The 109,538-nt window shown below is 36.8% G+C and overlaps 1 protein-coding gene across 3 annotated transcripts; it reads right to left on the reverse strand.

The window, feature by feature from the left end:
• Positions 1 to 9,479: 9,479 nt before the first annotated feature.
• On the reverse strand, positions 9,480 to 97,422 carry DDX4 (DEAD-box helicase 4). Of its 3 annotated transcripts, XM_055332171.1 has the most exons (21): positions 97,351 to 97,422; positions 87,336 to 87,396; positions 59,562 to 59,639; positions 55,653 to 55,730; positions 54,158 to 54,205; positions 49,789 to 49,848; positions 40,164 to 40,265; positions 39,138 to 39,218; positions 37,585 to 37,632; positions 35,823 to 35,870; positions 35,677 to 35,724; positions 35,312 to 35,454; positions 34,535 to 34,687; positions 33,031 to 33,185; positions 29,137 to 29,266; positions 27,454 to 27,620; positions 23,746 to 23,891; positions 11,532 to 11,631; positions 10,508 to 10,778; positions 10,242 to 10,352; positions 9,480 to 9,557 (listed from the first exon to the last, which is right to left on the reverse strand). In XM_055332171.1, exons 1-21 carry the CDS (start codon positions 97,420 to 97,422, stop codon positions 9,480 to 9,482), a joined length of 2,178 nt encoding a protein of 725 aa, XP_055188146.1. The 3 variants fall into 3 exon arrangements, with proteins under 3 accessions (XP_055188146.1, XP_055188147.1, XP_055188148.1); XM_055332172.1 differs by lacking the exon at positions 49,789 to 49,848; XM_055332173.1 differs by lacking the exon at positions 40,164 to 40,265.
• Positions 97,423 to 109,538: the final 12,116 nt, after the last annotated feature.

The following is a 109,538-nucleotide window of genomic DNA, read 5'->3' on the forward strand; positions in this document are numbered from 1 at the left end:
CACTCATATGGGGAATACAATAAATAGTGAAAGGAATCATAAGCAAAAGGAGAGAAAATGAGTGGGAAAAATTAGAGAGGATGACAAAACACGAGACTCCTAACTGGGAAACAAGGGGTAGTGGAAGGGGAGGTGGGCAGGCGGATGGGTGACTGGGTGATGGGCACTGAGGGGGGCACTTGATGGGATGAGCACTGGGTGTTACAGTGTTATACTATATGTTGGCAAATCGAACTCCAATAAAACTTGACTGTCACTTTTATTTTGGCTTGTTTAATCCAGTACTCTGGCACATGGCAGCTCAGCTGAGCTTCTGTGGATCAGTCACGTAGAATGCAGGAAAGTAATATGAACACAAAGCATGGCAACAGTCAGAGGTTCCTAAGAAGTTTATTAGCCAGAATTCCCAGATTCTTTTCATTTTCTGTGTACTCAAGCTAATGTTGAGCAACTGCTACTTATTAAAACACTGAGTTGGATTGCTACACATGATAAAACTTATTAGTCAAATGGAAACAATTCACAACTCCGTAAATCAGTATTTGGATGACAAAATACTTGATTCTCATGAGAAAGGAATTCAAGGGAAGAAGAAAGTTACCTCAACTATGGTAATCAAGGAAGGCTTTGTAAGAAATGCATCTTTGGTAGAGCACTGAACTAGTACAATTTGGGTAATTAGTGGACAAAACATATGCATATTAGAATATAATATTCCCATTTTTCAAAGAATATAAAGGTCCTTTTCTAACATTGAGGAAATTTTTCCAGGTTAGATTTTTTTTTCTTTTTGTAAATTAACAACAAAGTATTTTCCTCTGCAGAGTGACACGGAATGGGATATATGATTATTTTTCATATTTGCAGTCTTAAAATTATTTTGACTACATACATTTTCCTTTGATTTGTATACTCCAAACCCAAAGTAGTGGATTACAGAAAGTGTATCTTGAATACTTTTCCATAGTTGTTTACCTAATCCATTATGTGGCATTTAATATGCAATTTGACCAGTTACCAGCCATTGGGTTGGAAAGAGGCATCCTCCAATAAAGTGTAGCCACTCTGGTCTAAATTGCTGCACTTTGAAAGCTAACTAGGAATAACAGAGTTTTGGAAAAGAAGCCTGGCTTCCCTCCAGCTGTTCAATTAAATTAGCTTATTCAATTTGCCTCACTTTCAACTCCACTTAATTGAAAATAGTTTTGATATTATTTTCAAACCACAAATATTTGAGTACTTTCTTGATGCCAGAAAAAAGTTTGTGCTTTCCCTAGAGCCTAGATTTCAAATTCAGTCTAGAATTCTAGAACTGCACTGTTGATACAGAAGCCAGTGACCACATGTCGCTATAGGACACTCCTAACATAGTGCAACTGAGAATATAAATTTTTAATTTTATTAATCTAAATTTAAATTTTAAAACAGACTTGCTTTAGTTATTGGAAAACTTTTAAGTATGTTTGGCACAAATTGGGTATGTGAACCTATATTGGATATGTGAATAACTATGTACTATGTATATTTTACTTCAACTACTATTGAAGTATTTCCAATGAAAACCACGTACAAAATTAGATGTGAAGTAATTATAAAATGTGCAGTTGATTTCAGAGACTTAGTACAAAAAAAAGTAAAATATATCTCATTCATTTTTATATTGATTACATGTTGAAATATTTGGGATACATTGTTTACATATATGACTCACATTGTGTTACTAAAGTACAGCACAGCTCTAAATCAAGCTTTGCCCATAGAAATCTTAAACACAGGGCTATTTAGGAAGCTCTACTACGTGTACCTCAACTCCTGCTCCTTTTTGTTCTGTTCCCTTTCTTCTTTTTTCCCCTTGTTTGCTTCTTCCTCCTCCCTCTAACAGTGACATGCACTGGACTCTTAAGAGCTACAGACTGCTCACCTAGGGTTTAGAGGATTCAAGGCAATCCATCTCTAACTGATTCAAAATTTATTTTTTTTAAGATTTTATTTATTTATTTATTTATTCATGAGAGACACAGGGAGAGAGAGACAGAGACACAGGCAGAGGGAGAAGCAGGCTTTATGCAGGGAGCCTGATGTGGGACACGATCCCGGGTCTCCAGGATCATGCCCCTGGCTGAAGGTGGCGCTAAACCACTGAGCCACCAGGGCTGCCCTGATTCAAAATTTATTAACGATAAGAAACAATGGAGTGACACCTGGGTGGCTCAGTGGTTGAGCATCTTTGGCCCAGAGTGTGATCCCGGAGTCCTGGGCATCAGACTCTCCGCAGGGAGCCTGTTTCTCTCTATATCTCTGCCTGTCTCTAATGAATAAATAAAATCTTTAAAAAAATAAAAAAAAGAGAGAAACAGTGGAATGACTTAGCAACTCTAACATATTAAGAGGATCTTAGGAACTTTCAGGAATGGTGTCACAGAAACAAGCTTCGCATTTCCCCATGGACAGTATCAGAAGTCATTTTCAAATAAGCCACTAAAAACCTCTTAAACACTTTTGAGTTTTAAAATAAAAAAAAATAAGTTTTAAAATCACAATGTCCTGACATATTAATAAAAGATAAGGTAATTAGCTTATTCTAAACTACATTTATTTTATAAATATATCAGATATTAAAAAATAAAATTATAATGGAAAAGATCTTTCAGCAAAGCATCTTAGCCATCACAGAATGGACTCATTAAGTTATCATTATCTGTACTTCTAATAGTCCCTTCTCCAACTCCTACAGCATTGTCAGGCCACACAAAGAGAATGGTAGGTGTCTTCCTTAGCAGTTTATACAGATTCATTGCTATTTGAAGCTAACAAAGAAGTTAGTCTTTTCCTGACTCAATTTAATACAGAAATCTATTTACTATTCCTGAAGACATAACATTTTATCACTATTGGAAAACTGCTGGCTAATTGCAAGCTTCTTGGGCACACAGATAAGGCTACTTTTTCCAGCCTCCTTTATGGTTAGATTCATCTGAGTTCTAAACAGTGGAATATGAGAAGAGATGTATATGCCATTTCCTTGCCGGACCCATCAAAATCCTCCATGTGCCCATGTCCTCGTTCCTCTGTCCCCATTCTTCCTTTCCCTGACTTGCTGAAGAGAAACATAAAGACCCTGGAACCCATGTATCAAAGATTACAGAGCTATATGATGGAAGAAGCCTGGGTCCTACATAAATATTTGAGAGGCCACCTAACTACCAGGAATTTCCTCCTTGGACAGTGAAGGTTGGCAAAAAAAAAAAAAAAAAAAAAAAGGTAATTTTTATCTTAAGTCATTGAAGTTTTAGGGGTTTAAAGGCAGCTAGTATCACCCTAATAGATACAATGAATAACCCAAAGGGCTGTAATTTAGCTTAAGGACAAACCATTCTCACAGCTCTTGGTGTCACCACTGAGCAGCAAGGTAGCACCCCATGTCTTGATTTTATCTCGCACTAAATTTTACCACTCAAGGTGTACAGTCTGCACAACCTGACTAGGTAAATATGAAAAACAGATGTAGAAAGACAAAAATGCCCTACAGGCATATGAAAAGGCACTCAACGTCACTGATCACCAGGTAAATATAAATTAAAACCACAGTAAATAGCTAGAATTAATAATACTGGCAGTACCAAGTAACCGTGAAGATATGGAACAAATTAAGTACTCTTAAAAAACTGGCGGCTGTGTTAAATGGTACAACCACTATGGAAAACTCTTTAGCTGTTTCTAACAAAGTTAAACCTACACACCTACCTTATGACCCAGCAGTTTCACTCCTAGGACAATTGAGTGCTTATGTTCACCAAAAGACTTGTACAAGAATATTTATAGGAGCTTTATTCATTAAAAAAAACTAGAAACAACCCAAGTGCCCATCAATAGGAAATCAGAAAAACAATTCTGTAATATATTCAGGACACAATACTACACAACAAAAAAATGAATGAACTACTGATACACAAAACACAACATGGATAAATTTCACAGATTTTATGTTGGCCTAAAGCCAAACACTAAAGGATGGCATACTCTATAATTCTGTTTATTTATATAAGTAAATCACTGGAACTAAGTCTTCTAGAATTCCAGATGACTGCAACACAGTAAAATAATTCAGAACAAACATACTAGGATGAAACGGTCAGAACCTGCACTGCATTTACTTGGCAAGAACACACTGGCTGATTACCACATGTGAACAATCATGAATAAATCTCCAGGGATGAAACATCTTAAGAATGATGAAAAAAATAACAGATGAGGTACACAATAAGATGCCAAAATCGTCAGTTAACAAGCATCACTCATGCCCGTGTGATATTTATAAGAGATTCAGCCACTATAGTTGTAAATGTGATCTGACTAGTTTCTCAACTACTCATTTAACATTGATAAAGCAGCTAGTGCAATACTAGAATAAGAACATTTTAAGTGTACCAATATTTAGCTATGATACCCTGCATTCTTAAACAAGGCTGCCTCTCTTTTTTTAAAAAAAAAATATTGTACTGTATGCATTGTGTGACTTCTTCATCAGCTGGAGATGAACAGGGAGAAAAATCCAGTTACTGCCTTCTTTTTATATATAAGCCAACCAAGGCCTAAAGCAGATCACCGATTGTCCTAGGCATCACACAAGTCAATAAAGCCAAAGTTAAGGTTTACTCCAACTAGTTATTTATTATATAGCATCATGCCCACCGTGTTACACAGGAGCTTCCCCTCCTATACATAAAAGTTTTTTAATAAAGTGTTTGGGTTTCTGTTGAGAATGTCTTAATCCCCCACATGGTAACCTCCCCTCCCAAAACTAAGACAAAAATCAAACTTAAATATCCAAGACTTTGGGATAATAAGTTCATCTATTCAGAAGAAGTAAAGCTGGTTTTTTGTTCCTGAATAGTGAAAAAGAATCCCACAAATACATTGGACTCCAAATGCGGTAAACACTAACTAATGGAGACCAAAAAAAAAGAAAAAAGAAAAAAAAATTTCTTAGAGGAATTCTCACACAGAAAACGCAAATCCAATACTCTGCTGCGACAATTCGCAATCATCCCCTAAATTACAGCAAAACAATTAAAGAATCACTTAAAAGATTAAGGAATTTACCTGACCCACCTGTCCCCAAACTAGAGGACGTCCGTTTGCTCTCTCGGACTGCCAACGTCCACGGGTCCCAGCTCCCCGGGCCGGGCTAGGGGCGCGCGCCTCTGCCCAGGTGGGAGTCAGTGTGCGGTTCCGAGCCCCCGCGGTGGGCCCGAGTGGGCTTCAGAGCGGCTGACAAGACCCCTGGGACCGAGGGCAAACGTGGGCTCCGTCATTCCCGTGGTCGGGCACGCTGACCCCGGGATCCCCCGGGCCCACCTCCCGCTCCGCCCCAGCGCCTGCGGGCTGGCTTCCCGGCCTCGCGGCAGGGTGAGCTCCGCCAGGTCCGGGGCAGCGGAGGGACCGCGGTGGGGGCAGTCCGGGAGCAGCCCCAGAGGCCGGACGCCGGCGGCATCTGCTTCCCCGCGGCCACCGCCGCCGCCGCCGCGCCGCACTGCCCAGGCTCAGCTCTCTCCCGGCCGGATCTGAGAGCGCGCCCGCCCTCCCTGCCGCGGCCTCGGACACAGTGAGATTCCACACGGACTCATGTTTACTAATTTTTTTTTTTTTTCTAAGCACGCAGTTCGGCGTGGGGCACGGTGGAGGAACCGAGCCGTCAGTGAGCAGGAGCAGCGTCGGCCAACCACACACATAGCAGCCACACGCTGCTAAGCGACTGAAGAAAGGGGCTCAGCAATCAAAGACTAGAGAGGTGCCCTGTTTTCAACACATTTAATAAATCTATGACGAGCATACAAACCAAACAAAATGAAAAGCTGCCTTCTCCCAAATCAGAGGATCAATAAAACAATGCAAACTGGGTTAAGTGTAAAGTCAAGGGTAGGGTGGGAGGGGCAAACTTCTGACCAGTGCTGCTGCATTTCTACATAGAAATGTTATCAATGCTGAAAAAAATCAGAAAAACCGTAACTCCTCTACTCCCAGAACTTAGGAACAGATGGGATGTACCTAGGTAAATCTACCCTAAGTAGAATCAGGACCTCTCCTCACCTTTATTTGATATTACATCACCATTATTCCCAAACCTTCCCAGGATGCTTGATATTCCACATTTTGAGCTTCCTACTTTGGCTTAGTCCAGAGCTTTTGGCTCATTAAAAAATGCAGAAGCCTCTAGGAAAGAGAAACTAAGCTTCATTATTCACATCTCAACCCTATGCCTTGAGAGAAAGCTTTGATGTAGAGTTAGAGAGACAAAAGAGCACTTAGACAATAAGGGCTTCCATGTAAATTCAGATTGCTGAATCTGAATGAGGCTAGCATTCAAGAGACCTATAACTTATAAATTGATAAAGACTTCTGATTCTGAAGCTAAGCAGCGGAAAAACAAATACTTAACATTAAAAAAATATTCTTAAAGTCCTAAGCGAAGCAAAAAATTCACATTTCAAATAACAGAAGATAGCCCTTGGAAATAATAATTGCTTTTAAAAAATCAGAGGATTAAAAAGTAGTAAAAATTCTACCAGAACTCAACAAGCAAAAAGATGAAAGATATGAGATATAAAGAGAGTGAAGAAAACTTAGGGAAATTATGAAACAAACAATACAATCACTTCCAGGACCAGAAAAGAATGGTCTGCTGAACATACCAAATACTAGCCAGACTTAAAAAGTCCACTCATAAAATTTAAAAACATCAAGATCTTTTGGGATCAATACAGTAACACTGAACCTGCAAAGGTAATAATAAGGTAAAAAGAGCGTGTTTATTCTCCTAGAAAAAAAATACAAACTACAGGGTAAACAAATTACTCAAAAAGAGTATGATGCAAGTTTAAAGCAAATTAGTATGTGGAATGGTTATGATCAATTTTCATTTGACCCTGACATTTATAATTCTCTGGAAACACAGATCACAAAATTGGATAAGTGAGTAGAAGAAAGGAAATCAGGCTGTTAATTGGTCCATTCAGCAAACAATATTTATGTAATGTAAACCCTTTCTACTGATTTCCAATTTTAGAATCAACATATAAATAAAAGAAGAGAGACTTTATGGTTATAGAATAGAATGCACATTTTTAGCTCTGGAAATATAAATGTACAGTTTACAGATGATGTAGTGTAAAAGTCGTAAAAGAGAGGAGAAAGGGTGCTTTTATCATCATCTCATAAAGTATACTTCTAACTTTAATAAAGTTATCAAGGAAGTGAGAATAAGTTAAATCTTTACCTATTATATAGAAAGCCGAGAGAAATCTAAATTTGGTGAGACAAAAATAAAACATACAATATCAACTACCAGAAATGGTGAAAGGCTGTTGAATGTGGGATGTGGATGAGCAATTAGGAAAGGGAGACACAGACTACTACTTCCTATTATAAACTCTTCTGTGGCATTTTATTTTCTAATCGTACCTATATCTGTTACTTTAGTATTTTTTAAAGAAATCATTCACATGTACCTAGAAATGCAGAACGTAAGTGAACATAGGAACATTTACAGTTGGTTTGTAATGACAATGATATTTGGTACAATGTTCTTTCCTTTTTTATATTTGATTCAGTAATGCTATTACGGTAATTTGACATATCATGCAAATTCAAAAAATTTTTATAAGTAATTAGGCAGCTATGACCAAAAAGCTCTTTAAGAAATGGGGAAAGGGGAGGGAGACAAATGGGCTGTAAATATTCTTTATAAACAAAACAAAGTGGAGGAGAAAATTAAGACACACGGGTCCTGCAAGTAACGACCCAAACACTTTCTTCATTTAACCTTTCCCAGAATTGAGATTACAAAATACAAGTTAAATATTTCCCGTGTTTTCATTACTTGAACTTCCCTTTGAAGTTGTCTGTTCTTTGTGTGTTCTTTCTTCTACTGGTATTCCTATATACCCACATATAAAAAACTACACATGGATAATCCATTATAGTCACAGTAATATTTTTCCTTGTAATAAATTCCCTTTTTGGGCCTGAATTTGTTTTTTCCTTCGTGACTTCTGACCCTTGAGATTAAAATCAACTCTCAATCCCAATTCAAAGGTTTCATGTTTTTTGTAGTTTAATAATACAGGTGGAACAGATTTTGAATATGGCTGGGGCAGGCATCTAATTAGTCCTAACATCTGTTGAATGATCCTCTCTTTTCATATGTGATGCCTCCTTTATTAACCAAATTCATGTAACAAGATATATTTTGGGGACATGTTGTTTTGGATTGTTTTTAATTAACAATAACAAACATTGATAATTGATCATCTTTTGTCTCCCTAATATTTATATCTCACTTGTTTCATGTCTTAATGTTTTGGTTAATTTTTAAAAAGATTTTATTTATTTATTCATGAGAGACATAGAGAGAGAGAGGCAGAGACATAGGCAAAGGGAGAAGCAGGCTCCATGCAGGGAGCCCAATGTGGGACTTAATCCCAGGATTCCAGTATCACGCCCTGAACCAAAGGCAAATGCTCAACTGCTGAGCCACCCACGCGTACCTCGGTTCATTAATGATTTATTAAGAACTACTTAACCTTAGTATGTCGAGAATGTAAGATATACACTAGTAAATGAAAAAAGGATTCTTTCCTTCACTAATCTTAAAATACCAGAAAATTAATTATGGCAAGAGTGAACAGCATTGTATTTTGTTGATATAGTTTGAGTTCAAAGAATGATTTTCACCATTACATCTGTGTAGTAATGTATACTATACATATTTACGTAAGACGTTGTTCACTTCATTGGTTTTACAAGTCTCAAAATTTCGAAATACAGATCTATGATATGCCAATAAAGAAAAATTAAAAGTACTGTTGGAAAACTAAGGGGGGAAACGTGTTTCATCCTTTATTTTCAAGTAAAGTCTGTATAGAATAAAAACAAACATTTGTTATGTTGTTGAGTACAGAGCTCACATTGCATTTCCATTTGCATTATATATCTAATGATCTAAAATAAAAGTCACCTTAAGAGGCTTATGTCTTTCACCGTCTGCTACCTGAAAATGTTACCTTGTTTCAGTGACATACTATTGCTTTAAAGGCTCCTTTTAAGTAAAAAATGAGACTCAATTATTTCTAAAGAAGTTTGTCATAAATCTTACTGCTTGTTATAGGGTCAAACAAACACCACACTAAGATTAAGCACTTAGACATGAAACATGTCTAAAACCCCTGAAGAATGCACTAGAAATAAGCAAGACATTTAGAATGCTTTAATCTTTCCAGTTAACACCATGTGTATCAGTAACTGCAATGTTGTAATTTTTAGCATTTCACATAACTAGTAAGAATTTTTTTAAGGGTGGGAGAACAGAAGAACAGAAGATACGAGAGTGTCAAGTTTCACACTTGTTAAAAACTCAAAAATCAAAACTATTTTCTTCTCTGCATCAAAACTATACCACAGACTTGAAGGATGTTTTAGCTTTAATCCCATGACTCATCGTCTACTGGATTGGGAGCTTGTGAAGAAGAAAACCCTGCTGTGTTCAAAGTGCTCCTGCCCTGGTAATTCTTAAAAAGAAAAAAGAAAGACACATTTAATTTTATGTTATCTCTAAAGTTACATTGCCCAGACTCAGAGAAGGGACTCAAGCTTCCCACCATGTTTTCCCCAAATAGATAATAAAAAAACTTGATTCTCACTAAATTTAATCCATTGGGGAAAAAAGGCCCATATCAACCTGAAGTCTAAATTGCACAAAATATTTCAAGAAAAAGCTTTCTTACACCAGTAGTTTTGGCAAATGGAACTGAAAGTTCTGTATTTCATAAATAAGCATAATATTTAATGATTAGTAGACTCAATGTTTCTGAATAAAAGTGGTGCTGCCTATAAAATGACACATCAAAAAAGACACTCATCTCTAGTATTTTTGTCTTAATAATACCATCAGAATTCTGAAAACAAAGAATTCTTAATAGAAGGCTTAAAAGAATCCAAATTAGAATGTTAAATGCCAGCAAGTTTGGGAAAGGGTGTTTGAGCATAAATACTGTTAACTGCTCACTTTTACAACCAAAAATATATACATACATAAAATTTTAAGAAATATTAATCTCCTAGATGTGAAAAAATGGTTTAGATAATTATTGAATGTTAGTTATTTTACATTATTAATCAAGAGTAACTCACATTCACCAAGAGTAAACTGGAAGCCAAGTTTGGAATTTTTCCCCTCAACTAACCTTTCTAGTATCAACTGATGCAAATACATTTCCTCTTGAACTACCACTGAAGCCAGGAACATATGTACTAAAGGCAATTTCTTCCAACCATGCAGGAACATCCTGTTGAGCCTTTAAAAAAGAAATTAACTTCATATACAACATGCAGCAAGTCTCAAAGATTGGAACAGTTTACTTATCCTGAATATACATAAATATATTTATTATCTACTTTCAACGATAAGGTCAGAATACTATCCATTTGGTTTTAAACGTTTAAAACTTACATCTGACAGTACTTTCACTAAAGGTTGTGCCAAATGGTTATCTGATTCAGGATCAAAAAAGGAAATAGCTCTGCCAGTATTTCCACAACGACCAGTACGTCCAATTCGATGAACATATTCATCAATAGTAGAAGGAAGATCAAAATTGATAACGTGTTGAACATTTTCAATATCTAGCCCCCTGGCAGCTACTGAAGTAGCAACAAGAACTGGACACTTCCCACAACGAAAATCTCCAAGAGCTTGCTCTCTCTCTCTCTGTTCTCGGTCACTAGAAATAAAAGCAAGCATGTGTTAGGACAGCTCTTAAGAAAATTATTACAGTGAACCACTGAAGTTCAACATATATATTTATTTTTAATAGTTTAGTAAAAAATAACAGCATTTAACATTACTATCTATTTCTTACATACTAGTTATACTAATTCTTTTCAAGCCATCATTTCATTCTTACAATACTTTGAGGGTGGAACAGTTATCCCTATTTGCATATGGAAGTAAGGTAACAGGTAGTACATAGAGCTAAAACACAGACTTCAGTATGATAAACATCAAATCTATTAATAATCTCTTTCTCGTCCTGACAAATAATATATAACTATTTGATTAGAATATCTCCTCAAAAATTTTTAACATATAATCTCAGATTAATATTTTAGATCTACCAGTAAAGCACCAATAAAGTTGTATTAATATGACATTTTCATGCAACTCAATAAAAAAAATTGTCAAGCAAGAGAAAGACTGGATTCAGAACAACTTAGATCAAAGGATCAGAGAGCCTTAAGCGAACTCTGAGTAGTTACCAGTCCTCATAATGAGGAGTCTAACACAGACCTTTAACTCACCTACTCCTAACACCTAACTCTTGTAAAAACTCAAAACAAAAAATAACAGTTTGGATCTTGAGAACTCTGAATCCTAATCCTAGGATTATGTGATGTTAGTTATATACACTGGTATTTCTTAACAAATGAGAAATGCAAGTGTCCTCCCTACTGTGAAATCCTATTAATCTACTCACCCATGAATACTTGTTGTTGATATTTTTTCTTGACAAAGAAAAGTAGCAATAAAATCTGCTTTTTTCTTAGTCTCAACAAAAACCATAGTTCTTTCATCACCTACAAAACAATGATAACAATGATTAACATTCAAACTACAAAATTAGGGAAAAGAAAAGAAGGCAGGGAGGTGTTAATAGGAAATGATCTCATTGACCACTGTATTCCCAAGACCAGGATTTCTTTCTTTTTTTTTTTTTTAAGATTTTATTTATTTATTTATTCCTGAGAGACACACAGAGAGAGGCAGAGACATAGCAAAGGCAGAAGCAAACTTCCTGCGGGGAGCCAGATGCAGAATTTGATCCCAGGATCCTGGGATCATGACCTGAGTCAAAGGCAGACACTCAACCACTGAGCCGCCCAGGTGCCCCGAAAGTTAAATATTTCCTGAATGAATGAATGTCAAAGTTAAAGAATCAAGGACTATTCTCCTACTTTAGAGGCAAAAAAGAAAATTAGCTTGCCTATTGCCCTCCCAGGCCAACACCATGGTAGAGACTTAGGGCAACATAAATGGTATCTATCTGCCAACTCTAAACAGTTACAAATTCATCTCAAGACCTTAATTTCCCTCTCTAGTTCAATAAATGCCTTTGCTCCTTAACTCCCAAGATAATCAAATCATTCATTTTGCCTTGATTGCCCTAGGTATTCATAAGGCATCCAACCTAGGGTTGACATATTCTACAATATTCTATGTTCCAACATTCTCTCTTAATTCAAAGTATCATATATTAAGAAAATTATTAGGCCACAGAGATTATTTCACACATTTCCCTATGTTAGAGAGGAAAGAGGATAATTTACAGAAATGGAAAGAAGATTGTATTACTGTTCATAATCCCTCTCCCCCATCTCCCTATAAGTTGGCTTCATTTATTCAACAAATATATAGTGCGTAAGAGATGTCAATCACTATATTCCAGGTGTTGGAAATACTGCAATAAAATAAAGCCCTGGCTCTCATTGTGAAGAACCAAATAATAAACTAATGTTACACATTAAGTCCTAAAAAGGAAAAAAAAAACCCACAAGGATAAAGAGTCTCAAGAGAGTTACTTCAGATATACCCTTATAGATGATATCTGAGTATAAATAAGAATAAAATAACAAACTCCTGAGATAACTGGGGAAGCACATTACAAGGCATAGGGAAGGAAAAATATAAAGGTTCTGAGGTACAGATGTTCTTGATGTGCTAAATAGAAAACAAAAACAAAAAGAGCCAAGTACAAAGTACATAACACTCTTGAGCAGCTTAAGCCCTGTTCTCTTTTTCTGGTTCTCAATATGAACCCCAAGTGGCAATAAAAATTTAACTTTGTCTCTCTTGCTCTAAAATTTTTCCTATTGATTTTGTATTTGTTCTAGTTCAGACAATAAGCCATACTATCATTGGTGTCAGCAATAACTGCAAATTTTGCTTTATGATTAGATCATTCAGTGATCTCTATAAATTGATGAATTTTAATTCTCTATTCTGTTGGGTGAAAAGTGATAAAGAATACATTTTGTTAGTCTCTATTAGCCCACTGTGATCTAAATAAAATCAATAAAAATCTAAAAAGAATTCTGCTAGATTGTAATTTTTTGTATTTGTGTGAATTCTTTTTTTTTTAAAGATTTTATTTATTTATTCATGAAAGATACAGAGAGAGAGAGAGAGAGAGGCAGAGACATAGGCAGAGGGAGAAGCAGGCTCCATGCAGGTAGCCCAATGTGGGACTCAATCCTGGGACTCCAGGATTATGCCCTGAGCCAAAGGCAGATGCCCACGCGCTGAGCTGAGTAACTCAGGAATCCCATATTTGTGTGAATTCTTGAACTGTGGCTGAAGTGGTAGGACTGAAGCTATAAGCTCTTTATGCATGTGTAACTTAGAAAGGGCTTTTTTATCATGTGTAATCATTATGTTAATACCTTATGGATAATATTAACAAATTAAATTATAAAGTCTCTTAAAGCCTCTTTAAAAAGCCTCACCCCTGTCAGAATGGCTAAAATAAAACAATCAACAAGTCTTGGCAAGGATGTGGAGAAAAAGGAACCTTCTTACATTGTTGGTGGGAATGCAAACTGGTGTAGCCACTGTAGAAAATAGTATGAGGGTTTCTCAAAAAATTAACAATAGGACCACCCTACAATCCAAAAGTTGCACTACCGAGTATTCACCCAAAAAATACAAAAACGGTCATTGAAAAGGATACATGCACCCGTATGCTTACTGAAGCATTATTTACAATAACCAAATTCTGGAAGTAGCCCAAGTGTCCATCAATTGACGAATGGATAAAGATGATGTGGGGTGTGTGTGTGCGCGTGTGTATGTGTGTACACACACACACATCATGGAATATTTAGCTATAAAAAAAGAATGAAATCTTGCCATTTGCAACAACATGGATGGAGCTAGTAACTATAAAGCTAAGCAAAATCAGTCAGAGAAAGATAAATACCATGGGATCTCACTCATATGTGGAATTTAAGAAACAAAACAAAGGAAAAAGAGAGAGACACAAATCAAGAAAGACTCTGAACTATAAAGAACAAACTGATGGTTACCAGAGGGGAGATAGGTGGGAGGACAGATTAAACAGGTAATGGGGATTAAAGGGTACACTTCTCATGATGAATATTCACTTTATCCCATGAATAAAATACATGGGAGAATATGAAAAGCCATAAAAGGAGGTAAAGTTTCTACATTTCAAACTAGTAAGATACTGACATCAGTACTGACACACTGTTATAAATTATGAATGTGTAATGCAATGCCTCAATCACTAACAAAGCTATGCCAAGATATACTCCAAAACTAAAAAAAAAAAAAACAAAGGAAAATCAAAACTGAATTCTAAAAAATGTTCAAGACAGAAAAAGGGGGAAAAAAAGAAAAACAGAAGGAACAAAAAGAAAATAAAAATGAAATGGTTAAGTCCTAACCTCTAATAAGTGTGCACTGAATGTAAATGGTATAAATTTAACAATTAAAAGGCAAAAAATTGGCAGAGTGGCTAAAAAAAAAAAAAATACAAGTACATCCATGCCATGGAATACTTCTCAGCAATACAAAGAAATCTACTTTTGATACACACAAAAACCTGGATGAACTTAAGGGCATTATAATGAAAGGGAAAAGCCTATTTCAAAGGTCACAAATGTATGACTCCCATTTATATAGCATCTTTGAAATTATAATATTACAAAAATGGAAAAGAGATTAGTTGTTTTGAGGGGATAGAAATGGGAGTAAGGGTAGGAATGGCAGGTCTGACTACAAAAACAGCACAAGGAGTATCCGTGTGGTGATGTAGTAGTTCTGTATCTTGATGTTGGTGCTAATGACATAAGTCTACCAACCATGAAGCAAAATGGCAAAGAACTATACACACATTATACAAGTATCTGTTTCTGTAAAAGTGAAGGTAAATCTGAAGAACTACCCAGACTATCTAGAATGCAGCACAGAACAAGTGGAAAATATGAAAATAAGGTTAATAAATACAGATGATGGAATAAGATCTAGTATTATCTAATTAATGTGAAGAATATAATGGAACGGGGAAAAGCAGAACTAGGAAAAATGCTAAAGTCTCTTAGAGCCTCTTTAGAAAAGTCTCTTAAAGTTCTATTAAATAAATTCTAATTTGGTTTGTTGAGTTAAATAATATATAACAATAATTTATAGAGGTAAGCATTCCTAAAATTTCCAGAAAATAAAGAAATTGAATTCCTAAAACTTTTACTGTATTAAATGTTTTGATAAAAATTCTTCCTACAGGAACTAAATCTGAAACACTTAAGATTCCAAGTACATGTAAGTTGAATCTTTGATAAACTCAAGAGTAATTTAATAACTTTGGTTTAAAAAGATAGCCCTATCTCTTCTCTGATTTATCAGTGTTAAGTATAGTACAGACACCTTGAGTTTTTCTAAGCATATATAGGTTTGCAACTAAAATAACCTAATATTCTCTATAACGTTTAAGAGTATAAAAAAGTAAATCTATGTTTAAATAAACTGATTCATTATTAAACAGTATTTACCTTTTGCATAATTTGGAAGATAATTTCCAAGGTCCTTAGCTTTAGGTAACTTAAAACAGCAGACTATATTGAGTAAATTATCAATGAACACAGAGTTCTCACATTAATTATTAAATTTGAGTTTACATTCTTTTGCCTATTTCTCATATGCAGTATCTTTCAGTAATGTTAACGAACATGATCATTTTTGCCAATTTAACACTTTACACTTTTATGTTTTAACAAAATGTGCCACAGAAAGTAGTATAAAAAGTTCATGGGCTCTAATAGCTACAATGTTTTGTGTCTAACATCTCTCAAATGTTCAGTCCTGCCTCCAGTTTCTTCTATGAAAAAGAAAAACTATGATTCTAAGTTATATTTAACATGAGTAGTTGAGACTACCAGAAGTAATATTTTTTTAAAATTTTTATTTATTCATTTGAAAGAGAAAAAGAGAAAGAGCGAGCATGAGCAGGGGAAGAGGCAGAGACAGACTCCCCACTGAACAAGGAGTGGGTCATGGGGCTCAATCCCCAAACTCTGAGATTATGACCCAAAGGCAGAAGCTTAATCAACTCAGCCATCCAAGTGCCCCTACAGGAGAAGTAATATTGACAGAGAAATATAAACTATATGCGCTTTTTTCAAGGAAAAAAAAAAGTAGTTTTTCCCTCAAAGGAGTAGCTCTCAAAATTTTGGTCTATGGCCCCTTTAAATTCTTAAAAAATTATTGACAATCTCAAAGACTTACGATTATATGGGTTATAACTATTGAAATTTGCCATATTAAAACTTAAAACCAAGAAAAAAATTAAATATTTGTTTGAATGTATTATGCTAAAGTAAATAATTCTTAGTGTAATAATAAAGTTATTTTACCTCATATACCCCATGAGAAGGTCTCAGGGGCCCTGGGGAAGGCTCATTTTGTTTTAAACTGAATTGACAGCTTACTCCAGAAGATTTTAAAAAGCACAGTAAAGGACAAAATCTGGAAAATGAGTTTTATTTATGTTGATTTATACTATGTGAATCTTTTAAAAAGAGCTTTAAGTATATTAAAACCTTAGCAAAATTCAATCAACTGGGAGGTAACTACTTCTTGATTTACTGTTGATGATTAATACTTATAATATGAAAGGTTATTCTTTCTTTTCCTTCTAATAAGTTTATACAGCAGAGACTGTTCTGACTTTATTATGTTTTTGATTATTTAAAGGAAAAAAGAGCAAAGGTCCCATATTTATGAAAGAGCTACGGTTCTTTACAGTCATGTTGCCTTCTGTATTTACTTTTTTTTTTAAAGATTTTATTTATTTATTCATGAGAGACACAGAGAGAGAGAGTCAGAGACACAACAGAGGGAGAAGCAGGCTCCATGCAGGGAGCCAGACATGGGACTTGATCCCAGGTCTCCAGGATCCTGCCCTGGGCTGAAGGCAGCGCTAAACCGCTGAGCCACCGGGCTGCCCCTATATTTACTTTTAAATATTTTATTGTCACTTCAATTAAATTGGTAACCAAGTATTGTTTCTCAGGCACCAATGATCCTACACTAATCAAGTATTTAATTCTCCTCTGACAACTCAAATTTTGCATTTCTAAGAGTACACTCATAAATTCAGAAAAAGAAATACACCCAAACTACCTTTGAGACTTCTCAGACAACCTCAGGAGGAGCACAAAGTTTTGTTATCTCACCTTATAAAAGAGAGGCTAAAAATAACTAGGCTTGTCTGATGCGTTACTATTTTAAAGTTGCATAGTAAGAGATATCAAATCAAAGAGATATTAAGCTTTCCCTAAGTTAAAAGGTATAGGTAAGATATGTACTTTATGGTAATACTTTCAAAATGTATACTTCATGGGAAATCCCTGGAGGTGTATAAATTCCCTTAATATATATATTATGTTTGTACCTTCAGGAGAAACACTGAGTAAAACACTTATAAAATAAGTAAAGTTTTTCTATATTCACCAGAGGCCTAGAAGCACAGTGTCTAATATAACAACATAATGTTGCTAGTCATCATTTCACTTATTACTTAAGACATTTATATTTGGTTATGACTTTACTTCTTTCTTAATTTGAATCTAGCACCTTCTAGGCTAGTGGTTCTCAAATGGGGATATATCCCAGACTTAATCATAGCATTTTGTAAACATACAGATAACCAGATTCTATTTGACACTTTTTGTGTCAAATATTTACTGGATATTTTTGGTATGAAAAATCAGGCCTACCCATTTTTATAAATCAAATATGACATTTACATACTTCTTTGAAAACAAGCTTAATCATCATTAGAGACATTTCTTCTAAAATTTCTTTGGTATGCTAAATATTCCAAAATAACGTATTACCTTTATTTTACATGCCAGACAACCAACCACATTTCCTTATAAGTAGCATTATTTTTATTATGAACCCTCATCAAATCTTCCATATTTAACAATTATCAGTAATAAATTAACCATGATCACTAAGTCTGTCAACTATACACGGTTTTTGTTTTCTTTTGGTGTTTTCCGAAAGGCTGTGCTATAAACTAGATAGCACAGTTTGTATCTTCACAAAGGATAGACTCCAGGCCTTGTGGAGGAAAAAAAAAAAAACTGTATCAGGCACTTCAAACTACCTATATTTCAAAAGAATAGTCTTGGATGGAAGGTTCTATGTTGACATGACTTTAATAACTTTCAGATCCTATCACTGGACAAGCAGAATTTCTAGACTAGTTCAGAAGCAGACAGAATCATGAAGGCATATTGCTAACAGGTGCAATGGAACAAGAATTATATGAAATATCACAGGGGGACCTTTAGAAAACAGGAGTTCATTCAAATTTCTATCTACTACAGATATAATTTGAAAGAGTTTCCCAGACTCACTTTCCTATCTAAGCAAATAATAGAGGCTTTTAAAAGGTCAATGTCAGATTTCTTAAGCAAACTTCCATAAAGAAGTTAAGGGTGTAATCTTAATAATTATGCAATAGTGTCTGGCTCTAGATTTGCAAGACAAACTCAAAGAGGCCTATATTGTTAATTAACAGCCTTGCTGCATCCATGCAAATAAGCCCAACATAATGAAACAATCTTTCTTGTGATCTAGAATAATCTCTAAGATTGTTGTGATCATGAGAGGATATATGTCATCAGGAAAAACTGTAAAAACTTTGAAACAGCTGGCAGGGGCAAGATGGCGGAAGAGCAGGGTCCCCAAATCACCTGTCCCCACCAAATTACCTAGATAACCTTCAAACCATCCTGAAAATCTACGAATTCGGCCTGAGATGTAAAGAGAGACCAGCTGGAACGCTACAGTGAGAAAAGTTCGCGCTTCTATCAAGGTAGGAAGACGGGGAAAAAGAAATAAAGAAACAAAAGGCCTCCGAGGGGGAGGGGCCCCGCGAGGAGCCGGGCTGAGGCCGGGGCGAGTGTCCCCAGGACAGGAGAGGCCCGTCCCGGAGAAGCAGGAGCTGCACCAACCTTCCCGGGCGGGCGGAAAGGGGCTCGCAGGGAGTTAGAGCAGGACCCAGGAGAGCGGGGATGCCCTCGGGCTCCCGGGGACACTAACAGACACCTGCGAGCGCAGGAGAGTGCGCCGAGTTCCCTAAGGGCTGCAGGGCGCACGGCGGGACCAGAGCAGCTCTGAGGGGCTCGGGAGCGGCTCCAGGGAGGGAGCTGCAGGGCGGGAGCGCAAATCCAACAGCGCAGGCCCCGGAGCACAGGGCGCCGGGACACAGCCCAGGATCCGGCCTCCCCCGGGACAGGCAGAGGCCGGGAGGGCCAAGGACAGCGAGGACGCTCCTGCCCTGAGCTGAGCAGATCAGCGGCCCCGCCCCGGAGCCTCCAGGCCCTGCAGACGGAGAGCCGAGAGCCCCGAGCCCCGTAGTTCCTGCGGAGGCTGAATCCAGGCTTCCAGAGTTGCCATAGCAACTGAGGCTGTTCCTCCTGGGGCCCCACGGGGTAAACAACCCCCGCTGAGCCCGGCAGCAGGCAGGGGCAGAGCAGCTCCCCCAAGTGCTAACACCTGAAAATCAGCACAGCAGGCCCCTCCCCCAGAAGACCAGCTAGACGGACCAGTGATACTCCCCCGTGTTCCAATACAACTTGTTTTTGGCCACTCTGCACTGAGCAAAATGACTAGAAGGAAAACCTCACCTCAAAAGAAAGAATCAGAAACAGCCCTCTCTCCCACAGAGTTACAAAATCTGGATTACACTTTAATGTCAGAAAGCCAATTCAGAAGCACTATTATACAGCTACTGGTGGCTCTAGAAAAAAGCATTAAGGACTCACGAGACTTCATGACTGCAGAATTTAGATCCAATCAGGCAGAAATTAAAAATCAATTGAATGAGATGCAATCCAAACTAGAAGTCCTAACGACGAGGGTTAACGAGGTGGAAGAACGAGTGAGTGACATAGAAGACAAGTTAATGGCAAAGAGGGAAACTGAGGAAAAAAGAGACAATCAATTAAGGGACCATGAAGACAGATTAAGGGAAATAAATGATAGCCTGAGGAAGAAAAACCTACGTTTAATTGGGGTTCCCGAGGGCGCCGAAAGGGACAGAGGGCCAGAATATGTATTTGAACAAATCCTAGCTGAAAACTTTCCCAGTCTGGGAAGGGAAACAGGCATTCAGATCCAGGAAATAGAGAGATACCCCCCTAAAATCAATAAAAACCGTTCAACACCTCGACATTTAATAGTGAAGCTTGCAAATTCCAAAGATAAAGAGAAGATCCTTAAAGCAGCAAGAGACAAGAAGTCCCTGACTTTCATGGGGAGGAATATTAGGGTAACAGCAGACCTCTCCACAGAGACCTGGCAGGCCAGAAAGGGCTGGCAGGATATATTCAGGGTCCTAAATGAGAAGAACATGCAACCAAGAATACTTTATCCAGCAAGGCTCTCATTCAAAATGGAAGGAGAGATAAAGAGCTTCCAAGACAGGCAGGAACTGAAAGAATATGTGACCTCCAAACCAGCTCTGCAAGAAATTTTAAGGGGACTCTTAAAATTCCCCTTTAAGAAGAAGTTCAGTGGAACAATCCACAAAAACAAGGACTAAATAGATATCATGACATGATGTCACTAAACTCATATCTGTCAATAGTAACTCTGAACGTGAATGGGCTTAATGACCCCATCAAAAGGCGCAGGGTTTCAGACTGGATAAAAAAGCAGGACCCATCTATTTGCTGTCTACAAGAGACTCATTTTAGACAGAAGGACACCTACAACCTGAAAATAAAAGGTTGGAGAACCATTTACCATTCAAATGGTTCTCAAAATATACCCTAAAAACTATAGAACACTTCTGAAAGAAATTGAGGAAAGAGATGGAAAAATATTCCATGCTCATGGATTGGCAGAATCAATATTGTGAAAATGTCAATGTTACCCAGGGCAATTTACACGTATAATGCAATCCCTATCAAAATACCATGGACTTTCTTCAGAGACTTAGAACAAATTATTTTAAGATTTGTGTGGAATCAGAAAAGACCCCGAACAGCCAGGGGAATTTTAAAAAAGAAAACCATATCTGGGGGCATCACAATGCCAGATTTCAGGTTGTACTACAAAGCTGTGGTCATCAAGACAGTGTGGTACTGGCACAAAAACAGACATATAGATCAATGGAACAGAACAGAGAACCCAGAAGTGGACCCTGAACTTTATGGTCAACTAATATACGATAAAGGAGGAAAGACGATCCACTGGAAGAAAGACAGTCTCTTCAATAAATGGTGCTGGGAAAATTGGACATCCACATGCAGAAGAATGAAACTGGACCACTCTCTTGCACCATACACAAAGATAAACTCAAAATAGATGAAAGATCTAAATGTGAGACAAGATTCCATCAAAATCCCAGAGGAGAACTCAGGCAACACCCTTTTTGAACTTGGCCACAGTAACCGGAGAAGGACAAACAGTGTATGTTCTCATCATTTGGGGAATATGAATAATAGCGAAAGGGAATATAAGGGAAGGGAGAAGAAATGTGTGAGAAATATCAGAAAGGGAGACAGAACATAAAGACTTCTAACTCTGGGAAATGAACTAGGGGTGGTGGAGGGGGAGGAGGGTGGGGGGTGGGGGTGAATGGGTGACGGGCACTGAGGGGTACACTTGACGGGATGAGCACTGGGTGTTATTCTGTATGTTGGTAAATTGAACACCAATAAAAATTAATTTATAAAAAAAAAAAAAAAAGAAAGGCAGTTGGTTATACTATTATAAAATAATGATACCTATACAATTTAAAGGTGCAGGGGACAGGCTAGCAGATTTAACTTAAAGAGTAGAAAAAATATGTAAAATTTGGGGATGTACTGAATTCTATGCAGATTTTTAAATATATATATATAAACTATAAGAAAAATGAACTCTAAACTACAAAACATTTAACAGTTTAAATAATACAGAATATAGCGATAATGCTCATACAATGACCTCAAAGGTTTCTCAAAGGCAAAACTGCACTTCTGAAAAATTATCATTGGGATTATTCTTAAAATTATCTTTATTTCACAATTCACAAATAAAATAATCTTAAGGTTATTATATTATAAATGTGCTTTAACTCCAGCAAAACTACATATTGCTCATTCCACATATGGAATTTCAATTTACTGCTGGGCAAGTTATTTGACCTCTCTGTATTTCAGTGTCATCAGTGTTAAAATGTAGTAACAAAACCTACCTCAGAAGGCTGTTTTGAGAATTAAATGAGTTAGCACATGTAAAATGATCAGAACAGTACGTAGCCAATAGAAGTTATCATTTTAATTTTATATGCCCTGTTGGGTATATTACGAAACATGAGATGAAGCAAACCAGTAATATTCCTCAAACTCAAGATGTTTGGCTTTAAAGAAAAAAAAAAAGGCTCAGCAAAACCTAAAGGCTAGAAGCCTTTAAAAGTGCTTTCTAAATCAACTTCCTCATTTTCCCCCTCATTGTCAGAAATTATATAGTTTCCGGCCTTCCCTTATTCTTCCATCCCAACAGCAACATCCAAATTGAAACAATTACGGGCAGCTCTGGTGGCCCAGTGGTTTAGCGCTGCCATCAGCCTGGGGTGTGATCCTGGAGACCCTGTATTGAGTCCCATGTCAGGCTCCCTGCATGGAGCCTGCTTCTCCCTCTGCCTGTGTCTCTGCCTCCCTCTCTCTCTCTGTCTCTGTCTCTCATGAATAAATAAATAAAATATTTTTTTAAAAAATTGAAACAATTACTAAAATGAAAGAGGGGAGAAGGAATGTATAGCATGTAAGTACACTTACTTAGTCTGTGACGTAATAAGAAGGTATTAAAATGGTGATATTAGGGGGATCCCTGGGTGGCTCAGTGGTCTAGCGCCTGCCTTTGGCCCAGGGCGTGATCCTGGAGTCCCAGGATCCAGTCCCGCATCAGGTTCCCTGAATGGAGCCTGCTTCTCCCTCTGCCTGTGTCTCTGCCTCTCTCTCTCTCTGTGTCTCTCATGAATAAATGAATAAAATCTTTAAAAAAAAAATAAAATGGTGATATTAAAAAGTTTTTCAAAAAATAAAAAGTTTTATTTCCAGGCACAAACTAAGTCTATCTCAATCAAACAAAGAAATATGACTTCCTCTAAAAATTGTGGGTTTTTTTTTTGGGGGGGGGAGAGAAATTTCTCATGGGTACTGTGAAGAAACACAACTACATCTTTAAAGTTCCCTTCAGCTCTAAAATTCATTGAATCTATGATTATGGGAAGCCTTAGGAAGCAAAAACTGGGAATTGAAAACAAAGAATTCACTTGTGTTGGAGTAAATACAGTTTGATGTAAAGATATATTAGTGGCTTTTTTATTTCTTAAATCAAAAAATATGTATTTCTTATGGAATAGTTTTTAGTCAAATACTGTTTAAGTCTCAGATACTTTCTATTTTTAATCTTTATGAAGACTATACTGCTACATAATTTACACAGGAAATTGAATCATAAAACCTTTTATAAAGAGAGCTTTAGAGAAAGAGCAATGAAAACACAGTTATTCAAAACCTCATACCAAACAATTTTAGAGTAATTTTTTAAATTGTCATTTTTAAAAAATCAAAACCATAACAAAAAATAATTATATCAATGTAAGATACCTATGTTTCGTAGAATTTCGACAAGTTTTTCTCTTTTTGAGTACTGGCCAACTTGGAGAATGGTCTGCTGAACATCTCTACATGCTCCACCCACTTGTCCAACAGCAACAAACAAATAATTCGACTTTAAAAACTCCCCAGCCAACCTTCAAAGACAAAAGATTATTCCTTAACTTATCTTCTTCCATTAATACTTGTTAATATTCACTGAATTTCTGCAAGTGTTACTTCAATATTAGATTGTAACAATTATAATAAGATAAAGTAAGTAACTTATGTCATCCAAGTACTAATTCCAAAGATCAGTATAAAATGTTAAGATTTTATAAAATATTCAATAACTGTTAGTGAAAAAGTTTGCGTCAAATTATGGATACAGTCATTTCAAGTCGATGTGGTAGTCATGCAAAACTATATAAAATGCGTACGTTATAATAAAAAGTATGCTTAAGTATCAGGCTACAACAAAACAATTTTTGTTAAAAAACTAAAATGCAAGCCTAGAGCACAAATTCTGTTCTTCACAAATGCTTCTATGTATGTTACTGCTAAGAGTTTATTTTCTTATAATATTATTTGTTAAATTACTATACTTTGAACAATTATGAGCAAACCAATCCTAGGTCAGTGCTTTTTGTATCATGACACATATAAAAAATGATAATATTTATAGAGCATAACTGAGCAAAAAAGTCAGGAGGTGAAGGGTCCTTGGGCTGACGCTCACTCAAAAGGTTAAGGGTATCAGCATGTAGACACACACGTGATTCACTGACAGCAAACAATTAAGGTCTGCTTTAGATCATCTAGAAACATAGGAAAGGGAGAAAGGGAACTGCCAATCAAATAGTTTAGCTTTCTGAGAATAAGGAGGAGGTCTAAATCTATCATCACTCCTCTTCTCTCCCATTTAGCAGTTCCTTACTTTCTAGCTGTCTCCTAAAATATCATAAAAATAGTTCAAACTCATCATTTCCAGAATTTTAATAAATCACTGCTGCTTCTTTCGCATCTGCTCTTACAATAAAAGAAAAAGAAAAGCTTCTTTTTTTGACATCCCTCCTTCTAGAGTCAAGCACCTTCTCAAGCACAAATCTCAAAATCATCTGCAATTCTTTATTATCCATCATCCTTTTCATTTGATAAAACATTCAGTGAGTATCTGTGGCAGGCACATATGGCGTAAGGTACTGCAAGGACAAAGATGGATATGATGGTCTCTGCCACTGAGATACTTGCATCAACAGGATAAACAGTTATATAAAAAATAATTACTATATTTTAAAGTGTTTAACGTTTTAATATTTGCATAATCATATATTAAACATTTTAATATTTAATATATTCAATACAATATTTTAGTTTTAATAATTAACATCTACTGAACACATACTATATTCCCAAAAATGTTCAGTATTTAAAATAGTTTCACAAATATAAGGGCAGGAGATGGATGAGATGAGGTATATTTAGAAGAATCTTCAAAGTATGAACCTGGATCTGAGCAACAGCAAGCAAGAATGTAGAACGGTGGTGATCAGGGGAAAGCATTCTAAGCAGAAAGAAAGAAGAAGCAAGAACAGATAATGAGGAGGGACAGAATTTGGCCTGATTAGCCAACAAGAAATACATGATTCCAAGTAATAAAGTAGCAGATGAAGCAGATTACATCACGTTTAGAGTTTGAAAGCTGGTTAGTCTGTGGAGATGTGAAAACAAGGTAAGGTTTATTTTGAATAAATGTCTAAAAATCCCAGACTTTATTTTGGAATTACTAACACAAAATTGAGATTAGTCAAGGGAGACAGGTTAGAAAGCTACTAACATGAGCAAAGGAAAACCAAAAAGGACTTAAATTAAGGTGGGAAACAGAGGAGAAATGAACAGTTTTGAAATATTTTAGAGATAACTACCAAAATGACTAATTTTTGAAGGGCAGAAAGTTAAAGCAATGTGAGGAAGGAATCAATACGATTCAAAGGATTTTGGCTTAGAAAGACCATGCTGCCAATAAGGAAAACTGGATAGGAAAGAGGGTACTGAAGAACAGCTTCCACTTTAGACATAATGAACATTAGTTACTGGTAATTCTTCTAAGAAAATACTCTTAAAGAGTTAAATTCTTAAGTCTGGCACTCAGGAGAGAGATTAGAGACACAAGTAATAAATTTCAGACAGTTACAGAAAGAAACATAAGCCGAAGAAATGGATGCTGCAAAGGTTTAGTCAATATGCACAATGACAAAAGTGTACTTTCAACACGATAATGGGCAGCCTGTAACATTTAAAAGCAGAGAGTAAAGCAAGTGAGGAGTCCTCAGCTCAGGTCCTCTATTCTGTTTATCATATATCCCCAGGACTTATAATCAAATATGGCTCATAAAAAACCCTCAACAAATATTAGTGATGAGAGCACACATTAGTCACTTTAGCCAATATCCAAATACCTTCCTATTTCAGGGCAAATCAAAAAACAGGCAGCAGAATATTACCTGCTATTTAGATAGGTAATTATCTACCCACTATTAATTGTCAAATATGATGATGGAAATGTAGATAACACTTTTCAAATTTAAGACATCATTTAATATAAGAAGCTATTATTTTATGTGCTACTAAAAACAAAAAGTCCTGATAATTCTTCCTTATAATTTATACTTTCTCCTCCAAAAAACAGCTTTTTAATATTACATAAAGACTTTTTATAACATCCCTTAAGTAAACCAAATCAATAGCCAGCCCCCACTATCTGATGACTTGAGAAGTATTGATCCCATGTAACATTGTATCAGACAAGGAGGCAGTTTACAGCAAAAGAGATAACTGAGCATGCCCATAACCATAAGGTTGGTTTATAGGTCGTATCATATCACAACACCCAGAAGCTGTCAGCCTCACAGAAAGTGGAATATATTCTTAAAGAACAGCTCAAAGGCCAACTTAGTGTTTCTTTACAAGGACAGCACATCATTCAACAAGGCACAGTGACTTTCAATCAGAAATCTTTATATCATGCATTTGGTCTGAGAGCCAAGGGGTGCAAGCAAGAGTGGCCCCCTTACCATCCCTCCCAGTGACTCACATAAGAAATCTGTTCCCCACTAAGCTATAGGTATGGAAGTATGGAGGTCGCGGTTCCCCAAGAGAGAAAAGTTCTGTCAGAGTTAAAAGCAGGAGTATTAGTGAATTACAAGCTCAAGCTGCTGTCTGGTCACTTGAGGCACCTTGTGGCCAAGGGAGCAGCAAGCAGGAAGAAGAGTCACAATTCTAGAAAGGGTGTGTCATCCTAATCTGAGAATTCACCAAGCCATAGAGTATATATAGTAAGATACTCAATACATGTCAACAATTGGTACATGAATTTTCTAAAAAGGCCCAATTCTCCCAAGCTCTATGATTTTGAAGAGAAGGCATAAATATAAAAATAACTCCATTTAGTAAGCACTAATTAAATCCTAGGTAGGTGCTGTGTAATCACACACACATACACATTTTAATAAAATGTGACACTAATGGACAGCCAAAGATAAAGGCAAAAAACAATGAAAAATATAGTACATTTTTTAGGAATACATCCACTTTTTAAAACTATGTTAAAATCTTAAAGTAAAAAAAAAAGCTCTTAAAAATAATATATTTGAATTGCTTTTCCTTTCACTAAACCATTTATATACAAAACAATTATTTTTAAGAAGAAAAAAATGTCACCTTTGAATTTCTTCTGGAAAAGTTGCACTAAACATAAGGGTTTGACGTTGTTCCTTTGATGGCATTCCAGGGCAGGAAATTAACTTCTTCATTTCTGGTCCAAAACCCATATCCAGCATGCGATCAGCTTCATCCAAAACTAAGTATTTGACTTGTCTGAGACCAATCTTTAAGAATATTTGCAAGAGTTAGAGCAGAAAATGCATACTAGTCAATATATTAAACTACAATGTTCTCGACCATTCCAATTACTAATTTATTCATAGGCATGAAGATTAGAAATCAATGCATAAAATAATGAGAACCGTTATGCTTAGATAACAACAGTACTCTTAATCTCAGTATTGATGAATCTTTGATCTTCACTAACATGTTAGCCATTAGCCATATGTAACTATTAAGTACTTGAACCATAGCTAGTATGCCTAAAGAACAATTTTTTATTTTATATCATTTTAAAATTTGTATAGCCACATGTGGCTACTACCATACTAGACTACATACTAGATCTTATTATCTGATAAAGTCAGACTTGAAATTTCCTAACAGCATGACATATTCAAATGTCTTTTAAGTGGTAAATTAAGCTCTAACACTTAACTCTTCATAAATTCTCCATTTCTCAAAAAAAAATTCTCCATTTCTCTAATCACTTAGGAACGAATGAAAAACTTCTGTCATTTGTGCATGAACACTTATTACTAGAAAGAGAAGCAGACATTTTCAAGGAAAAGAAATGAATTTGGCACAACCATGTAAAGTTATCTAGTGAGAAATCAAGGTGAATTTCTCTGGATAGTCTGAATAAGTATTCTAAGAAAACTACTTTTATGAAGACAGACCATGTTTTGAGTAATCTCTTTAGAGAAGAGCCTAAAAAAAAGCAAATGAGGTTCATCAAAGTAGACTTAAAGCACTGACTTAATGAATAGGTATATGAATACCTAAAATAAGTACATAAGCCTAAAATGTCTTTTTAAAGACTCAGAAGTTTAATAATCCTGGCTAACATCATTCCTGGGCTTTAACAGGAGACAAAACTGCTGTTACCACCAGGCTTTCTTTCAGGAAGAAAACATATCACAACTTATATGAAACTATATAGAATCATTTACTCCATTTTTCCTAGTGTGGTGGAGTATAAGATACCAACCTGAGTCAGATCCAGATTCTAATCCTAGCTCTACTGCTAGAGGTACCTGAGGGACTTCAAATAAATTATATAATCTCACTCATTGTCTTCTCTTTTTTTTTTTTTTACTCATTGTCTTCTCAAATACAAAAATAGGAAATACTATTTATCTCCTATTGGAATTATTTTAAGAATTATGTTAGAATGCATGCAAAGAGTGGTTCCTGGGTGGTGCAGTTGGTTAAGCATCCAGCTCTTGGTTTTTTGCTCAGCTCATGGATTCAGGTTTGTGAGATGAAGCCCCTTGCTCAGCGTGGAGTCTGCTTAAGACTGTCTTTCCCTCTCCTTCTGCCCCTCCCATCCCATGCTCATGCTCTCTCTAAAATAAATAAATCTTAAAAAAAAAAAAAGAATGCATTCAAAGAATCTGATGGAGGTTAACATAAATTGTGCTCTAATAAATAAATATATCCCTTTGCATCATTCTTTCCTGTCCCATACAAAAAAATTATTAATCAATCCATAATTTTATTAACTTGTATAAGGCCTACCTTTTCTTTACCTATGATATCCATCAGTCTCCCAGGAGTAGCGCACAATATATTACAGCCTTGTACTATTTGTCGAATTGAATACCCCAACTGGGTTCCTCCGTATATAACAACAGCTCTTACACAGGTCCTATTAACAAGAAAAATTCATGTTATTTTCTAGTTATGTAAAAATTATATATTTGTTTCTAACAAAATATGAAAACAAATCCATTAAAGTAAAAAACTAATACATTCAAGTATCTAAAAAATTAAATTATTCCTCGGAAGAAGCTGAAAAGCAAATGATAAATAATGGGGAAAAAAAAACCTAAAATCTATCCAATAAAGGGCTCTTCAAAAACAATAGTAAACACCAATACCACCTACATACAAATTGGCCAAAGACATTAACAAGTGGTTAATAAAAAATACAAATGGCTTTTAAATATTTGTTTAAAGTCAACATCACTTTAAAAATGAAGACAAATGAAGACTAACACATTTTTCCTGAACTGTAGTAATGCCATGTTAACCATGGTGTGGGAAAAGTGGCACTCAAATGGATAAACTGAAACAGGCTCTTTCACAATTTTAATCTCTTTTAAACTTTAAAAACTTCTCAGTATGCCTAGGTGGCTCACTGGTTGAGCATCTGCCTTCAGCTCAGGTTGTGATCCCAGGTCCTAGGATTGAGTCCCACATCCGGCTCCCTGCAGGAAGCCTGCTTCTCCCTCTATGTCTCTGCCTCTCTTTCTGTGTCTCTCATGAATAAATAAATAAAATCCTTTTTAAAAGAAAATAAAATTTAAAAACTTCTCTGTCCCAATAAACTCATACGTATGAATTTACCATTCAGATATGTCCCCACAAAGGGGAAGGCTGACTTTACAGTAATATTCCCTGCCATCTTTATTTATAGCATCAAGAGACTGAAGATTAAGTATCTAATAGTAGAAAAACTAATTATAGTCCACTCATCCAAAGGGATACCATGCATTCATAAAAAGAAAAGGGGTATAGTTCCAGATTAAGCATTATCTCCAATATTTACTACTGAAAAAAAAGAATAACAATAGCTTAGTATGCTACCATCTGCTAAGAAGAGTATTAAAGTGCATACATGTGCACCAGCTATTTCTACACTAAATCACACAAAATTATAAAGAGTTCACTTTAAAGAGGAGAATTAAATAAGTGAAGGGAAAAAGAGTACAGGACAATTTTATGGTTTTTTTTTTAAGTTTATTTATTTATTTAAGTGATCTCTACACCCAACATGGGGCTCGAGCTTTTGACACTGAGATCAAGAATTGTATGCTTGGGGCTCGTGGGTGGCTTAGTTGGCTACGTGTCCAATTTGTAATCTGGCTCAGATTATGATCTCATGGGTCATGAGATCAAGCCCTACTCAGGCTTGCATTGAGCGTGGAGTCTGCCTGAGATTCTCTCTCCCCCTCCACCTCTGCCCCTCTCCCCTCTACTGTACACTAGCATGTGTGTGCTCGCTCTCTCTCAAGTGAATAAATAAACCTTAAAAAAAAAAGTTGCATGTTCCACTGAATGAGCCAGCCAGGGACCCCCAAAACTTTATGTTTATTAAATAAACTCATTATTCTAAAAGAATTCTTTGGAAAAAAAAAAGAATTCTTTCTTTTCTCCTATTGCTAGGCCTAAATAAGGTAGTACATATAAAATACTTGTAACTTAGCAAATGCTAAGGCTTCAATAACTTAGTTATTACCATTATTATTCTAAGGGTACCATAACTTAACTAGGTCTTGAATGATAGACATTTTGATACTTTTCAGTCTTCTGCCACAACATTACAACAAATTTCCATGTACAAATATTCATTTTGTGCATACATATTATTTGAATTTACCATGCACATGTTTTCATTTCTTTTAAAATATGGTATTTTTTTACTTGATTTAAAAACCTAAAAGCAACATAGTACACAAGGACTATCAAGAAAAAACACTGGCCAAAGCAATACATATCATCCACCTTTTCCAAAAAAGTCTGTTAAGCTTGACATTAGATTTTTAATAACTTTAGTTTTTCTTCTCATTTTAAAATAAACTGATTCTAACTTGGTGATGGGCACTAAGGAAGGCACATGATGGGATGAGCACTGGGTGTTATATGTTGGCAAATTGAATTTAAATATTTTTTAATAATATAAAAAGTAAAATAAACTGATTCAAGGGGCACCTGAGTGGCTCCGTTGAGTATCCAACTTTTGACCTCACCTCATGTCTTGATCTCAAAGTCATGAGTTCAAGCTGTCATAATGGGCTCCAAATAAAATAAAACAGATTCACAGAAAATAAAATGTAAACAATTTCTACATAGAAAGCTCTAAAGAAAAAACTGCGAAAACATTAAGATCCTATCAGATAAAGTGGTAAATAACAATGTTTAATTAACAAAGAAAAATTTATTAAGCATTCCAAAAGTAGTTCAACTCTTAATAATCAAATAAATGGAAAAAATGAAGATGCTGTGGTGGTTTTAAACTATATACACAAAGCTCTTCCATATTCTTTCCTTTCTTCAAATATATATCCTTTCCTCCCCTTAAGGGTGTGTGTGCAAGGCTGGCTTCATAGGTGTGCAACCTGTGCAGTCATGTAGGGTCCCAAGATAAGAAGAGCCCTTAGCTTGATTTAATGCTTTAATTCTTATGAATTTTAAGTCCAGAATGGACTCTGCATTTTCATTTTGCACTGGTTCCAGCAAGTGACATATGTAATCCTGAGTATGGGGAAGACTTAGTAATTTGCTGAGTGATGAACACAATATGGCAGAAGTGACTGAGACTGTTTTATAAGGCCACTTATAGCTTCCTCCTTGCTCTTTCTCATTCATTCTCTAAGCAAGCCAGCTGTCACTTCCTAAGGACAACCAAGGATCCTTATAGGAGAGGTACAGTCAAGCCTTCAGATGACTACAACTGTGGCTGGTACCTTGTCTGCAGTCTCATGAGAGACCTCAAGCAAAAGCACTCAGCTAAACTGTTTCCCAATTCCTAATCCCCAGTAATCATTTTGAGCAACTAGGTTTTAGGTAATTTATTAGGTAGCAATAGATAACATAATACAAAATGTTGGCAAAATGTGTAGTGAAATTGGCATTCTTATATACTGCTGATAGGTATATATTGGTGAAAGTTTTGAGTTCATACCCTTTAACATTAAATTTTTAAAAACCTACTCTAAGGAAATACTTAAAACATAAAAATAAAGTTTATTTAGCCAGCTATTCATTATAATTTTATTTCTAGTAGGTCCCAAACTAGAAACCTAAATGCCACAAAAGCAGAGAAATAAAATACACACACATAAACAATCTTAAAATGATAAAAAATTTGGGTGATTATAAGCCTCTTATATATCACGAAGTTGTATGTAAACATTATTATTAGGAACACCCAAAATGCATTATACATACATTCAAAATACCAGAAAATATGCCACCAATATGTTCGCTACTTTATCAACCTTCTATTACCATTGATTTTTTTTTAAGATTGTATTTATTTATTCATGAGAGACACACAGAGAGAGGCAGAGACACAGGCAGAGGGAGAAGCAGGTTCCATGCACAAGCCCAATGCGGGATTCAATCCCAGGACCACAGGATCACGCCATGAGCCAAAGGCAGATGCTTAACCGCTGAGCCATGCAGGCATTCCTACCACTGATTTTTAATATGCATATTTATTTTTAAAATATAAGCATGTTTCTTTTAACAATAAAAATAAATAGGGAATTCCATAAAGAAGACTATGAAGAAGTACACTTAAATCAAGTAACACTAATTACACGACTACACTGAGTTCTTCCCAAAATATGTGAAAAAAATCTCTACAGAAAAACTTGTTTTGAGTGGCATTCCAGATGTACATACCCAAAAGAAAATTTTCTGGCTTCCAGATAAATCTGATTGATCAATTCTCGAGTTGGTGCTACAATAATACACTCTGGTTCCTGCAGCTCTTTAAAACGACTGGCTGTTATTCCATCACGCATCATATGTGCCAAAATTGGCAAGAGAAAAGCTGCCTAGAAGTTGAATTACATAATTTACAAATTTTTTAATACATCATCCTTCTCCCTGTAGAAGTAAATGTATCCCTTACTCCCTTACAGCCTCTATATTCTTCTTCCACCTTGCCAATAAATTTAAAATGAGAGAGGAAAACAATTTTTATTTCAGTGAATATTTAACTCTTTAGCTTTTATGCTCACATCATACAATATAAAATGACAGGTATTTTTCCGTTAATTGAAAAGCACATCATACCCACCAATTCTAAATAATTAACTTTAACTTATTTACAGAGGATAATGTACACATAACCTGTTACAAATCACTGCACTTAGCAATTATTCTAAATGAATTCCTTTTGGAGTAGAGATAAAATTCTCAGACTGCCTGCCAAAAGTGGTACACAAACAACAAAAATTGGGAAATCAATCATTTGGATTACCCACGCTTAGTCAAGTTACTGTGGCAGAAGAAATTTTGTGCTACAGTTTTTCTCATTAAGCAAATTAGACACTAAAATCTACCTCCAAAATCATGTGTAAGTCATACATCAGCTGCTGTATTATACAACTCATTTATTATCCCTTCAACTCTACTACAGAGGCTGATTAAAACCAAAGAGCATGAACTACAGTTCTATGATTCAGAAAAGACAGTCTGTCATTAAGACTCATCTCAAGAACCCTACTTAACAGACAGATTCCAGAGGTAAGTCCTAAGAGCAACCTGATCTCATCAGTCTTTTAGATAGCATAACCTGAAGTTACTTCATATTAAAGACCAGGTGCAATGCATATTGCTATTTCTCATTCTTTTGACTCCAAAATTTTATCCACTTTATTATGTAACTTATTTTCTCTCTTTCTCTGCATTTCATAACCTCTGGTGCTTTGACCCTCAATCATTTTTTTTGAGGGGGGGAGGGACAAAGACAGAGGGAGAGAGAGAACTCCAAGCAGGCTCCACGCCCAACACAGAGTCCAGTGAGGGGGCTCAATCTCATAACCTTGAGATGATGACCTGAGCTAAAATCAAAAGTCAGACACTTAACCAACGGAGCCACCCAGGCACCCCTCAATTGTTTTGTTTTAGATACTAACATGTTCCAGAAGGAGTTGTCTTAAAACAGACTAAACATCTATGAACTTCAACATTGCTCCAGAAACAATTCAAAATTCTTTTTTTAGAAGTACACAAACCCCAATAAAACCAGAATTCAGAAGCAAAATTCAGTATGACAGGACATCAAAATCATCAGCCTTCCATCCAACAAAAAATATTCAAACTACTTCATAAGAACTAAAGTTCAAAAACTGCTAATAGTTTGATTATGGGGCAGAATACATGTGGGAAAAGGACTTACAGTCTTTCCAGATCCTGTCTGAGCACAAGCCATCAAATCTCGTCCTGCTAATATAATAGGAATACTGTATTTTTGCACAGGAGTAAGCTTAGTATAACCAGCTTTAGCAATGTTGTTATTCAGTGTCTGACAGAGATTAGCTTCCTCAAAAGTCTAAAACAAAAAGGGGAGGAATATGATTAAATTTCATATATCCTATGCAGATCATTCCATAAACTTCTTTCATTTGAGTTAGTCTCAAGTTTTTGTTAATTCCACTTTATCTACTAAAGTTACTTTAGCAATACGCCCCTGCACAAAAGTACTATCTAGAGCCTGTATATTATTTCTTGATGGAATTAAAGAATATTCTCTGTAGATACTAGTTCTAAAGACATTTTTTTCTGGCCTCTTAAAACCTGTGAAATACAAACACAATGATCATTAACCAGAGAGGACTGAAGGCACCAACCAACTCCTTAGAATATCATTCTCCTAAGGGAGACTTTTCTTATATACTTAGGAAGCAGAAATCTTCAATCTCTAGGAAAAACACCCTTTTTAGTAAATTTAAAGGAAGTTCTCTTACTAGTTTGGGAATGTGGGATGAAATTTAATACTCTTTCAACATAGCCCTTAATTCCATAAGTAATACATGGTAGATATGTCTCAATTTATAACCTAAACCATTATATGTGAAAAAATGAAATTTTTGTATTAATATCAACTTACAAAAATATACTATATATTTTATACATAAAGTTTGCTATATATTCAATACATAATTATTATACTGACCAGAATTGCTGGTGGTGCATCATGTCCAGATACTTCTACAAGAATAGTATCATATTTGTCAAAGTTTATGCCTGTCTGATAATGTGCAAAGATGGAGTCCTCATCCTCAGGTGGAGGAGGTGGTATGTAGGTAACCTTTGGTCCTTAGAATTCAAATAAAAGATAGAGCTTACATTACAAGGATCAGAAGAAAATTAAGAGGGAAAACAAAACCTGAAAATCAAATTTTAAATACTGAAGAACTTCCCAATGTTTACCATTAAAGTTTTCACTTCAAATAAAAAAAAAGGTTAACTCTGTTCTTATTTTTCATTTTTATTATAATGCAACAGACGTTCATGTGGTTCACACAAAAATTAATATACCTTGAGTGTCACCACTTTCTCCTCCTTCAGCTTCCGATTTCCAAGAATCTTAAAGGGAATCAAACCAGAGATAAATATATTTTTATTTGAGGGGTGAAAGAACTTTCACTGTAAAAATCAAATACCTTATCTAAAATAAAACTTACTTTTTCCAGAGCTTGTTATTACTTCTTCATTTAAACCTTTGTAACCACCTAATTAAAGAAATCCATATTGACAATTAATCAAGATACAAGGCTGTGCACCTCTTTATTTTCATTGCTTATCTTTAAAGAGAACAAGTTCTAAAAATGGACAGACATTTTTAAAGTCCTTCATACAAATAAGACAATTAAGACAGAATTCTTAACTATTTTAAGTTTCTTTAATATTCAAAATGCTGATTTTATGTAAATTTTACTGTTTCATACTACTAGTTTTTACTTAAGCTGCTCTGTCCCTTTCCTCATTTCTATATTCCTCAGCAAAGGAATGCATTTTTTTAAATGAACTAAAAGTCCATCTGTATTGGGTTGTATGATTGTTGTATCATACCATTCCCAGGTTGTATGATTTAGCAGGACTCAGAATAGTCATACACACAGCTATGATTTATTACAGTGAAAGGAAAGGGAGAACGAGCATGGGGCAAAGTCCAGAGTTAACTAGACACAAGTTTCCAAGAGTCCTCTCCCACTGGTGTCATACAGGATACACTTAATTTCCCAAGCAACAAGTTGTGACAACATGTTAAAAATGTTGCCCACCTGAGAAGCTCATTAGAGACACAGTACTCATGGTTTTTATTAGAGGTTGAAAATGTAGACATTTTCTGGTTGGCACATACTAATATTCCACACTCCTGAATGAAAAGCAAGTATTAAAACTACATTGTTGTACAAATACTCCAGACACAGTAAGCCACTCTTAAAACTAGTTGGGTGATGAGAACCCTTCCCAAATCCAATTTCCCAGATGCCAAGCAAAAAACAACCTTGTAAACAGGACATTAGAAGAATAGCAGTCAGCCCTGTCACGTTAACTCTTTTCCATATACTACCTTCATGGTTTTAGATAACTAGTTATCTATTAAAGTCACTTTCTGGCATTATCACAGAAAAGAGTAAGGACTGCATTCTATTTGAAAATCTAACTGGATATATTTTTACATGCAAGCTCTCTAACTTCCTTGTCCTGAACATCCACAGGTCTTGAAATCCTTTTCCCAACAAGATTTGAGCATTTGTAGATATAGTTTAACTAGCCATTAATAACCTCCTCCTATAATGAAGAATCTAAGAATCAAGGGGAGAAATAAAGACAGTTCCAGGGGGTCATCTATTTGAATGCTCTCAGACTACTAAAGATCACTGAGGATTTTTCAGAGACATCAAACAAGTTTTATTATTTTCCTAGTCTGGAAAGCATTTTAACTTTTGTATTATGAAATCTAAACATTTGTAACTCTGAAAAAATTTTTCATAGTACAAAATCATGTATACTGAAACTTTATGCCTTATGCCAAATTAAATAACTAACTCATGAAAAAGCATTGTTTTATTATAAGAACGTGTACATATAGACATATTTCAATCTTCAACATCTGGACAGTATCCCGTTTTATGGTTATATTATTTATTAAACCATTATTTGTCAATGAATTTTGGTTGCTTTTCAGGTTTTATTTATTATAAATGAAGCTTCGGTGAAAAACACCCTTGTGCATACATTGAGCAAATACATCTATGGTATATAATTCCTATAATGGAACTGTTACACTGAGGAGTATTAAATAACTCTCCAAAACAGGTGGAACAAATGTCTACTTCTCAAAGTGTATAAAAGCAGTAACTGTTACCTTTAACTTTAAAAATTAAGTTGAGATTCCATAATGTTAACCATTTATAGGTAAACCAAGTAAGAACTTACCTCGTCTACTTCCACTGCCACTTCTGCTTTGGTAAGTGTCACCATTACCTGTAATGCATTTTTTTGCAGATTATTTTGAGAAAACTCAGCTCATTTTTTTAAACACAGTTCTCCTTTTTTATTTAAATATTTTACCTATTTATTAGAGAGAGAGAGCGTGCAAGCACAAGTGAGTAGAGGGGCAGAGGGAGCAGCAGACTCCCCACTGAGCAGGGAGCCCAACATGGGGCTCTATCCTGGGACCTCAGGATCATGACCTGAGCTGAAGGCAGATGCTTAACTGACTGAGCCACCCAGGTGCCCCTATTGGGTCTTCCTTGAACATGTAAACCATATAGCTATTTCTATTCAAGTATTAAGTGTTGAGGATTCCTGGTCCCTTCATCTATCCATCTCTTAATTCTACATTTATTTTAAAACTTTTCTTCATTTGAACATTGTTCAAAGACTTCCTGGTTTGGTTTGGTTTTGTTTTTGAGAGTTTCGAGTTTACAGAAAAATTGAAGGAAAGGAACAGAGATTTCCCATATACCTGCTCCTTCCCCCATATTTGAAGAGCCTCCCTCATCATCAATATCCCCCATCAGAGTAGTACATTTGTTAAAGCTGATGAACTCAAGCTGACATGGCATAATCCAAGTTTACATTAAGGCTCACTCTTGATGTACATTCTATGCATTTGGACAAATATAAAATGACATGTATCCACCATTAATGTATCATATAAAGTATTTTCACTATCCTAAAAAATCCTCATGCAATTCATACCTCCCCACGACCCCTGGCAACCACTGATGTTTTTACCCTTCTCCAGAGTTGTTCCTTTTCCAGAACTTCATAAAGTTAGAACTTATACAGTATGTAGCCTATCCATATTGGCTTCCTTCACTTAATAACATGCATTTAGGGTTCCTCCTTATCTTTTCATACTTTGAAAGCTCATTTCCTTTTAGTGCTCAATAATATTCTATTGTCTTGATATACCAGTTTATCCACATTTGCACATTTTTATCAACAACTGTGGTTTTTTTGTTTTTCATTTTCTCCTCAAATCCCGTAACTCAGAGTTCTGTCTTTGAAACTATTGCAGGGACACCTGGGTGGCTCAGCGGTTGAGCTTCTGCCTTTGGCTCAGAGCGTGATCCCAGAGTCCCAGATCGAGTCCCACATCAGGCTTCCTTCATGGAGCTTGCTTCTTCCTCTGCCTGTGTATCTGCCTCTGTGTGTGTGTGTGTGTGTGTGTGTGTGTGTCTCATGAATAAATAAAATCTTTTAAAAAAAGAAACTAGAAACTATTGCAAATTTAATTTTCCTTCCCCCAAATAAAGCTATAATTTACACCTCAAATTAACTGGTAGATAAGAGAGAAGAAGTAATTCACAATGCACAATTTTGTAAGGAAGGCAAACTTGCCCATGAATTTTTGCCTGCTGGTCTAAAAAGCAGAGAAAATCATGAGCTAACCTAGTATACTTAAACATATTAGGTTACTAACTATAGAGCTAAAATCATATATAAATTATTAACATTCAATAAGAAATTCTATTTCTTACCTGCACCACTTAATACTGGTCTTCTAGAACCAAAAGGGCCACCAGTGCGCTGTGTTCCCTCATCTTGTTCATATTCCCTATCTATATTTGTACATAATAAAATGAGATTGTTACTTTTAAGAAGTTTTAAAACCATACAGCAAAGAAAAGAAAATCAAATTATAGTGCCAGAAATTAAAGATGTGAGGCAAAACAGTTTAAATTTTACAGGAATCAAAATGAGCATTCTTCTAAGTACCATACAAAGGACTTCTCCACAAACTATTTCTTTCAATTATAAATTACGTCCTCAAAGTTTTATTTTATTAAAATTATTTTATAAAAGAAGCTAGGGCCAATGCTATGTTAAAATAACATATAAGCAAAAGTTAAAGAACCTCCAAAAAGTAAACTGTTACTGCCCCCAAAATTTCAGAATTACATAATCTCATTACTTACTCTCCAGAATAGCACCCCCTTACTCCCACTGTTGCCAATTGAAAGCTTTCAAGTCCTGAACAACAACCCCTGGACCCCTACTCTTTTTTAAATGTGACAATTCACTAATCTCTTACACATTTATTAAATCATTATTACAAATTTAACTTCCAAAACCACTAATCTAACCATTAAGAGACAAATGCAATCCAACAGTGACATCTGAAGTCAATACCCCTAGCTCCAAGGAATGATGGCTGGAGTAATTTAAGGGAGAAAGCCACATTAGTAAATGTACAATGAGGGGTAGAAACTTAGAGAAGGCCATCTCTTTCTAAGCTTGGTCATCATCATCAGAGCTGTAAAACACTTAAATAAGATTAAAGAGCTGAGTCACACAAACTTCTAGAAAGATTCATATATTCCAACTAACAAGTATGCAATTAGATATGGGTCTAAAAAATAATGTTATATACAATGTAGGTGATTATGTACCAGTCTGCGAAGCTATTCTCATATAATCCTCTCAACAATATTATGTGTTAAGGAGGAAATGATGAAAAATAAAACCTAATAGATAAAGCACACCGTTTGTAATTCACTACTAACTTGGATTTCCTAGACCAAATCCTCCACGGCAACCTCGGAAACTACCTCTTCCACCTCTTCTAGATGACCCTGAAGCTTCTGAATCATTTCCATCTTGAAAGCCTATAGTATTAAAACACACACACAAAAAAAAACAATACAAAACAACAACAAAAATCTTGGAGAAATGGTGGCCAAATTTAATTTAAGCCATGCACATTTCAATGACTTTAAACATTTTAAGACATTGTTACTAAAAAGAAATGTCATATTTGACCTATAAGGGTTCAACTTAACTAACATAAACAAACATAGCTACAATTTAAAAAAAAAAAAACAATGCTTACTTTGAGAAAACTAAAAATGACTAGGGGTGGCTGGCTGGCTTAGTTGGTAGAATATGTGATCTTGGCTTCAGGGTCTTGAGTTTAAACCCATGTTGAGGGTAGAGTTTACTTAAAAAAAAAAAACTAAAAATGACTAAAAGGAAAAAGTGTCACTTGTAAAACAATGAAAGTTGCCACAGTTGGATCATTAACAAGATTTTTACAATGTAGAGAAGGATTAGATAAATCTATACTTCTATTTATTCTTTACAGAAAATAGTAAAACACCTTACTCAAAGCACAGATATATAGGCATATATAAAGTCTGATTTCCTGCTATAAATAATGTATTAATTCAACTGAATACCAAAAATCAGAATAAACAGCTCAAGTAAAATTTGATCCCACCTGCAGCAAAACAAGATCAATTCAAAACCAAAATGTCAACTGGGAAGAAAATAAGGAAACGGAGATTTAGTTTATGAACCCGTCACTATTTTACACCCAAAGAAACTGATCAATAAAGGTAAAAATTCTCCATATATTTCTTGATATTGAATTACATGGGTTTTTAAAACCTAAAGGGCAGACTTAATGTAAGGTAAATTCAAAGTTATACATCTACTACTTAAAACTTAGATTCCTCAATCTGGCAATAATCTTTTTGTCAATAATTATATCCACCTTTTAATTCTAATTTATTTGTGCCTCTTTATCTTTGAATAAACTTTGTTGGGGTTTATCTCTTTTAAGAGACAGTTTATCTTTTTGATCCACTTCTTTTTAAGGTATGTTACTTTGGTGTGTGAACATGAATAAAATATATAAAACATATGTATATGTGTGTGTGTGTGTGTGTGTGTGTGTGTGTGTATATACAAGTTTAAAAAATAAAATCAAAACCTATGGACTCACTACCCAGCTTAAAACAAAAAATTTTCAATACCTCTGGAGCCATGGATAGTCTTTTTCTCTATAATATTTCCCTTTCTTTCTCAACCAATATCCTAAATTATTTTTAATTTCCTTGCTCTTAATTTTACCAACTATGTATATATCTTTATGCAACATATTGGTCAGTTTTGTGTTTGAGCTTTATGTAATGGAATTATACAGAATATATTCTTGGTCCTGCCTCTTTAATCCACCTTTGTTCTTGTTGATTTGTAAAAATGTACTTCATTTTACTGTTGAATAATACTTCATTGTTTCTGTTTCATTCATGTTTATTATCTTTTTAACTGTTGAATAATACTTCATTGTTTCTGTTTCATTCATGTTTATTATCTTTTTAAGTGGCTTCTACTAAGTTTTTAATTACTTAAGTTGAACACTTAGCTCACTTCTTTTCTACTCCATATATTTAAGACTATAAACTTTCCTTAAAAAGTTAGCTGCTTAATAGGTTTTGATGTTTTTACTGCCAATTCAGTTCTAAATACATTATTACTGCCATATGAATTTTAATTCATAAATTGAAATTTTCAGTTTCCAAATCTCAAGGGTTAGGCTTTTCATTATGGATTTCTACTTTCATGATACTTTAACAAGAGGACACAGTTTGTGATAAATTCTGTTATATTTTGGGGCTACCTCTTCGCCTTAACTGATAGTAAAATTATAGTATTTTCCATATGCTGAAAAAGAATGTGTAATTTATAATATGGGGCATATTATTCCAAGCACAAATATTAAATCAAGCTTAATAAATGGTATTCAAAACTTCATAGATCTCACAGTCATAATCAATTCTGGTCTGCTTATTCTGTCAATTCTAAGGGAAAAATTATTTAAATCCAGGATTAGAGGTTTAACTAGAATTTGCAAATTTTTCCATATAATTATGTTTACTTTTACTTTAAATACTTAAAAATATGTTGTTAGATTTCAAGCCATGTTCCAAACTATAATAACTTCCCAGTAAACTTGACTTTTATCACTAAGTAATTATTTCTTTATTCTTAATATGTCTGCTTTAGAGTCTATTTTGTCTCCCATTTCTATGTCAGTTTATTGGGGTTAATATTGGACTGACATTTTTTTCTATTTTCAACTCTACATTGAAATTACATTTACTGTTAACATATGATTACTAACATATCCATTTTTTACTTCTATCATCCTATTTTGTGTTCTCCTTACCCTAAGTTTTTCAATGTATTTTGTTTTCCTTTCTGTCCTATCGATTTTCCAAATGCTGCATTTTATGTTTTTGCTTTATTCTCCAATTTCAGTATAAATAAGAAATATTTCTTTTCAGCCTTGTCTCCTTCCTCAAAGTCCTAGCCTTCTATTCTATTGGATTTCTTCCACTAGAAGGTTATATATTACATCCTTTTTCTTATTATCCTTCAATTCAACCATTTTTAAGAAATTCTGAAATTAGTTTCAATCTGTTCTCTTTCCTACTGAGTTGACAAAGAACTAAAGTATTTTCATTTGCTAGTATTTTAGTTATTTCTAAAACCCCTAAATTAATTTACATTACTACAATCTTCTAGAGTCAGACTTACTTGTTTACCAATATGTTTATCAATTTTAAAATGTGTGTTTATTTAGTTTTGCTCATCATTGCTTCCTACTTCTTTCTTGTTGCATTGTTTCTTTCCTGCTAATACCATAATTAAGTAGTTCTTTCCTCAGTGGCCTGACAGTACTCAACACCATCTTTATCTGGGTGTTTTCTGACACCTAAATTATCTGGATATAGCAGTTTGAATTCAGAACTACTCTCCCTCAGGATTCTAAATTCTACTCTATTATGTTCTCCACCTTTATGGGGAAAAAATTCTGCTCTCTGTTGTTCCTTTACAGGTGTATCTGTCTTTTTTCTCTGTTAGTTCTAATTATTTTTATCTTCGTAATTTTGCAATGTCAATATACAGATAAGGGTGTAATTTTTTTTTTCATTTGCTCAAGATTCTTGTACCTCCTTAACTCTGGAAAAGTCTATCAACTAGTCTCTGAATAGCCTTCTTTTCCCTGCTTCGCCTCCTCCCATTTTCTCTGTTCTCTCTTCAAGTGATACTTAGACATTTGTTAGAATAACAGAGCTACTTATTTTATCTCCCATATCAATTAAATGCTTTCGTGTTTTCCATTCTCAAATAGAATTTCCTCAGATCTTTGGATTCATTTATTCTACTCATCTTCGTTTAATCTGTTTAATCTATTATGTTTTCAATCAATAACTACTGCTTTCTGTAAATTCAATTTGGTGCCTTTTCAAAAATAGTTTCTCTACTAAGCAAATGACTATATAATGACTCCCTACCTCCAGTATCTATAGCTTTTAATTCCATACACAGGAGATACACAAACATGTAAATGAACATTCTCTTTTTTTCCCCAAAGCTTATGCCAGTTTCTAATTATATAAGGAGCCTAATAATTAGAGGTAAAAAGAACATGGATATCCTACAGAATTAAAATTCTGCATGACTTTCTGGTTAGAAGGTAGGGATAGAAACTCTACATATTCTACATGGTTTTAAAAATAATTTGTTTTTGGATGCCTGGGTGGCTCAGTGACTGAGCATCTGCCTTTGGCTCAGGTCATGATCCTGGGGTCCTGGGATCGAGTCCCACATTAGGCTCCCTATAATGTCTCTCATGAATAAGTAAATAAAATCTTTTTTAAGAATAGAAAATAATAAATTGACAAGGTAAGTAAAACATTATAAAAGTTAAAATAAATGAACTAGATCTATACTTCAACATATAAATCTTTAAAAACTTGGAATAAAAAGGTCACAAAAATGGGGGTTGGGGTGCCTGGCTGCCTTCGTCAGTAGAGCATGCAACTCTTGACCTCGGAGTATAAGTTTGAGCCCTACTGGGTACAGAGACTACTTAAAATCTTTAAAAAAAAAAAAATCACAAAAACTAGGTATAATAAACTTTTTAAAAGTATGAATAGGAGTATACACTACACACCAATGTTTTTAAAAAGTTACCTCTGGGAAAATGATATATAAAATACAGAGGGAAGGTGGGTCTTCCAACAATTGTGGATTTTTTTTTCTATATATGAAGTAACATATGACAAAAAGTTCCTGTTAAATCCAGGTAGTGGTCATACAAGTGTTTATAATAGAATATTCTGTGCTTTTCTGAGTTATTGAAATATTTCAAAATTTACTTTAAATGTCACTTTTCATAAAATAACATTAATATACTTTTAAAGGTGACATTAGTCCTTCCATGAAGTATATTCTGCATTTCAGAAGTGACAACTGACAATCTCTTGCAGCTCTTAAAAGAGTAATTTTATAAATCATTTAAACTTTGTGTAAACATGAATATTTCATTTCAAAAAGTACTTACCATAAATTTAGCGAGGTCACTCAACCTTCAATATACAAAATTCAATTTTATTTCTATATACTAGCAAACAAAATGAAAAATTTTAAATGATATAGATCACTAACATCAGCAAAAACTGCAAAGTGAGAAACTCCAAATTCTGCTTCTCCAAAAAAGAAAAAAAAAATGAACAAAAACTGTCAGAATTAACATTTTCCAAAATGAAAACTAATCAGGCTTGCAGTAATCCAGAGACTATTTTTTAAAAGCTGATTCTCTCAAAAAATAAATAAATTAATTAATTAATTAATTAATTAAATTAAATAAAAATAAAAAGCTGATTCTCAGTAAGAAACAGTGAACTCTGTGGCATATTTCAACTTACTTCAGTTCCATCTCCTGGCAATTCCACTTCTAGGCATATATTCAAAAGATGCAAAGACAAGGACTCAAACAGATACATATATATGAATGTTCACAGGAGCATTATTCACATAGCCAAAGTAAGTAAAAACCCCAAATGTTCATCGATAGATGAATGGATAAAATGTGGTATTATACATACAAGGGATAATTATTTAGCCATAAAAAGAAATGTTCTTTGTTCAAATACATGCTACAACATAAACAATCACTGAAAACATGCTAAGTGAATTAAGCCAGTCACAAAAGAGAAAATGTGTGATTCCACTTATATAAAATACCTAGAATAGAGGCAAATTCAAGGAAAACATAGAATAGAGTTTACCAGGAACTCAGGGAAAGAAAATAAAGGGACTGACTATATAATGGGTACAGATTTCTGCTTATGTTTCTGTTTCAATTTTGGAAACTGTGGTGACAATTGCACAACACTGTAAATGTACTTAATGCCATTAAATTTAATTAAAATGGCAGATTTTATGTCATAGTTATTTTCTCAAATTTGACAAAAAATATTAATTCCCACATCCAAGAAGCTTAATCAACTCCTAATAGGATAAATTTAAAGAGATTTACACCTATACCTATCAATATAAAACATGAACAAATGGTACTGGGATAGTCACTTGCAAAAGAATTAAGTAGGAACCCTCCCTCACATCACATACAAAAATGAACTCAGAAGGGACTAAAGAGCAAAATAAAAAAGTATTAAAAGGAAACATGGGTGAAATCTACATGACCCCATAAGAGGCAAAGGTTTTCTAGATACAAGAAAAGCACAACCAACAAATGAAAAAATAAACTAGACAGCATCAAAATTTAAAACTTCTGTGCTTCAGAGAACACCATCAAGAAAACAAAAAGGTAACAGAAAGGAGAATATATCTGCAAACCATCTATCTGACAGAACATGTATCAAGAAGATAAAAAGAATTCTTTAAAAGACAAACCAATTTTTTAAATAAGCAAATGATCTGGATAGACCTTCCTTCAAAAGGGATACAAATAGCCAATACACACATGAAAAGCTGTTCAACATACAGCCAGCCATCAGGAAACACAAATCGAAATGACAATGAGATACCATTTTACACCCACAAAAATCACTACTGCCAACAAGACATATAGTAACAAAGATTAGTGAGGATACAAAGAAACTGGGACACCTATACGCTGTTGGAAGGAATATAAATTGGTGAAGCTGCTGTGAAAAATAATCTGGCATTTTCACTCCTGGGTATATGTACCAGAAAAATTAAAACATATGTTCACATAAAACTTGTACACAGAAGTTGATAACAGTATTAGTCATAATAACCCAAAAATAGAAACAATCCAGTAATCAATCAACTGATAAACAGAATGTTGTATAACTGTATAGTGAAATATTACTCAGCCATCACAAGTAATTAAGTACTATCACATGTTACAACATGGACAAACCTTGAAAAGATCATCCTAAGTGAAAGAAAACACAAGAGACCACATATTACATAATTCCATTTATATGAATGAAATGTCCAGAATCAGCAAATCCATATCTACAGAAAGTCGATTAATGGTTGTCAAAGAATGGAGAAAAAAGGGAAATGGGAATAACTGCTGATAGACACAGGGTTTGGGAGGGGGGGGAAGAAAAGAAATGTTCAGGAATTAAATGGTGAGATGGGCATACAACACAGTAAATATATTTAAAACTACTGAGGTATATCTCTAAAATTGTGAAACCTATGTTATATGGAGTAATAGATAAATAAAAAACATATGCATCACAAAATATCAGACACTTAAAGAAAGATGTTTAATAACTCTCTAGTGGAAACTGCAAAACACAACTAGGAAAAACTAAAGATCTACTCAAACAGGGATATTCATGGATCAAAACTCAATATCATAAAGATGGTCATTCCCCTCAAATTCAATGCAATCCCCAAAATACGTCATTAGGTTTTTTTCCTGAAAATTGATAAACTGATTCTAAAAATCACAATACAAAAAAAAAAAAAAACCCTAAGAATAACCCAGAATACTGAAGAACAATGAACTTGGAAGACTTGCCCTACCAAATACTGAGATCTATTATGAATTGCACTAATCAGGCTATATAGCAAAGATGTCAAAATATAGCAACTAACTAGAGGAAAGGAACCAAGTCCAGGAACAGTCATGCATATATACTGTCCCCTGATTTAGGGCAAAGGAGGCCTTGTAGTTTAGAGTGGAAGGAAAAGTGTTTCAGTATGTGATATGGGATCAAACGGATGCCCTCATGGAGAAAAAAAGAAAAAATGTACCTTGATCCTTATTTACACCATATACAAAAATAAAGTCCAGATGAATTACAATCTGAATGTGGAAGTTAAAAAGATAAAATTCTATTATTTTTAAAAGACTTTTATTTATTTATTCATGAGAGAAGCAGAGAGAGAGAGGGGCAGAGACACAGGCAGAGGGAGAAGCAGGCTCCATGCAGGGAGCCTGATGCAGAACTCGATCCCGGGTCTCCAGGATCATGCCCTGGGCCAAAGGCAGGCGCTAAACCACTGAGCCACCCAGGGATCCCTAAAAAGATAAAATTCTAAAAGAAAAATAGAAGAGAGTTATCTTCATGACTTTAGAGGAAGCAAAGAGACTCCCAATATAAATGTCATCCAAGAGTTATTTTTACTACTTTACAAACTTTCTCTAAGTTTTAAATTATTTGCCAATGAAAAGGTAAAAACAAACACCCAACAGAAAAGATGGCAGAAGATTTGAATCAGCACTACACAAAAGATGATGTGCAAATGGCCAGTGAACATATGAAGCACTGCATATTTCATTAGTCCATCAAGAAAAGGCAAATTATAACCACAATAAGATATATCACCACAAACTTAGTAGAATGGTTAAACTTAAAAAGAAAATACCAGGCGTTGGTGAAGATGTGGGAGTATACCTATCTTGAAAACATTTGACAGTAGCTATTAAAGCAAAAAATATACAAAATCTATGAGCCAGCAATTCTACTTCTGAATATATACCAATAGTACCAAAAGAAATGTACTAGAACATCCACAGCAGCAGCTTCAAAATAGCCTAAAACTGAAAGACATCCAAACAGCCATCATTAGCATAACAGTAGAACCAAAGAACCTGTATAGCAATAATGATCTACAACTGCAAACAACACTATGAATGCATCTCACAAATACATTAAGCAGAAGATGGACGGAGAAGAGTATGTTGCATGATTCCATTTATATCAAGTACAAAAACAGAAAATTAGCCTAAGTTGCTAAAAGTCAGAATAAAAGTTAACCATGGAGTGGGAGTGAATGAAAATGAGCATAAAAGGGACTTCTGGAGGTGCCAGTAATTTCTATTTCTTGATTTGGATGCTTATAAACACACTAAGCCCAGGTGTGTTCAGTTAATGAGAAATCATTGAGCTACACAGGTACGAATGAGGTATGCACATGTCTGGTGCTATATATATATATATATATATATATATATATATATATATATGTCATATTTCAATATAAACTTAAATATGCTTATATTAATGCATACATATTGGTAATTTACTGAGTGACCACCATGTGCAAATTTTCTACCTCCAAATATATATAATTAAATAGAATAGCCATCAGAGATGTGCAAAAATGAACGATTCCCTGCCAGTCATTCTGTATTAGTCATTAAGCCAGGATCAAGCATAAAGATCTGCAACTGGCTTTTGATTACCTCACTTAAATACGAATTAGACTAATTTAAAGAAAATATTTTTTTTTAAAAAAAGAAAATATTGAGGAAGATACTGGGCTGCAGAAAACAACCAAATATTTAAAACTAAGAACAATGTCTGAGGAACATTAAATGTTAAAAATTGCTTGTTAAAAGGGGAAAAAGGCAATTCTAAAAGAAGAATCTGACTTTTTCTTAGCTAAACTTTCTCCTTGTCATTACATGTCCCCCTGCAATCATTAAAAAACATCCCAATTTATGACAAATAGCTAACCCTCATTCACCAAATTCTTCCCCACCTCACAGCCCTAAGAAGGCTATTTTGAAGGGCATACGAGTCCTAGCTGTACTAGGAAGGGCCTGGTATTCAATGGGCTATCTAATGGGCAAAAGAAAATGATGTTCTCAATACAGTAAAATGATGTATCTGATTATCATATATAGTTCCTAAGAATAAACTCTTTTATTATAAGTAGGTTTGCACAACTTTAAAAATTTTATAAGTTCACTATGTTTTCATGGGTTTTATTGTTGCTATTTTAACATGTCTACCCAGAAATTATCAAGAATTAAATATAGTAATGTTTATACCATCTCACCTCAACTTCATTAGAGGCCGAATCAGCAGAGTATGGTAGAGCACTGCCAGACCCGAACAAAATGTAATCTACAATTTCTTCATTCTCCCACAAATCCAAATATTCTATTCAGAGAGACATCCCAGTTCAAAGATATTGTGACTGACCAGAACTCACAGTCCCTATTCTGTACTTCACAGCACATTCTGGAGATCTTTAGGGAAAAAAATCCAGTGACCTTAGAAAGTCTAAGTACAAATCATTCCAAAATGTGGTCCTTACCGCCTCTTTTGGAAAATCCTCTGTTCCGTGTTTGATTATCTTCACAGTCATTATTAGATTCTTGAATAAAAATTTAACATGTGAATAGGATCTAAATAATTAACTTTAAAGTTGTAATATCTAAAGAAAAGCACTATCACAGTATAAATTAGTGAGGAAAATGAATATTAAGTTAAAATATGAACATTTTAATTCTTTTTTTAATTTTATTTTTTTGAACATTTTAATTCTTGAAATAATTTTAGCAACAGAAAAAGACATTATTCAGTCAACTATACAAATCATTTCACGTATCTAAATGTTAAATGTTAAGTGTATAACTGAGAACTCACTATTTCCCAAGTGCTCCACACAAGTAAAAAAATAAGAATGTCATCAATATTGATACGATTGAAAATGGTTTCAGAAATATCTAAACTAGGGACACCTGAGTGACTCAGGGGTTGAGCATCTGCCTTTGGCTTAGGGCATGATCCCAGTCCTGGGATCGAATTCCACATCAGGATCCTTGAGAGAAGCCTGTTTCTCGCCTCTGCCTATGTCTCTGCCTCTGTGTGTCTCTCATGAATAAATAAAATTTATTTAAAAAAAGAAATAGGGATCCCTGGGTGGCACAGCGGATTGGCGCCTGCCTTTGGCCCAGGGCGCGATCCTGGAGACCCGGGATCGAATCCCACATCGGGCTCCCGGTGCATGGAGCCTGCTTCTCCCTCTGCCTGTGTCTCTGCCTCTCTCTCTCTCTCTCTCTCTCTCTCTCTCTCTCTCTGTGACTATCATAAATAAAAAAATAAAATAAAATAAAATAAAAATAAATAAATAAATAAATATCTAAACTATTAAAGCAGTCAAGTGGTTCTTAAATGTAGGCCATACACCATAAGAAATACATGACAATTTTTTTTAAAGATTTTATTTATTCATGAGACACACGGGGGGGGGGGGGGGGCAGAGACACAGGCAGAGGGAGAAGCAGGTTCCATGCAGGGAACCGGATGCGGAACTAGATCCCAGGACTCTAGGACCACGCCCTAGGCCAAAGGCAAGACACTAAACCACTGAGCCACCCAGGGATCCCCGACAATTCTTTTTAAAATGCTATCAATATGTCTGTAATTTGCCTTTCTTACTAAAGGTTAGGCATTAGTGTTTTTTTTTTAAACATATGCAAACTTTTCCCCAATCATCCTAATGAAACAATTGGGGGATATCTTGTTTTTTCTGTTTTTAATGACATTATCAAGTAACATTACCATTTTCTAAACAGTGGAATAAGAATTACTACACTGAAGGCTGCCTAAGGATTAGCTAGAAAGTTTGTTAAAAATAAATTCCTAGAAAAAAATAAAATAAATTAACTAATTCCTAGAATCCACACCCAGAGATGTTTATCAGCAACAAATAAATAATTTTTCAAAGTTTAAAAATATGTTAGTAATATGACTTTAAGTAATAACTTTAAACTTTCTGGAAGATTCCAACAAAGCCACATTTGGGGATTACAGAAACAGTTTCAAGAGACCTTGCTACATGTCATTAGTGTTTAAAATCCGAGACCTTTATCTCATAGTAATGACATCAAGTATCTAGAAAGCTTAGAAGATACCAGTTAAGTTCCTATGCAAAAGTACTAATCTACTTAACAATTAATATTAAAGAAATAACCCAGGGCTCTTGTTGTAGGCTCCTACTTAAAATGAAGTCAACAAATACCAAATATTTCCTAAAGAGCCATTTAATATTGACAACTTTCCAGGAAGGAGGCTTTAACACTACAAGGGAGCTTAACAGGAAGGAAAGAATTTTGGAAAGCTTGGCCATCCCTGGAATAATGAGGACAGCTAACATTTATTGCCTTATATAAGAAAAATCTACAAATTAATTTGAGATCTGACAAGGACAAAGGGGTCTCACAGTGTCTTTGTCCAGTTATTGCCCTAAAACAAACTTCTATTTTGACCCCACTGGAAATTATAATAGGCAAATGACATCAGGTGAAGTTGGGTGAAGAGTACAATTGCATTAGGAGAAGGGGAAGGAAACTCTCTACTATTTTTCTAACTTGTAATGAGGCTCATACTATTTCAAAATAGTTATTAAAAAAAAAAGAATTTCTGTAAAGTTAGGAAATAAAGCCAAGCACAAAAGAAATATCATCCCAAGATTAGCTATGACCATATATTACATGAAAATTAATTATAGAAAACATACAAAATATACATAACATGTAAAGTATAAATACTTAAACATATAAACATAAATAACATGATACATAAGTATATTAAATATATATTTAGTATGTAAATATATTAGATATCCAATATAAACATATTTATATAATTTTTTAAATAGTAATAACGCAGAATTCAGTATGGTTTAGCACCGTTCTAAAGGAATAACATGTACTTTTTAAATCTTCACAAAAACCTTGTAAAGTAGGTATTATTCTTTCTATAAATAGAAAAAATGAAATACAGAGAAGCTTAATATGTTTTTTCAAGGTAACATAACTGAGAAGAGGAGAATTTGGGTCTTAAACCTACAGTGTCTAAATCCAAAATTAAAGGTCTTTATCACTAACTAAACCAGCTGGAAGAAATGAGACTGCAGGGAAAATAACCACAAAAGATGCTATTTGTGTGTAGAATAAAAGCTCTATCATGATATCAGAATCTGTTCCTCATCTTGTCAACAACAATTTTAAGAATGAAAGAACTCAATCCATATACATTTTTTTTTTCTTTTTAGGGGAAGTAAGCTTGAGAAAGAAGAAAGACTATTTTGGAGGAAAGTTCTTTCAGGTGCCATGAGAAACTAGAATTTGTGTTCAAAAGTGCTCTGGCCTACCACTGATAAAAATCAACAAGGGAAGAAGGTCTGGGCTAAGTGAAAATGATCTTGAATATTCTATGATTTTAAAAAGGAAGATTAAGTAAAATAGAAATGGAAAAGAATTAAAATGGTCATTTTTTCCTTCCATCAAATATTTGTTCTATGGTATATTTTCATTTGAATAAGATGAAAAAAGCATAGAAAATCAGGGAGAATGAGACTGACAATGGCTTAGGGAAAGAAACAGTCTTATAGGTATATTAAAACCCTATCTAATTCCAAAGGGTTTTATGGTGATCAGTTTAGGCTTGGTTTTGATTTTGAGAATCACTGTTAAAAGTACAATGAGATTAACTCTCAAATATTTAATGAAGATAGATGGCATTTACCATGAATGTGTCTGGTATTAAACTTTATATTTTCATTAAGCCTGCCTAACAACCTATAATACAGACGTCCTCCATTCTGCAGAATACGAACTGTGGCTCTGAGAAATTAAGCAACTTGCTCTTAGTCATTCACATAGCAGGGACAGGAAACAAAGTCTGCAGCTCCAAAGTATATTATGTTATTAAGAGTATACAGATAAGGGCACCTGAGTGGCTTAGTCAGTTAAGTGTTCGACTATTGATTTCGGCTTAGGTCATGAGACAGAGCCCCACATGGGCTCTGTACTAGGCATGGAGACTGCTAAAGATTCTTTCTCTCTCTCTCCCCTTCTGCCCACCCACCCTCTTCCTCTTTTTAAAAAAAAAAGAAAAAACATTCCACAGATAAGTGATTACCAATAAAAAGACATCAGAATCACCAGTGATGCTTTTTAAATATAGTTTCCAAGGTCTCACCCAAATCTACTTAATCTACTTAAAAGCACTATTACTTACTATAATCTATCTTCTGATAACATTACTCTACTTTCATCACTCTGTATTCCTCCAAACCAGTTGGTTAGTACCTTTGCCAGAAATGTCCCGATTTCAGCAGTCATCCACATTCTCATGAATCTTTTCCCACTGTTAAAAATTACGTGAGGCTGAAGAGGGACCTGCATGTCCTAAAATGTATGTATATATGGACATGCAGTTTTGTTCTTTCTATTATCCACTTTTTCTTAAGGAAAGAAACCATTCAAAAGTTGCACCTCATAGATTAACTAAGGCAGGCTGCAAAAGGTCAAACTAGGACACCTGAATTCTTGGTTAAGGCTCTGGCTATAGCTGCTTTATAAATATATATTTTTTAGATTTTTATTTATTTGACAGAGAGAGAGAGAGAGAACAAGCATGTAAAGGGAGAAAAAGAGTTCCCACCAAGCAGGGAGCCCAGTGTTGGGCTCGATCCCAGGACTCTGGGATCATGACCTAAGTCAGAGAAAGATGCTTAACCAATTGAGCCACCCAGATGCCCCTACAGCTGCTTTGTAAAATCAGGTTTAAATAAATTAGAATTGAAAAAGACTATGACACTTAATCTTAGTTTCTCTTTAGCATGTACTCTGAACATTACATTTTAAAGCTACTACAAAAAACATTGAACTCACCTCTCCAGAAACCAGAGCTATCACCTTCTTCAAACTTATTTGAAAAACCTATACAAAAGAGAAAATTAAACTTGTAAACTTCTGACAATTACCTATACCTCTATGGTAAACCAAAAAAAAAAAAAAAAAAAAAACAACAAACAAAAAAGGGACTGCTAGTTATGATGACCCTTTAAAATAGGATAAACCACAAAGAACTACATATATACACACCGAAAGAAAACCAACACAGGTTGGATTATGACTTCTGCCTTGTGTCAATTAATGAAGGTAAAATGTCCAGCCAATGTTATATTACCTCGAATGTCATATGCTTCTATATACAGATGGTCAGAAAAGGGGTATATATATCAACATAAACACTATATATTTTCTATTCAAAAGACCAAAGTTTTTAAAACCTTATAAATTAACTCAATCTCTTGATTCGCCAGTGGACAATACCAAATTATAATCTAATCTTCAATAATCCTTCCCATCTCAATAATAAGGAAATTCTTCCAACATTTTTTGTTAAAAAAAATTTTTTTTACATCTTTCATTTACCTCTGCTTTCAAATTTCTCATATAATAAAAACCTGTATCTAGATTTATGTGTCTCTGGAGCATACAGATACATCTCTAAAATTAATTTTAAATGCATTATCAGTAGTATTTCACAAAAGTATTAAATGTTGGATCTTAAAAAAATGATCTTTAGTGCGAAGATATTCAGAGTAATATTCATTAAAATTAAATGCCCCTATAAGATGGCTGTCAATCAGTATTTAAGCTAAATTATAAAATATTAAATGTATTAAATCATGGTTTCTGCAATACAGAAACCAATTACTGTCTGACATAAATTTATATGCAGAATGTATACATAAAGCTACTTAATATCTCAGGTTCATAAATCTAACATCCCTTTTAGCACAGAAATTTAATACATAATTATGACACAAAAATAAGTACCAATAGGATTAGGTGACAAAAAAGGTTTTCCTTGAAAAGATAAATAATTTCAAAATAAAAACAATCTGTACAGAAAGAGTATATTACCATGAAACCTAAATTTTGAGTTATTTAATCCATTTCAAGATTTGCAATCTTTCAAGTTGGTTCAGAAAAGGATTATTCTATCTACTTCCCTCTACAACTGCCCCTTCCCTCCATTCTATCCTCTTCAACTGCTGGGTTTCCAAAATGCTTCAGAAGTCTTCCACCTACACAGTACTGGTCTTGATCTTAAATTCTGCATCAGTTCTGATATACAGTTTTTAAAGTTTTTTTTTTTTTTTTTTTTTTTTTTTTAGTTTTTAAAGTTTTTAAGGAAGAAAAGAATTTCAAAGCTTCTACTCGTTCTTTGTTCAACTAGATGAAGATTTAAATTTACCTTTGGAAGTATGTAAGATGGATCTCTTGCTGGGAGGCACAGGGGAAGGGAGTCTTGAGTACAGAAAAAAAAACTAGGGTTCACTCAAATTGTGATTATAAAGTATCATAAGCAGTTTACCTCTGTTTCCAAAACTCTTTCCAACTCCAAAACCACCCATTGTAGATGTATTCTCTCTTTTATTAGACTCACCAGCATCTGAAAACGTTCAGAGTTAAAACTCTTTAGAACATAAAATTAACTGTGTCATCAAAAACTAGGAATTAAATGAATCTTTGGGATTACTTAAAAATAAAATCTTTTAAGGGGGAGGCGGGGCACCTGTCTGGCTCAGCTGGTAGAGCATGCAACTCTATCTCAGGATGGTAAATTTAAGCCCCATGTTGGGTGTAGAAATTACTTAAAAATAAAGTCTTAAAATGAATGAATGAATCAATCTTTTCTGTAAAGGGACTTCTAAGGATAGGGAGAAAGTAGTACAGAAACTTATAAAAATAAAATATCCTGCAACTTCTATTTAAAAACTCTTGAATTATAATACCAAAGTAAAAACATAAACATACTACTGGTGAAATACAGCTTTCTACTACTACTTGTTACTTAACTTTTTATCAGGAAATTCAACTCTGTGATTTTCTGTATACTGAAACCTCACCCTGAAGAAAGCCACTTATTTATGCTTCTGCATGGAAGTCCTGCTATTGAAAATTTTATACTCTTATCCTGTTGTGCTTTTTTTAAGATTTTATTTATTTATTCATGAGAGACAGAGAGAGGCAGAGACATAGGCAGAGGGAGAAGCAGGCTCCCAGCGGGCTCCCAGGACTCTGGGATCACGACCTGAGCCAAAGGTAGATGCTCCCAGCCCCATTGCCCACCGAGAGCCACCCAGGTGCTCCTCTTGACCTTTTTTAAAATTATCATTACTTAATCATTTTGTTAGCATTTAAATTGCTCTCAATCTTTCTACTTTTAAAACTCAAATTAGGAAGGAACTACACAACAAAGAAATAAAAGCTGAACTACCACTTCCTGAGTCACATCTCTACCACTCCGGGTCTTTCCTTATATTATCCTTGTGAACTTTATCCTCACAATGATGAGCATCCAACATTTTAACTCATACCAAACTATTTGCCATACTCCACATTGTTAACTTCTAATATTTTCTACCTTCCTACACACTGGTCCTTAAGCAAGGCATTCCCTGCTTTTCTATTTTTCCTATCAAAATTCTTTTCACTCTGCAAAACCCCATTTCAAAGGCCACCTCCTCTATGAAGTCTTCTTTCAGACTTCAGTCATAATCAATCCTTCCTCCACATTCCCACAGCATACTATCACTTACTTTCTTTGTGTTTCTCTACCACTAGTTAAGAATTTTGAAGACAGAGTTGCTATGGCAAGAAGCATAGCTATTTAAGCCAAAAAACTGGACAAAAGACATACAAACTGATATAAACTGACACTTTAAACTATCACTAGAAAAATTTAAAGCATTTTCTTGTGGTCTTCATAAATTGTGTCTTACCTAACTATACAATATCCTAATGCAGGGAAGTTAAAGATCTACAAAACTCCTCAAGCCACGTGCAAAATTGTGTATGAGCAATTATCTGTATTTTCATCAGATTCTAAAGATGTGTATGATTCAAGAAGTTAAAGCTATTTAGGTCATACTTCACAGAACATGAAAAGTGATCAATACTCTATTATGAGCAATTAAGGGTCAGTTTCTTTCCTTTTTTTTTTTTTTTAAGGAAGGGTGATTTTCAAAAACAAATTGCTAGCTACACAAGCTCTGAGAAAAAATATAGAGGTTGAAACTAAAGTATTCCATTAACAGTAAGGGAAAGGAGTTATATTCATTGGTCTATGAATTTCCAAGACTATACGTAGTACAATGATAACTTTTTAAAGTATTAACATTCAGCCAAGAGTTCTGATCAGAAGATTAATGTGTTTTTCAACCTAACACATATGAAATTAACAGTGTGTAGTAAAATCGGTCTCAGTGACGGTTTTCTCATTTAAAAAGCCTTTATTTAAAAAATAAATAAATAAAAAATAAAAATAAATAAAAAGCCTTTGTTCAGAGATACAGGCTTCCAGTTACAGAATGAATAAGTCACACAGATAAAAAATATATCATAGAAGATAGAGTCGTTGGTATTGTTAATAATGTTGCATGGTTACAGATGGTAGCTATACCAGTGATGAGTATAGTATAGTTGTGGAATCGCTACGTTGTATATCTGAAACTAATGTAATGCATTGTGCATCAACTACACTTCAATTTTAAAAAAAAAGGAAAAAGCATTCAATTAATGCAAGACTTTAACAAGATATATGAATATACTTTCTGAATTTGAAAATTTAAAAATACCTAATTAAAACATTTCTGGGGAGCCTGGGTGGTTCACTAGGTCAAGCATCCATCCAACTCTTGATTTCAGCTCAGGTGATTATCTCAGGGTTTTGAGATGGAGCTTCCTCTGTGCTGGGCATGGAGCCTGCTTGAAATTCTCTCTCTTGCACGCCCTCTGTCCCTCCCCCCCACTTCCTCTCTAAAAAATAAAAAAAATTTTAAAGGCTTTATTCATTAGTATTTTGAAATCCACATCAAAAAGTGTCACCTAGAGGATCCCTGGTGGCTCAGCAGTTTGGTGCCTGCCTTTGGCCTAGAGCGTGATCCTGGAGTCCCGGGATCGAGTCCCACGTCAGGCTCCCTGCGTGGAGCCTGCTTTTCTCTCTGCCTATGTCTCTGCCTCTCTCTGTGTCTCTCATGAATAAATAAATAAAATCTTTAAAAAAACAAAAACAAAAACAAAAGAAGTGTCACCTAAATTAAATTCTAAAATAAGATTTTAAAACATCTACTCTAAAATACATTTTTTAGAATACATTTAAGTATTAAATTTCCTCTAAGTGTAATATTCAGGTATTTATTATCTCTAATGTTATTAGTAACCAACAAAACCCCCACTTGAACCTTTTAGCAAATCAATGCCTCTTACTATGCAGGCTTTAAAAACACAATAAAAATGCATATTTAAAGAAATTATTTCTTGGGGCAGCTCAGCTGGTTAAGCATCTGCCTAGGACTCGGGTCATGATCTTAAGGTCCTAGGATTGAGCCCAGCCCTGCATTGGGCTCCCTGCTCAGGAGCAGTCTGCTTGTCCTCTCCCTCTGCCCCTTACCCCTCTTGTGTACTCACTGTACTCTCTTCTCTCTCAAATAAATAAAATCTTAACTGAATCTAAACAAGAAATAAAGTTTTCCAAGTATCAAAGGAAATACCATACAACAATCTTTAATGTCTCCAATGAATAAAAATACCTAGAAATAAAGTTTTTCAATTAACATCCAATGAATTCAAGATTAAGCATTATGTGTATTTAAAACTACCAATTAGCCCTAACTTATGACACCCTGTAAAAAAAATAGTCATGTGGATTTTTAAATAAATTTTAGGTTTTAATATTTTATGCCACTATACTAAAACATAAAGTAAAATACTTTCAGCATTGTAATAACAAATCTAAAAATGGACTGTAGGAAGGTATTTTGCTATATTATTACCTGTCAAATCAAGTACTTGTTCTAAAAATAAAAAGTTCCAAGTTTGGGGAAATAACCTCTTAATACTAATAAACTTACAGAAATGCTTCCATATTGCCTTTTCTTGAGAAATAAAAACTTAAAAAAGAGACCCTTCCTACCCTAATCTCTGAAGTTTTTACAAACATTCTCCTGCCAATTGTTGGATATCAAGAATCATAAACACATCAAGAAATACCCCTATAAAGCCATCCTTAACCAATGTAGTTTATCAATTTAACTCCTACTATCCCAAAGGAAAAAGCAAAAAGGAAACTGCTAAGTGAAAAAACGATAAACTCATTATTCCAAAGTCTACTGTGCAGTGAGTTACAACAGACTTAGCTTTGCACTAAACAGCTATAATAGTTTCTATTCTTTCCACCACTGAGCAGTTAGTAAGTTTATGGAAAGACAAATATACTTACCTCTGTTTCCCATACTCCTCCCTGAGAGAAATCCACCTCTCATGAAATGATCTCTTCGAGAAGGTCCATCATTCATTTCTGAATCAAGTAACATTTAAAGCAAGTCAAAAAGGTATCATGTGGTACAAACATTATCATGTGCCATCCCCCATGATAAAGGAAGAATTCTATAAATCAATAAAGACAAACAGCCTAGTAGCTTTAGATAGGTAGTTCTCCAAAGGAAAAATAAATGATGACTAAATCTTACTCAGTTAAACAAAATGTAAATCAAAGGAAGAAGACAGCTTTTTTCAATCATATGACTGACTGGAAAATAGTTTTAAGTTTGCTAATACCAAAAACAGTTAAGGGCATAGGGAAACAAGCACAAATCATATACTATAGTAAAGCTACAAATTAGATCTTGATCCTAGCTTTAAAAGAACATGCTTTTTGAATGTATATTCATTTCTTCTCTGGATAAACAAACCAAATTGTCACACAGAAATTAAATCAGTACTTAAATCTCTGCATCATGGCCTAGGTTTGTTTTGTTTTGTTTTACAGGCGAGCTCTACAAAACTCTCAAAGAACAAATCATTCCAATGACATATAACCCTCCCAGGAAACATAAAGAGGAAATATTTCCCCACTCATTTATACCAAGTCAACACAACGTTAACAAGTCAAGGACAGAAGAAAATCTCTTTGACTCACAAGTAGATGCAAAATCTCCATAAAAATTATTAGCAAAACAAATCCAATAGGAAATTAAATAGATAGAACATTATGACCAACTGGGGTTTATTCCAGTATGCAAGGATATTTTAAACAACACAGCATCTTAAAAAGGTAAGAAACAACATTAACATATCAAAATGAAAAAAACTATCTCTACAGATAAAAGTACAAGAAGTAACTCAACATGGGGGCACTTTGGTGGTTCAGTCCAGTTAAGCATCTGCCTTGGGCTCAGATCATGATCTCAGAATCCTGGGATCAAGGCCTGTGTCCGGCTCTCTACTCAGCAGGAAGTCTGCTTCTTTTTTTCTCTTTCTCTCTCCTCCCCCCCCCCCTTCCTCTATCTCAAGTAAATATTTTAAAAAGCATTTTAAAAATAACATGATTTATAACAAAAATATATATTAGCAAACTAAGAGGTTTTCATGGCAGCTCTATTCATACTAGCAAAAAGGAAATAATTCAAATGTGAGTCAAGAAGAAAATAAACATATAGTATGACCTGTTTGGCCAAAAAAATTAAAGTATAATAGATCTAATTTAACAAAACAAAGTACTGTCTCCTTCAAAAAAAGCACTCTACATGGTATACAACTTTACACTTTACAAAATTACTCTACATTCATCACCTCATTTGATCTTTATCCTTATAATAACCCTGTTAGGAATGAGGGTAGGTATTTCTGAGTTTGGTTTTAGAAAAAATTTAAACCCCAAAATAACAGAACCTATATGTGCTAGGCCTAGGAAGCAGGATTTCCATCCCAAAACTGTGCTTAATTATACCCACTGCAAAAAAAATTTAAATGATCTGAACTAGCAGCAGACATAAGAAAAAAAAAAAAGTTAACACCCAAAAAGAAAAAACTTAAGATTCAAGTAGTTTATTACCATCAAAATAAAATTAGTTGACAACTAAAACAAGTGGTCAAATTCAAGATAGATAATTGTTATCACATGTGCACAAGAAAATCATCATTTGAGCACCACAGATACCAGGCACTACACTACATTAGGCCTTTGTATATATTAACTAGCTTATTTAACACTTAAAAATGTAAGAGCTATTATCCTCATTTTTAAAATGAGAAAACAAAGTTTAGAGAACCTAAAGTTTAGAGAAGCAACTTCACCAAGGTCATCCAGCCAGTATGAAGACTGGACTTCAATTTGAAACCAATCATCAGACTTAAAGCCCTACTTATTGAAGACCTGTATACATTCTCCACAGTACATCTATAAGAGAAGCACCTTACCATCTCTAGATGGTAAATCAAAGGACAAACTTAAAAATAATCTTGGACAACACCCCATTGGTCATTCAAATCTGAAAGTAAAACACAGGAAAGATACAAATATTTTTAAGAATTAAAGGAAACAGCATGCAAAATTTTTAAAAATCCCAAGGTATAGTCTAAAAATGATGGTCCAAAAACTGAAGGTTCTAATAAAGAATTAATTCATCTTGTCTTCTTTGCTTTTAGCACGCAAAAGGAAATAGGCAATTACTCTCTTTACGTTTAAGTGTTTTTTTTATTAGTTTTAGGGATTGCTGCTCTCACTTTCATTAATTTAGTGATATACCATCACTGAATTTTATCAGGTTCAATCCCCATCATAATAAATACATAGTTGGAAAAATATCAGTAAAGAAGTCCATGATACTAATAAATGATAGAGTATAGCTATTTATCTTTGGTGCTCTGAAGCCTATCAAAACAAAACAAAAGAAATGAAAATAAACTCCATTTAAAACGAAATTAGATTAATGGAAGCAATTCCCACCAAATGACCGCATGTAATTACATTCAGACCAGATTCAGAAAGAAGGAGCAAATCCTGAACAACTTAAAAAAAAAATCCACAATTTAACCACCAAGAAAAAGAACAAGAACTAGAAGACTTTAGTTCGAGCTCTAATCCACCTGTAATCTTCCAATCTTCATCCAGCGTCATCTGCTTATTAACCCAAAGTGAAAAGGGTAAGAGAAGATGAAAAAGACTCAGTGGCAAAAAGTTCTGAAACAACTTCTCAGTATTTAGGGCTGCCAGCTGTCCTAATCTCTAATGCCCTTCATTATCTCAAGTAGCTCAAGGACTACACATTTATAAATCATCAACCTCCAGTCTTCCAACCAGAGATCATGTAATTATAAATGTGCACAAAAATTGCCTGGAAATCTGGTTAAAATGTAGATTATGATATAGTAGTTGTGGGTGAAGCATTAGAGTCCGCATTTTTTTTACAAGTTTTTTTTTTTGTTTAATTTGAGAGATAGAAAGTCCATACAAGCAGGGGGATGAGGGATGATGAAGGGCATAGAGAAAAGCAGACTCCCTGGTGAGCAGGGAGCCTGGCATAGAGGTCTATCCCATGACTCTGAGACCATAACTTAAGTTGAAGGCAGACAGATGTTCAACCAACTTAGCCACCTCTAGACTCTGCATTTCTAAGTTCAGATGTAACACCAATGCTACCGGTCTGCCAACAATATTCTTACATCCACCAAAAGACATAACAGAAGTTTACAAAATAGGAAAATACTGTAAACTATCCACATGCCCATTAATACGATGGATGGCATTTGTATCTGTCCTATGTTATATCCATAAATAATCTACAACTATTTCCAATAACATGGAGAGAAGCTTAAACACAAGAGAATTTAATGTATGGTTCCAATTCTATATAATTTGTATATACAGGAAAAACTTTATGCTGCTAGAAATTAGAATAGCAGTTACTCCTAGTCAGAGTGATGGTTGCCTTGAACAAGGGATTTTAGAGTTCCACTAATGCTCTGTTCTTGATATGGGTGAACATGAAGGTGTATTCACCTTGTTCAAATCCAGCGACCTGTACATTTATGATGTATACCTTAAAAATATTGAATCTGGCAGGGCAAGAAGGTGGAAGAGTAGGGTCCCCAAGTCACCTGTCCCCACCAAATTACCTGGATAACTTTCAAATCATCCTGAAAACCTACGAATTCGGCGTGAGATTTAAAGAGAGAACAGCTGGAATGCTACAGTGAGAAGAGTTCTCGCTTCTATCAAAGTAGGAAGACGGAAAAAAATAAAATAAAAAAGCATCCAAGAGGGAGGGGCCCCACAAGGAGCGGGTCAAAACCCCAGTCCCAGAGAAGCAGGAGCTTTACCAGTCTTCCCGGACAGAAAGGCACTTGCAGGGAACTCGGGCAGGATCCCAGGAGGGGAAGTGGAGCCCCCCAGGTCCCCCGGGTCACTAACAGAGGAGATGCGCCCCTGGGGAGAGTGCACCACACTCCCCGGGCCAAGCTCCCTACAGGGCTGGAGTGCGCGCCCCACGGGGCCCAAGGACAACTCAGGTGGAGGCTCTGCACGGAGGGGGCTGCATGGCCCCGGGAGCCCGATTCCAGGGGCGGGCGCAGACCCCATAGCCCAGGGCACCAGGGGACACAGCCCAAGATCCAGCGCTCCCCCCAGGACATGCAGGGGCAGGGAGGGCCCAGGACAGCAAAGACGCTCCTGCCCCCAGGCGCCCCCGAGCTGTGCAGATCAGCGCCCCCCCCCCCGGAGCATCCAGGACCCTGCGGACTGGGAGACTGTGGTAGTTACTGCAGGAGCAGACTCCAGAGCTGGAGAGCTGGCCGCTGCCACTGTTGTTCCTCCTGGTGTCACCTTGTGCCTGGGACTGAGCAGGGCCGCCAGGGAGCAGGTACCTCGCAGGATAAACAGCTCCCACTGAGCCGTGCACCTGGCAGGGGGCAGGGCAGCTCCCCCAGGTGCACACACCTGAGAATCAGCACAGCAGCCCCTCCCCCAGAAGACCAGCTTAAAGGACAGGGCAAGAGCAAGTTCTTGACCAAGCAGCGCTGGAAAGTTCCAAGGGAAGTCTAGGGACTTACAGTATATAGAATCACAGGATACCCCTCCTTTTGTTTTTGTTTGTTCCCCCCTTTTATTCTTTCTCTTTTTCTTTTTCCAGTACAACTTGTTTTTAGCCACTCTGCACTGAGCAAAATGACAAGGAAGAATTCACCACGAAAGAATCAGAAATATTCCTCTCTCCCACAAAGTTACAGAATTTGGATTACAATTCAATATCAGAAAGCCAATTCAGAAGCACAATTATAAAGCTACTGGTGGCTCTAGAAAAAAGCATAAAGGACTCAAGAGACTTCATGACTGCAGAATTTAGATCTAATCAGGCCGAAATTAAAAATCAGTTAAATGAGATGCAATCCAAACTGGAGGTCCTAATGACAAGGGTTAACGAGGCGGAAGAACAAGTGAGTGACATAGAAGACGAGTTGATGGCAAGGAAGGAAGCTGAGCAAAAAAAGAGAAAAACAATTAAAAGATCATGAGGAAAGGTTAAGGGAAATAAATGACAGCCTCAGAAGGAAAAATCGATGTTTAATTGGGGTTTCAGAGGGCGGCCGAAAGGGACAGAGGACCAGAAAGTGTATTTGAACAAATCATAGCTGAAAACTTCCCTAACTTGGGAAGGAAAACAGGCATTCAGATCCAGGAGATAGAAAGATTCCCCCCCCCAAAAAAAAAATCAAGGAAAACCATTCAACACCCCGACATTTAATAATGAAACTTGCAAATTCCAAAGATAAAGAGAAGATCCTTAAAACAGCAAGGGACAAGAGATCCCTAACCTTTATGGGGAGAACTATTAGGTTAACAGCAGACCTCTCCAGAGACCTGGCGGGCCAGAAAGGGTTGGCAGGATATATTCAGGGTCCTAAATGAGAAGAACATGCAACCAAGAATACTTTATCCAGCAAGGCTCTCATTCAAAATGGAAGGAGAGATAAAGAGCTTCCAAGATAGGCAGAAACTGAAAAAAATATGTGACCACCAAACCAGCTCTCCAAGAAATATTAAGGGGAAACTCCATAAAAGAAAGAGGAAGTTAGAGGGAGGGGCAAGATGGCGGAAGAGCAGGGTCCCCAAATCGCCTGTCCCCACCAAATTACCTAGATAACCTTCAAATCATCCTGAAAATCTACGAATTCGGCCTGAGATGTAAAGAGAGACCAGCTGGAACGCTACAGTGAGAAGAGTTCGCGCTTCTATCAAGGTAGGAAGACGGGGAAAAAGAAATAAAGACACAAAAGGCCTCCGAGGGGGAGGGGCCCCGCGAGGAGCCGGGCTGAGGCCGGGGCGAGTGTCCCCAGGACAGGAGAGCCCCGTCCCGGAGAAGCAGGAGCTGCACCAACCTTCCCGGGTGGAAAGGGGCCCGCAGGGAGTTGGAGCAGGACCCAGGAGGGCGGGGATGCCCTCGGGCTCCCTGGGACACTAACAGACACCTGCGAGCGCAGGAGAGTGCGCCGAGCTCCCTAAGGGCTGCAGCGCGCACTGGAGCAGCTCTGAGGGGCTCGGGAGCGGCTCCAGGGAGGGAGCTGCAGGGCGGGAGCGCAAATCCAACAGCTCAGGCCCTGGAGCAGAGGGCGCCGGGACACAGCCCAGGATCCGGCCTCCCCCCGGGACAGGCAGAGGCCGGGAGGGCCCAGGACAGCAAGGACGCTCCTGCCCCGAGCTGAGCAGATCAGCGGCCCCGCCCCGGAGCCTCCAGGCCCTGTGGACGGAGAGCCCCGTAGTTCCTGCGGGGGCTGAATCCAGGCTTCCAGAGCTGCCGCAGCCACTGGGGCTGTTCCTCCTGGGGCCCCACGGGGTAAACAACCCCCGCTGAGCCCTGCAGCAGGCAGGGGCAGAGCAGCTCCCCCAAGTGCTAACACCTGAAAATCAGGCCCCTCCCCCAGAAGACCAGCTAGACGGACCAGTGATACTCCCCCGTGTTCCAATACAACTTGTTTTTGGCCACTCTGCACTGAGCAAAATGACTAGAAGGAAACCTCACCTCAAAAGAAAGAATCAGAAACAGCCCTCTCTCCCACAGAGTTACAAAATCTGGATTACACTTTAATGTCAGAAAGCCAATTCAGAAGCACGATTATACAGCTACTGGTGGCTCTAGAAAAAAGCATTAAGGACTCACGAGACTTCATGACTGCAGAATTTAGATCCAATCAGGCAGAAATTAAAAATCAGTTGAATGAGATGCAATCCAAACTAGAAGTCCTAACGACGAGGGTTAACGAGGTGGAAGAACGAGTGAGTGACATAGAAGACAAGTTAATGGCAAAGAGGGAAACTGAGGAAAAAAGAGACAATCAATTAAGGGACCATGAAGACAGATTAAGGGAAATAAATGATAGCCTGAGGAAGAAAAACCTACGTTTAATTGGGGTTTAATTGGGGTTGCCGAAAGGGACAGAGGGCCAGAATATGTATTTTAACAAATCCTAGCTGAACTCTTTCCCAATCTGGGAAGGGAAACAGGCATTCAGATCCAGGAAATAGAGAGATCCCCCCCCTAAAATCAATAAAAACCGTTCAACACCTCGACATTTAATAGTGAAGCTTGCAAATTCCAAAGATAAAGAGAAGATCCTTAAAGCAGCAAGAGACAAGAAGTCCCTGACTTTCATGGGGAGGAATATTAGGGTAACAGCAGACCTCTCCACAGAGACCTGGCAGGCCAGAAAGGGCTGGCAGGATATATTCAGGGTCCTAAATGAGAAGAACATGCAACCAAGAATACTTTATCCAGCAAGGCTCTCATTCAAAATGGAAGGAGAGATAAAGAGCTTCCAAGACAGGCAGGAACTAAAAGAATATGTGACCTCCAAACCAGCTCTGCAAGAAATTTTAAGGGGGACTCTTAAAATTCCCCTTTAAGAAGAAGTTCAGTGGAACAATCCACAAAAACAAGGACTAAATAGATATCATGATGACACTAAACTCGTATCTGTCAATAGTAACTCTGAACGTGAATGGGCTTAATGACCCCATCAAAAGGCGCAGGATTTCAGACTGGATAAAAAAGCAGGACCCATCTATTTGCTGTCTACAAGAGACTCATTTTAGACAGAAGGACACCTACAACCTGAAAATAAAAGGTTGGAGAACCATTTACCATTCAAATGGTTCTCAAAATATACCCTAAAAACTATAGAACACTTCTGAAAGAAATTGAGGAAAGAGATGGAAAAATATTCCATGCTCATGGATTGGCAGAATTAATATTGTGAAAATGTCAATGTTACCCAGGGCAATTTACACGTATAATGCAATCCCTATCAAAATACCATGGACTTTCTTCAGAGACTTAGAACAAATTATTTTAAGATTTGTGTGGAATCAGAAAAGACCCCGAACAGCCAGGGGAATTTTAAAAAAGAAAACCATATCTAGGGGCATCACAATGCCAGATTTCAGGTTGTACTACAAAGCTGTGGTCATCAAGACAGTGTGGTACTGGCACAAAAACAGACATATAGATCAATGGAACAGAACAGAGAACCCAGAAGTGGACCCTGAACTTTATGGTCAACTAATATACGATAAAGGAGGAAAGACGATCCACTGGAAGAAAGACAGTCTCTTCAATAAATGGTGCTGGGAAAATTGGACATCCACATGCAGAAGAATGAAACTGGACCACTCTCTTGCACCATACACAAAGATAAACTCAAAATAGATGAAAGATCTAAATGTGAGACAAGATTCCATCAAAATCCCAGAGGAGAACTCAGGCAACACCCTTTTTGAACTTGGCCACAGTAACCGGAGAAGGACAAACAGTGTATGTTCTCATTCATTTGGGGAATATGAATAATAGTGAAAGGGAATATAAGGGAAGGGAGAAGAAATGTGTGAGAAATATCAGAAAGGGAGACAGAACATAAAGACTTCTAACTCTGGGAAATGAACTAGGGGTGGTGGAGGGGGAGGAGGGCGGGGGGTGGGGGTGAATGGGTGACGGGCACTGAGGGGGACACTTGACGGGATGAGCACTGGGTGTTATTCTGTATGTTGGTAAATTGAACACCAATAAAAATTAATTTATAAAAAAATATTTTGGATTTTCTACATAGGTGATCAGTTATTTGTGAACAAAGACAGTTTTATTTCTTTTTTCCCAATATGTGGACTTTTCATTTTCTTGTCTTATTTCTTTAGCTAGAATTTGCAGTATGATAATGAAGTGATGAGAAGGCACATCTTTGACTTGTACTTGATTTTAGTGGAAACACTTTGTGTTTCTCACTATTAAGTATGATGTTAGTTGTAGGTTTTTGTAAATAGTCTTTAAGAAGTTGAAGTTGTTTTCCCTGCTTAACCATTGTTTAAGAAAAGATTTATTTATTTTTAGAGAGCATGTGCTTGCATGTGAGCAGGGGTTGGGGGAAGGGAGGAGTGGCAGAGGAAGAGAGAGAGAGAGAGAGTCAGGAGCAGAACACTCTCCTAGCTCGATGCAGGGCTCTATCTCACTACCCTGAGATCAGGACCTAAGCTGAAATCAAGAGTCAGCTTCTAGACCGGACTGAGACACCCAGCTGCCCCCTCTTTAACCATTTTTAAGTAGACAGTTGAATCCATTTTTTGAATATGATGTAAAATAACCTATTTTCTTCCCACATAAAATAACCCAATTTTCCCCACACTCTCTGTTAAATATTGTCCTTTCCCTATTGATATGTGATGCAAATTTCATCTCTAACACAATTTTGTCATTTTTTGGTCTTTTTTTTAAAAAAAGATTTTATTTATTTATTCATGCGAGACACCAAGAAAGAGAGGCAGAGACATAGGCAGAGGGAGAAGCAGGCTCTGTGGGGAATATGATGCAGGACTTGATCCCAGGACTCTGGTATCACGCCTTGAGCTGAAGGCAGAAGCTGAACCACTGAGCCACCCAGGTGCCCCTTATTCTTTTTTTGTCTTAAAGCAATGGATAAAACCTACCATTCACTAAATAATAGTAAAAATAACAAGCATTTAGACTTTTCTTCGCTTCAATGAGAATGCTCCAAAATTTTTAGAATTAAAATATAATGTTTGCTTTAGGCTTATTTTAGTTGTTTTTTTAATTGTGCTAAGGAAGTTTCTTTCTATTTCTGCTCAAATACTTGTTTTGCTTAGAAATGGCAGTGAAGGGGTGCCAGGGTGGTTCAGTTGGTTAAATGTCTGACCGGATTTTGGCTCAGGATATGATCTCAGGGTTGTGAAATCGAGCCTCATGTCAAGCTTTGTGCTCAGTGAGGAAAGCCTGCTTGAGATTTTCTCTCCTCTCCCTGTGCCATTCCTCCTCTCTTTCTCTCAATATAAAAAAAGAAAAGGCAGTTGAATGTTAACAAATGGCCTTTTTTTGAATTCCAGATTTCTGTTGTTCCTTTAAATCTCCTAATATTCTTTAAACATGAACTAATTTTGTGTTCCTAGGATAAGCCCTGCATAGCTATTTTATTGCAGTATTCAATGAAATGAGATGTCTTATTTAGTACTTTTATTTAAAGGAGCCATATCTCTCTCTTTTAGGGGTAAAAAAAAAAAGTGTGCAGGCCAGGGGTAGGGTGATCCAGGACAGAGGGAGAAGGAGAATCTCAAGAAGGCTTCATGCTCAGTGCTGAACCCAGTTTCACGACCCTGAGATCATGACCTCAGCTGAAATCAAGAGTCAGACGCTTAGCTGACAGAGCCACCCAGGCACCCCTTTTTAGTGCTTTTGAATTAAGTAAGATTGGCCTCTAGTTTTCTTTTCTCATGTTGTTCTAATTCAATTTTGATTTTATGCTTTTTATCTTTTTTAAAGAATAAACTCTGGAACATGTAAATCACCTGTTTATTACAAGTTTAGTTGCCATTGTCCACATATCTGTCTAGGCCAGGTTCTTTTTTTTAAAAAAAGAAAAAAAATTTTTTGAAGTATGGTGCACACACAGTTTCAATATTTTTTTTAAGATATATTTATTCATGAGAGACAGAGAGAGGCAGAGACATAGAGGGAGAAGCAGGCTTTCCGTAGGGAGCCCAATGTGGGACTTGATCTCAGGATCCCAGGATAATACCCTGAGCTGATAGCAGACATTCAACCTCTGAGCCACCCAGGTGTCCCCAGATTGAGTATTTTTATTTTTATTTATTTATTTATTTATTTAATTTTTTTATTGGAGTTCAATTTGTCAACATATAGCATAACACCCAGTGCTCATCCCTCCAAGTGCCCCCCTCAGTGCCCATCACCCAGTCACCCCAACCCCCTGCCCACCTCCCTTTCCACTACCCCTTGTTCATTGCCCAGAGTTGGGTGTGTCTGTTTTGCCACCCTCACTGATATTTTCACTCATTTTCTCTCCTTTCCCTTTATTCCCTTTCATTAATTTTTATATTCCCCAAATGAATGAGACCATATAATGTTTGTCCTTCTCCAATTGACTTATTTCATTCAGCATAATACCCTCCAGTTCCATCCACGTTGAAGCAAATGTTTAGTATTTGTCATTTCTAATGGCTAATATCCCATTGTATACATATACCACATCTTCTTTATCCATTCATCTTTTGATGGACGCTGAGGCTCCTTCCACAGTTTGGGTATTGTGGACATTGCTGCTATAAACATTGGGGTACAGGGGTTCCAGCATTGCACTGCATCTGTATCTTTGGGGTAAATCCCTAGCAGTGCAATTGCTGGGTTGTAGGGCAGATCTATTTTATTTATTTTATTTTATTTTATTTTATTTTATATTTTTTTATTTTATTTTTTATTTTATTTTATTTATTTTATTTTATTTTATTTTTTTATTATTATTTTATTTTATTATTTTATATTTTATTTTATTTTATTTTATATTTTTTATTTAATAATTTAATTTATTTTATTTTATATTTTATTTTTTATTTTATTTTATTTTATTTTATTTTTTTCAGATCTATTTTTAACTCTTTGAGGAACCTCCACACAGTTTGGCACACAGGTGGCAGTTCACATTCTCACCAACAGTGCAAGAGGATTCCCCTTTCTACACATCCTCTCCAACATTTGTTGTTTCCTGTCTTGCTAATTTTCACTATTCTCACTGGTGTGAGGTGGTATCTCATTGTGGTTTTGATTTGTATTTCCCTGATGGCCAGTGATGCGGAGCATTTTCTCATATACTTGTTGACCATGTCTATGTCTTCCTCTGTGATATTTCTGTTCATGTCTTTTGCCCATTTCATGATTGGATTGTTTGTTTCTTTGCTGTTGAGTTTAATAAGTTATTTATAGATCTTGGATACTAGCTCTTTATCTGATAGGTCATTTGCAAATATCTTCTCCCATTCTGTAGGTTGTCTTTTAGTTTTGTTGACTGTTTCTTTTGCTGTGCAGAAGCTTTTTATCTTAAGTCCCAATAATTCATTTTTGCTTTTATTTTTCTTGCCTTCATGGATGTATCTTGCAAGAAGTTACTGTAGCTGAGTTCAAAAAGGGTGTTGCCTGTGTTCTCCTCTAGGATTTTGATGGAATCTTGTCTCATATTTAGATCTTCATTCCATTTTGAGTTTATCTGTGTGTATGGTACAAGAGAATGGTCTAGTTTCATTCTTCTGCGTGTGGATGTTCAATTTTCCTAGCACCATTTATTGAAGAGACTGTCTTTTTTCCAGAGATAGTCTTTCCTGCTTTGTTGAATATTAGTTGACCATAAAGTTGAGGGTCCACTTCTGGATTCTCTGTTCTGTTCCATTGATCTATGTGTCTGTTTTTGTGCCAGTACCACACTGTGTTGATGACCACAGCTTTGTAGTATAACCTGAAATCTGGCATTGTGATGCCTCCAGCTATGGTTTTCTTTTTTAATATTCCCCTGGCTATTCGGGGTCTTTTCTGATTCCACACAAATATTAAGATGATTTGTTCCAACTCTCTGAAGAAAGTCCATGGTATTTTGATAGGGATTGCATTAAACGTGTACATTGCCCTGGGTAACATTGACATTTTCACAATATTAATTCTGCCAATCCATGAGCATGGAATATTTTTCCATCTCTTTGTGTCTTCCTCCATTTTTTTCAGAAGTGTCCTGTAGTTTTTAGGGTATAAGATCCTTTACCTCTTTGGTTAGGTTTATTCCTAGGTCTCTCATGCTTTTGGGTGCAATTGTAAATGGGATTGACTCTTTAATTTCTCTTTCTTCAGTCTCATTGTTAGTGTATAGAAATGCCACTGATTTCTGGGCATTGATTTTGTATCCTGCCACACCCCCGATTTGCTGTATGAGTTCTAGCAATCTTGGAGTGGAGTCTTTTGGGTTTTCTATGTAGAGTATCATGTCATCTGGGAAGAAGGAGAGTTTGACTACTTCTTTCCCAATTTGAATGCCTTTTATTTCTTTTTGCTGCCCGATTGCTGAGGCTAGGATTTTTAGTACTATGTTGAATAGCAGTGGTGAGAGTGGACATCTCTGTCATGTTCCTGTAGGGGAAAGGCTCCCAGTGTTTCCCCATTGAGAATGTTATTTGCTGTGGGCTTTTCATAGATGGCTTTTAAGATGCTGAGGAATGTTCCCTCTATCCCTACACTCTGAAGAGTTTTGATCAGGAATGGATGTTGTATTGTGTCAAATGCTTTCTCTGCATCTAATGAGAGGATCATATGGTTCTTGTTTTTTTTCTCTTGTTGATATGATCTATCACATTGATGGCTTTACATGTGTTGAACCAGCCTTGCATCCTGGGAATAAATCTCACTTGGTCATGGTGAATGATCTTCTTAATGCACTGTTGGATCCTATTGGCTAGTATCTTGTTGAGAATTTTTGCATCTGTGTTCATCAGGGATATTGGTCTATAATTCTCCTTTTTGGTGGAGTCTTTGTCTGGTTTTGGAATTAGGGCGATGCTGGTCTCATAGAACGAGTTTGGAAGTATTCCATCTCTTTTTATCTTTCTGAACAGCTTTAGTAGAATAGGTATGGTTTCTTCTTTCAACGTTTGATAGAATTCCCCTGGGAAGCCATCTGTCCTGGACTTTTGTGTCTTGGGAGGTTTTTGATGACTGCTTCAATTTCCTCTCCAGTTATCGGCCTGTTCAGATTTTCTATTTCTTCCTGTTCCAATTTTGGTAGTTTGTGGTTTTCCAGAAATGCGTCCATTTCTTCTAGATTGCCTAATTTATTGGCATATAGCTGCTCATAATAAGTTTTTAAAATCGTTTGTATTTCCTTGATATTGCTGGTGATCTTTCCTTTCTCATTTGTGATTTTATTAATTTGAGTCTTTTCTCTCTTTTTTTTTAATAAGGCTGGATAATGGCTTATCTATCTTATTAATTCTTTTAAAGAACCAACTCCTGATTTTGTTGATCTGTTCCACGGTTCTTCTGGTCTCTATTTCATTGAGTTCTGCTCAGATCTTTATTAATTCTCTTCTGCTGGGTGAAGGTTTTATTTGCTGTTCCTTCTTCAGCTCCTTTAGGTGCAAGGTTAGCTTTTGCATTTTAATTCTTTCTAGTTTTTGGATGGATGCTTGTATTGCAATGTATTTCCCCCTCAGGACTGCTTTTGCTGTATCCCAAAGATTTTGAACAGTTGTATCTTCATTCTCATTAGTTTCAATGAATATTTTTAATTCTTCTCTAATTTCCTGGTTGACCCTTTCATCTTTTAGCAGGATGGTCTTTAACCTCCATGTGTTTGAAATCCTCCCAAACTTCTTGTGGTTTAGTTCTGGTTTCAAAGCATTATGGTCTGAAAATATGCATGGGACGATCCCAGTCTTTTGGTATCGGTTAAGACCTGATTTGTGACCCAGTAGGTGGTCTATTCTGGAGAAAGTTCCATGTGCACTTGAGAAGAATGTGCATTCAGTTGCGTTTGGATGTAAAGTTCTGTAAATACCTGTGAAATCCATCTTGTCCAGTGTATCATTTAAAGCTCTTGTTTCTTTGGAGATGTTGTGCTTAGAAGATCTATCAATTGTAGGAAGCGCCATGTTCAAGTCTCCCAAGTATAAGTGTATTATTGTCTAAGTATGTCTTAACTTTGGTTATTAACTGATTGATATACCTGGCAGCTCCCACATTCGGGGCATAAATATTCACAATTGTTAGGTCCTCTTGTTGGATAGATCCTTTAAGTATAATATAGTGTCCCTCTTCATCTCTTACTACAGTCTTTGGGATAAACTTTAATTTACCTGATATGAGGATGGCTACCCCTGCTTTCTCTTGAGGACCATTTGAATGGTAGATGGTTCTCCAGCCTTTTATTTTCAGGCTATTGGTGTCCTTACATCTAAAATGAGTCTCTTGTAGACAGCAAATAGATGGGTCTTGCTTTTTTATCCAGTCTAAAACCCTGCGCCTTTTGATGGGATCATTAAGCCCATTCATGTTCAGAGTTACTATTGAAAGATACGAATTTAGTGTCATCATGATACCTGTTCAGTCCCTGTTTTTGTGGATTGTTTCTTTGGACTTCCTCTTTCTTTTTTTTTCTTTTTTTTATATAAATTAATTTTTATTGGTGTTCAATTTACCAACATACAGAATAACACCCAGTGCTCATCCCGTCAAGTGTCCCCCTCAGTGCCCGTCACCCATTCACCCCCACCCCCCGCCCTCCTCCCCCTCCACCACCCCTAGTTCATTTCCCAGAGTTAGAAGTCTTTATGTTCTGTCTCCCTTTCTGATATTTCTCACACATTTCTTCTCCCTTCCCTTATATTCCCTTTCACTATTATTCATATTCCCCAAATGAATGAGAACATACACTGTTTGTCCTTCTCCGGTTACTGTGGCCAAGTTCAAAAAGGGTGTTGCCTGAGTTCTCCTCTGGGATTTTGATGGAATCTTGTCTCACATTTAGATCTTTCATCTATTTTGAGTTTATCTTTGTGTATGGTGCAAGAGAGTGGTCCAGTTTCATTCTTCTGCATGTGGATGTCCAATTTTCCCAGCACCATTTATTGAAGAGACTGTCTTTCTTCCAGTGGATCGTCTTTCCTCCTTTATCGTATATTAGTTGACCATAAAGTTCAGGGTCCACTTCTGGGTTCTCTGTTCTGTTCCATTGATCTATATGTCTGTTTTTGTGCCAGTACCACACTGTCTTGATGACCACAGCTTTGTAGTACAACCTGAAATCTGGCATTGTGATGCCCCTAGATATGGTTTTCTTTTTTAAAATTCCCCTGGCTGTTCGGGGTCTTTTCTGATTCCACACAAATCTTAAAATAATTTGTTCTAAGTCTCTGAAGAAAGTCCATGGTATTTTGATAGGGATTGCATTATACGTGTAAATTGCCCTGGGTAACATTGACATTTTCACAATATTAATTCTGCCAATCCATGAGCATGGAATATTTTTCCATCTCTTTCCTCAATTTCTTTCAGAAGTGTTCTATAGTTTTTAGGGTATATTTTGAGAACCATTTGAATGGTAAATGGTTCTCCAACCTTTTATTTTCAGGTTGTAGGTGTCCTTCTGTCTAAAATGAGTCTCTTGTAGACAGCAAATAGATGGGTCCTGCTTTTTTATCCAGTCTGAAATCCTGCGCCTTTTGATGGGGTCATTAAGCCCATTCACGTTCAGAGTTACTATTGACAGATACGAGTTTAGTGTCATCATGATATCTATTTAGTCCTTGTTTTTGTGGATTGTTCCACTGAACTTCTTCTTAAAGGGGAATTTTAAGAGTCCCCCTTAAAATTTCTTGCAGAGCTGGTTTGGAGGTCACATATTCTTTTAGTTCCTGCCTGTCTTGGAAGCTCTTTATCTCTCCTTCCATTTTGAATGAGAGCCTTGCTGGATAAAGTATTCTTGGTTGCATGTTCTTCTCATTTAGGACCCTGAATATATCCTGCCAGCCCTTTCTGGCCTGCCAGGTCTCTGTGGAGAGGTCTGCTGTTACCCTAATATTCCTCCCCATGAAAGTCAGGGACTTCTTGTCTCTTGCTGCTTTAAGGATCTTCTCTTTATCTTTGGAATTTGCAAGCTTCACTATTAAATGTCGAGGTGTTGAACGGTTTTTATTGATTTTAGGGGGGGATCTCTCTATTTCCTGGATCTGAATGCCTGTTTCCCTTCCCAGATTGGGAAAGAGTTCAGCTAGGATTTGTTAAAATACATATTCTGGCCCTCTGTCCCTTTCGGCAACCCCAATTAAACCCCAATTAAACGTAGGTTTTTCTTCCTCAGGCTATCATTTATTTCCCTTAATCTGTCTTCATGGTCCCTTAATTGATTGTCTCTTTTTTCCTCAGTTTCCCTCTTTGCCATTAACTTGTCTTCTATGTCACTCACTCGTTCTTCCACCTCGTTAACCCTCGTCGTTAGGACTTCTAGTTTGGATTGCATCTCATTCAACTGATTTTTAATTTCTGCCTGATTGGATCTAAATTCTGCAGTCATGAAGTCTCGTGAGTCCTTAATGCTTTTTTCTAGAGCCACCAGTAGCTGTATAATCGTGCTTCTGAATTGGCTTTCTGACATTAAAGTGTAATCCAGATTTTGTAACTCTGTGGGAGAGAGGGCTGTTTCTGATTCTTTCTTTTGAGGTGAGGTTTCCTTCTAGTCATTTTGCTCAGTGCAGAGTGGCCAAAAACAAGTTGTATTGGAACACGGGGGAGTATCACTGGTCCGTCTAGCTGGTCTTCTGGGGGAGGGGCCTGATTTTCAGGTGTTAGCACTTGGGGGAGCTGCTCTGCCCCTGCCTGCTGCAGGGCTCAGCGGGGGTTGTTTACCCCGTGGGGCCCCAGGAGGAACAGCCCCAGTGGCTGCGGCAGCTCTGGAAGCCTGGATTCAGCCCCCGCAGGAACTACGGGGCTCTCCGTCCACAGGGCCTGGAGGCTCCGGGGCGGGGCCGCTGATCTGCTCAGCTCGGGGCAGGAGCGTCCTTGCTGTCCTGGGCCCTCCCGGCCTCTGCCTGTCCCGGGGGGAGGCCGGATCCTGGGCTGTGTCCCGGCGCCCTCTGCTCCAGGGCCTGAGCTGTTGGATTTGCGCTCCCGCCCTGCAGCTCCCTCCCTGGAGCCGCTCCCGAGCCCCTCAGAGCTGCTCCAGTGCGCGCTGCAGCCCTTAGGGAGCTCGGCGCACTCTCCTGCGCTCGCAGGTGTCTGTTAGTGTCCCAGGGAGCCCGAGGGCATCCCCGCCCTCCTGGGTCCTGCTCCAACTCCCTGCGGGCCCCTTTCCACCCGGGAAGGTTGGTGCAGCTCCTGCTTCTCCGGGACGGGGCTCTCCTGTCCTGGGGACACTCGCCCCGGCCTCAGCCCGGCTCCTCGCGGGGCCCCTCCCCCTCGGAGGCCTTTTGTGTCTTTATTTCTTTTTCCCCGTCTTCCTACCTTGATAGAAGCGCGAACTCTTCTCACTGTAGCGTTCCAGCTGGTCTCTCTTTACATCTCAGGCCGAATTCGTAGATTTTCAGGATGATTTGAAGGTTATCTAGGTAATTTGGTGGGGACAGGCGATTTGGGGACCCTGCTCTTCCGCCATCTTGCCCCTCCTCCGAAAATCCAAAATAATGACAAAAAAACTCCGGGAACTAATAAGCAACTATAGCAAAAGTGCACGATACCAGATTAGTAGACAAAACCAATTGCTTTCCTGTGTACCAATAACAAACAAATTTACTTTGAAAATAAAAATATATTACCATTTATACTAGCACTCAAAAATGAAATAGGTGGGTATTAATCTAACAAAATGTATAGAAGATCTATTTGAGGACAACTATAAAACTGTCATGAAAATCAAAGGATTAAATAAATGGAAAGATATTTCACACTCATAGATAGGAAAACTCTTTATTGTCAAGATGTCAATTCTTTTATCTCTAGATTCAAAGCTAACCCAATCAAAATCCTACCAAGTTATTTTGTGGATATTGACCAATTGATTCTAAAGTTTATATGGAGAGTTTACATTCTATACCTTGAATAGCCAACATAATATTGAAGGAGAAGAACAAAGTTGAATGGCTGGCACTACCCAATTTAAATACTTACTCTAAAGCCATTATGATCAAGACAGTATAGTATTGGCAAAAGAATAAACAAATCAATGAAACAGAATAGAGAACCAAGACCCATGTAAGTATGGTCAACTGATCTTTGACAAAGTAGCAAAGGCAATACAAAGAGCAAACACAGTCTTTTCAATGAATGGTGCTAAAACTAAACATCCACATGAGGGGGGAAGAAAGAACATAGAACCAACCTTACACCCTTCACAAAAATTAACTCAAAATGATCACAGATCAAAAGAAAAGAAAATGGATCACAGATCTAAATACACATGTAAAACTATAAAACCCCTGGAAGATAACGTAAGAGAAACTCTAGATGACCTGAGGTATGAAGATGACTTTTTAGATACAACACCAAGAGCATAATCCATTAAAGAAATAACTGATAAGCTAAACTTCACTGAAGCTAAAAACTCCCACTCACTAAAATCTTAAAAAGAGAGAGCGAGGAGGTTAGTGCCTGGGTGGCTTAGTTGGTTAAGCGTCAGACTTGATTTTTGGCTCAGCTCATTACCTCAAAGTTAGGGGATCCAGCCCAACCTCAGGCTCTGCTCTCAGCATGGAGTCAGCTTGTGCCTCTCCCTCTGCTCTTTCCCCTGCTCTTGCTTGCTCACTTGCTCGCTCGCTCTCTCAAGTAAATATAATCTTTAAAACAAAAAACAAAAATAACTTCTACTCTGCAAAAGACAATGTCAAAATAATGAGAAAACAAGCCACACACTAGGAGAAAATATTTTTGTAAGACACATCTGATAAAGGACTATTAGCTAAAACACAAAAGGAATTCTTAAAAACTCAACAATAAGAAAACAAACCTAATTAAAAACGGGTCCAAGACCTTAACATCGGAAAAATGCAAATTAAAACAATAAAGTACCACAATTTGCCTTTCTGAATGGCCAAAGTCTCTAACGCTGACAATATCAAATACTAGCAAGGCTATTTAGCAAAAGGAATTCCTATTTATTTCTGATGGGAATGTAAAATGGTATGAATATCTTGCAAAGCAGTTTGGTAGTTTCCAACAAAACTAAATATACTCTACCACATCATCCAGCAAAGTATCCTCATTGGTATTTACCCAAATGGGGTGAAAACTTCTATCCACACAAAAACCTGCACATAGGTGTGTTTCTAGTAGCTTTGTTTCTAATCACCAAAACTTGGAAGCAACCAAGATACCTATTGAGACAAATGAATTAACAACTGTTGTACATCCAGACAACAGCATATTATTCATTGCTTTGAAAAACAAACAACTGGGGGTCCCTGAGTGGCTCAGCAGTTTGGCACCTGCCTTCGGGCCAGGGCGTGATCCTGGACTGGGGTCCTAGGATGGAGTCCCACATCAGGCTCCCTGTGTGGAGCCTGCTTCTCCCTCTGCCTGTGTCTCTGCCTCTCTCTCTGTCTCCCATGAATAAATAAATAAAATCTTTAAAAAAAAAAAAAACTGAGCTATCAAGCCATGGAAAGACATGGAAGAAACTTAATGCATATTACTAAGTGAAAGAGCCCAATCTTAAAAGCTTATATATATGATTCCAAATGTATGACATTCTGGAAAAGGTGAAACGATGCAGACAATAAAAACATTATTGGTTACTAGGGGAAAGAGAAGGGGGAGAGATAGGCAGAGAACAGAGGATTTTTAAGGCAGTGAAAATTCTCTTTCTGATACCATAATGATGGAAACATTCACCCAAAACCACAGACTATACAATACCAAGAGTGAGCCCTAACAATGAACTACAGACTTTGGGTGATAATAATGTATTGCTGTAGGTTCCTCAATTCTAACAAATGTACCATTCTGACTGGGGATGTTGATAATGCGGGAGGCCATGCAGATGTGGGATAAGTGCATATAGGAAATCTCTATGCTTTCTCCTCAATTTTGCTATGAGCCTAGAACTGCTTTTAAAAAATGAAGTCTTACTTAAAATTTTTTAATTTTAAAAAATGGTTAAAATGGTAAATTTTATGTTATGTTTATTTTACCATAAAAAAAACCTTCATTCATACTATATGCATTACATTCTGATTTGGCTAGCACTCATAAATATGGTTACCATGAATTTAAAAAAAAAAAACATTCGGATGATTAAAAGCTAAATGTGAAAGGTAAAACTCTAAACATAGGAGATTACTTCTGACATAGAGGTGAGGAAGAGCTTAATTAAAACTGCAAAAGCAAATCAGAAAGCAAAAATATTTAAATATTTTTAATAAGCACTTCAAAAGAAATTTTTTGATCAGTAAGGCAAATCATGGACAAAGATGACAGAAGAGCATAAAATCTAAAATACAGGAGGAGTGCCTACCAATCAACAAGAGAAACAGAGCATGAATAATAGAAAAATGCTCTAAAAATATGAAAAGGCAACTTATAGAAGTGGAAACCTACAATAATAACAGCACATGAAGAGACAGTTAAGCTCTTAAAAATCAGATAAATGCTTTTAAAACATGAGATTTTACTTTAAAGCCAAAAGACTGGCTAAAATTAAAAGACTCAATAACATCCAATATTAATTGAGATATAAAAACCCTCATGTCCAACTGATGGGAATATAGACTGGTATAGTTATTCCAGAGAATAATTATTAAATATTTAGTCAAACTAAGTACATATACACTCAACCCTGTAACTCCTTTCCTGAGCCCATTACCCAAAAACACTCCAGCCTATGAAAGGGTATATACAGAAATGTTCTTCCTTGTGGTAGTGGAAGGTAATAGGAGGTCTTCTTAGTGTCCATCATGGTAGTAGAAGGGTAAATAAAACTTCATGATAAAGTGTATGAGATACCTTGCACTAGTAATAAATAATTATGTCAATTATCAATTACAAACAGATCTTAAAGGTAGCAGTGGGTGGATGAGAATGAGATATTTATCTGTTACATTTTTCTAAGTTAAAAATATATGTGCACAGAAAAAACTGGCACACAAAATATTTTTTTTGAATATTTTATTTATTTATTCATGAGAGACACACACAGAGAGAGAAGCAGGCTCCTCACAGGGAGCCCAATGCGGGACTCAATCCGGGACTAGGATCACGCCCTGAGCTAAAGGCTGATGCTCAACCGCTGAGCCACCCAGGTGTCCCACAAAACATGTTTTAAAACACACACATAGGGATGCCTGGGTGGCTCAGCAGTTGAGCACCTGCCTTCAGCCCAGGCATGATCTGGAGTCCCAGGATCGAGTCCCACATCAGGCTTCCTGGATGGAGCCTGCTTCTCCCTCTGCCTAAGTCTCTGCCTCTTTCTCTGTGTCTCTCATGAATAAATAAATAAAATCTTAAAACACACACACACACACACACACAAAGAATACAGTTCCTTTGGGAAAAAACAGAATGAGAAGCCCCTGACACTGCCTCACATAAATAGCTGGTCTAGGAATAAGTCAAATCATTCAAAAACGGGTAATGAAAAAATCAGCAAAGGCAGCACAAGATCCATGCAATACAATGAAGGAGGAAGAAAGAACACAATAGAAAAATGACATAGAAACCAGTTCAAGGGATCCCTGGGTGGCGCAGCGGTTTGGCGCCTGCCTTTGGCCCGGGGCGCGATCCTGGAGACCCGGGATCGAATCCCACGTCGGGCTCCCGGTGCATGGAGCCTGCTTCTGTGTCTCTCTGTCTGTGTCTGTGTCTGTCTGTGTCTGTCTGTGTCTCTGCCTCTCTCTCTCTCTCTCTCTGTGACTATCATAAATAAATAAAAAAATTAAAAAAAAAAGAAACCAGTTCAAAAAACTTAAATCCTCTAGATAAACACTGGCTGGATTCCTCTCTAGGGAAACAGCTCTGCCCAATAAGACGGCCTGGCCCGGGCCCAAATACTCCACAATAGAGCCAATCAGTCAACAAACTGTGACTATCCACACAAAGTTGATTTCTCATCAGCATTTTTAATGTTTCACTCAAATACAAAAGGCACCCAAGTATAACAACACTTTTGAAGAAAACCACCCATAAAAAAGACAGAGTAGGCCGGGTTTGGGCTGGACAGCGCTCTTATTGCTCTGGTAAGAAAGGCTCCCCAAGCAGACACCCAGATTCAGGGCTTAAGGTGGGTCTTCAGGGCTCCAGCATGGCAGACACCCATCAAGGGCCCTCTCTGGACACAGAGAATAGGTGGAACAGAGAGTCTGGGGGCCATGCTAGACCCCAAGTGTAGGATCTGTACCCTGGAGAGAGCTGGTGGCTGCACTCCTGAACAAATCAAGTGTGGATCAGGCCAACTCAGCAGGTGGGCCTAGCCTGGGCCAGGGGTGCCCGGGGGTGGCAGGGGTGGAAAAGGGAAAGGAGAGAAATTGGTCTGGTGCCTGTGATGGGTATTATAGCTCAGTCAATTTTACATCACAGTTACTGAATTCAGAACAAGTGTTTTAAAAGATTTAAGACTTTGGTTGAAATGTCTGGCAAAGGCCTAAATATAATTCAGACACTAAGGTGTTACAGTTTGTGTTAAGAAAGGAATGAAGACAGGTTGGAAGGAACAGAACAGGATATAAAAACCTAAGCAGAATACACATTATTGGAATATTTAATGTTTTGTTGTAATTGAGGTTTAGAGGGAATGGTCATTTATAATGTTTTTTTTAATAACATAAACTTTCATATTGAGCATTTTTACTCATTACTAAATAAATTAATGAGGTTAATTTTGAAATAGCATTCTCAACCAAGAAAACATAATTCCTAGAATTAAATATTAAAATATTTAACATCTTTATGGAGAAATTATAAATAAACGAGAGACAATGAGGCCCATAGATGGAAAGACTAAGCACAGTAAAGACACTTTTCTTCCAAAATATATAAATTTACTGCAGTTTTATGAAAACGTAAAATTTTTGTGACTTTAAACAGATGCTAAATTTCACTTGGAAAAATAAAGGTCAAAAATATGATCCTGAAAAAAGAATGAAAGGGGAATTGCCCTAGCAGATAATAAAACTTATTATAAGCCCAAAGAATTAATACAGTATTATTTTGTGCAGAGACAGACACATGGAGCACTGGAAATCGAAGGAGAATCCAGAACAATGTCTCTCCAAAATTCATGTCCTTTCTGCAACTTCAAACTGCGACCTTAGTTAGAAGATTATTACAGATGTAATTGATTCGTTACGGAATGCATAAATGACAGAAATAAAAGGTAGAACAGAAGGAATATAGTCAATGGTACTGCAATAGCATTATATGGTGACAGATGGTAGCTGTATTTGTGAACACACAGTATAACGTATAAACTTGTGGAATCACTCTACTGCATACATGAAACTAATGAAACACTGTATGTCAACTGTATTTCAATAAAAAAGCAAAACGTGTATATAATATGCCACTGCAATTTAATTATGTATGTGGGAATATATGCAAAGATTAAAACATCAGACTCAACAACATACTACCAATGGGGGCTTAATTCAGGGCCCAAAGTTTCAAATCATTTTCTTTCTTTCTTTTTGTCTCTGCAACTTAAGTTGTTTTTTTCTTTAAAATGCATATTTAGGTATTGGCTTAGATATATTCATTAGCCTGATAAGCATTTCTGCAATTTAGAAAAGCTATTTCTATGAAAAAAATTTTTTTAATTTAAAAAGAGCTACAAAAGTACCTGTAAATTGTCTGCTTACCTTTTTCTGAACAACATATTTCATTATCTAATTTCATTTTTTTTTAATATTTTATTTATTTATTCATGAGAGACACAGAGAGAGAGAGAGAAAGCCAGAGACACAGGCAGAGGGAGAAGCAGGCTCCATGCAGGGAGCCCGACATGGGACTCAATCCCGGGTCTCCAGGATCACACCCTGGACTGAAGGGGGCACTAAACCGCTGAGCCACCAGGGCTGCCCCCTAATTTCATTTCCTTTGCCTAAACATTCAGAGATCAAATGCTAAAAGAAGTCCTTGTTTTTGGTTGGTGGCTATTTCAATCTAGCTTCTTGAAGATTTCACCACAAACATGTTCTGCTTTGATATACTATAGATGTAAATTTTATTTCCTTTACAAAAACTACCTTTCAACAATTCAAAGAACAAGGTTTCTCCTGATTACACAGTAATCTATCCAAATAGACACAGATTAGTTTTACCTATTCAACTTTTTTGTATATTTCAAGTACATATGAATGCATGTGATTCATAGGATGGAAGCAAAGTTAGTCTTCTGCTGGGGTTTTAGCAGGCAGCAGTTTAATCAAGTTTTCATAATCTGAATATTCTATGTTAAATCACTGCATTTAAATGTTTATGAAAGATAAATGCATCTTGACAATAGCAAAAGCATCTCTTCTAAACTTAACTTCTATCAAGATAATTACTCTGAACTGAAGATGAACAGGGGAATTAAATTTGCTTTACCCTGATGAACTCTCATATTCTCCTTTACATTTTAGAAACTATCTTTCCACATTTTTTTCACTTTAGAACAGGCCTCAGTGACCAGGCAGCTACCTTGACTATAAAATGTTTTACCTCTTCCACTAAGTTTTGAAGAAAAAAACAAACTATCTGGTGCCATTAGTCCCTCTCTCTTGTACTACAGCAAAACTTAAAAGTGATAGTTACACAAATTCAGAGACTCAGTAAATTCACAGTAACTGAAATGGCACAGGAAGTACCACTCTGGTTGTCAGGAACTGAGGAGAAAAGGGACAGGGGAGTTACTGTTTAGCGGGAATGAAGTTTCAGTTTAGGAACATGAAAAAGCTCTGGGGGGGGGGGTGATGACTGCATGGCAATGTGAATGTACTTATCAATGCCACTGCAATGTACACTTAAAAATGGTGAGGAGGAGGGCAGCCCAGGTGGCTCAGCGATTTAGTACCACCTTCAGCCCAGGGTGTGATCCTGGAGACCCGGGATCGAGTCCCACATCGGCTCCTGCATGGAGCCTGCTTCTCCCTCTGCTTGTCTCTGTCTCTGCCTCTCTCTCTCTCTCTCTCTCTCTCTCATAAATCAATCAATCAATCAACCTTTAAAAAAAAATGGTGAGGGGTGTCTGGGTGGCTCAGTCAGTTAACTATCTGCCTTTGGCTTAGGTCATGATCCCAGGATCCTGGGACAGAGCCCTCAAACTGCTTCTCCCTCTCATTCTGCCCCTCTCATGCTTACTTGCTCTCTCTCACTCTCTTGCTCTAAGATAAAATCTTTTAAAAAATAGTGAAAGTGGTAAACTTTATGTTACATGTATTTTACCACAATAACTGAAAAAGATACATCAGAAATAGCACTTCAGCCAGCTTTGGATTTCAACAAAAATCAAAGACTACCGCCATGAGTTTTTCCTAACCTAAGTCCTATCACTTGTGCCCTTCCCATCTGCATCTACTCTATGAAATATTTAGGCAACCTAGCTAGAAATAAGTGGTAGGGGAAAAAACAGTGGCTCCCTTACCTTGATTTGTTTCTCTTATTCTTCTATGACCTTTCCTAAATTAATTTTCAGATCCCAAAGAAACTCATGATATCCTGATGTTAGAGCAGATTAGTTAGACCAGGACAATTATTATCCTAACATGTTACCACTACTGCAACTTGCTTCAACAATCTTATAGCCTATAAGAGATTCATTTTAGACCTAAAGACACCTACAGATTGAAAGTGAAGGGATGTAGAAACATTTACCACACAAATGAATGTCAAAACAAAGTCAGAGTAGCAATACTTATACAAGACAGACCAGACTTTTTTGTTCTTGTATTGTTTCTATCTTGCTTTGGCATCAGGGTAATACTGGCTTCATGGAATGATTCTGAATACACTCCCTCTATTTCATGATTTGTAAAATTTCAATAGAGTATCACTAACTTTTTTTTCAATGCTAGAATTCACCAAGGAAACCATGTGGTCTTGGGCTTTTCTGGGCTGGGAGATTTCTGATTCCTAACTTTAATTCTTCTTTCTGGTCTAAGAAGATCTCCTATTTTTTGGATTCAAGTTTCATGATTCAATCGTGGTAACTTGTGTGGTTTTTAAGAGTTATCTGTTTTGTTTACCAACTTATCTGATTTGTTAGTATTTAACTGTTTATAGTAATCGGTTATCACACTACATATTTCTGTGGTTATCTGTTATAGTTTTCATTTTGATTTTTGAGTAGTTTTCTTTGTTAACAACATAGCTAAACATTGCCAATTTCTTTCCTTTTTTTTAAAACTGATCATTACTTTCAACATTATATTATTGTTTACCCTGGTCTCTATTTTACTTATTTCTGATTTTCTTTGTTATTTCCTTCCTTTACTAAATTTCAGTTTCTTCTTTTTTCTAGTTCTTTGTAATGTAATGATTATTTAAATTTTTATCTTTTTTAAAAGATTTTTTATTATTTATTATTTATTTTTTATTTATTTATTTATTTATGAAAGAGAAAGCATGGGGATAAGGGACAGATCTCAAGCAGGCTTCATGATTTGCAGGGCCTGATCTCACAACCCTGAGATCATGACCTGAGCCCAAATCAAGAGTTGTACATATAACTAACTGAGTCACCCAGGTGCCCTGAACTTTTTTTCTAATACAAGCATTTACAGCATAAATTTCACTCTCATATCTGCTTTTCCTTCACCCCATAGGTTTTGGAATATTTTATTGTTTTTTTTTTTAAGATTTTATTTATGTATTCATGAGAGACACAGAGAAGCAGAGACATAACAGAGGGAGAAGCAGGCTCCCTGTGGGGAGCCTAATGCAGACTCATTCCTAGCACCCGGTCACAACCTGAGCCAAAGCCAGATGCTTAACCACCGAGGCACCCAAGCATCCCTCTTTTTCTTTTGTTTTGAGACATATTTTGATTTGCCATTTGATTTCTTATTTGGTCCACTGCTTGTACAGTAGTGTTAATATTTACACTGTAAAAACAAACAACAGTCTTACAATTCCATCTCCTACTCCCTTATGTCAGGAACCCTGACAATTCTCTAGCAGCCTGAAAGCCAAATATGCAACTTCCAGGTTGGGCAAAGGTTCTACGGGAAACCCACAAAATCAAATAATAGAGCATTACACCTCTCTTCTTTCCTTTCCTCTATCTAGAAGTGGCCCTCATCCTAAGACATCCAAACAATAAATTCTCACAGAAATTTAACACTCTACAAGATGTCTACTAGTCTGCTCTTCATTCACTAGATGAAGCCCTTAACCTAAAAAGGGTTATAACTTTTTCCTTTAACACATACCCGATGATGAAGCTGTAGTCCTGTTAAAAGTGTCTCCATTTGCTCCAGAAGAATACCTATCCTGTAAGAGGGAAGAAAAGACTCATTTTCTACTTTGAAAATAAAAATGTGTCATCACAAATACCAGAAAATTTTAACAACCAGGCTTTGTTCCAAACAAAACAATAGCAGATTCAAAGATTTTCTGGATCATTCGTTCCTTTATTACTTTAAAACCTCTTCACTTTAACACTGAATGCATAGCATATTTATATATCACTTAAAACAGTGATCAGCAAACTGCAGCCATGAACCAAACCTGGTGGGCCACCAGTTTTTGTAAATAACGTTTTACTGGAACAAAGCTACCCTCATTCATCTAGATATGTCTATGGCTGCTTTCCCACCACAACAGTCAAGTTGCAACAGAGATAATTAAGCCCACAAAGTCTAAAATATTTACTATCTAGCCCTTTATGGAAAGAGTCTGCAGACATTAGACTTAAAAGTTTACCCATCCATATACTTGAAAAGTATAATTAAGTACTATTTTTTATTGTATTTATTTATTTGACAGAGAGAACGAATGAGCAAGCACAAGCAAGGGAGAACAGCAGAGGGAGGAGAAGCATGCTGCCAAGCAGGGAGCCCAACGTGGGGCATAGTTCTAGGACCCTGGGGATCATGACCTGAGCCGAAGGCAGACATTTAACTGACTGAGCCACCCAGGCACCCAGTTATAATTAAGAACTATTATTACATAAATAAAATCTGACCAAAGTAACACATGAATAAATCAATGCCTACCAATATACAGTATATTTTCAAAAGTTCAGTATTTTACAATATACTCATCAATACTGTATAAAATAGAACACAAAAGGAGAGTAATAGATAACAGTTTCTGCATAAAAGTACTACAGGATTTTATTGTTATAACTTCAGTTATGCTCATATTAAGGGAAACAAATGTGTTCACAATTTTTATAAAGGAACTCACTCTAAAATAAAGACTAGCATCATTGATGCCCTAAAAACAATATCCTATATATGTACATTGCAAGTAGTACAAAGAAGTGGCTCATGTCAGCTACAGAATATTCATAATTAATTTTTTTAAGATTTTATTTATTTATTCATGAGAGAAAGAGAAAGAGAGAGGCAAAGATATAGGCAGAGGGAGAAGCAGACTCCATGCAAGGATCCTGAGTGGGACTCGATCCCAGAACTCCAGGATCACACCCTGAGCCCAAGACAGACATGCAACCGCTGAGCCACCCAGGCATCCCTGTTCATAGTTAATTTTAATCAAACTTGTCACAGCAACAGTTGAAGACTGTCACTGATGCTCTCAAACACTGACTGTCCCATTTTCCCTACCTTGGTCTCAAAAATATGCATTTATTATTAATGCATATGTATTACATTTGCAGTGGTATGTCTGCATTTCTGATGGGCTCAGAAAATCCAACTTTTGTTATTAAATGAACAGCTAAATGTCAAATTAATCTAGGAATCTTCCAACATTTCCCAGGGCATCTCTGTAAATGAAAACTTGAGTAATTTTTTCTCACTTGGAACTCCTTATTATTGTTAACGACTCCCTTAATTTCCCCTTCCATAATCTTCCTCTACTTAGGAAATAACTCACAGAAGAGAGCTCTCAAATTCTTGCACATGAAAAGCAGAATTTCATAATTTAAAAAGAAAGGTGACCTAAAACTTACAGATGATATCTTAGTTAGCTGACATTAGAATAGTCACAACATTCCTTCAAATGAATTACTTTAAATAAAACGAAAGCTAGAGGGAGTGCATTAGTAATACTTTCTAAAATTTCTTTCACAAAAGACACTAAGTGATTTTAAAAACTACTTTTATAAAGCTCAAGTCATTTAATTATTTTCTGAGTTATTAAGAACAGAAAGGCAATATACCATCCTTGAAATGCCCTGAGCTTTTTTTTTTAAAGATTTTTTTTTTATTTTAATTTTTATTTATGATAGTCACACAGGGAGAGAGAGAGAGAGGCAGAGACATAGGCAGAGGGAGAAGCAGGCTCCATACACCGGGAGCCCGACGTGGGACTCGATCCCGGGTCTCCAGGATCGCGCCCTGGGCCAAAGGCAGGCGCCAAACCGCTGTGCCACCCAGGGATCCCTGCCCTGAGCTTTTGATAATTACTACAGCTAAAAGTTCCAATTTATCATTACCATAGATATTAAAACAATTAAGAGAACTTCAGGGGTGCCTGGGTAGCTCAGTTGGTGAGCATCTGCCTTCGGCTCAAGTCACGATTCTGGGGTCCTGGGATCGAGCCCCACATCAGGCTCCCTACTCAGTGAGGAGTCTGCTTCTCCCTCTGCCTCTCCCCTGCTTGTGTTCTCTCTCTCAAAATAAATAAATAAAAATCTTTTAAAAGAAGAAGAGAGGAGGAGGAGGAGAATTATTCTTCTTTAAAGTGAAATTCTGAAGACTTTTTTTTTTCTTTTCTAGTGGCCAAAGTATTATTGGATAAAGAAAATCCAAAAAAGGGCTGATTTCAGTGCTATAAAGCTAATAAAGGTAATGAGACACTGTAGCAGTCAAGAATTTAAAAACTATTAGTATTAGATGATCTTCAAGTTGCGGAATTTAATATCCCACATACACAGAATTTTAAAATTCCAAGGCAAATTCTGAAGTAAAAAATAAAAAATTCAGGGCAGAGGTGCCTAGGTGACTCAGGTTGTGATCTCAGAGTCCGGGGACTGAGTCCTGCTTCAGGCTTCGTGCAAAGGAGACTGCTTCTCCCACTGCCTATGTCTCTGCCTCTCTCTGTCTCATGAATAAATTAATAAAATCTTAAAAAAAAAATTAGGGGCAGAGGCGTCTGGGTAGCTCAGTGGTTGAACATCTGCCTTTGGCTCAGGGCGTGATCCCAGGGTCCTGGCATTGAGTCCTGCATCAGGCTCCCCACAGGAAGCCTGCTTCTCCCACTGCCTATGTCTCTGCCTGTCTCTCATGAATGAATAAATAAAATCTTAAAAAATACATTAAAAATTCTTAACCTTTTTCATTTCCTTAAAACTAAATTAATTTCATATTACTTTCTGCTACTGCACCACTTCTCTGCTCCTCTTGAAACAAAATGTCTACAGTTGCTACCTCTTCTTTCTTATATCCCATTTTTCCTTTAAGGTACTGAAATCAAGAATACTCAGAATAAAGCCCTCTAAGTCTGTTTTACACCATGCAACTTTACCCAATCTCAAAGCTTTAAATCCATTAATATACAGATAATTATCAAATTTATATCTATAGTCCTGATCCCTCTTCTAGGCAATAAAGTCCTATAACCTACTGACTGGTATCTTACAAGTTTTCATAGGCATCTCAAGTTGAACACAACAAACTAAACATTCTTTGTTTTGAACCCTCCCAAGCTTGTAGATCTTTCACAGATTCTCCATTTCAGCAGATGGCACCACCAACCATCTAGTTGCTTAAACAACCTGTGGTTGCTTCCCTACAGTATAGGGAATATAGTGAATAGCATTATAATACCATTGGATGGTTACAGATAGTAGCTGTACTAGCATGAGCACACCATAACATACAGGCTTGTCAAATCACTGTTGTACACCTGAAACTAATGTTACATTGTGTTTCAAGTATACTTCAGTAACATCAATAAATAAAACTTAAAACTCTAGCTATCATCTTTGATTACTTTCACTCCCCATATCCAATCAAGCCAGTCCTATTAACTCTAAGTTCACAACTATCTTCAGTCTTCTCTCCCTTTTCTCTCCCCTTTCCCTCTGTGACTTCATTTTTCACCACTCTTGTCTTATCTCACTGTACTTTAGGCATACTACCTATAGTAGGCTGATATACAGCCACCTAAATATATTAATAAACTCTGGAACTTGCAAATGTTGCCTTATTGGAAAAGAGTTGTTGCGAATATAATTAAGGATTCTGAAATGAGGAGATTACTCTGCATCACCTGTGTAGGCCCTAAATGTCACCACAAAGGTCCTTATGCGAGGCAAAAAAAAAAAAAAAAAAAAGACACACATGGCAGCCACGGGAAGACAGAGCAGAGACAGTTGCAGCCAAAAGACAAATAGCTACCAGAATGCTGGAGGAGGCATGGATTCTCTCCTAGAGCCTCGAGAAGGAAGACAGCCCTGATGACACCTAGATTTCTAACTTCTGGCCTTGGCAAACTAATACCTTGTTGTATTTTATCTATCATGTTCATCACTATCCCCAGTACCTAATAGGCCTCAATAAAAATTCACTGGATGATTCATAGATCTTGTCATTTGCTTACTTGTAGAACATTTGGGTGTAAACCATTTATAACCTCTTTAACTATCCAAATAAGCCAATTTAGAAATTTCAAAATGTTTTACACTTAAGAGTTCCCATATGCAGCTGCAAATAATCTATTTGCATTTTGGCAAGCACATTTCTTTTGACCTTGTATGTACTCTTAATATTTTCAATTCTGGAATATCACAATTTCTTTTGTTTTTTTTTAAGCAAATGAATTCTTTTGTCTTTTGGTTGTTTTTTTTTTTTTGTCTTTTGTTTTTTTAAGCAAATGAATTCTTCTATTAACATGGGAAGTTTTTGTTTTTGTTTTTTTCATTTTACTGTATTAAGGTTTTGACCTCAAAAACTTGTCAGATCTGCTATTCAAATAAATTTCTAGCTGGACAGTTTATGAACCCTGAAGATGCCTCCTCCCTGTCCAATAGGGGTCCAATGCAGATAGTTTCCTGTTTTCTTTCCCCAGCCCCTTCAAGTCTAATGCAGATAGCTCCATGTTTTTTTCCCCAGCCCCTTTAAGTCCTTAACAAATATCTCTTTCATTTTAAGATTTTATTTATTTATTCATGAGAGACACAGAGAGAGAGAGGCAGAGACACAGGCAGAGGGAGAAGCAGGCTCCATGCAGGGAGCCCAACGTGGGACTCGATCCCGGGTCCCCAGGATCACGCCCTGGGCTGAAGGCAGCGCTAAACCGCTGAGCCACCCAGGCTGCTCTTTCATTTTTATACCCAGAATCTCCTGAAATGCATCAGAGTATTGTATCAATTTATACAGAATACCAAGATCTCACTTCCTATTCTAGGTTCCATGCCACATATAGCTGAGATAGGTTGTCCAAATAAACTGACAGCTTATATGATAGTGTGCTGCATAAAATTTAAATTTCAAACAATGTCACCTCCTTTGGTCTAATGTAGAAATTAAAGTTCCAAAATACAAACAATATTATCCTCTATCCCTTCTTCTGATTGATCAGTTCTAGCCAGATCAGCCACATTCATATCCTCAGTTAAAGTCTGGTCCTTTACTTCTCTTTCTTCAGCAATTGCTACATGGAGACATCTTCTAAATTCCTGCAGCTACGTCAGCAATTGCATGGCTCGACAACTCCCAACTGTGAGTCTCATGTATCACACACATACCCAAAGTTCAAGAGAGCTAGCTAGCATATCACAAGAAAGGGCAAAGCACCTCAAAATTTAGAAATAACAACCAAAGCCAGGAACCAATGTGACTGCTGCAAAATCATACAATCTAGGCCCTAATTTCTGTACATGACAGCATCTTCCAAATAAAAGTTATTTCAAAAAGAAATTTATCAATCAAAACTCATAGTGAAATCATCTATCCCATACTAGGAGAGAAACCTAGTGCAATGAGGACAGAGTACAGACACAGGGGAAAAAAAGAAAGCAAAAAACTCTCTAGGTTTCACCTTCTCTCTGGCATCACACAATATCTATCAGTTGACTAGAATCCACTGGCTGTAAACTGTTGATCTTCAAAAGGATTCACTTTTCTCTCTTCCAGACCTGGTCCATCAACATCTCTGCCATCTCTTTAGCCTTCTCTCCACCTTCTCATACCTTTTTTTAGCACTGTATCGTCAACTCTATTATTTCGATTTCAAAGATGTCACAGCTCTTTCCTCCAAGCTTGCCATCTGGGCTTTTATTTGGAACCATTTTAACTGGCTTCCACAAGTTGCACGTATTTAGCATATAAGAATTTCCCTGCTTTCTAATAAGGGACACAGTATCCTCCCACATCCCAGTGATGATTATAAGCAGAAATTGCTCATAATCTTCTACAGGCTGTAGCATTTCAACTTCTGGAGGCTGCCAACTCAATGAGTCCGAGGGCCACATTTCTTCCTGCTACTTCAGAATCATACTATGAATGTGAACAGAGAAGTCCCAAACTTTATTTTCTTATCTAGACAATTATAAACTTTGCTAGCACTGCTTAATAAAATTATTACTGTGGGGATGCCTGGGTGGCTCAGGCAGTTAAGCATCTGACTCTTTTTTTTAATAATAAATTTATTTTTTATTGGTGTTCAGTTTGCCAACATACAGAATAACACCCAGTGCTCATCTCATCAAATGCCCCCCTCAGTGCCCGTCACCCATTCACCCCCACCCACCACCTCCCCACCACCCCCGCCCTCCTCCAAGCATCTGACTCTTGATTTCAGCTCAGGTTTTGATCTCAGAGTCATGAGTCCAAGCCCTGTGCTGAGCTCCACATTTGGTGTGGGGCCTACTTAAAAATTGTTATTGTGGATGAACCAATTATCTCAAGCTATGTCCACTTTAACCACAAGAGTATTTGTGTTCTGAAATGTGCTACCAAAAGGCAAAAGGATGAGACAGAAGCAATCAATATGGAGACTTACTCCCATGGTCATCTAACAAGCAGCATTCATTACACAGCTAGTAAGCAAACCCAATAACTTGTTACATTCACCATACTCATCCACTCCAATACTCATCCCAACAAGCTTATATACAATGTGCAAATGCCTAACAACCGAGATGTCTGGACTACATAATTACTAGATAATCAAATTTTTCTTAACCTCACATCTTTCACTGTTTGACACCCAGCTGGTATACCAACTTCAAAAGCCTATATTTAGGAAGTTCCAACAGCTATCAGAAACTCAGCATATTAGTTCATAATTATATAAGCATGGGTAAATATTAAATTTCAAAAAAAAAGATCCTGAAAAATATTCAGGATGATCAGATATTTTTAAAGATAGTATCAATCCAAGACAGCTGCAGAGCCAGGACAAATTTTAAAAAACAAAAGCCAGGCTGTCTCTTGAAACAGAAATTCAGAACAGCTAACCAAAGTAGTGCCTTTAAAACAAACTAGGCTGAACAAAAGACCTCAGATCTCTCCCACACATACATATCATGTATTCATCCTCATTTTCTGCACTTTTTTTTCAACCAAGGCACACAGACAAAGCCATTTATTGCACCATGTTCCTTCAAGTCAACTGGGTCAGATAACTAATTGCACAACCAGCACGAGGAATCTTAATTCTAAACTTATTTGCAGACAATGAAAAAAATTTACAAATTGGCCCCACATAAATATGTATTAGGAATCATAAGGTATCCTCAATTTAGAATTCCTAAATTCTAAGAAACAAGGTTTGTTACTAAAGAGCAAAAATATTTCAAGAAAAGTAAATATGAAAGCTCTCACAGTCAACCATCCCCAATTTCAGACATCCTATGCAATAAATATACACAACATGCTACAGTCTAGTGTACTATTTGAAGAAAACTTAATGAAGATAAAAATCTCAGACCAAGAAGAAATAAAAATTAGGTAAGTATTAAAGTTCAACTGAAAAATCTTTATCGGGATCCCTGGGTGGCGCAGCGGTTTGGTGCCTGCCTTTGGCCCAGGGTGCGATCCTGGAGACCCGGGATCGAATCCCACATCGGGCTCCCGGTGCATGGAGCCTGCTTCTCCCTCTGCCTATGTCTCTGCGGCTCTCTCTCTCTGTGACTATCCAAAAAAAAAAAAAAAAAAAATCTTTATCTGTGAATTAAACTTTGTAATAAAATGAGTCTATGGAGAACCAGGGGTAAAAAGAACCATAAAATGCCTTTTGACCATGTAATTCCATTTTTGAAAAAAAATACTCCCAAATTAAATCAAAATATAAACTGTAGGGGTGCCTGGGCGGCTCAGTCAGGCATCTCCCTTCAGCTCAGTTATGATCCCAGGATCCTGGAATCAAGCCCTGAGTCAAGTCCCTTGCTCAGTGGGGAGTCTGCTTCTCCCTCTCCCTCTGCCTCTGCCTGTCACTCCCCCTGCTTGTGCTGTCAGATAAATAAATAAAATCTTAAAAAAAAAAACTGTAGATATTCTTGACATTATAGTGAAAAGCTAACATCTTAAATTCCCACCAACAGAAAATCAATTATGGTAGATCCATTCCATGACATATTATGCAAAGGCAAGAAATTACTTCTAGGAAATTAGTAGTAATACAGAATAGTTAGTGCTGAAGAATGAAAAAGCTGCAATCAAAAACACTTTTATGTACTACCATTGGAGAAAAAAGAAGAAAATCTATTAAAAATTTACAAAAGTGTACTAATAAGCAAGACTGTTAAGCAATATTTCTCTTCTTTTCCCAATGTTGTAATGAAATTTTTATGATAAAGGAGTATTAAAAAAGTAACACATGAAAGATGTCAGTTCCAAAAAAATGATAAATTCATATTATCATCTTGTATTTTGAAATAAACTTTACATACAGATCAAATCCAACTAAAACAAATAAAGGACTACATATTTTATATTTTTGTATGATATAAGAACTTCCAAGATATCATCTGAAGTAACAAAATGGACCAACATAAATGCAAACAAGAAATTCTAAAAGAATATTACTCAGCTATTAGAAACGACAAAAAAACCACCATTTGCTTCAACGTGGATGGAACTGGAGGGTATTAGGCTGAAATAAGTCAACTGGAGAAGGACAAACATTATATGGTCTCATCCATTTGGGGAATATAAAAATTAGTGAAAGGGAATAAAGGGGCAAGGAGAGAAAATGAGTGAAAACATCAGTGAGGGTGACAAAACAGGAGAGACACCTAACTCTGGGAAATGAACAAGGGGTAGTGTGGAAAGGGAGGTGGGCGGAGGGGGGGGGGTTGGGTGACAGGCACTGAGGGGGGGCACTTGACAGAATGAGCACTGGGTGTTATGCTATATGTTGGCAAATTGAACTCCAATAAAAAAAAAGAAAAAGAAAAAGAAACTCTAAAAGAATTGGGCAGCCCGGGTGGCTCAGCGGTTTGGCATCGCCTTCGGCCCAGGGCCTTATCCTGGAGATCCTGGATTGAGTCCCATGTTGGGCTCCCTACATGGAGCCTGCTTTCTCCCTCTGCCTGTGTCTGTGTCTCTGGCTCTCTCTCTCTCTCTCTCTGTCTCTAATTAATAAATAAATCTTTAAAAAAAATTCTAAAAGAAAAGAGTCAACTTTTGGAGAAATTTCAAGTAGGTTAACACGCAAAAAAAAAAAAAAATCCCTTAAAATATATTAACTTCTAAATATGTGTGTGTGTGTGTGTATATATATATAAATACACACATAAACTTCTAAAGCAGAGTTTTTTTTAAGTCCATTTTCAAGTCAGAACAGAAAGCCAAAAACCAACTCCAAGGCCTCTTCTTTTGAATTACAATGTAATTCTCCAAATGCCACTAAAGAAAAAGATCTGACACCACTAAGGAAAAAGATCTGATTATTCGCACATTTCAAAAGCAGAGCACTGATAATAAGCCTACCATGTTCATCTTGAGATAAGATGTATAAAAGCAATTTTAAGAATTCAAAACATCACCCAAAACCAAACAGTATTTTTCAGTTTTTAATATAAATGTCTCTCAGACATATCCAACCACATTTGTACCAGCCTGCTTCCACCCACAGTAAGTATGTAATAGTATTACATTTATTCTAATTATCAAATTACCGATTTTATTCCATTTGAAGCCTAGAGTGCCTCTTTCTCACCGCCCTTAAGATAGTTAATAACAATCAGATAGATGGAGGTAGGCACAGCATACTGAAACAGACTGTAATTTTTAACTTTTCCACCACGGTGATTTTCAACTTTGATATAATCTGTAGCATTTAATAACCACAAACTTTCAATGTTACTACCTTTTCAAATACAGGAACATAGGAAGGCATATGAGGTTTGATTATTTCTGCTTCCCAATCTTCATCTCCCATGGTGGCTTTCAGTTCTGTTTTTATCTAAAAAAAAAAAAAAAAAAAAAAAGGAGAAGCAAACAACAGACACATTTGGCCTCTGTTAGATCAGAATCCTAGATCTCAAAGCATAAACTATCATAATGTCACATACACCTCCTGAAACTACTGAAATAACTGGTCTTCCCCAAAAGCGTTTTCAAAAAGAGGGAAGTTTTCTTACTTTATATCTTTTTTTTTTCCTTTAAAAATGAGTTGAACAACTTAATTGATCATTCTAGCAATCACCATGTCCCTACTGATGTCTAGGATTTCCCCCCCCCAAAACCTAACCATTGAATTTATCCTCTCCTTCCAAGGGTCCCCAAGCAGCTTCTTGGATATTAAGGGTAAGGGAAAATTCTCAACTACTACCCAAAGTTTCTCTCTTCCCTTCAAAGGTCAAGATGTTTGATTTGGAATCTTTGATAGTTTGTTGAGAGAGTGGGAGCTGAGGCCGAGGCAGGAGAGGGGACACGGGCTAGGCGGCCCACGGCCTCCCAACAATGGACAACCAGTTTCTCCGCGGGGCGTGGGCACATAAATCACACTACCACCGTTCCTGTTCAGAGAAAAGGCCTCACAGGAGCTGCGCAAAAACGCTCCTTCGTCTCCTCCATGGGCCTTGAGCCCTCCGGGCGTCCGCCGGGTTTTACGACCTACACAGGTAGGAAGGGAAAAGCCCCAAAGGACGGCTCCTAGCCTCGCCTGCCCCATCTGTTCTCTGGGCCAAACCGCCGCCGCCGGGGAGCCCACACCGGCAGGTCAAGGCCCGCGCTGCGAAGAGAGGCGCCAGGCCACTCACCTCTCCGCCGCCTGTTCTCCCGGGGTCCTCACAGGCGCCGACGCCGCTTAAACGGCTGCACGTGCGGGACGCCGGGACTGCGTCAGGTGCGCGGCTTCAGCAACAAATGGCACCAGGCGACGAGCGCCACCAGCCAATCAGCGCTCGGACAGTCGGCGTCGCCCCGCCCACCTCCAGCCGCGCGTTCCCTGCCCGCTCGCTGCGTCGGAGCTCACTGTAGTCAGACCCGCTCTCTAGTTGGCGCGGCGGCCCGTTGGGCCTGGGCGGTATGCGGCTGGCGTGAGCCGCTTCTCTCTAGGGTCTTGGGTGAGGGTCTTTGATCTGGGGATGCCCTCGATTTTCCTCTCTGCGGGTACCTCAAGCCCAAGACGTCCACCTTCCTTTTCCTAACACCAAAAATAAAAGGGAAAAGGGGTAACGCCCCAACCTCTTGAGCTGTCTCTTCCAGTTTTCCCACTGCAGGCCCTGGCAGTTGGCCCCATCTGGTTCTTTATTCCTGAGGTGCTTATGTCACATCTAAGGATTCCTGGTGCTTCAACACGGAGCGTAGGCCCTTGGAGCTGGCAGATCTTTTCCTTCCAGTGACCTATGGAAGAAGGTTCTGTCTCGCTGTGGTAAAGAAAGCCTGTCGTGTAGACTCAAGGATCCACCTCTTTGGGAAAGAGATGCCCTCTGGTGCACAAGGAACACAGATACTGTGCTAGAGTAGGTCTTTCAACAAGGCTTGAAATGATGGTCCACCTGTCTATAACCCTAAGGGTACTGGCCATACCTAAGAGTAACCAAGGGTCATTTCCATGCTTAATGCTCTCACCAATCAGATATTCTGGTTTTGCCTCACAAAAAGTAAATTCCTCAGTGTTTTCCTATTCCACCGAAAAGACTAACAGTGGACTGTTTGAAAGTATAGTTTCCATGTTTTATTTTCATCATTCTCTGTTCTCTGAATTTTTGAAGAAATTCCTGAATATTTCATTGGGTAATAAAAATCCCAGCATAGTCTGACACTCAGGCATAGAAGATGATGCACTTTATGGGTTCAGCTTCATAGTTTTTCATCTTTAGAACTACCATTATTGTTTGTCTCTTCCACCGAGAACATGCCACTATCTAGTTAGCACTGTTTTCAAGGTAAATTGTTGTTGTTGTTTTTTAAGATTTTATTTATTTATTCATGAGAGACACACAGAGAGAGAGTCAGAGACACAAACAGAGGGAGAAGCAGGCTCCATACAGGGAGCCAGACATGGGACTTGATCCCAGGTCTCCAGGATCACACCCTGGGCTGAAGGCGGCGCTAAACCGCTGAGCCACCCGGGCTGCCCCAAGGTGAATTGTTTTTTAAAGATTATATTTAACAAAGATCAAACCAGGATACATTTTAATATAACTGTCATTTTTGATAATTTCCATTTTTAAGCCAAATTTTCACATCATATCCTTGAGGAGGCTAGTACCTTAAATCACTGTGTATGTAGTGGAGAGCCACCAAGTACTCCCAGTGCCCTGAATTCATAGAAGGGGTCCTCTGAGGTATTTTGACTCGCTTTGCATTGAATGTTGTTCTCTCAAAATGTTTTATGTCATGGGAAAATATTAAGTGAAAAGAACAAGATATGAAATTGTGTAGATAGAATGATAACCAAGTAGAATCTTTTTTAGATATAGAAAACTTGGGGGATCCCTGGGTGGCGCAGTGGTTTGGCGCCTGCCTTTGGCCCAGGGCGCGATCCTGGAGACCCAGGATCGAATCCCACGTCGGGCTCCCGGTGCATGGAGCCTGCTTCTCCCTCTGCCTATGTCTCTGCGCCTCTCTCTCTCTCTCTCCCTCTGTGACTATCATAAATAAATAAAAATTAAAAAAAAAAAAAAGAAAACTTGGGAGAGGGGCGCCTGGGTGGCTTAGTGGTTGTGCATCTGCCTTCGGCTCAGGGCATGATCCCAGAACTCCAGGATCGAGTTTCCCTGCAGGGAGCCTGCTTACTCCCTCTGCCTATATCTCTGCCTCTCCCTCTGTGTCTCTCATGAATAAATAAATAATTAAAATATTTTTTTAAAAAAGAAAACTTGGAGAGATATTTTCTAAACTGAACATTTTTTATAATTGATCTAAAGATAATAACTTTCTAATTGTAGAATAGTTGACACACACTGTCACAGTTTCAGATGTACAATATAGTGATTCAACAAGTCTATACATTATGCTATGTTCACAAGTATAGTTACCATCTGTCACCATATATCACTATAATAATATTAATTATCCTTATGCTATGCCTTTTATTCCTTCCTATGACATTCATTCCATAGCTGAAAACTTGTATCTCCCACTCCCCTTTACCCATTTTGCTCATCCCCTGCAACCTCTTCCTTTCTGGCAACCATCAGTTTGTTCACTGTATTTAAAGATCTGATTCTCCTTTTTGTTGTTGTTTCTTTTCCTTTTTAGATTCTACATATGAGTGAAATTGTTTGATATTTGTCTTTTTTGATCTGACTTACTTCACTTAATATACTCTCTAGGTCCATCTATGTTGTCTCAAATGACACAGTCTTATCCTTTTTCATGGATGCATAATATTCCATTGTGCATTGGAATACCACATCTTCCTTATCCATTTTTCTATCAGTAGACTTTTAGGTTGTTTCCATATCTTGACTATTGTAAATAATGCTTCAATAAACAGAAAGGTACATATATCTTCATGAATTAGTGTTTTTTCTTTGAGTTAAAGAAAACAAACATTTTCTGCTATTCAGTCTTAGATTGTTATTGCTTTCAGGTATTGCAATGAAAGAGTTTTTTATGAAACATTCTACATAATTTTTGAGAGCTATCCCTGGTTAAGAAAAAGTAAATTCTAATTAGAACTTAAGTTCAATGTTAAGGAGAGGATAAATGAGCAATGGATGAAAATAATATTATTCAAAAATTGAACATAAAGAGTGAAAAAAGACAAACAGTTAAGTAAAAACTTGCTCCATGATGTGTGTGTCAAGAAAGTAAAGCCAGTATAAGTATCTTCAGTGTTTTGAAAGCTCACATTCTGCCATTTTGGTTCTATGAAAGACCTACATTTGGCCTGTCCTCACTAACAGAAAAATCCAGAGGATTTCTACTTTTACAGAAAAGAAAAAGAAAAAAAATAGCATTCAGTGTTTTTTCTGCAGTGATGCATTATAGAGGCAGTGAGTAGCACCAAGTTCCTTCTGCAAGAACTAAGCATCTCAGCATTAAGCTACTATAGCTTTAAACTGTATCTGTGAGCATCTTTGTTTTAGCTCAATTTATTTTGTGCATCCGTTAACAAGATCCATCCTCAGGTATCAGAAGAGTCTAAAAGAGGTAATTTTTTGGTCTGAGAAGGGTCAAATTTTTTCATATAGATTCATGGTAATTGTTTCTTCACTTTACATTATTGTGACTTGTGGAAGGTTTTACAAGAACACTCCACTTTCAGATGGAGGACACCCATATGTTCTATTTTCCAAGTTCCCTCTGACAGATCTTAAAATAGTGACAGTACTAAATTGCAACATAGGGAAAATGGAGGAATTCATTTAATTATTCATTTAGTTATTAAATAGGTTTTAAATGAACACCTAGTGTGTGCCAGGTACTATGCTAAGTGCTGCAAGTAAAACTAGCCAATTTCTCAAGGAACAATCTAGGGAAAAGAATGGCAATAGCTAATGGAATATAAAACCTTAAGATTTCTGTCTCAGAAGCTTCACTGTAAAGCTTATATACAGTTTATCCAAAATCTATATATCTCACATAACAAGGCTTCCTCAAAGATGTTTCACAGTTTAGAATCAAAGTTTACAATTAAGATCCTTTACACTTTGGAAAGAGGCATTAAATTCTCTGAAGAGAACTGATATTTTAGACTTCTTATGTTTTCAGTATGATCTCCGCATTATTCAAATAATGATTTTTTAATTGATGTAAACTATGACTAGTATCATGTCAAGGCTGTTAAATTATTCTTTTAAACTATCAATAGGACAAAAAGGGGTCACAGCAAATAGGGGAGAATAGATATTCATTCCTAGCTACTAAAAATATTGAGAATCTCTTACTACACACATAGCCACACAAAACTTTTTAAAAATAAATATTACAGATTGGAGCCCTGTAAATCAACACAAAATGGAGGAGGGGAAAGGTTAATAGCCTCTCCAAGATACTATGGTGCTTGTAACACATCTAAGGAAGAAAGTCACTAAAGAGGGGTTTTCAGCATATCAAACAGGATTCAGAGAAATGAAAATCTCTATTTTTCCAATAATGTATTAAAGCAATATTTACCGAAGCGTGGTACACATACTACCAATTTCAGGCAATTATAGGCAACTTTCATTATAATAATTATTTGAGTGTTTATACTTAATATTTATTTTAATGTTTTAGAAAACTAACATATCAAACCTAGTATTTCAGAAATATAATTGCTTAGAATGAGGCTAAATAAGATAAAAAATGTATCCAATTAAAGAAAAACTAAATATTAATAGCATGCAGGACTGACAAAACTCATGAAAGTGGTATTCAAATGACAAACAATGGGGAAACATTGGTGCAAATAAGAAAGACATTGGATATGGGCACTGGTCACTAGACAGGTTTCCTCTATTGTGAGGTAAAGATATTTCATCAGCACCTGTTCTGATTCTATGCTCACTTAGCAACTTCCTAATCAATAATTAAGCTTTCCCAAATATTTTGATACTAAGAAAGGAGGTGCAGTGGATAAAACATATAAGCCTCATTTTTATGAAAGCTCCCTTTTATGAAAACAATGACAGTCCATTTTAGATATCAGTCTTGTTTAAATAGTGTTCCTGAAAGATCCTGATTGTAATCAACCAGACCTCCTAGAGGACATAATTCACTCAGTAGTCCCTAAGTACTTTCACAAGTGTGTTTAAGGAGAGCTAAAAGTGAGTGTAGGATACAAGTCAAATACTGTGTCAGAGTACCTTAGACAATCCTTTCTTAGACTAAGGGATCTTCTTGACCCTTTGCTGTAAGACAGTGTTTCACCAGTGAATTTTAGAACATGGTAAACAATCATGAGGAAAGTATAGTATTCCAAAGTCTAGTCTTTTCCATTCCCACTAGATGTTAGTATACCTAACAACAACAACAACGAAAAAAAAACTGGCTTTTCTGTGTCCCAAATGTCAAAAGAACTGATTTGTAAAAGTCATCACTATCATTCACTCTTCCTGGGTATAAAAGAGGGAAGTATTTCACCTCAAGAGAAGTAGCGACCAGGTCCTATCAATGAACCTCAGCCAGGGATAAATCTCTTTCTACCTACCACTACTAAGATAAAAGAGTTGGAGCTTTCAAACAGGAAGGAAGAAATTTCTAGCATTTGACTGAGAAGTCAGTATTGATAATCTCTAGTTGTCATTCATTAACTATATGGGTAAGTTATTTTAACACTCGTCTGTAAAATGAGGATAACTAGAGCCAACAGATAGAGTTATGTAGGTTTAGGCCCTGCACAAAGGCATCTGAATACCCTGAAATCTATATTTTAGAATTGTAACTCTGTTAAGTGGTGCTTAATAAAAAGACTTTATTTGTTATGAACTCACATGGAGTTATCTATACTTGCTTATTCCACCTACCCATCTTTCATTCCTGAACACATTGCAATCTGGCTTTTGCTCCATTGCTTCACCAGTATTGGCAAGGTCATAGCAGCACTGACCCCTTTGTTTCTAAAACCAACCTAAAGGGATCCCTGGGTGGTGCAGTGGTTTGGCGCCTGCCTTTGGCCCAGGGTGTGATCCTGGAGACCCGGGATCAAATCCCACGTTGGGCTCCTGGTGCATGGAGCCTGCTTCTCCCTCTGCCTATGTCTCTGCCTCTCTCTCTCTGTGATGTGACTATCATAAATAAATAGAAATTTAAAAAAAAAACAATCCCAGGGTTTAAAAAAAAATAAAACCAACTTAAAGTTTTCAGTTCTTAACCTAACAGATCTTTCATCAATCCTTGACACTGTTGACTACTTCTTTACAAAAATACTCCCTATATAATTGGATAACCATATGGAAACAGATAAAAGTGGACCTGTTCTTCACACCATATAACAGGATAAGAAACTCAAATGTAAAAGCAATAAAACCTTGCAAATACTAGAAGAAAATTTTAGTGAATTCTTCTTTTTTTTTTTTAAAGATTTTATTTATTCATGAGAGACACACAAAGAGAGAGAGAGGCAGAGACACAGGCAGAGGGAGAAGCAGGCTCCATGCAGGGGGCCTGATGTGGGACTTGATCCCTGGTCTCCAGGATCATGCCCTGGGCCAAAGGCAGGCACTAAACCGCTGAGCCACCCGGGCTGTCCTTAGTGAATTCTTCTATACTTGGAAAAACATTCTACTTACAATTCAAAATCCAGAAGCAATAATTTTATATAATGTGACTACATAAATATTACAAATAAAACTTTTCATTACAAAAAAATTAATAGCAAAAGCAAAAAGCACATGCAAACTGGGAAAAATTATTTCCAACATAATCCAGAAAAAGGATTAATATCTACAATACAGAGAGATGCTTGATTTCTTTCAATAATGATGCAAATTAAAACTACACTAAAATATAATTTTTCACCTATTAAAATGGCAAATATTTGATAATGTACTGTATCAGACAGGCTGCAAGGAAACCCTTATGCATTGCTGCTGGTAATGCATCATGGCCTAGTCCTGAGGGAAGGTAATTTGTCAATATCTATCAAAATTACATGCACATTTGCCCTTGGATCCAGTAATCCTATTCCTGGAATTTATCTCAAACACAGTCAGAAAATATAAAAGGGTAAAAAGGGTATATACACAAAGTTATTAATTGAAGAACTAAAAGGTAAAGACTGAAAAACTCAAAAGTCTCTAATTAACAAGATGAATATCCACCCATGTAGTTGCATAGTGGAAAATTTTTCCCACTTATTTTCTAGGTTCTTTGGCTGGTCCAACAATTAAACTGACATAAGACTGATTAACAGGAGAAAAACCAAGTTAATTTCATATGTAGAGAAGACCCCATAAAAATAAGAGATTCAAAGAAATAACCAAAGCAGAAAGCTTTTATACCTTTTAGATAAACAATAAATCTGTGAAGCACTGACAAGACAAAAATATTTGGACCTAAGGTAGTAAATTGATGAAGAAATAACAAATTCTGCTTATATAGCCTTCTCAGCCCTAAGTTCCCTATCTTTGGTGATAAGGATCCATTCTTCCTTCCCAGTATGAGGGTGGGGGATAACATTTCACATGTTTTTGGGGACACAAAAGAAGCTTGGAGAGTCCTTCCTCCAGCAGCTGCTTCTCGAGTACATTTAATTCAAAATAGTATGCCAGGAGAGAGGCAAGACGATGGGAGAGTGGGGGACTCTTCATCTGGTTCCTTGAATTTAGCTAGATAACTATGAAAGCATTCTGAACATCCATAAATTCAACAAGGGTTATAAAAAAAAAGAATATCTGGAACTCTACAAGTAAAAAAGCAATGACTTTTTGAAAGGTAGGAGATGTGGACAAGTGAACCTAAGGGGAGACATCGGAAGATAAGTGGGGCAGGGGGGCTCCACTAGTGGAAAGTGTTATAGCCCTGGAGGGCAAAATCAGAATCCTTAGAAATCTGCTCCACTGTGAGACATCCCTGCCTGAACAGTGCTAAGTTCCAGGTGGGACAGCGTAGTCTCAGGATCCCTGGAGTCACAGAATTAATGAGGGCCTGAGCCAGTGGAGTTCCCAAGCAGTGGAATGGGGAAACTGGTTGGGGTCAGCAAGCCCAGGAGGTCGCTCTCAACTTGGTTTGCCACAGACCACTAGCAATCAAGGGACTGCTCTCTCCCTGGGGAACCTGCAAAGGACTAGAACGTGGAGACGCTCTGCCCTCCCCTGGGAGGGGCAGAGCAGATGCCCGCACAACCCCACAACAGCTGTCAGGGCAAAGCCCTTACAAAAGATAATCCTGGGCAACACTCTGACTTCCCCCAGAGGGGTGGAGCAGATGTGAACACAATCTGGCTACCGCTCTCAGTGCCAGTGCCCTACGAAGTGCAGTAGGGCGAGACACTCTGCCTTCCCCTCGGAGGATCAGTCTGCACGCACTGTAGGAGTCAGCCGACTGTGGCACACACCAAAGTGGAGATCGTTATCTCTGAGGATTTCCCGAAGACAAGGGACCATGATCTTTCGTTCTGGGGCTGGAGATCAGGGCACAGCCATTTTTATTTGGATCCTCTAAAGGGGCGTGGAAAGCCTTCAGGGAACAAAAGCCACACTGAGGACCAGCTTACACTGAATCTTGGCCCCCTGGCAAGGGGCAGGGCTACTCTACCCAGGCAAAGACACCTGAGGAGCAGCACAGCAGGCCCCTCCCCCGTAAGACCAGCAGGAAGAACCAGGAACAGCAAACTTATAGACCCCACAGGACTATAAAACTCCAGGGGGAAATAGTATATAGAATTAGAGGTTTGGGATGCCTGGGTGGCTCAGCTGTTGAGCATCAGCCTTCAGCTCAGGGCATGATCCCACGGTCCAGGGATGGAGTCCCACACTGGGCTCCTTGCATGGAGCCTGCTTCTCCCTCTGCCTCTGTCTCTGCCTCTGTCTCTGTGTCTCTCATGAATAAATAAATAAAAATCTAAAAAAAAGAAAAGAAAAGAATTAGAGGTTTTTTTTCTCATGATTCATTTATCTTTCAATTTTAAATTTTCCATTTCTTTTTCCCCCCTTTTCCATTTTCAACTAGTTTTTTATTTACTGTTTAAGTCTCTTTTTAACTTTCATTTTTTAATATTTACATCTTATAGATATATACTTCATTTTTGTCTTCCTTTCACTCTATTCAATTCCATTCCAGTATATTTATATATACTTTCTTTACAATTTTGGGATTTAGTGTCTTCTTATACAGAGATCAAAATATACTCAGAAACAAGTGGATTACCCTGTTTTGTCCACCCTGTGAGATTATATTCTCTCTCCCCTCCACTTTTTTTTCTTTTGCTTTTTCTTTTGTTTTTCTGTTTTGCTCTCTGATTTCATCAGATTTATCTAGTGTATATTTTACTTGGGTCATGGTTGATATTTTTTATTCTTCTTACTTGTTGATTCATTCTTCTCTGGACAAAATGACTAGAAGGAGGAATTCACAACAAAAGAAAGAACTAGAGGTAATACCCTCTGCCACAGATCTAATCAATATGGATTTAAGCAAAATGTCAGAGATGGAATTCAGGATAACAATTAAAGTTACTAGTGGGGCTTGAAAAATGCATAAAGACACTAGAAAATCTCTTAGTGCAGAAATGAGATCTAATCAGGTCAAAATTAAAAATGTTCAAACTGAAATGCAGTCTAAATTAGATGCTCTAACAGCTAGGGTAAATAAGGCAGAAGAGAAAGTAAGAGACAGAATACAAATAGATGGAAAGGAAGGAAGCTGAGGAAAATTCATGAGGAGAGACTTTGAGAAATCAGTGATTCTATGAAAAGAACCAACATCAGAATTATTGGAGTGCCTGAGGGTGGAGGGGTGCAAACAGAAGGTATATTTGAATAAATCATAGCTGAGAATTTCCCTAATCTGGGGAAGGAAACAGGGATTCACGGCCAAGAGGCAGAGAGGACCTCTCCAAAAATAAAAATCGATCAACACCCCAACATGTAATAGTGAAGCTTGCAAATTTCAGAGATAAAGAGAAAAACCTGAAAGCAGCTCAAAACAAGAGATTCTTAACATACAGAGGGAGAAACATTAGAATGACAGCAGACCTATCCACAGAAACCTACCAGGCCAGAAAGGGCTGGCATGATATATCCAGGGTACTCAATGAGAAAAACATGCAGCCAAGAATACTTTATCCAGCAAGGCAGTCATTCAAAATGGAAGGAGAGATAAAGAGCTTCCAAGGCAGACAGAAACTGAAAAAATATGCGACCACCAGGCCTGCCCTGCAAGAAATATTAAGGGGGATCCTGTAAGTGAAGAGAGAGCCCAAGAGTAACACAGACCGGGAAAAAACAGAGACAGTCTACAGAAACAGTGACTTTACAGGTAATACAATGGCAGTAAATGCAATGCATCTCTTTCAATAGTTACTCTGAATGTAAATGGACTGAATGTTCCAACCAAGACACAGGATATCAGATTGGATAAAAAAGATAAAAAAGCAAGACCCGGGATCCCTGGGTGGCGCAGCGGTTTGGCGCCTGCCTTTGGCCCAGGGCGCGATCCTGGAGACCTGGGATCGAATCCCACGTCGGGCTCCCGGTGCATGGAGCCTGCTTCTCCCTCTGCCTGTGTCTCTGCCTCTCTCTCTCTCTCTCTCTCTCTCTCTCTCTCTCTATCATAAATAATAAATTAAAAAAAATTAAAAAAAAAGCAAGACCCATCCATATCCTGTCTACAAGAGACTAATTTTAGACCTCAAAATAACTCTAGACTGAAAATGAGGGGTGGAGAAACATTTACCATGTAAATGGACCTCAAAAGAATGCTGAGGTAACAATCCTCATATCAGACAAATTAGATTTTAACCAAAGACTGTGGTAAGAGATGAAGAGGGACACTATCTCATACTTCTTGTTAATAGGAAGATCTAACATTTATAAATATTTATGTTCCTACTGTGGGGGCAGACAACTGTATCAGCCAATTAACAATCAAAGTAAAGAAACACATAGATAATAATATATTAATAGTAGGAGACTACAACACCCTACTCACAGCAATGGGCAGAGCACCTAAGAGAAGATCAGCAAAGAAACAAGAGCTTTGAATGACACACTGGACCAGATGGACTTCACAGACATATACAGAACATTCCATCCTAAAGCAACTGCACATGGAACTTTCTCCAGAATAGATCCCATACTGGTTCACAAATCAGGTCTTAACCAATACCAAAAGATTGGAATTATTCCCTGCATATTTTCAGGCCACAATGCTTTGAAACTTGAACTCTATCACAAGAGGAAATTTGGAAAGAACTCAAACACTTGCAAATTAAAAAGGATTCTACTAAAGAATGAATGGGTCAAACAGGAAATTAAAGAAGAATTTAAAAGATTCATGCAAACTAATAAAAATGAAAGCACAACTGTTTATAACCTTTGGGATACAGCAAAGGCAGTCCTAAGAAGGAATACATTTCAATACAAACCCCTCTCAAAAATTAGAAAAATCTCAAATACACAACCCAATCTTACACCTAAAGGACCTGGAGAAAGAGCAGCAAATGATGCCTAAACC

Source organism: Nyctereutes procyonoides, unplaced genomic scaffold, assembly GCF_905146905.1.
Source record: "Nyctereutes procyonoides isolate TBG_1078 unplaced genomic scaffold, NYPRO_anot_genome, whole genome shotgun sequence".
Taxonomy (NCBI): domain Eukaryota; kingdom Metazoa; phylum Chordata; class Mammalia; order Carnivora; family Canidae; genus Nyctereutes; species Nyctereutes procyonoides.

What these genes read in the sequence shown, in the direction of transcription:
- DDX4 (XM_055332171.1), bottom strand. Translation starts at nt 97,422, where the DNA reads ATGGGAGATGAAGATTGGGAAGCAGAAATAATCAAACCTCATATGCCT. An exon ending in ACCAGTATTAAGTGGTGCAG is followed by an intron (nt 37,633 to 39,137) that starts GTAAGAAATAGA and finishes AATGCATTACAG; the next exon opens with GTAATGGTGACACTTACCAA. An exon ending in AATAACAAGCTCTGGAAAAA is followed by an intron (nt 35,725 to 35,822) that starts GTAAGTTTTATT and finishes ATTCCCTTTAAG; the next exon opens with ATTCTTGGAAATCGGAAGCT.